The sequence below is a fragment of the Balaenoptera acutorostrata genome, chromosome X (assembly GCF_949987535.1).
Source record: "Balaenoptera acutorostrata chromosome X, mBalAcu1.1, whole genome shotgun sequence".
NCBI classification, from domain to species: Eukaryota; Metazoa; Chordata; class Mammalia; order Artiodactyla; family Balaenopteridae; genus Balaenoptera; species Balaenoptera acutorostrata.
Window position 1 is genome coordinate 91,613,790 of NC_080085.1, and position 103,640 is coordinate 91,717,429.

At 42.2% G+C, this 103,640-nt stretch overlaps 4 protein-coding genes and 1 long non-coding RNA gene across 11 annotated transcripts; 3 read left to right on the top strand and 2 right to left on the bottom strand.

The window, feature by feature from the left end:
• Positions 1 to 17,766: 17,766 nt before the first annotated feature.
• On the bottom strand, positions 17,767 to 20,774 carry LOC130706221 (thymosin beta-15A). Of its 2 annotated transcripts, XM_057537542.1 has the most exons (4): positions 20,683 to 20,774; positions 19,123 to 19,227; positions 18,702 to 18,780; positions 17,767 to 18,199 (listed from the first exon to the last, which is right to left on the bottom strand). In XM_057537542.1, the coding sequence occupies exons 2-4, from the start codon at positions 19,220 to 19,222 to the stop codon at positions 18,016 to 18,018; spliced, it is 363 nt and encodes a 120-aa protein (XP_057393525.1). In that variant the 5' UTR covers positions 19,223 to 19,227; positions 20,683 to 20,774; the 3' UTR covers positions 17,767 to 18,015. The 2 variants fall into 2 exon arrangements, with proteins under 2 accessions (XP_057393525.1, XP_057393526.1); XM_057537543.1 differs by lacking the exon at positions 18,702 to 18,780 and having other exon boundaries at positions 18,024 to 18,199.
• A 17,073-nt stretch (positions 20,775 to 37,847) lies between these two features.
• Positions 37,848 to 95,394, bottom strand: SLC25A53 (solute carrier family 25 member 53). Of its 6 annotated transcripts, none has more exons than XR_451049.3 (4): positions 95,255 to 95,394; positions 81,357 to 81,583; positions 77,376 to 77,422; positions 75,278 to 75,588 (listed from the first exon to the last, which is right to left on the bottom strand). XR_451049.3 is itself a non-coding variant. In XM_007182756.3 (3 exons), the coding sequence occupies exon 3, from the start codon at positions 40,361 to 40,363 to the stop codon at positions 39,443 to 39,445; it is 921 nt and encodes a 306-aa protein (XP_007182818.1). In that variant the 5' UTR covers positions 40,364 to 40,374; positions 81,357 to 81,583; positions 95,255 to 95,394; the 3' UTR covers positions 37,848 to 39,442. The 6 variants fall into 6 exon arrangements, 3 of the variants coding, with proteins under 3 accessions (XP_007182818.1, XP_007182819.1, XP_007182820.1); XR_003623456.2 differs by having other exon boundaries at positions 77,376 to 77,425; XM_007182756.3 differs by lacking the exons at positions 75,278 to 75,588; positions 77,376 to 77,422 and adding an exon at positions 37,848 to 40,374.
• ZCCHC18 (zinc finger CCHC-type containing 18) lies at positions 49,055 to 50,384 on the top strand. The gene is given in 1 exon segment (XM_057538861.1): positions 49,055 to 50,384. A coding segment is annotated over 1 exon segment (1,209 nt). The 3' UTR covers positions 50,264 to 50,384.
• LOC103011746 (zinc finger CCHC domain-containing protein 18) lies at positions 59,316 to 60,645 on the top strand. Its single transcript, XM_057538860.1, is given in 1 exon segment — positions 59,316 to 60,645. A coding segment is annotated over 1 exon segment (1,209 nt). The 3' UTR covers positions 60,525 to 60,645.
• An 11-nt stretch (positions 95,395 to 95,405) lies between the features above and the next one.
• Positions 95,406 to 96,649, top strand: LOC103010589 (uncharacterized). Its single transcript, XR_451046.2, has 3 exons — positions 95,406 to 95,628; positions 96,111 to 96,177; positions 96,293 to 96,649. It is a non-coding gene; the product is annotated as an uncharacterized LOC103010589 (long non-coding RNA).
• The last annotated feature ends 6,991 nt before the right edge of the window (positions 96,650 to 103,640 follow it).

Here is a 103,640-nt window from a genome sequence, read left to right on the forward strand (position 1 = left end):
TATATATATCCATTCTTTTTTCAGATTCTTTTCCCATATAGGTTATTACAGAATATTGAGTAGAGTTCCCTGTGCTATACAGTAGATCCTTGTTGATTACCTATTTTATATATAGTAGTGTGTATGTTTTTTCTTCTTCATTATAACTTTATTTTTTATTTAGTAGTGTGTATGTTAATCCCTAATTCCTAATTTACCAACACCCCCACCTTTCCCCTTTGGTAACTGTTTGTTTTTGAAGTCTGTGAGTAAAGAGTCATTTTAAATCTACAGTAATCAAGACTCAGTGTAGTATTGGGATGAAGGTAGAAATGTATATCAAAGAGTCTAGAAATAGATCCACACATATATAGGCAACTTATTTTTGACAAATCTACAAAGGCAGTTCAGTGGAGAAATGATATCTTTTCAACAAGTGGTATTGGGACAAGTGGGTATCCATATGCACAAAAGTAAACTGTATCCATATAATGTACCAGATACAAAAGTCCACTCAAAATGAATCACAGACCTAAATATTAAACCTAGACTATGAAACTTCCAGAAGAAAACACAGGATAAAATTCTTGTGACTCTAGGTTAGGAGAAGATTTCTTAGTTATAACATCAAAAGCAAAATCAAAAACATAAATGAACAAATTGATACACCAGACGTCCTCAAAATTAAACACTTCTATTCTCCCAAAAACACAGTTGAGGGAATTAAAAGACAAGCCATTGACTGGGAGAAAATATTTGCAAATCAGCTATCTGATAAAGGATTTGTATCCAGAATTTAAAAGACTCACAAGGGTCAGTAAGATAAAACAGACATGGCAATAAATAAGTAGGCAAACAATTTGAACAGATCACCAAAGAAGATCTACAAATGCCAAATAAGCACATGAAAAGTTGCTCAACGTCATTAATCATAAGGTAAATGTAATCCCACTACACCCCTCTGAGAAGGGCCAAAATTAAAAGGGCTGACCATTCCAAGTCTTGGCAAGGTTTTGGAGGGTGGAACGCTCATACACTGCTGGTGGCAGTGAAAAATGGTGAGAACACTTTGGAAAACAGTTTGGCAGTTTCATATATGTTAATCTTACAACTATCATGCAACCCAGCCATTGCAGTCCTAAGTATTCACCCAAGAGAAAGAAAGCGTATATCCAAGCAAAGGCTTAACACGTATTCATAGCGGCTTTTTTTTTTTTACAAGAGCCTCAAATTGGAAACAAATATCCTTTACCAGGTGCATGGATAAAACAAAGTGTGGTATATCCATTTGATAAAATAGTAGTCAACAATAAAACAGAAGGAACTAGTCATACATGCAACAAATGGGTAAATGTAGAAATAATTAGGTTGAAGAAAACAAGACAAAAGAGAATATAGTATGATTCTATGCACATAAAATTATAGGAAAGGAAAACTAATCTACAGTGACAGAAGATCACTGGTTGCCTGGGAAAGGGGTAGGGTGACATGGAGAAGGAGGCACAAGGGGGCATTACAGAGGGGCACAAAGGAGCTTTTTGTTCATTATCTTGACGGTATGTTCATTATCTTGATGGTAGTATTGGATTCACAGGTGCATACATGTATCAAAACTTATTAGAGCACACAGTTCAAGTATGCACTGTATTGTATGTTAACAAACCTCAAGAAAGAGTTTGAAATATATTTATATATTCATAATTCTTCAGTGCAGTTAATCATTTGAAAGATTCCCAAGATTATGCCTTTGTAACACTGACAGATCCACATGGTCTTATCAAATTGGTCCATACTACATATACCCAAAATAGAAATAATCACTTGCAAAGAAATATATCCAAATATTTAGAGAAAGTTGATTTCTATTTCCATCTGAAGTACATGAATAAAAATATTATATCCCAGAGAAATAATCATAATGATATTAAGAGTAAGTGGTTTTTTAAGGGAACATGGCTGAGTACCATTATTATAGGGTAAACTCTAGGGTAAAAAACATTTTTTTAAATATTAAGATATTTAAAATATTAAGATCTAGTAACTGACATTTTTACCTAACACTTGGAAACTTGGAAACTAGCTCTTTAAAATTACCTTATATAATGGAAAAGAAAATGTGGTCACCAGGGAAGAACTACATTACAATGCCAGATTGCTAAAAGAATAACCAACTGCATATTTGCATCCTCATCTGAAAGATACATGGGAATCACTGATTATTATTTATACAGTGAGAACAAATTAGGTATATTTATTGCAAATGCATGTTAAAGCCCAGTTTCCTTCTCCAACTGGACTAGTCATTGCTTTTTGGCAAAAAAGTCTTCTTTAAGATGGGCCTCAAGGGCTACTACAAAGCATGTAGCTGCTGATGGAATGACATTCCACCTGCTAAACCTCTTCTTCCATGATGAGATCAAAGTAGCTTGTCTACTTTTAGGTTAGTTTATGAACCTCAAGGAGCTATTCCACAACATGCTTTTGTTCAGATCAATGAACTCACTTGAGTCAGGTGTCATCTCCAGCTGAAGACGCAAAGTGTTGTGGTCTCCTGGAAGCTGCTGCCCTTGAACCTGGAGTAGAAGCTCCAGCAGCCATCAGGACACAGATCCTTAGAAGCTGCCTCCTTCAGACACCTGATATGAGCAAGGCCATTGGCATGAGGAGCTGCACAGGGAGAGACAGATCCAGCAATTACCATGCTTTACTGGTGTAACTGTGGGCCCCGCACCATGCTAGGCAATGGGTTAGTGACAATGACACTGAAACAACTGGATAGTGCTGCGAACGAGGGAAAGGTACATTGAGCTTCCCACCAGGGCCTTTTTCTTCTCCTTTCCTCATATGTCCCCTGAGAACAAAGTGGGAAATGGAATAAGAATTGGCCTGAATTCATACAAACATTCATGATCCCGGAATAACCACAGGGCCTTCGGCTTATTCATGTGTTATCACTGAATGTTCACAGTGACCCTTTGGGGAAAGCGTTCTTATCCCCATTTTACAGAGGGGAAAGCTGAGGCTCAGAGAGAGTCGTTACCTGTCTCACCTCCCACGCCCCTGCCTTTAGAAGGAAAGTGGCTCGAGGACACCCCTGGAGCAGGACACCGCACCCACTGGGGCCGGGCAGGACCCCAATGGCTTTGCCTACGAGACAGCCCGGGCACCGAGCCCCCAAAGCGGGAAAGAAGTGACCTGGATGTGGATCCCTTTGTCTCCCCACACTGCAGGGTGGTCCAGCCCCCGTCGCGGGTACCCACTCTCCCAACTCAGTTCCAAACACCTAAAGGAGAAACCTGCTCTCCTTGCCAGGCCGCTTCTGTCTCCATTAAAAAGTCGTCAAGGTCGCCTTATTGACGTCACGTTTCTATAGTATAGTAACCGCCTGGCTCAGGCAGGTCCTCCACCACCTTAAATACCTCCCCACCCTCCTCCACCCCCTTGTCTTTAGCTTAAAGCAAAACACCGTAGCTCTTCAGGCTGCCACTTGGAAAACATACTAATTTGAAGCACTAGACTGGGACCCCGGCAACTGGCAAAAAAATCTGTCCAGTTTCGTGGGACAAAACATGTGCTTGTCGTCAGGAATTGTGTTTGCTATAAAGAGACAGTAGGGGTGTATTATCAGAACACAGAGACCCAGGGAAGTATGTAGGGTTCCTGCAGATGAGTTAGCCCTCCCTCTGAGGGTGAACGTGTACTCTCACAGCCCATGCTAAGCAGTTAGCCATCTGTGGCAGAGAACTAAGAACTCTCCATAATCATGTAACCCAATGATCTTGATACATATACAAAAATGTCATTTACAAATCTCAGAGTTATTCCAGGGAGGCAGGCCTAAAACATCATAGTCATTTAATAGGCAGAAACCTGGGTCAATTGAACGATACATTGTTTTTTCCTGGGGAATTCCTAGCCTCCATTCCCAATATTTTCTTCCACGTGGAGGGACAGCCACGGCCAAACCCATGTAACCTCTCTATACACTCACTCCTCTGTCTAGAGAATCACTTACCTGATTAGTGAGGTTGGTTGAACAAACAGGTTGCACAGCCCAGGCCCCCTCCCTTCAAAGTTCTTGAACCAACCTGCCCTTATGGAGCACATGTTTACTCTGCCCTCAGGAGTGGGTCTACAAATAGATCCACAGCTCCTTTCCCTTTTCTGTGTCTCGCCGGGTCCCAAACTATTCCTATGGTCTTGCTCTAAAATGACTGAGTCTTTAAGGGGCCTTGACAATACACCCCTTCTCCATATCTTGACTCTAAACCAACTAAGAAATATGAAAAATAAGGTGAAAATACATCAACTTTATTCCTTATAAAGGTGATATTGTAGAATGTGGCTCAGATTTCCACGAGGGTAGTGGTCTTCGTATTAATGGACCCCAGAACTGCACAGACGTATCCACCCAGCCGTGCTGCACTGGGACAGTCAGAAAGGACCAGGACTGCAATGCATATGTCTCTGAGGTCTGGTGAAGGCATCCTACGTGTACTCAAGAAGAGTGGCTTCCTTGCAAGGCTATCCTTGTAGCAGGAGAAAGTGTTTCAGGACACCTTCTTTGAGAAACCCTTCGCAAAATGAGTAAACACCCCTCGTTCTGACAACGTACTCACCAAGCCACCTTCTGAGGATACAGCTTTCCATGTGTCTCAGGGAGCAGTTTGTAGCAATACCTCTCCATCCCTTCACAAGCACGACTGCAGTGGAGCCTCGTCTTGTGGAAGGGATTGGAGTTAATTTCCATATTGCAAGATTAGGATGAAATCATATGTCATGAAAATTTCTCTTGGAAGTCCCCTCAAGAAGGAATCGAGGAAATGTTCAAAAACTATATCCACACATAAACCAAAACACACATTATAGGCAGGCAACTATAGATAAAACGTGCAACAAAATGAGTGTATTTCACATAAGGATATATGCATATGTAATAAAGCTATAAAGAAATATATAAAGAATGAAAAATCCAAATTCTTATTAGTGGTTACTCCTGGATAAGAAGGAGGCTAATGAGTCAGAAAAGTACTTCAAATGAGTTTCAATTGTATATGTAATGTTTTATTATTTAATATTGGGTATATAGAAGTATGTTATATTATCTTTATAATTTGTGCCTGAAATATTTCTTTTTTTTTTACAGTATTTTTCTTAAATTTATTTATTTATTTATTTATGGCTGTGTTGGGTCTTTGTTTCTGTGTGAGGGCTTTCTCTAGTTGTGGCAAGTGTCCCTCTTAGAACTGCTTTTGCTGTGTCCCATAGGTTTTGGAAAGATGTATTTTTATTTTCATTTGTCTCCAGGTATTTTCTAACTTCCTCTTTGATTTCCTCACTGACGCATTGGTTTATTACTATCATATTGTTTAGTCTCCATGTGTTTGTGGTTTTCCCATTTTTCTTTATGTAATCATTTTCTAGTTTCATACAGTGTGGTTAGAAAAAATGCTTGGTACAATTTCTGTCCTCTTAAATTTGTTGAGACTTGGGTTTTCTTGTGGCATAGCATGTGATCTATCCTGGAGAAAGTTTCATGTGCACTTGAAAAGAATGTGTATTCTGCTGTTTTTGAATGGAATGTCCTGTAGATGTCTATTAAGTGCAACTGGTCTAATGTGTCATTTAAGGCCACTGTTTCCTTATTGATTTTTTATCTGGATTATCTGTCTATTGCTGTAAGTGGGGTGTTAAAGTTCCCTAATATTATTGTATTCTTGTCAATTTCTTCCAAGAAATTTTAAACAGCAGATGAGACACAGCTGGATGGAGAATTGGTGAATTAGAAAATAGATGAAAGAAATTACACAGAATAACTCATAGTAAGATAAGTGAAGTAAAAGATTAAAGAGAGGCCAAGAGACCTAAGAAATGGACTAAGAAGGTATTAAGTGCATTTTGTAGGCATGCCAGAAGTGGTAACCTGGTTAAATTTTAGAAAAATAATATTCACAGGGACACGGTTGATAATTATCCAGAATTTAGGAAAGCCATGATAAAAACTCTCCAGAAAGTGAGCATAGAGTGAACCTACCTCAACATAATAAAGGCCCTATATGACAGACCCACAGCAAACATTATTCTCAATGGTGAAAAACTGAAAGCTTTTCCTCTAAAATCAGGAACAAGACAAGGGTGCCCACTCTCACCACTATTATTCAACATACTTTTCGAAGTCCTAGGCATGGCAATCAGAGAAGAAAAAGAAATAAAAGGAATCCAAATTGGAAAAGAAGAAGTAAAACTGTCACTGTTTGCAGATGACATGATACTATACATAGAAAATCCTAAAGATGCCACCAGAAAACTACTAGAGCTAATCAATGAATTTAGTAAAGTTGCAGGATACAAAATTAATACACAGAAATCTCTTGCGTTCCTATACACTAACAATGAAAGATCAGAAAGAGAAATTAAGGAAACAATCCCATTTACCATTGCAATGATAAGAATAATATACCTAGGAATAAACCTACCTAAGGAGGCAAAAACCTGTACATAGAAAACTATAAGACACTGATGAAAGAAATTAAAGATGACACAAACAGATGGAGAGATATAACATGTTCCTGGATTGGAAAGATCAATATTGTGAAAATGACTGTACTACCCAAAGCAATCTACAGATTCAATGCAATCCCTATCAAATTACCAATGGCATTTTTCACAAAACTAGAACAAAACATTTTACAATTTGTATGGAAACACAAAAGACCTGGAATAGCAAAAGCACTCTTGAGAAACAAAAATGGAGCTGAATGAATCAGGCTCCCTGACTTCAGACTATACTACAAAGCTACAGTAATCAATACAGTATGGTACTGGCACAAAAACAGAAATGTAGATCAATGGAACAGGATAGAAAGCCCATAGATAAACCCACACACCTATGGTCACTTAATCTATAACAAAGGAGGCCAGAATATAAAATGGAGCAAAGATAGCCTCTTCAATAAGTGGTGCTGGGAAAACCAGAAAGCCACATGTAAAAGAATGAAATTAGAACACTCCCTAACAACATACACAAAAATAAATTCAAATGGTTTAAAGACCTAAATGTAAGGCCAGACACTGTAAAACTCTTACAGGAAAACATAGGCAGAACACTCTTTGACCTAAATTGCAGTAAGAACTTTTTTGACCCACCTCCTAGAGTAATGAGAATAAAAACAAAAATAAAAAAATGGGACCTAATGAAACTTAAAAGCTTTTGCACAGCAAAGGAAACCAAAAACAGATGAAAAGACAACCCTCAGAATGGGAGAAAATATTTGCAAACAAAGTGACTGACAAATGATTAATCTCTAAAATATAAAAAGAGCTCATGCAGTTCAATAAAAAAAAAACCCACAACCCAATCAAAAAATGGGTGGAAGACCTAAGTAGACATTTCTCCAAAGAATGCATGCAGGTGGCCAACAAACACATGAAAAGATGCTCAATATCAGTAATTATTAGAGAAATGCAAATCAAAACTACAATGAGATATCATCTCACACCACTCAGAATGGCCATCAACAAAAAATCTACAAACAATAAATGCTGGAGAGGGTGTGGAGAAAAGGGAACCCTCTTGCGTTGTTGGTGGGAATGTAAATTGATACAGCCACTATGGAGAACAGTATGGAGGTTCCTTAAAAAACTAAAAATAGAACTACCATATGACCCAGCAATCCCACTACTGTGCATAAACCCAGAGAAAACCATAATTCAAAAACACACTTGCACCCCAGTATTCATTGAAGCACTATTTACAATAGCCAGGACATGGAAGCAACTTAAGTGTCCATCAACAGAGGAATGGATAAAGAAGATGTGGTACATATATACAATGGAATATTACTCAGCCATAAAAAGGAATGAAATTAGGTCATTTGTAGAGACATGGATGGACCTAGAGACTGTTATACAGAATGAAGTAAGTCAAAGAGAAAAACAAATATCGTATATTAACACATATATGTTGAATCTGAAAAACTGGTATAGATGATCTTATTTACAAAGCAGAAATAGAGACACAGAGGTAGAGAACAGACATATGGAAGGGGGAAAGGGGGGTTGGGATGAACTGGGAGATTGGGATTGACATATATACACTTTTTTTTTTTTAATGGCTGTGTTGGGTCTTCGTTTCTGTGCGAGGGCTTTCTCTAGTTGCGGCAAGTGGGGGCCACTCTTCATCGCGGTGCGCGGGCCTCTCACTATCGCGGCCTCTCTTGTTGCAGAGCACAGGATCCAAACGCGCAGGCTCAGTAAATTGTGGCTCATGGGCCTAGTTGCTCCGCGGCATGTGGGATCTTCCCAGACTAGGGCTCGAACTCGTGTCCCCTGCATTGGCAGGCAGATTCTCAACCACTGTGCCACCAGGAAAGCCCTGACATATATACACTTTTGATACTATGTATAAAATAGATAACTAATGAAAACCTACTGTATAGCACAGCGAACTGTACTCAGTGCTCTGTGGTGACCTAAATGGGAAGGGAATCCAAAAAAGAGGGGATATATGTGTACGTATATATATGTGTATGTATAGCTGATTCACTTTGCTGTACAGTATAAACTAACACAGTATTGTAAAACAACTGTTGTCTAAAAAAAAAAAGGGGGGCACAGACAACATCTCACAAGATTCAGGACCCAGGACAGAAGAAGTAATTTGAAATAATCCTAGTCAGACCCACCTACTGATCTTGGAGAGTCTGCTGGAGAGGTGGGAGGCAACTGGAGCTCACTCTGGGCGCATAGACACTGTTGGCAGCCATTTTGGGGAGCTCTTTCTACCACATGGACACTGGTGCTGGCAAGTGCCATTTTGGCCTCCTCCCACTAGCTTATAAGCCTCAGGACCCAGCCCTGCCTCTGACCACCAGCCTGTAGGCACCAGGATTGGATGTTTCAGGCCAAGCAACTAGACAGGCAGGGTCCACCCAACAGCAGGCAGGCTACCTTAAGATGCCCTGAGCCCACAGGTGCCACTGTACACATCACTGTCCACTAGAGTGCCTAGGATCTGGCCCTGCACATGACAGTACAGGCACTAGACCTGGGACACCCAGGGTCCTGCAGCCAGAGCCCTAGGACATGGCTCTGGTCACCATTGAGCTGGCAGTAACCCTAGGACAGCCTGGGCCCCAGGTCCACCCACCAGCAGGCCAACACCAGCTCTGAGATACCTTGGACTCCTCAGCCAGCTGCCCCAGAATCCAGCCCCACTCACCAGCAGGCCAGTACCAGTTTTTTTGATACACTAGAACCTGCAGCCAGCTCTATCTGGAAAGGGCCCCACGCACCAGCAGGCCAAAACTAGATCTGGGCTGCTCTTGGATCCTGTCCAGCATCTGCCTGAGCACCTTTGTCTCCAAGACAGCCCCAAGTGCTTGCCACTGAGCAGGTGTTGATGTGCCATGGACGAGATGCACAATCAGGACTACTGTCCCATCTGGGTCGCCAAAATTTTTACAGAAGCAGACTTGGGTCCACTCGTCCGCACACAGTAAAGTCAATCTACTGATGCTGTGTTGTGGTGAACGAAAGTGCAGTGTTTATTGCAGGTACCAAACAAGGAGCACAGTTGGCTAATACTCAAAAGGCCTGAACTCCCCAATGGCTTTAAGAGAAAGGTTTTTAAAAACAGAGTGAGGGAGAGGGTTGTGGGGGTTTTGACCAGCTCATGGACATTCTTCTGATTGGTTGGTGGTGAAGTATAATGGGAATCAACATCATCAACCTTCTAGTTTGAACCGGTTTGGGGGTCTACATGCTTGTGGTCAGTATAGAGTTAACTTCTTTCACCTGGTGGGGATTTCAGTATCTGCAAAACAGCTCAAAGTATATGGCTTAGAATATTATCTATAGCCCTTGTGGAGGAAATAAAGTCCTTGACTTTGTGTAATGGCTAAACTATTATTATTTTGTCTTGCTTGACTGTTTTCCTTTGTTTCCGTATTTTCTCACTTCTCTGATTAAGTTTATTCTTTGGAACTCAGGGAAGGCCTAGCATGCTAAACTTTTTCTGCAAACAAGAGGCAGGTGGAAGACAAGGGGGAAGGGGGTCTGTCCTGGGAAGGCCCATGATCCTAATAATGGGCTCATTGGTCCTGAATCCTGGCTCTCCTTGTCCCAAGGAGAGCTCTTGATGTATGATGAGCCACCAGACTGATTCCAAATTGGGCTGGAAATACCAGAACTTAATGCCCCCTCCTGGCTCAGGCATTGCCCCCTTTATGCCTGCACTATTCAGAAAAGCTCCCTCTAGTATACTGCCCCGGCCCATTCTTTCTCTTAAGCTAATAGGGCTCTGCCATAGGTGAAATCCTCTATGTGTTTGGTCTCTACAAAAGGGTTTTGTACTTTTTTGGATGGGCTCAAGAAAAGTTTTATTTTTTGTATATTATCTCATTGTTTGGCTGAGAGTGACATTCTTTACAGGTTTCTACATCTTAATCCAAAGGAGAATTTTCAACCAATTTAACAATACAAATAAAAACTTATCACAGTTAACCAAAAATTGAGTTTTAAAGCAAATCATAATAAATTTCCAAGGTTGAAATGACAGAGCATGTTCTTTCTCCACAGAAATGGGAGACTACAAATCAATTAAAAATAAAAGTAACAGGAAAATCACCAACTGCTTCTGAATTAAATAATAACTCACAGAAACACAAACAAAAAGCCATTGGGCTAAGAGGAAAACACAATGGAAATTAGATTATATTAACAATATAATTAATATTAATATTGGAACACTGCAAGGACAAGGAGAAAGTTATCTTAGTTCTTTTACTGCTCACCATCTTTCTCTTAACTTAATGCAAAGGTCAAGAGAGATGTTCCTCTTCCAGCTCTGGATTCATATTACTAAATAACCATGTTTGAAAAGAAGCTTCAAGGAAGCACACCCAGGTTCATCCCAGGTCACCTCCCCACACACTTTGGGACAATGCTTGTGGCTCATGGTCTGTAGGACCTTATTGGCTGCTGCAGTGGACACTGGTGCTTGAGCTACTCTCATTGAACACTCCTGTCATCCTATGATACATAATTGTGGGTCATAAAGTTTTGTCTTTTAAATGTCATAAGAAATAGAATGTAAAAATTTAGAATTGGATAAGTCTGAACATATAGGAATAGTAACTTCAGAATTCAGGGATGTGGAGAAGTAAATTGGGCCAAGAAAATTTTAATTTAGATATTTGTGTACTATTTTTGGTTCCTCATTTATGTATATTAAATAATTCTGAATATGGGGTATGTTGAAAGAAGTTTGATTGTAGTACCTTTGATTTTTCTTATCAGTTTCTTCACTTTACCTTTAAAAACTTCTGATTATTGTACCCTATCTCTTAGGGAGTTAGGGAATGAAAGAGGTGAATAAAATGTTTACAAAAATAATAATGACCTTAGAGATTACCAGAAAGGCTGGAACAGGAATTGTTTTTTGAACTTTCAAATTCAGTTATTTCCACAATGTGTTTCCGTTTTTGCTTAAGTTTTACAGTGAATTCTGTGATACAGATAATGTTGAAAAAAGTTTGAATGAGGTATGCTTGTCCTATTAATACTATTTTCTTAGGGTTGGAACTTATAGTTTGTTATTTAAGCAGTAAAGTCCTTGCTCTAATTTGTATTTTCAGTAGCCAGCACCATTAGATCATGATTGCCCTTTAGGCATCCATTTTCCTCAATCACCCTCTGAAGTGAATAATTGCATATGCTCATTTCTCCTCCAGGTCTTCAACATCAAACCCTGTTTTCCCTCTCTCCTTCCTAGATGTCATGTGTGTCACTCACCCTTACACTTCTGCCTTCACAGCCTATATGGTGCAGTTGTAACACTGGTTTACTAATGCCTGTATTTGATTATTGGATTTACTAAATGTAACACACACCTAGCACAATAAAAACATCCTAGTTTCTTCACAGGAATTCACACATAATATATGTATATGATCAGTGTGCAAGAAAAGTTCTGAAAAACATTTTTATGTCATATGGGCAGACACTGGGATATTGAAGCAGCAACAATGAACACAATAGAAATTATGTAATTTTATAAAATATTGTTTTTATTATGGGTCCACAGTTCTGTTTTGAAACTGTGATGGTTCTGCAGTGAGCTTTTCGCTTCCAAAACTATGTTCCGGTTGTATAAGACCATCTCGAGGTCCCATCCAGAGAAATTTAACTGCGGTTGATTTGGTGGAAGTTTTTCCTGGTATCCTCGGGAACCATATCCTTTTTTCACATTCTTTCTTAAGATTTTTCTAATATTCCACAAAAATAATAAATAATAATACTGATAAGGGGATTCATTTATCCTAAATCTGTACTCCAATGATCCTGAGGAGATCTGGAATGGGTGGTTGCAGGCCTGGGAGTCCCAGATCTAATGTCCACTTGCTGGTGGGAGGGGCCATGTCCCAGAGGTGTCCTGAAGCTTGTGTCAGCCCATTGGTGGGTGGGACCAAATTCCAGGGCTGCTAGCTGAGCAGCCCAAGATGTCCTGAGCTGGTGTCTAGGGCCAGGACCCTTGGGGTCCTGGGGCGGGTGCCAGCCTGCTTTGGTGTGGGATGGGTCCTGATATGGCAGGATGAAGGGCTGTGATGGTCCTGGGGCTGGTGTCTCCTCACTGGTGGGTGGTGGCTAGTGCCAGCCTGGTAGGCAGAGCTGGGTCCTGGGGTCTCTGGCTGCAGGGCCCAGGGGTCCCAGAGCTTGTGTTTTGGCCTACTTGTGGGCAGGGGTGAGGCCCAGGGATTCCCGGGACTAGTGCAGGCTCACTGGTGTGTGGAGCCGGGTCCTGGGAATGTGGGATGTATGGCCCTGAGGGTCCTGGAGTTGGTGTTTCAGCTTGCTGGTAGGCTGGACTGGGGTCCAGAGTATCATGGGATGGTGCCTACCCATTGATGGATGAGGTTGGTGCTGGGGCTAGTTCCAGCCCAGTGGAGCGGGGCCAGGTCCTGGGGTGGACTGGACTGGGTTCCAGGGTAGGTGTGGGCTTCAGGGGTCTCAAGGCAGCAGGCCTGCTGGTGGATGGGGCTGTGTCTCTGTCTGGGCTTTTGCTTGGCCTGAGATGTCACAGTACTGGTGCTGATAGGCTGCTGGTCAGAGCTGGGTTCCAGCACTAACAAGCTAGAAGGAGGATTCCAAAATAGCACTTGCCAGTACCAGTGTCACGTGGTAGAACCAGCTCCCCAAAATGGCTGCCGCCTCTGTCTATATCCCCATGGTGAGCTCCAGTTGCCTTCTGCCTCTCCAGGAGGCTCTCCAAGATCAGCAGATGGGTCTAACCCAGGCTCCTTTCAAATTACTGCTTATGCCCTAGATCCCCAAGCTTGTTAGATTTTGTGTGTGCCTTTTAAGAGTGGAGTCTCTATTTCCCACAGCCCTCTGGCTCTCCTGAAAGTAAGCTTCACTGGCCTTCAAAGCCAAGTGTTCTGGGGGCTCATCTTCCTGGTGCAGGACCCCCAGTCTGGGGAGCCTTATGTGGGGCTTGGATCACTTATTCCTTGGGGAGAACCTCTGCAATTGTAATTATCCTCCCATTAGTAGGTTGCCCACCTGAAGGTATGGGTCTTGACCATGTCTCCACCTCCTTAACCGTGTACCAAGTTTAAAATTGTTTTCTTCACAATACTTAGATTCTAAAAGTATTCCAAAGGCTAGAATTGGTGAAGATCTATTGGGTGAAAAATATATACTCACCTAATTCTCTAAGAAACCTCCTTAGGGAGGGAAAATATATCAATAAAGTGGGGAATATTTTAAAATTAAAAGCACAATGCTTTCAAGAATCTTTGATAATACATGCAAAGATATTTATACATGTATGAATGTAAAATAGTATAGAAATTGAACCAAATTATAGAAATTGATCCAAACAAGGATTTAAGGATAAACAAGAACTGAAGAGATGGAGATCATCAATGAGCCAAATGGCCAAGTTTCCAGGGGTGTATCTGGTCAGACTTTCAAGGAAGAGTTAATTCTGATGCTAATAAAATAGTTCAAGATTATGAATGAAAAGACTATTTTATTTCAAGAAATACAATATGATGATAAAACTTATTGAAGAAAGCATGCTAAACAACTTTCTGAGCAGTCTCATTTATATATGAGGATACAAAAGTCCTACTTGAAATATTATCAAATAAATCTGGTTTCACATTACAGAAAAGACTAAATAAGGGAAATAGCATTACTGCTGTAAATAAGAAATTACAAACAAACAAACAAAAAAAATGGTTATGAAGAACCTAGGGGCAGGACAGGAATAAAGACACAGATGCAGAGAATGGATTTGAGGACACGGGGAGGGGGAAGGGTAAGCTGGGATGAAGTGAGAGTGGCATGGACATATATATACTACCAAATGTAAAATAGATAGCTAGTGGGAAGCAGCCGCATAGCACAGGGAGATCAGCTCGGTGCTTTGTGACCACCTAGAGGTGTTGGATAGGGAGGGTGGGAGGGAGACGCAAGAGGGAGGAGATATGGGGATATATGTACACATACAGCTGATTCACTTTGTTATAAAGCAGAAACTAACACACCATTGTAAAGCAATTATACTCCAATAAAGATGTTAAGAAAAAAATAAAAAGAAATTACAAGCATCAAATCAGGGGATCATCATTCATAAAACAGAATATGTCATATAGACTTTTTTCAGCATGACCCCTATTGTGGAATTTATTTAACTAAATAATAAATAATATTAGAGTCCAGAATTTTAAAAGTTCATGAAAAGGTACCTTTTTCAAGCTTCCTAGAAACTGAAAGTATCTAGGATAACTCATTCAGATTTATCTGATTCTATTATTTTCTGGTCTATACCTTTGTTTTTTAAAATGCAAAGCTTCATGACCTGCAAATATGCCTCACTAGATGATGAGAGCATCCAGTCAGAGCAACCCAAGCTCCACCCTTCACTGGCTCAGCCAATGAAGGACCTGCAGACCCTCAGCCACAGCCGTTGGCTCAAAGTAGGAGCAGGTGACCTGAGTTGAGCAAATAAGTGCCTTCCTGGGTGTTTTCTTGGAGACTGAGGAGAATATTGGTGTGGTATTTTTTTTGACTGTGGTTTGCTCAGGGCCCTAAATCTCAATCCCTGCTAATAGTGGGCTATTGGAGAAAAAGTATTTCTCTGGTTAGACAGGCTAGAAAAGTAACCCCACATATACTTAAGAAATGCTGAGTAAAACTACTCTAGGTGAGCAATTGTTTTTCCTATCTCATATATGTATGAGTACTCACTTACCAGCTACTGGTCTTTCACCTGCCGCCATGTACGCCTCATATGTTCCCACTAAGTTTAATACTTAACACCGCTCAGGATGGAATCAATATGTCAATGAATAGGATGATTACCAGATGCAACTGAACAATGGGAGTTATTATCCAACCCCAGCTCACCTGACAACATTTCATTCTTTCCTTTAGGCCCTCTAAAATCCAATCTTGTGGTGGATTACTGTGCAAATACAGAGGTGGCTGAATCTATCATGGATGTATAGTATCTTTCTCAAGTTTGCAAATGGCAATGTTGAAAGGAGAGCAAATGTGTGGGATGACAAAATCAGGATGCAAAGATATCTGATCATAAGCAAATTTGAGCGTGTCAGCAACCAGGATGGTTCCTCATCATGTAACTTGGATCCAAAGGACCCGGGAGGTATCATCAGGAGAAGACAGAGGTATAGAGGCAGGCACACAACAGCTGATTTCAACTATTGGAGCAGGGATTAACTACGTGGTGTGGGACTCTAGTACAGTCCTAGGACTATTGGATAGAAATTACATGGAGGCAGGTTTGGGCACAGTGTAAGCAGCCTGTTGCAGCAAGGGGCTGAGTAACTCTATTGGATAATTGTCTCAGGCAAGAGGTAAGGTATTGGTGACCAACATGGTTACTTCCAACTCTCAAATCCTCTGGCTACTCTAAGCCCTGTGATGGTGTCACCTCACTGACATTTGAGCAGAGGTGACCCCCCGCTCCCGGTTTTGCTTAGGGAAGTTTATGCTATTGCAGAGACCATAGCTTTCACCTCCTGTAAACCCAGTGATTATTCAAGAATGTCAGCTCTTAGAAGGGAGTGGTAAGATAATACTTGAGATTGCAAATAGGTATGGACAGCATAATCCCTTTTAGTCAGAAAATATATGAATATTAATAGACCACAGTCAGGATGGTTATACACTCAAAGGTTAACATGCGTAATTGGTGGGATTACAGGTGATTGGTTCTTATAAATTTCAAGTGAAAAAAAGTATTGTTTTAAGGCAGTGATCTGGACTCATCTATTTATATGTATTCCTTATTATATTAGCCAGCTAGGCTTGCCATAACAAAATACTGTAGACCAGGTTGATTAAACAACAGAAATTAATTTTCTCACAGTTCTGGAGGATAGAAGTCCCAAAATCAAGATCCAGCAGGGTCATTTTCTGGTGAAAACTCTCTTCCTGGCTTGCAAGTAGACACCTTCTTGTTGGGTCCTCACATGTTGGGGAGAGAGTGATCTGGTGTCTCTTCCTCTTCTTTTATGGCCACAGTACTATCAGATTATGGCCCCGTCCTTATTATCTCAATTAACCTTAATTACCTAAATACACTATCTCCAGATCCAGTCACATTTGGGGTTAGGGCTTCAGCATATGAAATTTTTTGAAGGGGAGACAATTCAGTCCATAGCACTTATGCTCACCACAAACACCAAAAATACTTGGTTCATAAGACAGTGAATTCTGTTCAGGACAAGAATGAAACCAGAGGTTCAGTACTGTAGGTCATTAGAGGTTATTAGACATCTGAGTTTATGCTCGATAGAAGATGTGATGTGCTTAGCACAGTATGGGTTAGCAAGTGTCTCTTGCCCCCTTCCCCATCCAACCCCAACCTTGGGTGTCCCCTAACTTTAGTTGAAAAGCACTTTCCAAAAAGCAAGAAGAGTCTGGCTAAAATTCCAGCCCTTATACACCTTAGAAGATTAAATCAGACCCTGTGTTTTAATTTCCTCATTTCTGAGATAAGGGAGCTAGTCCACGTGACTTCTTCTCCCAAGGTTCTCTATCTCTATGATTCTAACTCTAAGGAAAAAGCACTTAGCATCCCTGTTGGGAGGCAGACATACTGAATAATATCCTACAAACTGAGAAGGAACTTTGAGACTGAAAAATGAAGCGAGCAGCTCCATAAAGTGCAATTATGAAGTTTTCTGTGGGTAACTTACATACAGGCACGATAGATAGGGCAGACAGATAATCCAGAGGCATTCACAGCTGCACTGCACACTGCACTGCCAAAAAGGGTACAGAGGAATTTAAAGGGGCCAAAGCTAAAAGTAGAATCTGACTACCAAGAAAGAAGCACGTCTGTACCAACTGGAATAGGAGTTTTTTCCTCTCCCCAGGGGTCTCATGACCATTAACCATCTATGTCAGCAAAAGGCACTCTTCCAGGTTTCATATCAGATGAAGGCAAGGGTAAAAGTTGATAGGGAACTCATCTGGCTTGGACTCACTCCTTGTAAATTAGGCTAAAGCTCAGTCACGTGGAAAGGGGAGGAGTTAGGACTGTGTGGACTAAGATGGAGCTGACAAAATGGAGTCAGTATGGTTCAGCCACACAATCCCCAAAGGCCCTCTTCTGTCCAGATCAGAGGAAGGCCTTTCCCATGTGCCAAATCTGCTGAAGCAGCTTTCCTGCACCCATTTTTTTGGGCTGAAAAGTACCCTTGTGTACTTTCATTCCTTAGAAGACCACCAGGAATGAACCACGGGAGCCTATTATAAACATACTGATTATATTTATTATTTTATTGCTCCATTACAAATGAAAATAAACTGTGAGAAGATGCAAAAGCATGCAACTTCATGAAGATTATAAAGCAATAGAGGGAACCATTGTAGAAAGTTAAAAGTGGCTTATCCGGTAGGGGGTGCAAAGACTACAAGCACAAAGGTCATCAACGGTTAGATTATTGACAGCATCTGCCAGCTGGAATTTACGCACCAATGGAAGTTTTAAAATGAATGTCAGGGAATGTAGGCTACCCCTGACCTCTTAGCCAGGGATTGTGGGTGAGAAGACATCAGAAGATGCCTAAAATCTCTACAAAGTTTTACCAAAATCAAGACACTCAAGCAATGTTGAAATTTGCTCTTGCAAGGAGATCCCCATCTTACGATGTTTGACCACACTCTTTCTCCTGCTGGATAGCTGGGGAACAAATAAACACAAAAAAATCATTAAGAGGGTATTTACCTAAGATTAAGTTCAGTTTCTTCCAAAAGAGCTCTTTGCCAAGTCATTGGAGGCTGCCATACCTTCTTTAAATTTAGAATGCCAAGGCACTACACACAAATCCTCAGTCAGGTATGTGTGTGTGCAAATTAATGAGCTGAACATTTGTTAGACTCAACTGTGTGTTTCTTTTTCCCCATTTGAGAGGTAGATTTATGCTGTTGCCATTTTTACCATAGATCACTCTGAGACTGGGGGGCAAGTGAAGCACTTTCTTCAGATTTATCTATCACTATACAATTAGGAAGTTATGTCATTTCAGACAATTTTGACTATGGAACTTTCAGATAATGCTACATGACAAAACGTTTCCCTTGGCTTGGGGTTTCTCCTGCAGGCTGTAAGTGGGGAGGGCAAAATTGATCCCTTGATCCCTGGGAGACTTGAGTATACCCTATATCTAAACTGATTAGCTTACCTCATCTTGTCATCAGGTAGAGAAGGCCAAAACCACAGTTTGCATGGCTCATTAGGGATGAGATCAAAGACCCAAATAGCTAGATGCAAAAAAATGCCAAATAACAAAAATCGGACAAAACTAAGATGTTTCTAATGCTATGTCCAATATTCCAAGATTGGTTTCAATGTGGGTTTTAGTAGTTTTCCACCAAAAACCAGCTTTTTAAAATTCCCCCATTACTACTGGGGCCTATTTTGTGAGAACTACTTATATAAGCAAAGTAAAAAAGGCAACTATTTGATATTTTTTAATGTTATACATTAAATAATTCGTACTCTATAGTTATTGCTTCCTTTGTGGTAAAATTTACTAGAAGAGTTTATTTACTGAATCTATTAATTTTCACCATTGTTTGTCTCAGAAAGTCCCCATGACTTACTTTCCTTTGAGGGAAGAGTGTTTTTTTCTTTAGTGTTAGTTTTCTTCAGTTTTGACTTGTCAAACTTCTCCACTTCAGACAAGTCTGGCTTATCACTCATCTTGACTAAAAGACCGGAAAAAAAAACCATAAAAAAACTTATCTGGTAGAACTATTATCACACTAAGGAGTAACAGCCAAAATTCTCACATTTAATATCAATGTGTATTTTACCTGCTGATTTTCAACAGGAAAACAGCAACAGATCTTAGAAAAGTCATATTTTTATTAGAATACTTTTTATTAACCCACATCATTACCCCATTTCTGATAGACAGTAAATGCCATTGGATCAGGATGCACTAGAAACCAAGATGTTCTAGAAACCAGGAGCCACTATGTCTGACTTTTAAAATCACAGCAAAAGTAAAATGGAGGTGATAGAAACACATGAGCAGATAGGAATAGAAGAAAAAATAAGGACTGGGTTTAACCAGCTAATGAATTTGTAAGGAGATGATAGCACTATTTGAGCACGTTCACTTTGTATTCAATTACTATGAGAGGGGGGCACTTTTCTTGGGGGTTAGGGAGCAGCACACAAAAAGGGGTAGCACAAATTGGACTAGTTTCTTTCCATTTCATCTGCCCAAAGACAGTAGATTAAGGGGCTACAATAAGAGGAGGGATTAAATCCAGTCATAACTAATTACATGTCTCACAATAACTCCTTATGGCACTGGTTTGTAAACGCTATAAGATGGCACAGCTAATTATGATCAAACCAAGAACTTCAGCAGAATGGGATAAACTAGAGTTCATTTTTATTTCACCATATTTTCCCCTCAAGAGGAGAGGGTAGTAGATGAGGCTAGGAGATGAGGTGCCATGTGATCATTCTGGGTTTGTCCAGAAGAGACAATAGGAGACCCCTGAGCCCGGAAAGCAGAGCTCTCCTGCGCGTGCCTGGCCCCACCCTGATGGGGTAAGACACGTCTAGTGCCCAGACTAGCATCGAGAGGCCCCCAAGCAGCCAGACGTCCCCAAAATGCCACCCTTCCGTCGAGGTCACCCTAAGACCATCCTTTGACAAGCAATCAGCCACCAATCTCCAGAGGGGGGAAACAGGGACTTCAAATAATAATAACAGGGCTGGGTGCATAGACCAGTTTGTTAGCAGCAATCTGCTTACATTTCAAAATAAATATCATCATTATCGGGAGCCCAGTCCAACCTAACAGCCACGGGAAGGGAGAGAGCGAAGGGCCAGCCCCAGAGGGCCCACTCCGAGCCCCACACTCCTCATTCCCTCAGCCTCGGACTTGCAGCCACAGCGGACTGGCCGCTCTGGGGGCTCCCCCCTCGGACCTTCCAGGGACAGACCCAGGGAGGATTCCGCAACGCGCGCAGAAGGCGGCGCTGCGAAAACAAAGGCGCGGACTCGCCAGGAGGCGCAGATACGAATCGCCCGTCCCAACCCCCGCCCCTCCAATTCCAGCAGGCCCGATACGCCAGCCCCGCGGCCGCCACGCCCTCCTGTCCCCACAGTCCTCTGGCTCTGGCGGGGCCGCACGTCCTCACCCGAAGGCTTGAAGACCAGTGAAAGGGAGACCGCTGAACTGAGACCGCTTGGTACACAGGACGAGGTTAGCCTTCCGATGCGGAACCCCGCAGTTATAAGCTGCGTGACAGGCTCCGCCCCAGACCCCGCCCCAGTCCTCGCCAATTGGCCAAGGGATCCTAGACCCGCCTCCTCGCCCCTCCCACTTATTTAGACTTGCTGACCTCAGTCTACCGTCTCCTCTCTACTCAGGACCTCACCCTTGCAACTGGGTGTTGATAACGTCATACCAGATCCGCCGATCCAGACCCCATCCAAGCCCACTGATTCCCCAAGGGATCAGTGGCTGGCCTACCTGCCCTGCTTCTCCCACTACTTTCGTCCTGAGGGTCCACTTCCCTTCCTCCCAAGTATACTCACTCCTCCACGATAATAGGGGCCTCTACAATAAGCAGACACATTTTACTCAGTTAGCTTTGAACGTCCAAAACTCCGAGATCCAAGCTGAAGGAGCCGTAATCAGGTACTCTTGGCTTTTTATATCCAAAGGACCCTAAGTATGCGGTGACAACGAGTGATGCTCAATGTCTGTTCTGATCCTTGGCCAGGTGTTGGAGGAGGGGTGCTCATGGAAAGGGTGGGTAGTTCAGGATCATTCACTCCCACAGCTGGGCATTTCTGTGACAGTGGTACGCTCCTATGTAAAAGTCACATTTTCTAATTTTTCAGCCACTGAATATGGTAGCAGTGTAATCAGAGGAGAATCTGCTGAGGCTATTCATCTTTATATCTCTAATCCCGAGCACCTTGCTTGGTCTACAGTAGACACTTAGATAAATACCCGTCTTTAGATTGAAGTAATAAATCCAGGATAGAGCAGAATTTTTGGACAGCAGCACCACCCAGTGTCTATGTTGGGAGACAAAAAGGAGAATCCAGTAGTTACTTGAAAGAACTAAATATTCAAGGTCATTTTCTGGATACTCACCCAGAACCTTAGAGCATTAAGGTAAAATGGAGATAGGACTATGTCTTTAGCTTGCACGCCATATTTTCCATAAGGCTCATGTATGGTGGTAGAGATCTACATAGATCAGCAATTACTCTCTCCTCAAGCATTTCTCAGGCCTTCCCCACTTCTCTCCATTTTCTTTTCTATGCTCTTGTAGCACGATGTGCTAACTTGAGAGTTTTGTATGTTCATTGGAGGAACTGTTAATACAGAAAGGCACGCTCATTCAACAAATAACATTCATTGAGTAGCTACAACGTCCCAGGCATTAAATATAACAAACACCAGTGTTTCCACCACTCAGATTCGGATGCTGTTATATTTAGGTATACTTACTTTGTCTTTTTTTTAAGGAATAAAAACATTACAGAAAAATTGAGGTTTCCTTGACCTTCACCCCATTTCCATTCCCCTCCCACTTCCCCAGGGTTACTCCTATCCTGAATATGATATGTAGTTTCTAGCCCATTTTTCTTTCACTACAGATTTATGTGATCTGTTTCCAGGAGCAACATGGAGCGTTCTGTGGACCAGTGCTCCAGGTGCAAGACTGAATTTCCATATCTCTTGGGGTTGACAGCAAGCCTCAGACACTCACCTCCCCCCCCCCCAGCCGAAACTTCAAAGTCTGTCTTGAATCTATCTGCCTCATATCCATCAGAACTCATCAATGTCCAACCCCACTTGTGTCAGTCACCACAAGAACCCCCATATCCCCGCGATACCCCTCAACTCCCACATTCTAACTTCCATAAGGCTGTGACCACATTCTCTCTTCAGTTCACTTCTCACACCCCTTCCTTACTCCTAAAACGCAATGCAACCTCAATAATTCCTCCATATCGCCACCCTCTTCTCTGAATGTGCCTTTCATTGTCTCGCCTTAACAGAAACCAGGCTCTTCCCTGAGGACTCTGTGTCCCCTGAAGCCCACTCAAGAGAAGTAGATGATTTTTCTCTCCCATCACCATTGTACCATAGAGCCTGAAGCTCTGGTAAATGTCTTCCTTGCTTCTCACTGCTGCCTTTAGAGCATTCCTCTCCCACATCCCTGAAAACCTCCAGCTTTTGACAGCTTGTGTCACCAACTAGACTTCATTGTCATCATCTACCAAACTTCAGTGCTCCTCTCCCTTCTTTCTCAAAGATTTTAGCTCCTGGAACTATGTCATTCCCAATGGTAGTAGTCCTGTCTTAATTCCTGGTGAGCTCAAGAATGATCATTCTGTTACACTGGCTCCTTCATGTCTCCTTCATGACATCGACCTTGACCCCAACTCAGCTATTCATTTGCATGGCCATACCCTAGGCCTTGTCACAGCAATTACAGCAATCCCTTCATAATCTCAACTTCAAACATCCCTCTTTATGACCATCACCTCCTCTTTTTCCAGCTCATTCCCTTTGGTACCCAGACCCCACTATCCTTTAACCTCACAAAAATTTCCAGTCCATTGGTTTTGCCAGATTTCACCATCTCTCGGTCCCTTATTGTTTTCTCTCCCCTCCTTCCCTAGTTCAAATGTCATGCTCAGTCTTTATAATCACTCATTGACATATACCCTCCAGTCTCCTGCCCCTCTTTCACTTTGTTTGCTTCCCTGGCAAAATCATAACTCTAGCTAAGTCCAAATACACCTCAAGGAGCCTGAACTCACACAGCTAAACCTGGCTAGAGGAAAATACACAACCACAAACTTTTGAATTTTGACCTCTCCTCGGGCTATCAATATGTGGTACGATACTCTCTCGTGATGCTGGGCAGCAGCAGAGAGCTGCAGGTCCCAGTCAGCCACACGATTACGGTGTAAACAACTGATACTGATACACTTCCAATCATTCTGTACCCATTCAACCATTCTGTTTTTCACTTTCAGTACAATATTCAGTAAATTACATGAGATATTCAACATTTTATTATAAAAGAGGTTTTGTGTTAGATGATTTTGCCCAAATGTAGGCTAATCAATGTAAGTGTTCTGAGCACGTTTCAGGCAGGTTAGGCTAAGCTATGATGTTGGGTAGGTTAGTTGTATTTAATGCATTTTTGACTTATGATATTTTCAAGTTACAATGGGTTTATCCAGATGTAGCCCCATCATAAGTTGAGGGAGGTCTTTAGATCTCTTTCTCTCACACCAGTTCAACAATATCACTACCATCTCTCGCCCCTTTATCACCACCATCAATGTTGTGCTCTCTACTAGGTGGTTTCTATCAGGATACCATCATGCTGTTATTTCTTATCTTCACGTAAATACATTCTCATCATTATATATGGAATATATATATATATATATTCTCTTACTCCACTTCTGCAACTGCTAGCATCTTATTTCTTTGCTGCCATTTTTCTTTACAGATGTATGTAGTATACACCTCCACGTGCAATATTTGAACATGAATATTTGAAGGCATCGTTTGAACCAGTTCCTGGTCTAAGGCCACACTCGCCTAGGCTTTCTACCTACATCAACCTGGTGTCAAGAGGGAGCCCCAGACAACTTTCCTTCCATAGCCCCCTACCCTCTCTGCCTGCTCTCCACCTCACTCACTCTGCCCCAACCATGGTCTCTCTGCTGTTCCTCAAACAAGTCACAGTCACTCTTGCCTAGGGCTTTTTCAATGTCCATTCCATCTGTCAGGAACTTTCTTCCCTCAGATATCCACTTGGACTACTCCTTCACCCCTTTGTAATAGTTGTCTCTATTCACTGTTTCCAATTTTTCTCCTCCTTCCTATTCTCATTTGAACACATTCCAATCAGGGGTCCACCTCCACCACTCCACTGAAATTGCCATTCTCAAGGTCATGACTAATTTCTACATTGATCAATCCAATGGTCAATTCTTAATCCTTATTGGACCTATCAGCAGCATTTGGCACAGCTGATGAGCCCCTCCTCCTCAGTTCACTGTCTTCAGTTGGCTTCCAGGACCCCACGTTCTCCTGGCTTCCTCTGACCTCACTGGCTGCCTCTTCTCAGTGACCTTTACTGGTTCCCCTTCTCCTCCCCAACCTCTTAAAATGGGAGTGCCCCCGGGCTTGGTCCCTGTTCTTCTCATTTCTATCTACACTCCCTTGGTGATCTCTTCCAGTCCTATGCTGTAAAACACTTTCTATACTGATAACTCTTAAATTCAAGTCTGCAGACCAGATCTGTATTGCTGCCTACTCAGCACCTCCACTCAGATGTCTAATAGACATCTCAAACTCAAAATGTCCCAGATTGAATTCCTAATCTTTTCCCCCCAAACCTGCTCCTCCTACAGCCAGCCCCATCTCAATTGATGGCAATTATATCAGTCCATATGCTCAGGCCAAAAATCTTGACATTATCTTCAATTCCTCCCTTTCTCTCCCACTGTACATCCAACCCATCAGGAAATCATTTTGGTTCTAACTCAGAGTGTACCCGAAATCCAATCATTTCTCAGCATCACCACTGCTACATATAAGGTCTAATCCACCATCATCTCTCATCTGAATAACTAAAATAGCCTTCTAAGAGATCTCTCTGTTTTCATTCTTGATCCTCCATGGTTTATTCCCTACACAAAAAATTTAAGTGATCATTTTTAAATACAAATGAAATCCTTGTACTTCTCTGCTCAAAATCCTGAAAAGATAGCCAGTTCCATTCAGAGTGAGAACCAAAGTCCCTACAAAAGCCCTACATTTTCTGGCTCTCCATTATATCTCTAACCTCCCCATCTGCTCTCTTCCTCACTCACTCTGTCCCATCTGTGGCCTCCTTACAGTTCCTCAGAAAAGCCAAGCTCACTGTTGCCATAGGGCCTTTGGAATGCTCTTTTCCAAGTTATCCATTTATTTAAATTCTCTCACCTCCTTCAAGGCTCAAATCTCACTATTTCAATGAAGCCTATCTGAACTATCCTATTTAATACTGCAACCTGCCCATCCCTATTCTATCTGTCTTACCCTGCTCTGCTTTCATCATTCTCTAACACACTATACAACTTATTTACTTGCTATGCTTATTGCTTTATTTCAGTCTTCCCCCATTGAAATGTAAAGTCCACGAGGGAAAGATCTCTGTTTTGTTCACTGATTCTAAGTACCTAGAATTGTGCACAAAATGAAGATCTGTTAAGTGAATTGTTTTCTCATGATTTTTGCTTCATGGTAAATTATATCACACTGTGTGTAATCATCTACAACTTGATTTTTTCACCCATTATGCTTTTTTAGATTTATCCATGTTCATGCTATAACATATGTATATCCATTTTAACTGGTATATAATATTCCCTTATATGAATAGTTTCCTTATGCATTTCCATTCTTGTGGACATTTGAGTTGCTTCCTTTTTTTCTATTACAAACAGTGCTTCAATTAGTATTCTTGTTATAGCCTCCTATTACTCTATAAATGTGTTTCCTAGAAGTGGAATTGCTAAATGACAGAGTATGTTCATCTTCAACCTCACTGGACATTGCCAAACAGCTTGTCATAGTAATTGCACCAATTTACACACATATCAGCTATAGAAGAGTCCCCATTTCCCCCACATTCTTGCAGATAAGTATTTTTAAATTTCTTTTTATCAATCTAACAGGTGAAAATGAGCATCTCCCTAGTGTTTGAATCTGCCTTTCCCAGATTATTTCATGACATGAGCACTTTTTATAGGTATTCTGGCCAAACTCATTTCTTCTTCTGTGAATTACCTTTTGATATCTTTTACCCATTTTTCTTTTGTTTGTCCTCTTAATATTGCTTCCTATGGGTGCTTTACATATTCTATAATCTAATTATTTGTCTGTAACATATTTTGCAAAATTTTTTCTGCAATCCTATTTTGTTGGTTTGGTTTACAAACCATTCCTATTTGGTTTGCAACAAGTGTAACTGGAATAAACCTGTTTAAGGAAAGAACAACTTTTGGTGAACATGCAACTCTACTGGTGGGAAAGTATCCTATTAGGCAGGTATTGAAAAGGTTTTACTTAAGTATAAAATACATACAGAAAAATGGACATATCTTAAGTGTGCATCTTGATGAATGTTCACAAAATGAAGACACCCATATAACCAGCCCGCAGATCAAGACCATCCTTTATCCATCAATTATCCATCCTTTCTCCACTCTTTTGCAGTGCCACATCCTTCATAAATCAATTTCCTGTATATGCCATTTCCAATTTTGTAATCAATTGTCAAGTTCCACAAAAATGGGCCTGTTAATATTTTGATTGGAACGTTATTGGACTTATGGATTAATTTGAGATGAATTGCTAACTTATTGACATGAAGTCTTCCCATGCATAAATGCAGTATTGTTGGGAGACCCAATCCACCATGGGCCCTGAGCATCCCTGCATTTTCTTGCTGAGTATGCCAAAAATGCAAGTCCCTGAAGACTGTTTATCTGAGCCATTTCTCAGGGTCATGTTTGCAGTAAAGGATGAAGAAGTATCTCCCCACAGACAAAGAGCAGGCTTGCTTCTACTCTCCATAAAATCAGTGGAGCTTCCAAACTCATTGTTCCTCTCCTGTAATGCAATCCACTGTGTGTGCAGCCATCTATCATGAGTCCTTTACATCATCCTTGTGGGACTTGGGGGAGCATTAGGAATAGATGCAAACCAACATGAAGCTCTGGTTACTGCTTTTGTCGTCAATAATAAAGTCCTTAGTCTCTCACCCAACAGTCTCATGTCTTATGCCAGAATCCACGAAACTAGGGCAGGCTAATGTCTTAGCTTGTATATAGGCAAAATCCCAGACCCTGTGCAGGTCTTGACAAGTATATTTCTTCACTTTCAGATGTTTTTAAAATGTCCTTTAGTACAATTTTATACTTTTATGCGTAATGGCTTGTTCATATTTGTTAGCTATCTTTTTAGCTGCCTTATAGATTTGGGGGCTACTGTGAATGGGTTATTTTTTCTGCTGAATTTTATAATTGGTTGTTGAATTCTACATCCTTTTAAAACATCACTAGTGTAGCTATTCATATGGAATAATGTATTCTTCCCTCAACAGACTGTTGGCTTCTCTTGAGAGCAGAAACCATGCCTTATTCATGTCTGTATTCTTCCAATGAAATATTTAGTTCAATTAACATTTATTGAACATCTACTATGTATCAGTTGCTAAATAAGGAGTGAGAGGCATTTAACCATCAATAAAACAGGGTACCTGCTCTCAAGGAGTTTATAAAATGTGAAGAAGACCAAAACATCCACAGACTATTACCATTAAGAAAGTTATATTATGCATGATAGCAGAGATATAAACAAAGTACTATGGAAGTAGGGGCAATTCAATGTGATTTGGAGGATTATAGAAGTTCTCGTACCATATGGTGTATTTGAGTTGGGCCTCACAAGGTAATCAGCATCCAGACTAGTACAGATGGAAAGCAAGGGAAGGGAGATGACTTCTCATACCATGCCTGGCATTCAAAGTCATCCACAATTTAGCCCCAAGCTATTTTTCTGAACCCAGATGTTTAGTCCTCGAGGAGATAGGAACTAGCCTCTTATCCGTTAACCCTTTCCCAAACTCATAATATTTGAGTTCCCACCTGTTGCTTTACATTGTAACACACTGATTAAAAGCAGAAGATTTAGAATCAGATAAATTTGGATTCTGGCCCAGGCTCTATAACTTACTGACTATGAGATCTTGGGCAAATGAAAACTAGTAATGGTGCTTATCTCACAGGATTGTGTGATAGATTAGATAATTCTTGTAAAGCTTTGGTATAGTACCTGGTACAGAGTATGCACTCAGTCTACATTAACTGTTATGAATGGTAACTCTATGTTATCCATCCCTCTGGTATTAATTCTCAAGTCAATCAAAACACACTTATTGTATATCCACAATGTGTAATAGATTGTATTAGATATCATGGAGAACACAAAGATGAATAAGACCCTTCCTCTGCCCTCAGTGACCTGTCAAGTAAAGGATATAAAATATGTACACAAATAATCATGAGGCAAGGCAAATTAAAACACCTGGATTTTCTCTCTGGCCCTCCATAGCATGAGGAAGTTGGAACATGATCACCAAGATTACTTCCAAGTCTAACATGATTGTATGACTTCTATGATTGTAAGTGCTACATCAAGGTTACTAAGTACCAGGGGAAAGTGGAAAAGAGGTTAAACCTGATTCTACCTGGAAGAGTCGGGGATGCCTGCAGAGAGGAAATGACATTTGAATTGTGTTATAATAGACGGGTATCATTTGGTGAAGGAAGAAATGGGAGGAATGGAATTCCGTGAAGAGAGAAAAATAAGAACAAAGGGAAGTGTAGGGCACACTCAGGGAATACCCAGTAGTCTTGTATGGTTGGAACATTGGGATTCATAATGTTTAAGTAGGGAAAAATATGGTGGAAGCAGTAAACTGGTGTCAGATCATGGAGAACCTTGAATGTCATGTTAAACCATTTGGATTTTATCTATAAGCTGTTCACATTGGAAGGTGGTAAAGAGATCTGTTAAAAAGAGTTGTGGCAGTTGTTCAGGTGTAAAATAAAAAGGGGCTGAACAAGGGCTGTGGGTCTAATAACAGAAAAGAAAGGACAGAAATCTTTCAGCATTTTATTTTATTTTATTTTTATTTTTTGGTCGCACTCCACGGCTTGTGGGATTTTAGTTCCCGTACCAGGGATCAAACCACGGCCCTCAGCAGTGAGAGAACAGAGTCCTAACTACTGGACTGCCAGGGAATTCTCTCAGCTTTTTTGATATACTACTTTGTGTGTATTATTGAATAATTTTTAATCAAACATTTCTTCACGGCAGGAACCATTCATTCATTCTATAAATATTTATTGAGTACCTACTATATGCAAGACACTCTTCTGGGCACTGGAAATACAGTGGTGAATGAAAGAGTCAAGGTCCCTATATGTTAAGACTCTTTCTGTTGAAAGTATCAAAAAGTGATGATACCACTGGAAGTGGGAAGACTAGGTTCAGGTGGGTAGGGGAAAATAGAAAGTTCAATCTTTGACATATGAACTTTGGGATGCCTACAAAATATCTCAGTGGAAATGTCAAGTAAGCAGTTGGATATAGACATCTTGAGCTTTTTTTGTGCTCCATCCCACAGTTCTTCTCCATTAACATAGTAATTTGTTTAAGGTGAAATGTTTACTTTTTGAAAACTTGGTGAATGATTGGCATCTTTATAGATAATAGTATATTATATTAATCAATATATATTTTGTTACAATGACTATGTCAATATGAGGGAGCAACACATATAAACTGATTTATTAACACAAGGTGTATATTCTCGCCTAAAACAAAACAGAAGAGCATTACCTATAAGAAACATATTAAAATCCCATTCCTGAGAATCCTCTTTATTGTTAGCAATTTTTTAAAATTCAGCAATTAGTAAAAATCCAACAGAAGATATGTTAGACACTATGAAAAATATTATGAAACTTTGAGAAACATTAAAATTAGAGTCTCAACCATTGTTTTTGCTTACATTAAAACTCAACAGTTACTTTTGCTCAAATTAAAATCTCAACAATAATTTTTGTAGAAAATAAAATCTCAGCAACTATTTTGGTAGATATTGATAAGAACAGTTAAGAAACTCTTGAAGAACAAAAATGAGGTGGGAAGACTTTCCCTATCAGATAGCAAGACTCATTACAACGTTACAGTAATTAAGGCAATGCCATATTGGCACAAGATTAGACAAATAGATAAATGGAACAGAACAGAGAGGCCACAAATATTCCAAAGACTATATGAACACTTGACATTTGACAGAGTTGGCATTATGAATGAGTGGGGAAAGGAGAGATTTTTCAACAAATGATATGGGGCAATTGGGTACTTGTAAGGAAAAATAATGAAATTGGACGTCAATTCTCACACTCCATACAAAAATTAATTTCAAGTATATTAAAGACCTAAATGTAAAAGGCAAAATTATAGAAATTTCAAATGTTAATAAAGGAGAATATCCTCATGGTGTTGGGATAGGGAAGGATTACTTTGAAAAGACACAAAAAGCACTATGGATAAAGAAAAAAAGATTGATAACTTTGACTATAGTATAATTAAGGACTTCTGTTTGTTGAAAGAAACCATCAGGAAAATGACCAAAAAATAAGAGACAAAGTGGGAAAAGATATATGCAACACATATAAAGGACAAAGAAATAAAGTTAGAATATATAAATAACACCTACAAATTAATTTTTAAAAGGCACACTACCCAATAGAAAAAAATTGGCAGATGTATTGAAAAAATGCTTCACAAAATAATAACTCCTAACGTCTGATAGACTTATGAAAAGATGCTCAAGAGAAGAAAAAGAAATAAAAGGAATCCAAATCGGAAAAGAAGAAGTAAAACTGTCACTGTTTGCAGATGACATGATACTATATAGAGAGAATCCTAAAGATGCCACCAGAAAACTACTAGAGCTATTCAATGAATTTTGTAAAGTACCAGGACACAAAATTAATGCACAGAAATCTCTTGCATTCCTATTTCTAACAACAAAAAATCTGAAAGAGAAATTAAGGATACAATCCCATTTACCATTGCAACAAAAAGAAGAAAATACCTAGGATTAAACCTACCTAAGGAGACAAAACACCTGTATACAGAAAACTATAAGACACTGATGAAAGAAATTAAAGATGATACAAACAGATGGAGAGACGTACCATCTCCTTGGATTGGAAGTATCAACAACGTGAAAATGACTCTACTACCTAAAGCAATCTACAGATTCAATGCAATACCTATCAAACTACCAATGGCATTTTTCACAGCACTAGAATAAAAAAATTCACAATTTGTATGGAAACACAAAAGACCCCGAATAGCCAAAGCAATCTTGAGAAAGAAAAACGGAGCTGGAGGAATCAGGCTCCCTGACTTCAGACTATACTACAAAGCTACAGTAATCAAGACAGTATGGTACTGGCACAAAAACAGAAATATAGATCAATGAAACAGGATAGAAAGCCCAGAGGTAAACCCACACACATATGGTCACCTTATCTTTTATAAAGGAGGCAAGAATATACAATGGAGAATAGACAGCCTGTTCAACAAGTGGTGCTGGGAAAACTGGACAGCTACATGTAGAAGAATGAAATTAGGACACTTCCTAACACCATACACACAAATAAACTTAAAATGGATTAAAGACCTGAATGTAAGGCCAGACACTATAAAACTCTTAGAGGAAAACATAGGCAGAACACTCTATGATATACATCACAGCAAGATCCTTTTTGACCCACCTCCTAGAGAAATGGAAGTAAAAACAAAAATAAACAAATGGGACCTAATGAAACTTAAAAGCTTTTGCACAGCAAAATAAACCATAAACAAGATGAAAAGACAACTGTCAGAATGGGAGAAAATATTTGCAAATGAAGCAACTGGCAAAGGATTAATCTCCAAAATATACAAGCAGCTCATGCAGCTCAATAGCAATAAAACAAACAACCCAATCCAAAAATGGGCAGAAGACCTAAATAGACATTTCTCCAAAGAAGATATACAGATTGCCAACAAACACATGAAAGAATGCTCAACATCACTAATCATTAGAGAAATGCAAATCAAAACTACAATGAGGTATCTCCTCACACCAGTCAGAATGGCCATCAACAAAAAATCTACAAACAATAAATGCTGGAGAGGGTGTGGAGAAAAGGGAACCCTCTTGCACTGTTGGTGGGAATGTAAATTGATACAGCCACTATGGAGAACAGTATGCAGGTTCCTTAAAAAACTAAAAATAGAACTACCATACAACCCAGCAATCCCACTACTGGGCATATACCCTGAGAAATCCATAATTCAAAAAGAGTCATGTACCACAATGTTCAGTGCAGCTCTATTTACAATAGCCAGGACATGGAAGCAACTTAAGTGTCCATCGACAGATGCATGGATGAAGAAGATGTGGCACATATATACAATGGAATATTACTCAGCCATAAAAAGAAATGAAATGGAGGTATTTGTAGTGAGGTGGATGGACCTAGAGACTGTCATACAGAGTGAAGTAAGTCAGAAAGAGAAAAACAAATACCGTGTGCTAACACATATATATGGAATCTAAGAAAAAAAATGGTCATGAAGAACCTAGGGGCAGGACAGGAATAAAGATGCAGACATAGAGAATGGACATGAGGACACGGGGAGGGGGAAGGGTAAGCTGGGACGAAGTGAGAGAGTGGCATGGACTTATATAATTACTACCAAATGTAAAATAGATAGCTAGTGGGAAGCAGCCGCATAGCACAGGGAGATCAGCTTGGTGCTTTGTGACCACCAAGAGGGGTGGGATAGGGAGGGTGGGAGGGAGGGAGACGCAAGAGGGAAGAGATATGGGGATATATGTATATGTATAACTGATTCACTTTGTTATAAAGCAGAAACTAACACACAATTGTAAAGCAATTATACTCCAATAAAAATCTTTAGAAAAAAAAAAAAAGAATCATGTACCACAATGTTCATTGCAGCATTATTTACAATAGCCAGGACATGGAAGCAACCTAAGTGTCCATCGACAGATGAATGGATAAAGAAGATGTGGTACAATATATACAATGGAATATTACTCAGCCATAAAAAGGAACGAAATTGAGTTATTTGTAGTGAGGTGGATGGACCTAGTGTCTGTCATACAGAGTGAAGTAAGTCAGAAAGAGAAAAACAAATACCATATGCTAACACATATATATGGAATCTAAAAAAAAATGGTTTTGAAGAACATACAGGCAGGACAGGAATAAAGATGCAGGCGTGGAGAACGGACTTGAGGACACGGGGAGGGGGAAGGGTAGGCTGGGACGAAGTGAGAGAGTGGCATTGACATATATACACTACCAAATGTAAAATAGATAGCTAGTGGGAAGCAGCCACATAGCACAGGGAGATCAGCTCAGTGCTTTGTGACCACCTAGAGGGGTGGGATACGCAAGAGGGAGGGGATAATGGGGATATATGTATATATATAGCTGATTCACTTTGTTATACAGCAGAAACTAACACAGCATTGTAAAGCAGTTATACGCCAACAAAAATGTTTAAGAAAAAGAACAAAAAAAAAATCATTAAAATCAAATGAGAGGCCATTTTACACCCACCAGGTTGGCAAAAATTTTAAAGTCTGATAATAACAAATGTTGCCAGCAGGTGGAGCAATGGGAACTGCTAGTAAGTGTAAATTGGTGCACAGCATTAGGAAAAGTTAGTCATTAGGAAAAGTTAGGCATCATCTAGAAACATTGAAAGTGCCCATACCCTATAAACCAACAATTCCACTCTTAGGTAAATATCCTAGAGACGTCTGTAGTTATATACACTACTAAGAATATTCATGGTAGCATTGTTTTGTAACAGTCAAAAACTGGAAACAAGCAGAATGTCCCTAAAAGTTTTCATGGATAAATTGTGGTATATTCACACAATAGTACATACAAAAATAAAAGTGAAATAACCAAACAACAGTGAGATACCACTATACACATACTTGAATGGCCAAAATTCATAACACTGACAACATCAAATGCTGGCAAGGATGTGGAGCAGCAGGAATGCTCATTCATTGCTGATGGGAATGCAAAATGGTATAGCCACTTTGGAAGGCAGTTTGGCAGTTTCTTACCAAACTAAACCATATGCTTACTATACAATCCAGCAACTGTGCTCCTTAACATTTATCCAGAGGAGTTTAAAACTTACAGCCACATAAAAACCTGCACACAGATGTTTATAACAGCTTTATTCATAACTGCCGAAGCTTGGAAGCAATCCAGATGTCTTTCGGTAGATGAATGGATAAATAAACTGTGATAAATCCTGACGATGGAATTATTATTCAGTGCTAAAATGAAATGAGCCACAAAAAGCCATGGAGCAACCTTAAATGCACATTACTAAGTGAAGGAAGCCAATCTGAAAAGGCTACATACTGTATGATTCCAACTATATGACATTCTGGAAAAGGCAAAACTATGGAGATAGTAAAAGATCAGTGGTTGCCAGAGGTTGGGCGGGGGGGCAGAATAGGCAGAGCACAGAGGATTGGGGGGGCAATGAAACTACTTTGTATGATACTATAATGGTGGCTACCTGTCATTATACATTTGTCCAAACCCATACAATATACAGCCCTAAGAGTGAACCCTAAGGTAAACTGGACTTTGGGTGATAATGTTGTATCAATATAGATTCGTCACTTGTAACAAATGTACCACTCTGGTGTGGGATGTTGATAATTGGTGAGGCTATGTACCTGTGGCAGCAGGGCGTATATGGGAACTCTCCCATACCTTCCTCTCAAATTTGCTGTGAACCTAAAACTTCTCTAAAAAACATCTTTTTAAAGTAAATTTATCACAGTTTAGAAAAATGAAATAACTACAACTACCTGCAACAATATGGATGAATCTCACAAATAATATGAAAGAAATAGTCACAATTCCAAGTACATAAAGTATATACAGTTCAAATATCTGTAAAATAAAACTGTGCTGTTTAGGGATGCTTATACGGAATGTTAGGGAACTGTTGACTGAAACTGCCCTCCCTGGCCAGGCAGGATAATAACTGCTTGCATGAGTTATCTCACAACAGGAGGTCCTGATAAGGAACATAGAACTGACAAGCTACAGCCAGCCAGAAGAATTCAGGAGGGGCCAAAAGGAGGGAGGACATGCCAGCCCATAATATGTTCTGCCAACCTCCCAGAAACCTTCACGCTGGAATCCATCTTGGCTGAGAGATGCACACGCCACCAGGAAGGACCCTGAGTCAGACCAAATATGGGCACAGGCAAGATGACTGGCCAGAGACAACCCAGAAACTAACCCCACCACCATAAACCCTGAGACTGCGAGCCATGTGGCAGAGCAGTTCTCCTGTGTTCCCTTACCCTGCTGCCCAGGTGCTCCTCCCCAGTAAAGTCTTTTGCTTTGTCAGTATGTGTGTCTCCTCGGACAATTCATTTCTGAGTGTTAGACAAGAGCCTACTCTCAGGCCCTTGAAGGTGCCCCCCTTCAGGGAACAAGAAGATAAATCTATAAAGAAAAGTAAAGAAATGTTATCATAATAGTCAGGATAGGAGTTATCTCTAGGATGGGTGGAGGAATGTCATCAGTGAGGGGCCTGGAGTGCAGGAGGACTAGGGGTGGCGGTTATCAAGATGTTGCATCTCTTGTTTTGGGTGGTCATTACATGGGCAAGAGCTTTATAAATGTTCTTTTAACTGGCAGTTCTCTTCTGAATGTTTCTCTTTTCCTAATGAAATAGAAAGTAAGGTCATGAACTGGGACTGAGGATGGGGGAGGAGGTGTTGAAGATTTGAAGAAAAGGAAGATGGTATGAAAGAAACAGAGAAGTTGGAGAGTGAACAGAATAGGGAAATACAGTATTTTTTACCTTATTCTTTTAGGAAAACTTTTCACTTTTTTCCTGAGTTATCATGCTTTTTATCTCCTATTTAACATTATTTTATTAACTTTAATATACTACACTATATGCAGTTATCCCAAACACATTGTTAAATTATAATGCTGTTTAATGTTTAAAACTAAATGTTAAAAGCAAAATTAAGTCTTCATAAACCATATACTTATGATAATAGCTGTAATACATTAGTTACTTATTATTTCACCTTGAGCGTTAGGAAGCTGATGTAGTTTATATTTAGACAAAAATACACAGAGCTCAGACAGGGATTTTTATTCTTTTTCTTTCAACTTTTTGTACAAAGTAGCTTTAGTGTTAACTTCTATATTTTATAAGTTTTAAACAGACGTAGGTTTTTATTACCTCTTCATTTTATTGATCTCAAGTCCAAAGGCCATTTTTTAAATGTCAGAAAATATAATATTAACACCACAAAACTAAATATTGATATTTAAAATTACTAGAAAACCATTACACTCTTAAATTTTACTTAGAAGATTTAAATGGGGAAAGTTGATTGGTCTATATAATTTTGGAATTTTACCTAGGTTTTTATATGAATCAATTTGTAAAAATAAACTATTTCAATTATAACATGCTTTAGTTGTAAATTCATGTTTATAATTGCATAGCTTCAAGTATTAACACACATAATGTAAAGTATTTAAAAAGGCAAATATAGTAAATTTAAACAATTATCACTAATGTAGCTTTAAAATATGCCATGAGTTTTCATTTTCTAATATTCTGTAATAACAGTGCCAGTGTCATAGAGATAAAGCTCTTAGTCTTTTAAAAAGAATTTGAATCTACAAATATTGAATCTAGAAATATTAAAAATTGCAACTCAGATAGTTCAGGAAAAAATACCATGTGTGTGTAGACAGAGAATGAGTGCTCAAATAATAAAGCAAATGGTGTAAAATGTTAATAGTAGGTGACTTTGGGTAAAGGGTTTATGGGTATTCTTTAAACTCTACTTATGCTGGCAACTTTTCTAGAAGTTCAAAATTATTTCTAAATAAGAAGTTAAAATGAAGAACTGACACATGGACTGACACAGTGACATAAGTGGAAATGGACAGTGTACTTGGAAATAAATGCATCTCTTGAATAAAAAAATTGGGGGAGTACAATAGTTTATCCCCTTCTTTTCAGCTTGAAGACCAAAGCCATTAGCTAAGTAATGATTTTTGTAAATACTTTTTTTCATTCTGAAAGCTAGCCTTTAAATAGAAATAGCTGCTCTTCTACTTTTCCTTCCCTTGTACAAACTCTGTGTTCCCCATACTTGAATCTGCAAGCAGAGTACTGTCCCACCCCATCTAAGTCTGCACAGGGATCAGACATGGGAACTCATCTACAATGATTCTGGACCAGCCATTTTCTGTTGACCTTGCTGGCAAATGCTTTCTGATCTCATATTGCTTATAGCTGTGTCTTTAATTTCTTTGATATTCAGTGAGGAATCCCCACAGCTAGGATCTACAGTCAGATCATTATAAATGACAATTTTGGTTTGGTAAGGAGGTGCAAGTGGAGATCATTACATGATATCATCTATAAGGGAAAAACTGCAACATATGTCATCTTGGAAATCCTCAAAATTCCAGAGTTAAGATGAATCGGACCATTAGGCAATGTCTCTGTGAAATTTCAGATCCTACAGTGTTGTCAACAACAAACATGTCACCAATAACACAAACTCATCAAATGTCCCAGTTGAAAGTCATCTTTAATTATTGTTATTATTATCATCATCAGCAGCAGCATTATCATTAGCACAAAACTAAATCCACTAATAAAGCAAAAACCACACCCCAAAGGCAGGTCTTAATGACAGCGAATCAATAACATTATCTTCATGTACAAGGGACAGCACCCTGAGGATAAAGACCATATCACAGCTTGATAATCAATTCAATAATTCACCCAACATTATTGAGCACCTAAGCACAATGGGAGATTTAAAAATGTGTACAAGAATCCCTGCTTTCAAGGAGTTTTACAGTCTAGTAGGAGGTATTGAAGAACATCAAGAACACAGGACCACATGAAATCAGTGACATAATGGAATCAGTGCCACATATGAATATTGGAGAGGGGCATCACACGAGACTAATGTCACATTCAGTTAGGGGCAATCAGAAAAGGCTCCTTAGAGAAGGGGGCATCTGAGCTGGGCTTTGAGAAACTGGAAGGATTTTGGCAGACTGGCATGTGGAGAATGGGTATTGCAGGTGGAGAAAATAGTGTGGGCCAAAGCATGGCCATGGGAAAGCTAGTGGCATGTTTGGGGAGGGAACAATAGTCCAGTTTGGCTAGGATATAGGATCTATGTAAGTGGGAATGGTGTGATAAAATGCTACAAGTTTTATGGGGACCATATTTTGAATGGCTCTGAATGACAGGCTATAATTTCAGATCTTTAACTTATGTCACAGCAACTATATTTATCCACAGCAATAAAATATGCAATTATTTATGAAGAGATATAGTCATTTCAGTTCCAGATTTCTTAGGGAAACTCAAGTGGTTTCTAGGCAATGTTATTGCCTTGCTATCAAAAATGTCCCAGCATTTAACACCAATCAACCTATAGTAGAATTTTCTATTCTGCATGCAACTAAACCTCTTCCCTCAAAGTCTATTCTTCCCATCCATCCAGGACCACACTTCTTCCCACTCCCACCAGTTCTTGTGGCACATGATCAGTTGAGGCAAGTCTAACTCAGGATTTCCAGCCATAACTGCTACCCTGAAACTAGTACCCACAGCCTTGAGAAGTGAGAGTGGTGGTGGCAGGAGTAGTGAACAATGTCATGAAAATGTACCCATCTGAGAAAGTCTACGGAATCCCCATCCTAAGAGTCAAGCTTAGTTCTCTGAAATTGGAATTCCTGGTCCTCCACTCAGTTTGGTCCAGAGGACAACTGGAGGGGTCCCAGAACTCACAGTGCCTAATTAAGGTCATCTTTTAGAGTTTCCTCTTATTCACATCTTTTAGAGTCAGTGAATTCCTTAAAGGAATGACATTTCATGTGGGTTACAAATTACTTAAAGGCTTCCTGGGTCTCAGCCTGTTGAAGCTGTGGATAGACCAGGGTGAATTTCTTTTGCTAACCAAGGAACACTGTTGGCTTTGTCTTTGCCCAACAGGCTGGTAGTTGGGAACTTCTCGAGTGCACTGACAGTTGAAAGATGCTAAAGAATAGTTGTATTAGGTGACCAAGCTAAAGAAGTAAGCTATTTAAACCAACCCAGGAAGGCTTAGAATAACAAGCTGCCATGGCCACACTGCCTGCAGCTAGTCAGTCTTTCAGCTCTTTCCTGGAACGATACCTCCTCTGGAGGAAGTCATGGATAGCAGTAGTGATCCCCCATGTCACGCTGGATCTTAGGATGACCAGGGAACCTCCACGGTAGATCAGGAACACCTTTCGGCCCCGAGTGTCCCACACATCCTGGGCAGAGGCCCACAGGCTTGGCATGCTCTGCCAGCCAATATGGGACTGCATATTGGCAACTAGCACAATCAGAGGATACAGAACTAGGCAGGTGATTGTTCCATTGACACTCCCAGACACCAAGGCAGGAACCCAATGGGGCAGGCCTTGCTCTGCCAAGCTATCCTGAATGGGATCCTTGAAGGAGAAATACAGAGCACTCCCCAGGCTGTTCCTGAGAAGGACAGGCCAGAAACCGCGATAGTAACCCAGCGACAGCCGCCCCCAAAGCCCATAAGAGTGGAATTCCTTGAGAATGCTGAAGGTGCTGGGAAAGCGAGCTTGCTTGCGACCATCCTGGAGCACATTTTGCACCCTTTCAAAGGGGCTGAGTGCCACAGCCTCCACTACACCAGACATGAGCCCTGCAGCCCAGCGGTGTCCCAGGGAGTGTGGCCCAACAGGGGAGAGACAATACAGCAGGCTATCATAAGTCCCAAACAGCAGAGTCCCTTGCAACGTCTTGGAGAGAAGAGGCGGGTAGATTCCCCGGTAGAAGTATTGAGGGCCTTCATGCCAAAGCTGCCGCACAGCCTCTGACACCGCCACAGCATGGATCTGTTGCCGGAACACAACCTTATAGATAGGAAAGGTCAGAAAAGTAGACATAAAGTTGGAAACGGCCCCAAGGGCGTAGGCCTGGGAGTGCCAGCTTCTCTTTCCTGGAGACTCTGTTCGTGTCCAGTGCTGAAGCTCCTTCCCAGGAGAGTGGTTCTGTTCCCCCATGCTGAAGATAACTGGGTGCAGAAGGAAGAGATTGGCAAGAGTGGAAAAAAAAGAGGTTAGACTGACCAATGAAATCTGTTGGTGAGCATTTTCATTGCTTAGTTAGAAACAGAGTTCCAAGAAACTCAGCTCTAAGGAAACAAGCAACTTGGGGGGCCAGTTTCTGAGAAACAAGCGCGCTCTTAAGAAAGAATTCATCCACTTTAAATTAAAACAAAGGCAGTGAGTTTTGCTGAACAGAGACACCTCTACAGTGTTTTTCTGATCCAGCAAATAGTCTCATATTCAAAGAAGGTTGAAGGTTGAAGAAAATAAAATTGGGAAAGGAGGGCTCCAAAACCTTACTGCATTCACCACATGAAATCTTGCATTTGATAAACTGTTAAAATAATAAGTTGCTATTCTCTTTCCAAAAAGTGGCACTATCTTGTAGAGACAGAAAGGCATTCAAAAGTTGTAGTCCAGTACTTTCTCTCAAAGTTGGTAGTAAATTTAGGGAGCGGGGAATCTCCTTGCCTCTCTTTCTGCAGATTCCTGACGATGTGGTAGCTGTTTCATGGCAACACCCCGCCCCCCTCTCCCAATTGAGGAACAGAAAGATTAGCTGTTCCTGGAAGTTTAGCATGAAAAGGCTCCGTACCTGACAGTTTCCAAGCTTAACCTTGTAGACCTGTAGCTATATAACAGTGCAGGGGTTCTCAGCGTACTTGCTACTGACATTTGGGGCCAGATAATTCTTTGTCATAGGTGCCTGCCCTGTGCATCGTGCAATGTTTAGCAGCATCCTGGCCTCTACTCACTGGATGCCAGTAGCACAAGTTGTGACCTACCCAGCTCTGACAGACAAAAATATCTAAAAACATTGCCATATGTCCCCGGGGGGTAGGGAGGAGGTAAAATTGCCCCTGGTTCAGAACCACTATACTAGAGGGAAGAGGCCGTTCAAGGATTCCAAAATATTGCTCCCACCCCAGAATGGTCTGGGAGCAGATGGAGTTGCATGAAAGGTAACTGGGGAGCCAGGGTCCATGAAGGAAATTTGGGATCAAGAAGAAATGAACGCTCAGTGCAGATCTGAGAACCTGAGGGAGATTGTCAGGAAGGAACTTAGGGGTGAGAGGACAGGGTGTGCTGTGCCGGGGATGGTGTGTGGAGGAGAGGAACAGGAAGCTGTGTGGGTAGGAGAGGCGGGAGAGGGGGACAGGGCACGATGGTCGGGCAGGGGACTCACATCCAGATCGACAGGAAGCCTGGTAGGAACTGCAGGCCCAGAGGTTTCACACAGAACCCTGGGCTGTGTGGTCCCAAGAGGAGAGGGGTGTTGAGGCTCTAATTACGCTAGCCTGTTCAATAGAAACAAAGGGGTCCCACAGGCTGAGGCACTGAGGGAGGGCTAGAAGCCAGGCACTGCAAGAAGCCCCCTGCAGCCTTCCCTGCGCTGCCGCACTCAGAACCTTCCTTGAAGTGCTTCTCCTTCCAGAATCACCCCCCTTAAGCTCCTCCCTGGTTCTTGCTCCTGTTGCATCCATGACTCCACAACTGACCTTACAATCCACCTCAGCCACAGTCTCTCTAGGTGGAGGGGGGTGAGGCACAGTCTCCTGTGCTCTGCCACCACCCCTCCCCCACCCCCAGCAGTCCAGGTGTGCCTTAAGCCTCAGTTCCTTAACCCTCATGGCCAGAAGGAGCCTGGGAGAGCTCCTCTGCCTTGGATCCTTTAGCTGAGAAGTGGCCAGGAGCAAATGCTCGAGGCCCACTCCTTGCATCCCTCTGGGGGCACTTCTGGGCCCCTGGCAGCCACCTCCATCTCTCTGGAGCCAAAGGGGACCCCTCCTGCACCCCTGGGCAGGAGGTAGCTCCAGTCAGGCCCCCAAAGCCACAGGGGCGCCTGATATTACCCAGCATTCCTACCAAGGATTTCTTCCCCAAGTTTTACCTGCACCTACGTAAGGTCAGGTGGCGAGGGAAACGTTTGTCCCCTCTTCTATCTCAGAGTGCAGTAATGTTCCACTTCCTCCCGACATTTTCCTGAGTAACCTGTAAACATGTGTTCACTGACTGCATAGGGAGGGCTGATTTAGCAGAAAGAAAACTGGGCTAGAATTTGGCAGACCAGAATTCTCAGTGCCAGTTCTCTTATCAACTTCTCGTGTGACCTTTAGAAATATATTGACATCCTGGAGTGTAATGCATCTCAGTTATAAAGTTAGCAGACAGGGAGGAATGCTCTTTAGGCATCCTCATACTGTGCATGTGGCAGGCGGCTGACGTGGGGGAATTCAGGCCAGTATTTGATAGAGGAATTGTGCTTTTTCCATCCCGGGTTCCTTCTGCCATTTTTGCCAGTCATTTTCAGGGATTAAAGCTGAACAATAATTTAGAAACAATTTACCTTAAATATCTGTCATCATTTTATAAATCGAATTCTTCCTGTTTTATGGGGGAGGGGGAGTCTACTTTACTCCCATGTGTTTTTCCGTTAAAATGCCAGCCTTTGGGGGCAGACAGACCTGAGCCTGAATTCTCCCTCCACCACTTGCTTAGTTGTGTGACCTTAGGCAAGACACTTCCTCAGTCTCAGTTTCTTCAGCTACAAACTAAGGACAATAGACCTCCCTCAAAGGGTTGTTGCAAAGATTAACAAAATAAAATGAGATAAAGTGATTGACCATCCATGGCATGGTGGCCTCAGTAAACAGTATTTTTTTAAAAAAAGATGCTTCCTGACCTCATCATCTGTGAGGATGCTGCAGACACTCCTGCAGAATATTCAGAACCAGATGAAGTGGTATCTTGTGTTCACATGAGAGGCAAGGAAGACCTTTCTTCTGTGAATGCAAAGGTGTTATATAAACAATCCAGGACAGCCTGGCCCCTTAAACAAGAATTTCTAAATAGAGGCGACAGAATGAGTCTGGAGTCAGCCTACAGCAGTTACCCCCTGGACCCCATGATGTGCCTCCTATGTGTACAGCCTAGTAAAGTGAGCCAAGGGGATTCCAGACTCCCCTGGCCAGTCTAGCCCAGATGCACAGCTTGCATGACTGCGCCAAGATCCAACCCTAAATTTCTCTGTTCATTCCGGCATCCTTCAGCCAGTCCTTTGGCCAGCTCACAAACACATATCGATCATCTACGAAATCACTGTAGGTAAGTCACTGTGGAGCCAGAGGTGAACAGGAATTGGTACCTGCCCTCGAGGGCTTGGGAATCTACTGGAGGAGACAGGTCAACCATGAGCTAAACTATACTGGGAGGTAAAATAAAGCATACGCTAATCAAGGTCAGAGCAAAACGTAAGAGCAATTTATTTCACCTAGGATAGGGAACAGCCAACAATTTCTCTGAGGAGGGGCATCTGACTTGATCCTTAACCAATGAGCAGGCTCTCGTTAGGTGGAGGAGTGACGGCAGGAGTTCTGGGCTGAGGAAGAGGCCTAAGGCACAGATGCCTAAAACATGAGTGGTACCTGGCTCTGGATACAGGCTGTGGGAAGAAGAGAGATCTGTGGGTGACAGAGACGAGCGGATGTAAAATGAGGGCCTTGTTTGTTTTCCCCACTGCAGTGCATTATAGCATAAAGATACAGCCTCTGGAGTCAGACAGTCCTGGGTTTGAATTTCGCTGTGCCACTTCCTATCTTTATGACCTTGGCCAAATCTCTTCCTCTCTCTGAGCCTCAGTATCCTTATCTGTAAAATGATTGTCATGAAGGTTTCATGTTATGAAGTATGTAAAATGCTTAGTGCATTACCCGGTATACAAGTTGGTCCATAAATTATATTAGTAGCTTGATTTTAAAAAATGAGATCCCAGTAATATAGGTAAGATTACAACAACATTGTTTTAAAGGCTGAAATCAGTCTAATGCACTGGGTCATCTGCAGAGTACATTTTAAATTATTTGTTTGAAATGAACTTATCTACGAAACAGAAACAGAATCACGGACATAGAGAACAGACTGGTGATTGCCAAGGGGGAGGGGGTTGGGGGAGGGATGCAGTGGGAGGTTGGGGCTAGCACATGTAAGCTTTTATATATAGAATGGATACACAACAAGGTCCTGCTGTATAGCACAGAGAACCATATTCAATATCTTATGATAAACCATAATGCAAAAGAATATATTAAAAAACAATGTATATATATGTATAACTGAATCACTCTGCTGTACAGCAGAAATTAACACAACATGGTAAATCAACTATACTTCAATTAAAAAATACTGGTAAAAAATAAAATGAAGGAAGGTTTTTTTAAAAATTTCTTGTTTGGAAGACAACAGAGAAGAGTCCTTCATGGGCTTTGGAGTCTGACAGCCCCGGACTAGAGTCCCAGTGCCTGCACTTAAAAAGTGTGTTAACCTCCCTGAAACTCAGTTTTCCTATCTGCAAAATGGGATAACAATGCCTGTCTCAACAGCGTTGCTGAGAAACTTAAATAAGATAACAGATGGAAAGTTCCTGGCACAGAGGAGGCAGGCAGCCAAGGGCAGTTATTGTTGCTTCAACTAATAGCTTTACCTCTCTAACCTTCAGGCTTTTTAGGTTTCTTTTTGAAATTGGAAAATGTGGTCTCATTAGAGCCATGAATTGGAACACACTCCCACACACGAGGCCAGAGATCAGGGATGCCCTATATCTAATTGGAGCTAGCTTAGCAAATCCGCCTCCCAATCTTGCAGGAAGAGACCCTCACTTTGTTCTAATGGCCCAATCCAGGCACCTGTACACAATCTGTTTCCTTCCACTATTTTTTGTCAGAGCTATAAGATCTATTCTTTGTCCTATTTGATCCCACACCCACCAGGTCCAACTGCAGATCACCTACTTTGGCGATGAAGCCAATTTAAACACAGAACAAGAATCTGCAAGAGACCCAGGGTCAGATGTCATGATATTGGGGAGCAGAAGCAAGAGTCTGAAGGAAACCCTAGAGCTGCTGCTAGCATCACCCCTGATTGTGTGAAGTGAGCCTTCTCTTTACTTCCTACACCCTCCACCCTCCAACCCCCCACACTCTTCCATCCACGAACAAGCCCACAGTCCTCAGATGGAAGATGCTTCATCTCCAAATGTGCATTGTTTACTCCAAGGGACTCTAGGTATTGAGGTAGTCAATAAGAAAGCAGAAAGGAGAAGGTGAAGTACGCAGGTCGAAGACAACCCAACAGCAGTCAAAGGGCATCAGATTGTTCACTTGCTTCGACGCATCAGGAGTCAAGAACAAGCCCTGAAAGGGGCCTCCTAACCACAATCTACCTAAGGGAAGTAAGACCTGCTCTTCAAGAACCAGAAATCATGGAAAATGGTACAGATTTCTCTGCCACTGGCTTCACAGCCCATTCACTCTGGACAGCCCTGCGTGCCGTTTCCATGGAGTTGCTCCTTCTCTGGGGCCAGTGATGCCAAATCCAGCAAAGGAGAGGTCCCCTCAAGAGCTCACAGAAGGGCAACCTAGCAACGTGTCCTCTAGCTAAGAAATGAAAGAGCTATATCAGCGGCAGAGAGCTGTAGTTCCGGGGTTAGGTCAAATTGTGCTTCATTTCTCACACTTCTTCCTCAAGTACAAGTTGAGAGAGAAAATGTTAGGAAAAAAGATTGTAGGGGAGTGGTCCTTAACCATTTCTGGGCCACAGACTCATTTGAAAATCTACAAAGCTAAGACTCAGAAGAATATACAGAGTCCAACTTCTACTCTTTGCAAACAATTTCAGGAAGGACCCTAGATAGGAAACTCTGCTCCGGAGTTACATTTCACGACAGATATGGTATGGACAGATACATTGGCCACAGCCCCATTTACTTATTACCACCAGCATAACGTGGTGTCTCCAGCAGTTGTTCACAAACCTCTCTACACCTCAGAATTAACTACAGCACTGGTTAAAAATATAAATCATCCTCCCCAGCCCTAGTCCTAGTAAATCCGAATTCCCCAGAGGTAGAGCTTAGGAATCTACATTTCTAACAAGCTTTTAAAAATGATTCTGAGGCAGCCAGCCTTGTTACCCATACTTTGGTTAACAGCATGGATTCTGGTGTCAGGGAGATGGGATACAAGTTTTGGTTTCACCTTGTAATTTCAGGCAAGTCATTTCACCTCTCTGAGTCTTATCTCCTTTGGGGGTCATAAGATGTAAAAATAACTTTTTACTTAAAGAAAAAGCAGGCAACTTGTTGTAGTGTAAAAATGAGAAAGAAAAGTGTCTCAGTTTCCTCTTCTGTACAATAGGTACCATAAAAGTTCCCTACCTTTTCCCCACTGCCCTCTTCCCACTGCCTCCCCAAGCCCTCTCTCAGCACTACCAGCACACCAAGACTCCTGTTGAGCTGGTTTAAGACCACCTGCTTAAAAAATGCCCCCAAGGCAGCTCAGCGGGGCAAATCGTTGGCATCTGGAGAACAGACTTGGGTGTAAAACCGGATGCTGATACTTATTTGCTGTATGATGTCGGGCAAGACGCTTAACCTTTCTATGACTGTTTCCTCATCTGCAAAATGGAGATGATGGTCCTTGCTCACCAGTTCTATATAGTAGTTCCAAGTGGGCCTTCCCATCTCCACTTTGGCTTTGGCTTTTCTCAACTAACCCTCAATCTGAGAGTAGAGAGGAGTGTTTACAAGGGGCAGCCTTTGAAATCAGTCAAGTCGACTTGGGTGTGAGCTCGTAGCTCTGCACTTCCTAACCATAGTGACTGGCTGCTTAAGTCCCCTCTCTGTTAAATGGGCATATGCTACTCCTTCACAAGGCTGCTGAGACGAATAAATGAGATGTCCGTGCAAGCGCGTTTGCACGCAGAAAGCGCTCAGTAAATGATTTTCCTCCCTTCCCCCTATACAAAGGTGAGGAACTCTTATTGTTCACTTGATTTCTGTCCCACCTCGTGTTGAAGGCATCCGGTCTCAAAGCGCGGAGGACCACAGAGGTGTAAGGGGAGAAGGAGAAAGGAAGCGAGGGGGAAGCAGCAAACTCACGGGTAAAATGCAAATCGGCCCAGTCCGAGAGTCCGAGCTGGACTTGACACCGCACCGGCTCCCGCGCCTGTGTGCCGCAGCCCCAGCCGGCCGTCTCCCCCCTTTTGCTAGCAATGGCCTCGGGCAGGAGGCTGCGCGGGGAGGCCGCCCCCTCGCCCCGTTGATTGGCCGCGCCGCCCGACTCATCTTGCTCTTTTGTCTCAATGGGCAGAGGCTAAAAGAAGCGGCGGCTGCCGGGAGGGCCCAGCGGGTGGGCGGGGGCAGCCGCTGCTGCCTTGGGAACCGCGCTGCCTCGACTCGGCTACCCTTAGCTGGGCGAAGCGGCTCCGTCTGGCGGCTCTGGGTCGCTTAGCGGCTGAGGAGGCGTCATCTTTTTCCCCTGCAGGGCCACGGTGACCGGAAGGCGGCATCCACAGCTGTCCACGCCGGAGCATGGGCTGTTCACCAGCCCAACACAGGTAAAGAAAGGGGGCGCGATTGCCAGGCCCGGAGAGAGGAGGGAAAAGCCCCATCAGGACTGGGCGGCTCCCCGTTTGGGGAATCGGGGACTGCGAGGCAGGGGAAGGAGCACTCCCGCGGCCCCGCTGCGCTGAGGAAGGAGGTGGGTTCCACTGGATGCTGCCGAATGGGTAGGATTTGCCAGGATTGGCGGGAGGGCGTTTTCAGGGGGTGGTAATGGGGCGGGAAGGGTGGGGGAATCGCAAGCTGTCTGCCTTGAACACCCTTTGCATCTCCTGATCCCTTCCTGGTGAGGGATATGTGGGTGTCCGTGTCCAATTCCCATTCCCTTTCTCCGTGGCAGGCCATCAAAGCCGAATCCGAACTTGAATTCTGTGCGGCTGATTGCGGAGCTGGTAGGCCAACGATTTCCCGGGGTGGGGTGTGGGGAAATCGCTTTGGCTTGTATTCACAAGGTGGGAGAGGGAATTTTCCGTCTGGCTACAGCGGAGGAGGGGTCGAGGGAGCAGGATGAGGGATGAGACTGCTTCTGACCCTTCCCTTCCCTGCCCTGCCCTCCGCGATGGTCCTGAGGACTGGGATCTGCAACCTCATATGGACAGAGGTAGACCTACCTCGGAATCGAGCTTTCTCACGGAGGCACCTGTTGCAGAGACTGAACGTGAAATAAAGGCGCGCACTTGTTTCTGAGCTCATATAAGAATCTTGAGAAATAACAGGGCAAACTTTGAGAAGGGGGTGTGGTTGAGACGTGAGACCATGAGTTTAATGGAGATCTTACTTGCTACCACAAATCTGTAAGACTTAGACCATTGCACTCTATTTTGAGAGCCCAATATCGGCTCTACACACTGACTATTTCACTTAGAATTCTAAGCAACAGTTGCTCTCCCACCTGGAGAACTGGCAGGAGGGGATGGTTGTAGCTCTGAAAAGCACCCTGCTAGCACGGGGACACCCATTAGCTCCTGAAGGTTGTAATTGCCAGTTTCCTGCAGGATATTTTCAAGCCAGTGGACAAATGGAAAATGTACCTCAGGCTGTTCAGGAAGGTAAAGAAATCGACCGCAGACTGCTTTCCTGCAGTCTACTACATTACTGACCTTCCCCCCCCCCCTTTTCTTTACAGTCCCTACTGAGATACAAGGAAGGCAGAGCCCAGAAACTTTGTTTTGGGGATTTCTCCTGCGGATTAGGCTTTTCTAAAAAGCCTGAGCAATTTGTTATATTCAGCTAGACGATCATCGTCCGTCATGGCTAGCATCATTGCACGTGTGGGTAAGAGCCGGCGGCAGAACACACCCTTGCCACCTTGGGCCCATTCCATGTTGAGGTCCCTAGGGAGGAGTCTTGGTCCTTTAAGGGTCAATATGGCAGAAAGAAACAGGAAGTTGTTCTCGGGGAGGGTGGTGCCAGCCCAAGGGGAATAAACCTTTGAAAACTGGCTGACCCAAGTCAATGGGGTCCTACCAGATTGGAATATGTCTGAGGAGGAAAAGCTCAAGCGCTTGATGAAAACCCTGAGGGGCCCCGCGCGGGAGGTCATGCGTTTGCTGCAGGCGGCCAACCCCAACCTAAGTGTGGCAGATTTCTTGCGTGCCATGAAATTGGTGTTTGGGGAGTCTGAAAGCAGTGTGACCGCTCATGGTAGATTTTTTAACACTCTGCAGGCACAAGGGGAGAAAACCTCCCTTTATGTGATCCGTTTAGAGATGCAGCTCCAGAATGCTATTCAGGCGGGGATCATAGCTGAGAAAGATACAAACCAGACTCGCCTGCACCAGCTCCTTTTAGGGGCTGAGCTGAATGGGGACCTGCGCTTCAGGCTGAAGCATCTTCTCAGGATGTATGCAAATGATCTGGAGCGGCTTCCCAATCTCCTGGAGTTAATCAAGATGATAAGGGAGGAAGAGGATTGGGATGACACTTTTATGAAACGGAAGCGGCCCAAAAGATCTGAGCTAATCATGGAGAGGGCAGCAAGCCCTGTGGCATTTCAGGGCCCCCAGCCAATAGCCATCAGCACTGCTGATTGCGATGTGATAGAGGGAGATGATACCCTCAGTGACTCAGATGAGGATGTGATCCTGGTAGAGTCTCAGAACCCTCCACTTACATCCATAGGTGCCCCTCCCCTCAGAGTCAGGGCCAGACTTCAGGCTCAAATACTGGTCATCAATTCCCTAAAGAGTTCCCAGGCTCAATCTCCTTCTACCAGTGGTGGTTCTGCATATAAGAATGATGGTCCTGGGGATATACGTAGAGGCAGGAAGAGAAAATATACAGCCCGCTGTTCATACTGTGGTGAGGAGGGCCACTCAAAGGAAACCTGTGACAATGAGAGCAACAAGGCCCAGGTGTTTGAGAATGTGATCATCACCCTGAAGGAGCTGACACATACAGAGGAGGAGAAGTCGAAAGAGGTCCCTGGTGAACACAGTGACCTCTCTGAGCCACAGTAAGGAGCTAGACCCAGCCCTAAGTGAACCCTTAACTGTATTCAGAGACTGGTGATGGGGAAAACAGGGGAGGGGGTGGGGGAGGCTTCTATGTGCATGAATTAATCCACAAAGTGACTTCCATTGGGAAAGAAGAGGTTGTGAATACCAGCAAAATGGAGAGGACAGCCTGACCTCTGTCCCTGCTCCCCCCTCTATCTGCCGAAGGATCTATTCTGTGTGTGTGTCTATTTCCTTGATGACTTTATTCTTTTTGTGAAAGGAGTATAAGTCATTGTTAAACCTTCAAAAAATGAAGGAAAATACAAAAACTAAAGTAAAAATTACCTGAAACTCTCCATCCTTGTATAACCATTGTCAGTCTTTGCATAAATGTCCTTCTAGATATTTCCCTATTCCTGCGTACCGAGATAGATAATAGATAAAAGTGATCAAATATAAGTGCTCTTCTATACTGTGTATTTTTTTACCAAACAATGTATGTTGTGGATTTTTATGTCAATTAATGTATATAATCATCAAGTTTACTGTCTCTGTGTGTGATATTACTTTTAGGAATATAGAAGGAAAATAATAAGAAAACTAGATATAGAAACTATAAATGAGGGGAGCTCATACTGTGAAGTGGTGGTTTATCAACCTCATTTAAGATGAGGAAAAGAGAAGCTGAAAGGAGCTATCTCCCAAAGAGTCCCTTATCACAACTGACCTTTCTCCTATATCACAGAGTCAAATTTGCACCCACTAGTTAATAATGCCCCAATGCTTTCTTAGCTAATGCATCTTGAGAAATCTGATGACAGGACAGGGGTGGGAGCAAAAATGAGAAATGGGTATTTCAGGGGCTCCATTCCTGTTCACTTTGGAAAGGGGTGGCTCTCCCTTCCCTGTGCAGATTCCCTAGATTGCTGCTACTACTGCTTCTGGACACCACCTGGTGGCAACAACAAGACTGTCCTTTGGGTTGACACTACCCTCTGGCTCCTCCTCAATTACAGAGAAAGCAGCTACTTATGAGAGTTCAGTACCAGGAGGCTTGGCACGGCCCAAGCCTTACCCTAGCTACATGCTAGGGGACACCAGAAGCCCAAGGACTCCCAGCTAACCTCCCCCTGACCCAAGAAATGGGAATCACCAGGGAAAGATGAAAAGCAATATGGATGCCAGGGCATGTGAAAACACAGGAATTAGAAAGCCAGAAAGCCCACATAGCCTTTCAGAACTGAGGGCATTAATAGGGGAGAGACCTTCCTGGACACCTGATCTTGCCCCATCTCATGGCTTCAGATTGGAGATGATTTTTTAAAATGACTGACATGACCTCAGTCCTTGAGGGTCCCATGTTCTTTGTAGATATATCATTAGTTCCTATCCTTGTGAACAGGACAAGGTTGGTAGGGGGATGATTTCATTTAAGTCAGGGTGTGGAGTGAAATGAATGCAGACCTGAGGGAGATTGTCAGGAAGGAACTTAGGGGTGAGAGGACAGGGTGTGCTGTGCCGGGGATGGTGTGTGGAGGAGAGGAACAGGAAGCTGTGTGGGTAGGAGAGGCGGGAGAGGGGGACAGGGCACGATGGTCGGGCAGGGGACTCACATCCAGATCGACAGGAAGCCTGGTAGGAACTGCAGGCCCAGAGGTTTCACACAGAACCCTGGGCTGTGTGGTCCCAAGAGGAGAGGGGTGTTGAGGCTCTAATTACGCTAGCCTGTTCAATAGAAACAAAGGGGTCCCACAGGCTGAGGCACTGAGGGAGGGCTAGAAGCCAGGCACTGCAAGAAGCCCCCTGCAGCCTTCCCTGCGCTGCCGCACTCAGAACCTTCCTTGAAGTGCTTCTCCTTCCAGAATCACCCCCCTTAAGCTCCTCCCTGGTTCTTGCTCCTGTTGCATCCATGACTCCACAACTGACCTTACAATCCACCTCAGCCACAGTCTCTCTAGGTGGAGGGGGGTGAGGCACAGTCTCCTGTGCTCTGCCACCACCCCTCCCCCACCCCCAGCAGTCCAGGTGTGCCTTAAGCCTCAGTTCCTTAACCCTCATGGCCAGAAGGAGCCTGGGAGAGCTCCTCTGCCTTGGATCCTTTAGCTGAGAAGTGGCCAGGAGCAAATGCTCGAGGCCCACTCCTTGCATCCCTCTGGGGGCACTTCTGGGCCCCTGGCAGCCACCTCCATCTCTCTGGAGCCAAAGGGGACCCCTCCTGCACCCCTGGGCAGGAGGTAGCTCCAGTCAGGCCCCCAAAGCCACAGGGGCGCCTGATATTACCCAGCATTCCTACCAAGGATTTCTTCCCCAAGTTTTACCTGCACCTACGTAAGGTCAGGTGGCGAGGGAAACGTTTGTCCCCTCTTCTATCTCAGAGTGCAGTAATGTTCCACTTCCTCCCGACATTTTCCTGAGTAACCTGTAAACATGTGTTCACTGACTGCATAGGGAGGGCTGATTTAGCAGAAAGAAAACTGGGCTAGAATTTGGCAGACCAGAATTCTCAGTGCCAGTTCTCTTATCAACTTCTCGTGTGACCTTTAGAAATATATTGACATCCTGGAGTGTAATGCATCTCAGTTATAAAGTTAGCAGACAGGGAGGAATGCTCTTTAGGCATCCTCATACTGTGCATGTGGCAGGCGGCTGACGTGGGGGAATTCAGGCCAGTATTTGATAGAGGAATTGTGCTTTTTCCATCCCGGGTTCCTTCTGCCATTTTTGCCAGTCATTTTCAGGGATTAAAGCTGAACAATAATTTAGAAACAATTTACCTTAAATATCTGTCATCATTTTATAAATCGAATTCTTCCTGTTTTATGGGGGAGGGGGAGTCTACTTTACTCCCATGTGTTTTTCCGTTAAAATGCCAGCCTTTGGGGGCAGACAGACCTGAGCCTGAATTCTCCCTCCACCACTTGCTTAGTTGTGTGACCTTAGGCAAGACACTTCCTCAGTCTCAGTTTCTTCAGCTACAAACTAAGGACAATAGACCTCCCTCAAAGGGTTGTTGCAAAGATTAACAAAATAAAATGAGATAAAGTGATTGACCATCCATGGCATGGTGGCCTCAGTAAACAGTATTTTTTTAAAAAAAGATGCTTCCTGACCTCATCATCTGTGAGGATGCTGCAGACACTCCTGCAGAATATTCAGAACCAGATGAAGTGGTATCTTGTGTTCACATGAGAGGCAAGGAAGACCTTTCTTCTGTGAATGCAAAGGTGTTATATAAACAATCCAGGACAGCCTGGCCCCTTAAACAAGAATTTCTAAATAGAGGCGACAGAATGAGTCTGGAGTCAGCCTACAGCAGTTACCCCCTGGACCCCATGATGTGCCTCCTATGTGTACAGCCTAGTAAAGTGAGCCAAGGGGATTCCAGACTCCCCTGGCCAGTCTAGCCCAGATGCACAGCTTGCATGACTGCGCCAAGATCCAACCCTAAATTTCTCTGTTCATTCCGGCATCCTTCAGCCAGTCCTTTGGCCAGCTCACAAACACATATCGATCATCTACGAAATCACTGTAGGTAAGTCACTGTGGAGCCAGAGGTGAACAGGAATTGGTACCTGCCCTCGAGGGCTTGGGAATCTACTGGAGGAGACAGGTCAACCATGAGCTAAACTATACTGGGAGGTAAAATAAAGCATACGCTAATCAAGGTCAGAGCAAAACGTAAGAGCAATTTATTTCACCTAGGATAGGGAACAGCCAACAATTTCTCTGAGGAGGGGCATCTGACTTGATCCTTAACCAATGAGCAGGCTCTCGTTAGGTGGAGGAGTGACGGCAGGAGTTCTGGGCTGAGGAAGAGGCCTAAGGCACAGATGCCTAAAACATGAGTGGTACCTGGCTCTGGATACAGGCTGTGGGAAGAAGAGAGATCTGTGGGTGACAGAGACGAGCGGATGTAAAATGAGGGCCTTGTTTGTTTTCCCCACTGCAGTGCATTATAGCATAAAGATACAGCCTCTGGAGTCAGACAGTCCTGGGTTTGAATTTCGCTGTGCCACTTCCTATCTTTATGACCTTGGCCAAATCTCTTCCTCTCTCTGAGCCTCAGTATCCTTATCTGTAAAATGATTGTCATGAAGGTTTCATGTTATGAAGTATGTAAAATGCTTAGTGCATTACCCGGTATACAAGTTGGTCCATAAATTATATTAGTAGCTTGATTTTAAAAAATGAGATCCCAGTAATATAGGTAAGATTACAACAACATTGTTTTAAAGGCTGAAATCAGTCTAATGCACTGGGTCATCTGCAGAGTACATTTTAAATTATTTGTTTGAAATGAACTTATCTACGAAACAGAAACAGAATCACGGACATAGAGAACAGACTGGTGATTGCCAAGGGGGAGGGGGTTGGGGGAGGGATGCAGTGGGAGGTTGGGGCTAGCACATGTAAGCTTTTATATATAGAATGGATACACAACAAGGTCCTGCTGTATAGCACAGAGAACCATATTCAATATCTTATGATAAACCATAATGCAAAAGAATATATTAAAAAACAATGTATATATATGTATAACTGAATCACTCTGCTGTACAGCAGAAATTAACACAACATGGTAAATCAACTATACTTCAATTAAAAAATACTGGTAAAAAATAAAATGAAGGAAGGTTTTTTTAAAAATTTCTTGTTTGGAAGACAACAGAGAAGAGTCCTTCATGGGCTTTGGAGTCTGACAGCCCCGGACTAGAGTCCCAGTGCCTGCACTTAAAAAGTGTGTTAACCTCCCTGAAACTCAGTTTTCCTATCTGCAAAATGGGATAACAATGCCTGTCTCAACAGCGTTGCTGAGAAACTTAAATAAGATAACAGATGGAAAGTTCCTGGCACAGAGGAGGCAGGCAGCCAAGGGCAGTTATTGTTGCTTCAACTAATAGCTTTACCTCTCTAACCTTCAGGCTTTTTAGGTTTCTTTTTGAAATTGGAAAATGTGGTCTCATTAGAGCCATGAATTGGAACACACTCCCACACACGAGGCCAGAGATCAGGGATGCCCTATATCTAATTGGAGCTAGCTTAGCAAATCCGCCTCCCAATCTTGCAGGAAGAGACCCTCACTTTGTTCTAATGGCCCAATCCAGGCACCTGTACACAATCTGTTTCCTTCCACTATTTTTTGTCAGAGCTATAAGATCTATTCTTTGTCCTATTTGATCCCACACCCACCAGGTCCAACTGCAGATCACCTACTTTGGCGATGAAGCCAATTTAAACACAGAACAAGAATCTGCAAGAGACCCAGGGTCAGATGTCATGATATTGGGGAGCAGAAGCAAGAGTCTGAAGGAAACCCTAGAGCTGCTGCTAGCATCACCCCTGATTGTGTGAAGTGAGCCTTCTCTTTACTTCCTACACCCTCCACCCTCCAACCCCCCACACTCTTCCATCCACGAACAAGCCCACAGTCCTCAGATGGAAGATGCTTCATCTCCAAATGTGCATTGTTTACTCCAAGGGACTCTAGGTATTGAGGTAGTCAATAAGAAAGCAGAAAGGAGAAGGTGAAGTACGCAGGTCGAAGACAACCCAACAGCAGTCAAAGGGCATCAGATTGTTCACTTGCTTCGACGCATCAGGAGTCAAGAACAAGCCCTGAAAGGGGCCTCCTAACCACAATCTACCTAAGGGAAGTAAGACCTGCTCTTCAAGAACCAGAAATCATGGAAAATGGTACAGATTTCTCTGCCACTGGCTTCACAGCCCATTCACTCTGGACAGCCCTGCGTGCCGTTTCCATGGAGTTGCTCCTTCTCTGGGGCCAGTGATGCCAAATCCAGCAAAGGAGAGGTCCCCTCAAGAGCTCACAGAAGGGCAACCTAGCAACGTGTCCTCTAGCTAAGAAATGAAAGAGCTATATCAGCGGCAGAGAGCTGTAGTTCCGGGGTTAGGTCAAATTGTGCTTCATTTCTCACACTTCTTCCTCAAGTACAAGTTGAGAGAGAAAATGTTAGGAAAAAAGATTGTAGGGGAGTGGTCCTTAACCATTTCTGGGCCACAGACTCATTTGAAAATCTACAAAGCTAAGACTCAGAAGAATATACAGAGTCCAACTTCTACTCTTTGCAAACAATTTCAGGAAGGACCCTAGATAGGAAACTCTGCTCCGGAGTTACATTTCACGACAGATATGGTATGGACAGATACATTGGCCACAGCCCCATTTACTTATTACCACCAGCATAACGTGGTGTCTCCAGCAGTTGTTCACAAACCTCTCTACACCTCAGAATTAACTACAGCACTGGTTAAAAATATAAATCATCCTCCCCAGCCCTAGTCCTAGTAAATCCGAATTCCCCAGAGGTAGAGCTTAGGAATCTACATTTCTAACAAGCTTTTAAAAATGATTCTGAGGCAGCCAGCCTTGTTACCCATACTTTGGTTAACAGCATGGATTCTGGTGTCAGGGAGATGGGATACAAGTTTTGGTTTCACCTTGTAATTTCAGGCAAGTCATTTCACCTCTCTGAGTCTTATCTCCTTTGGGGGTCATAAGATGTAAAAATAACTTTTTACTTAAAGAAAAAGCAGGCAACTTGTTGTAGTGTAAAAATGAGAAAGAAAAGTGTCTCAGTTTCCTCTTCTGTACAATAGGTACCATAAAAGTTCCCTACCTTTTCCCCACTGCCCTCTTCCCACTGCCTCCCCAAGCCCTCTCTCAGCACTACCAGCACACCAAGACTCCTGTTGAGCTGGTTTAAGACCACCTGCTTAAAAAATGCCCCCAAGGCAGCTCAGCGGGGCAAATCGTTGGCATCTGGAGAACAGACTTGGGTGTAAAACCGGATGCTGATACTTATTTGCTGTATGATGTCGGGCAAGACGCTTAACCTTTCTATGACTGTTTCCTCATCTGCAAAATGGAGATGATGGTCCTTGCTCACCAGTTCTATATAGTAGTTCCAAGTGGGCCTTCCCATCTCCACTTTGGCTTTGGCTTTTCTCAACTAACCCTCAATCTGAGAGTAGAGAGGAGTGTTTACAAGGGGCAGCCTTTGAAATCAGTCAAGTCGACTTGGGTGTGAGCTCGTAGCTCTGCACTTCCTAACCATAGTGACTGGCTGCTTAAGTCCCCTCTCTGTTAAATGGGCATATGCTACTCCTTCACAAGGCTGCTGAGACGAATAAATGAGATGTCCGTGCAAGCGCGTTTGCACGCAGAAAGCGCTCAGTAAATGATTTTCCTCCCTTCCCCCTATACAAAGGTGAGGAACTCTTATTGTTCACTTGATTTCTGTCCCACCTCGTGTTGAAGGCATCCGGTCTCAAAGCGCGGAGGACCACAGAGGTGTAAGGGGAGAAGGAGAAAGGAAGCGAGGGGGAAGCAGCAAACTCACGGGTAAAATGCAAATCGGCCCAGTCCGAGAGTCCGAGCTGGACTTGACACCGCACCGGCTCCCGCGCCTGTGTGCCGCAGCCCCAGCCGGCCGTCTCCCCCCTTTTGCTAGCAATGGCCTCGGGCAGGAGGCTGCGCGGGGAGGCCGCCCCCTCGCCCCGTTGATTGGCCGCGCCGCCCGACTCATCTTGCTCTTTTGTCTCAATGGGCAGAGGCTAAAAGAAGCGGCGGCTGCCGGGAGGGCCCAGCGGGTGGGCGGGGGCAGCCGCTGCTGCCTTGGGAACCGCGCTGCCTCGACTCGGCTACCCTTAGCTGGGCGAAGCGGCTCCGTCTGGCGGCTCTGGGTCGCTTAGCGGCTGAGGAGGCGTCATCTTTTTCCCCTGCAGGGCCACGGTGACCGGAAGGCGGCATCCACAGCTGTCCACGCCGGAGCATGGGCTGTTCACCAGCCCAACACAGGTAAAGAAAGGGGGCGCGATTGCCAGGCCCGGAGAGAGGAGGGAAAAGCCCCATCAGGACTGGGCGGCTCCCCGTTTGGGGAATCGGGGACTGCGAGGCAGGGGAAGGAGCACTCCCGCGGCCCCGCTGCGCTGAGGAAGGAGGTGGGTTCCACTGGATGCTGCCGAATGGGTAGGATTTGCCAGGATTGGCGGGAGGGCGTTTTCAGGGGGTGGTAATGGGGCGGGAAGGGTGGGGGAATCGCAAGCTGTCTGCCTTGAACACCCTTTGCATCTCCTGATCCCTTCCTGGTGAGGGATATGTGGGTGTCCGTGTCCAATTCCCATTCCCTTTCTCCGTGGCAGGCCATCAAAGCCGAATCCGAACTTGAATTCTGTGCGGCTGATTGCGGAGCTGGTAGGCCAACGATTTCCCGGGGTGGGGTGTGGGGAAATCGCTTTGGCTTGTATTCACAAGGTGGGAGAGGGAATTTTCCGTCTGGCTACAGCGGAGGAGGGGTCGAGGGAGCAGGATGAGGGATGAGACTGCTTCTGACCCTTCCCTTCCCTGCCCTGCCCTCCGCGATGGTCCTGAGGACTGGGATCTGCAACCTCATATGGACAGAGGTAGACCTACCTCGGAATCGAGCTTTCTCACGGAGGCACCTGTTGCAGAGACTGAACGTGAAATAAAGGCGCGCACTTGTTTCTGAGCTCATATAAGAATCTTGAGAAATAACAGGGCAAACTTTGAGAAGGGGGTGTGGTTGAGACGTGAGACCATGAGTTTAATGGAGATCTTACTTGCTACCACAAATCTGTAAGACTTAGACCATTGCACTCTATTTTGAGAGCCCAATATCGGCTCTACACACTGACTATTTCACTTAGAATTCTAAGCAACAGTTGCTCTCCCACCTGGAGAACTGGCAGGAGGGGATGGTTGTAGCTCTGAAAAGCACCCTGCTAGCACGGGGACACCCATTAGCTCCTGAAGGTTGTAATTGCCAGTTTCCTGCAGGATATTTTCAAGCCAGTGGACAAATGGAAAATGTACCTCAGGCTGTTCAGGAAGGTAAAGAAATCGACCGCAGACTGCTTTCCTGCAGTCTACTACATTACTGACCTTCCCCCCCCCCCTTTTCTTTACAGTCCCTACTGAGATACAAGGAAGGCAGAGCCCAGAAACTTTGTTTTGGGGATTTCTCCTGCGGATTAGGCTTTTCTAAAAAGCCTGAGCAATTTGTTATATTCAGCTAGACGATCATCGTCCGTCATGGCTAGCATCATTGCACGTGTGGGTAAGAGCCGGCGGCAGAACACACCCTTGCCACCTTGGGCCCATTCCATGTTGAGGTCCCTAGGGAGGAGTCTTGGTCCTTTAAGGGTCAATATGGCAGAAAGAAACAGGAAGTTGTTCTCGGGGAGGGTGGTGCCAGCCCAAGGGGAATAAACCTTTGAAAACTGGCTGACCCAAGTCAATGGGGTCCTACCAGATTGGAATATGTCTGAGGAGGAAAAGCTCAAGCGCTTGATGAAAACCCTGAGGGGCCCCGCGCGGGAGGTCATGCGTTTGCTGCAGGCGGCCAACCCCAACCTAAGTGTGGCAGATTTCTTGCGTGCCATGAAATTGGTGTTTGGGGAGTCTGAAAGCAGTGTGACCGCTCATGGTAGATTTTTTAACACTCTGCAGGCACAAGGGGAGAAAACCTCCCTTTATGTGATCCGTTTAGAGATGCAGCTCCAGAATGCTATTCAGGCGGGGATCATAGCTGAGAAAGATACAAACCAGACTCGCCTGCACCAGCTCCTTTTAGGGGCTGAGCTGAATGGGGACCTGCGCTTCAGGCTGAAGCATCTTCTCAGGATGTATGCAAATGATCTGGAGCGGCTTCCCAATCTCCTGGAGTTAATCAAGATGATAAGGGAGGAAGAGGATTGGGATGACACTTTTATGAAACGGAAGCGGCCCAAAAGATCTGAGCTAATCATGGAGAGGGCAGCAAGCCCTGTGGCATTTCAGGGCCCCCAGCCAATAGCCATCAGCACTGCTGATTGCGATGTGATAGAGGGAGATGATACCCTCAGTGACTCAGATGAGGATGTGATCCTGGTAGAGTCTCAGAACCCTCCACTTACATCCATAGGTGCCCCTCCCCTCAGAGTCAGGGCCAGACTTCAGGCTCAAATACTGGTCATCAATTCCCTAAAGAGTTCCCAGGCTCAATCTCCTTCTACCAGTGGTGGTTCTGCATATAAGAATGATGGTCCTGGGGATATACGTAGAGGCAGGAAGAGAAAATATACAGCCCGCTGTTCATACTGTGGTGAGGAGGGCCACTCAAAGGAAACCTGTGACAATGAGAGCAACAAGGCCCAGGTGTTTGAGAATGTGATCATCACCCTGAAGGAGCTGACACATACAGAGGAGGAGAAGTCGAAAGAGGTCCCTGGTGAACACAGTGACCTCTCTGAGCCACAGTAAGGAGCTAGACCCAGCCCTAAGTGAACCCTTAACTGTATTCAGAGACTGGTGATGGGGAAAACAGGGGAGGGGGTGGGGGAGGCTTCTATGTGCATGAATTAATCCACAAAGTGACTTCCATTGGGAAAGAAGAGGTTGTGAATACCAGCAAAATGGAGAGGACAGCCTGACCTCTGTCCCTGCTCCCCCCTCTATCTGCCGAAGGATCTATTCTGTGTGTGTGTCTATTTCCTTGATGACTTTATTCTTTTTGTGAAAGGAGTATAAGTCATTGTTAAACCTTCAAAAAATGAAGGAAAATACAAAAACTAAAGTAAAAATTACCTGAAACTCTCCATCCTTGTATAACCATTGTCAGTCTTTGCATAAATGTCCTTCTAGATATTTCCCTATTCCTGCGTACCGAGATAGATAATAGATAAAAGTGATCAAATATAAGTGCTCTTCTATACTGTGTATTTTTTTACCAAACAATGTATGTTGTGGATTTTTATGTCAATTAATGTATATAATCATCAAGTTTACTGTCTCTGTGTGTGATATTACTTTTAGGAATATAGAAGGAAAATAATAAGAAAACTAGATATAGAAACTATAAATGAGGGGAGCTCATACTGTGAAGTGGTGGTTTATCAACCTCATTTAAGATGAGGAAAAGAGAAGCTGAAAGGAGCTATCTCCCAAAGAGTCCCTTATCACAACTGACCTTTCTCCTATATCACAGAGTCAAATTTGCACCCACTAGTTAATAATGCCCCAATGCTTTCTTAGCTAATGCATCTTGAGAAATCTGATGACAGGACAGGGGTGGGAGCAAAAATGAGAAATGGGTATTTCAGGGGCTCCATTCCTGTTCACTTTGGAAAGGGGTGGCTCTCCCTTCCCTGTGCAGATTCCCTAGATTGCTGCTACTACTGCTTCTGGACACCACCTGGTGGCAACAACAAGACTGTCCTTTGGGTTGACACTACCCTCTGGCTCCTCCTCAATTACAGAGAAAGCAGCTACTTATGAGAGTTCAGTACCAGGAGGCTTGGCACGGCCCAAGCCTTACCCTAGCTACATGCTAGGGGACACCAGAAGCCCAAGGACTCCCAGCTAACCTCCCCCTGACCCAAGAAATGGGAATCACCAGGGAAAGATGAAAAGCAATATGGATGCCAGGGCATGTGAAAACACAGGAATTAGAAAGCCAGAAAGCCCACATAGCCTTTCAGAACTGAGGGCATTAATAGGGGAGAGACCTTCCTGGACACCTGATCTTGCCCCATCTCATGGCTTCAGATTGGAGATGATTTTTTAAAATGACTGACATGACCTCAGTCCTTGAGGGTCCCATGTTCTTTGTAGATATATCATTAGTTCCTATCCTTGTGAACAGGACAAGGTTGGTAGGGGGATGATTTCATTTAAGTCAGGGTGTGGAGTGAAATGAATGCAGACCTGAGGGAGATTGTCAGGAAGGAACTTAGGGGTGAGAGGACAGGGTGTGCTGTGCCGGGGATGGTGTGTGGAGGAGAGGAACAGGAAGCTGTGTGGGTAGGAGAGGCGGGAGAGGGGGACAGGGCACGATGGTCGGGCAGGGGACTCACATCCAGATCGACAGGAAGCCTGGTAGGAACTGCAGGCCCAGAGGTTTCACACAGAACCCTGGGCTGTGTGGTCCCAAGAGGAGAGGGGTGTTGAGGCTCTAATTACGCTAGCCTGTTCAATAGAAACAAAGGGGTCCCACAGGCTGAGGCACTGAGGGAGGGCTAGAAGCCAGGCACTGCAAGAAGCCCCCTGCAGCCTTCCCTGCGCTGCCGCACTCAGAACCTTCCTTGAAGTGCTTCTCCTTCCAGAATCACCCCCCTTAAGCTCCTCCCTGGTTCTTGCTCCTGTTGCATCCATGACTCCACAACTGACCTTACAATCCACCTCAGCCACAGTCTCTCTAGGTGGAGGGGGGTGAGGCACAGTCTCCTGTGCTCTGCCACCACCCCTCCCCCACCCCCAGCAGTCCAGGTGTGCCTTAAGCCTCAGTTCCTTAACCCTCATGGCCAGAAGGAGCCTGGGAGAGCTCCTCTGCCTTGGATCCTTTAGCTGAGAAGTGGCCAGGAGCAAATGCTCGAGGCCCACTCCTTGCATCCCTCTGGGGGCACTTCTGGGCCCCTGGCAGCCACCTCCATCTCTCTGGAGCCAAAGGGGACCCCTCCTGCACCCCTGGGCAGGAGGTAGCTCCAGTCAGGCCCCCAAAGCCACAGGGGCACCCAACATTCTCTGACTCTTGTAGGTCTGTAGCTTCCTTTGTATCCTTCTCTAAATCTACCCTTGGAGGGAATCTGCCCACTCATTTATCCTAGATTAAAATATTACTCTTTCTGCTCACCTTTTCTCAATTTTACCCTATAAACACTTGTTGAATGATTTACCCAAATAAAGTTTATGCTGTCATAATTTCTTTCTGGGACCAGGTAGAGTAAAAAGAAAAATAAATAAATGCTACACCTACCAGGGCCTTCCTTTTCACTGGAGTTAGCTCGGGGGTTCAGTATAGACCACTGCTTTGAAATCCTCTAATCCATTCCTTTTTCTTCCCGCCCCCAGTCCTTCTCTATGTCATATAAACTTGAAGTTGTCTAAATTTTTATTTCACCAAAATGATGCATACCCGATATTTTATTTCACTTTGTGTGACATTGGCTTTTCCTTATTTGGGAAGTATGTAATTTCCCTATTTGGAAGAGATGGGAGACCTGGGCATTCAGATCAGTCTGAGGGTTATAGCCAAAAGAAAGCTTTTAAGTAATTTTGTGTCTGATAGCCTTCATTTAAGATTATGGGTTTTCTCCCTTCCTTTTTCCCTTCAGTCTCATTAGACGCTAAGAGATGAAATGAGTCTTTCGTCTGGAGAAACTAGCCTTTGAATGACCTTCTTTTGCATTATCTCCCTCCTTCTAGATACTATCTTCCCTTGGTTTCCATGACACCTGTCTCACAGTTCCCCCCCTAAGATCTTTTCGGTGCCTCTTTCTCAGTCTCCTTTGTTGAATCTTCTTTCTCTTCCTGATGGTTCCATAATAATAGTGATAAAAATTAAAATCACCACAACTGTGATTTATTGAAAGCTTATTACATGTCAGGAACCCTTGTTCTAAGCCCTTTAAAGGCAGTATAGCTCTTTAATCCTCATAGCAACCTCAGAGGATAGCTATTACTATTACTTTCTACTATTACTATTAATATTAATTTAATTACTATTAATGGCCACATATTTAGATTACCACAGTGCACTAGATGCATTCCCTGTGCTATACAGCAGGTACCCATCAGTTGTCCATTTTATACATAGTATCAATAATGTATATGTGTCAATCCCAGTCTCCTAATTCCTCCCACCCCATCCCTTTCCCCCTTGGTATCCACTCATTTGTTCTCTATGTCTGTGTCTCTATTTCTGCTTTGCAACTAAGATCATCTATACCATTTTTCTAGATTCCACATATATGCGTTATTATATGATATTTGCTTTTCTCTTTCTGACTTACTTCACTCTGTACGACACTCTCTACATCCGTCCACGTCTCCACAAATGACCCAATTTCATTCCTTTTTATGGCTGCGTAATATTCCATTGTATATATGTACCACATTTTCTTTATCCATTCCTCTATCGACGGACATTTAGGTTGCTTCCATGTCCTGACTGTTGTAAATAGTGCTGCTATGAATATTGGGGTGCATGTGTTTTATTGAATTATGGTTTTCTCTGGGTATATGCCCAGTAGTGGGATTGCTGGGTCATATGGTAGTTCTATTTTTAGTTTTTTAAGGAACCCCCTACTGTTTTCCATAGTGGCTGTATCAATTTACATTCCCACCAACAGTGCAAGAGGGTTCCCTTTTCTTCACACCCTCTCCAGCATTTATTGTTTGTAGATTTTTTGATGATGGCCATTCTGACTGGTGTGAGGTGATACCTCATTGTGGTTTTGATTTGCATTTCTCTAATGATTAGTGATGCTGAGCATTTTTTCACGTGTTTGTTGGCAATCTGTATATCTTCTTTGGAGAAATGTCTATTTAGGTCTTCTGCCCATTTTTGGATAGGGTTGTTTGGTTTTTTGAAATTGAGCTGTAATAGCTGCTTGTATATTTTGGAGATTAATCCCTTGTCAGTTGCTTCATTTGCAAATATTTTCTCCCATTCTGAGGGTTGTCTTTTCATCTTCTTTATGGTCTCCTTTGCTGTGCAAAAGCTTTTAAGTTTTATTAGGTCCCATTTGTTTATTTTCATTTTAATTTTCATTACTCTAGGAAGTGGGTCAAAAAAGACTTTGCTGTGGTTTATGTCAAAGAGTGTCCTGCCTCTGTTTTCCTCTAAGAGTTTTACAGTGTCTGGTCTTACACTTAGGTCTTTAATCCATTTTGAGTTTATTTTTGTGTATGGTGTTAGGGAGTGTTCTAATTTCATTCTTTTATATGTAGCTGTCCAGTTTTCCCAGCACCACTTACTGAAGAGGCTGTCTTTTCTCCATTGTATATTTTTGCCTCCTTGTCATAGATTAGGTGACCATAGGTGCATGGGTTTATCTCTGGGCTTTCTATCCTGTTCCATTGATCTACATTTCTGTTTTTGTGCCAGTACCATACTGGCTTGATTACCGTAGCTTTGTAGTATAGTCTGAAGTCAGGGAGCCTGAATCCTCCAGCTCCATTTTTCTTTCTCAAGATTCTAAGTGCTTGTTGATGGTATATAGAAATATAATTGATATTTTGATATTGATTTTGTATGCTGATTTTGCTAATCTCTCTTAATAATTGTAATTTTTTATCTGTAGCTTCTTTAGGATTTTCTGCATACACAAGCATATCATCTTCAAATAATAACTGCTTTATTTCTTCTTTTCCAATCCATATTCATTTTATTTCTTTTTCTTGCCTTCCTGCACTGGCTAGGACCTAGAATGCAAGACGTGGTGATGGGGGACATCCTTGTCTTATTCCTGAGCTCAACACACTTTCAACAATTCAACATTAAGTATGACATTGGCTACAGGGTTTTGATATACCATTTATCAGATTAAAGATGTTTCCTTCCATCCCTAATTTACTAAAAGTTTTTAAAATCTTCAATGGGTGTTGAATTTTATTGAATGTTTTTCTGTATCTATTAAGATGATCACATTTTTCCCTTTTACCTATTAATATGTTAAGTTACATTGTTTGGTTTTCTAGTAAGAAAATAACCAGGAATTCCTGGTAAATCCAATTTGGTCCTGATTTATTATAATTGTTAAATATTGCTGGATTCAATTTGCTAATATTTTTTAGGATTTTTATATCTATGTCCATAAGAGATATTAACCTGTAATTTTCCTTTCTTGTAATATCCTTATCAGACTGTGGTATCAAGGATTTGCTGGCCTAATAAAATTAGTGGAGGAGTACAACCTCTTTTTTCCTATCCTCCTTTGGTTTTCTCCATTTACAAACAAGGAAAATGAGGTCCAAGGTGTTTTAAGTAGATTATTTCTCGTATCTGTATTATATTCAATTACTTGCTAATAAGCATGATTTATTGAACCAGACTCCTTATATATCGTTATTTCCAATGTTACCCTATTATAAACCTGCTGAGAAGAGCATCCTCATTCACATGCAGATTTTCACATGTAACCACTACTTCCTGAGGATACATTCCTAGAGGTAGAGTTGTTGAATGAAGGACTATGTTCTACAGGAACCGGAGGGAAAGGTGGCCCATGGCATGACCTACTTTGGTAGCACTGGTTCATATTCAGGGCCCTTCCTCATTTCTTAATGTGCCTGTAATACTCTTTAACCCTGAGCTACTATAGACTTTTAAAAAAAATATTTATATTCTGGCCGCGCCGGGTCTTAGTTGAGGCACGTGGGATCTTTTAGTTGTGGCATGCGGGATCTTTAGCTGCGGCATGGGAACTCTTAGCTGTGGCATGTGGGATCTAGTTCCCTGACCAGGGATTGAACCCAGGCCCCTGCATTGGGAGCATAGAGTCTTAGCCACTGGACCACCAGGGAAGTCCCTATAGACTTTAATATGTAATATTTAAAGGTCAATTAGCTCTAAGAAATCACCAAATTACTTAAATTTTCAAACGGTTTGGGGAGTTGTATTTTAACTTTTTTAATGGAACTTTTGAAACATGCACAAAGTGTAGAGAATGGTATAATGAACGCCCATGTTCCCATCACCGAGCTTGAAGAATTATCAACATTTTGCATCTTGTTTCATCTATAATCCTTTATATTTTTAATGGGGTATTTTAAAGCAATTACTAAACAGCATATCAAATGGTATGATTCTTCTGTACTCTATCCATAGTTATATCTCCCCTTTTCCATTCCAAATATTTTTTTATTGGGGTAAAATTCGTGTAACATAAAATTTACTTTTTTTTTAATTTTTATTAATTAATTAATTAATTTATTTATTATTTATGTCTGTGTTGGGTCTTCATTTCTGTGCGAGGGCTTTCTCCAGTTGCGGCAAGTGGGGGCCACTCTTCATCGCGGTGTGCGGGCCTCTCACTATCGTGGCCTCTCTTGTTACGGAGCACAGACTCCAGACGCGCAGGCTCAGCAATTGTGGCTCACGGGCCTAGTTGCTCCGCGGCATGTGGGATCTTCCCAGACCGGGGCTCGAACCCGTGTCCCCTGCATTGGCAGGCAGATTCTCAACCACTGCGCCACCAGGGAAGCCCCTTTTTTTTTTTAAAAAATTTTTATTTATTTATTTATTTTTGGCTGTGTTGGGTCTTCGTTTCGTGCGGGGGCTTTCTCTAGTTGTGGCAAGCGGGGGCCACTCTTCATCGCGGTGCGCGGGCCCCTCACTATCGCGGCCTCTCTTGTTGCGGAGCACAGGCTCCAGACGCACAGGCTCAGTAATTGTGGCTCACGGGCCCAGCCGCTCCGCGGCATGTGGGATCTTCCCAGACCAGGGCTCGAACCCGTGTCCCCTGCATTAGCAGGCAGATTCTCAACCACTGTGCCACCAGGGAAGCCCAAAATTTACCATTTTAAGTGTACAATATGGTGGCATTTGGAATATATCCATTTTTAAAATTTCTCTTTATTCTCAGTACATTTTCCCAGAGGTTTGTTTACTAGTCTTTTGGACAAATTCACTTTTGGTTTAGCTGACTTTTCTACTGTTTGCTTTCTACTTCATTGATTTCTACTCTTATCTTTATCGGATGTTCCCTTCTATCTTAACTAAATTATTATACTGGACATTTGCTGCACATATTTTCAGTCTTTTTTGCAGTCTTCATTTTAAATATACACACTTTGGCTTTAAATTTGCTTTTGAGTACTGTTTGAGGTGCATTCTACAAGCTTGGCTGAAAATCAGATCTTTCATTATCATTCAGTTCTACATGTTTTATTATCCATTTCCAGCAGATGGAGGCACTTCTCTGGCTGAAGACCAATGGCAGAGTTTAGCCTCAAGATGGTTACAGGCTTCTGTAAACTTCTAGATCCACAGTCCCAACCACTCTACCGTCACCCTTGCTGAATACCACATCTTGAGGTACTCAACCAAAATAAAAGGATGATCTCACTTGCATTTTCTGGAATGAGACTACATCACTCCCTTCTTTGTTTGGCTACCCTAAATCCTCCTTTTGTGATAACACAACTACCCTCAATGACATATGGATGAAAAAGAAGATAATTAGAAATTTCGTTTCAAGCAGGAATATGTTGCTACACTGTACCGACTAAACCATGTTCCTCAATCCAGCTTTTGGGAGTTGGGCACTGGATGAGTTGTTTGGGCACTGGCTAAGCTCTTTGAGAAGTAATATAGTGATTCCAATCTGAATACTGTACTTTGTGTAAAAGTGGCCAGTCAGGTTGCCTATGGAGGGGTTGGGCAGTTGGATCAAGAGAGGAGGGACTTGATTTGGGCATTCTTGAAACCCTGGCTCCTTCCCTTACAAGCTGTGTGAACTTGTGTATGGTAGTTAACTTCTCTGTGCTTCAGCTTCCTCCTTGGTAAACTGGAGTAATAACAGGAAGTCCCTCAAAGGGTTGTGGTGAGAATTAAATGCGTGAGCATTTGCAAAGTTTTAGAGTGCCTGGTACATTTCAAGCACTGTGCCACAGACTACCATCATAACTGCACCAAACGCTTCTCTCCAAACTTTCTGAATAGGCTTGTAGATGGATTACCTAAGCCCTACCTCTCAGCCTCTTCACAGGGAATTTTATTAAACTCAGTAGCCTTAGGCTACTTTACTCATGTGAAGGGGGGAGAGAATAAAAATCCTGTAAGAACCAAATAATTCCTCTCAGAACAGGAACTGTCTTTGCTTAGGAATACACCTGCAGGGATGCTTGTTTAGCTGGCGAGGTGAGTGAGGCTCTCTGGACCCAGCTGAAATGGCCTGGGTCTAGAGGAAGACAGCAGCTATACTTCTCTGCAGAAGGAACTCTGGAGAATGGGAGCTGCTAAGCCAGGGAGGTGAGGGAAACCAAGGGCCAGGAAGGAGGCTGAATGGAAGAGAAGTTTGAGTGAAACTGCCTTAAGATTCTTTTGTGTAATTTGTTGATTGGTTAATTTGTTTATTGGTTGGCCTTTAAAAAAATAATTTGTTTTAACACTGTTTAGTGTAGCATATGCTCAATTAAAATGAAACAGCTTTCAAACACAGAAAGAAACAAAGTAAAAGTGAAAGCTACCCCAACTCCCTGCTGTCTAGTCTGGTGTATGTTCTTCCAGATCTGCTTTTACACAAACACAAACATATATGTTCTTGTTCTTTTATATAAAATTCAGGTCATAGCAGGCACTTGGCTCTGAGATTCTCTTTCGTGTTGTCTGCTGTGTTGGGATGAACTTCCTCCACTCTCCCAAACCTTCAGTGAGATCCTGCTACCTGCCTTGTGCTGGCAGGTATTTGGACTAGGTCCTTGATTTCTATCAACAGTTTCTCTCAGTGAAAGGGAAAAATTATAGTTTTACCTCCCTACATTCATATAATGATATTAATACAGCCACTGCTCATGGTGCCCCTACTCTGTGTCCAGCAGTCTCTTCGGTGCTTTACTTCAATTCTCACATCACTTTCTCACAACGAGCCCTTGGAAGTCAGTCCCACTATTATTGCATGTAGGTTCACAGACAGAGGACTTGAGAGGCCCAAAAGCTAAAGAGAGGAACAATAAGTAGGAAAATAAACATATCAGAATCAGGACTCAGACCTGTAGTGTCTCTTTAAATCTTCACAATGACCTTATGAGGGAGCTGTCACCACAAAGGAGGCAACTAAGACTACAGAGTTTACAGAGCAAGATAAAGCCACTGAGAAACTACCAGTCCTCTCGTTTCATAGGTATATCTCTTCCTGCCAAACTGATGAAAGCAAGCAAGCAAGCAAAGATCTAAATGAATGGAGAGACATGCAGTGCTCATTGACTAGAAGACTCAATATAGTAAAGATGTCAATTCTCCCCAAAGTGATCTCTAGGTTTAAAATAATTAGCATCACAATCCCAGAAAGATTTTTCATAGATATAGACAAGCTTATTCTAAAATTTGTGAGGAAAAGCAAAGTAACTATGATGGCTAAAACAATTTTGAAAAAGAAGAATAAACTGGGGAGAATCACTCTATCCAATGATAAGATTTATTATATAGCTACAGTAAATTGAGGCTGTGTGATATTAGAGGAATGAGAGATACAGATCAGAGGAAACAAATAGAGAACTCAGAAAGAGACCAACACAAATACACCCAACTGATTTTTGACAAAGGTGTAAAACAAATCAATAGAAGAATAGCTTTTTCAAAAAATGGTGCTTGAACAATTGAACATCCACAGGCAAAAAAAAAAAAAAAAAGAACTTCAACCCGAACATCACACCAGATACAAAATTTAACTGAAAATGAATCATGAACTTAAGTATAAAATGTAAAACTATGAAACTTTTAGCAGAAAAACATAAGAGAAAATCTTTGGGACCTCGATCTTGCTGAAAAGATCTTAGACTAGACACCAAAAAACATGACATACATAATGGAAAAAAGCATTATTAACTGGACTTCACCCAAACTAAAAATTATTGTGCTGAAATAGAGCCTGTTACGAGGATGAAAAGACAAGCAATAGACTTGGAGAAAATATTTGCAAATCACATATCCAACAAATAATTGGTATCTAGAATATGTAAGGAATTCTGAAAACTCTACAGTAAAAAACAAACGATCCAATTAGAAAATGAGCAAAAGACATGAATAGAATCTCACCAAAGAAGACATACAGATGGCAAAGTAGCACATGAAAAGATGTTCAACATCATTAACCATTAGGGGAATGCAAATTAAAACCACAATAAGCTACCATTATATACTCATTAGAATGGATAAAATATAAAATAGTAATACCAAATGTTGGCAAACATGTGGAAAATAGGATCTGTCATACAATGTTGCTGGGAATATAAAATAGTAAGGCTCTGGATATCATTCTGACGGTTTCTTATAAAACTAAACATGCATTTACCATATGACCCCGCAAGCACACTCTTGGGCATTTATCCCAGAGAAATGAAAACATGTTCACACAAAAACCTGTACATGAATATTCGTAGCAGCTTTATTCATAATAGCAAAAGCAGGAAACAACCCAAATGTCCTTCAATTAGTGATTGGATAAACAAACCTGGTACATCCATTCAGTGGAATACTACTCAAGAATAAAAAGGAACCAACTATTAATATACACAGCAACTAGGACGGACCTCAAGGGCATTTCACTTGGTGAAAAAAGTCAATCCCCAAAGGTTACGTATTATAGGGTTCCATTTATATAACATTCTCAAAATGCCAAAACTATAGAGATTGAGATTAATCGTTGCCAGGGTATAAGGACGGAGCAGGGGGCTGAGAATATAAAGGGGTAGCACAAGGGAACACTTTTGAGATAACTGAACAGTTTTATATCTTGACTGTGGTGGTTGTTACACAAATCTATACATGGGGTAAAACTGTAGAGAGCTACATGCACTCATGAAAATGAATGCATGTAAAAAGTGATGACGGGGCTTCCCTGGTGGTGCAGTGGTTGAGACTCTGCCTGCCAATGCAGGGGACACGGGTTCGAGCCCTGGTCTGGGAAGATCCCTCATGCCGCGGAGCAACTAGGCCCGTGAGCCACAACTACTGAGCCTGCGCGTCTGGAGCCTGTGTTCCGCAACAAGAGAGGCCGCGATAGTGAGAGGCCTGCGCACCGCGATGAAGAGTGGCCCCTGCTTGCCACAACTAGAGAAAGCCCTCGCACAGAAACGAAGACCCAACACAGCCAAAAATAAATAAATTAATTAATTAAAAAAAAAGTGATGACAACTGAATATGGTCTGTAGTCCAGTTAACAATACTGTACCAATATCAATTTCCTGGACTTGATATTTTATGGTAATTACATAAGATACTGTCATTGAGGGAAGCTTGGTGACAGGCACTTGAGCCTCTCAGCACTGCTTCTGCAACTTCCTGTGAGGCCATAATTATTTGAAAGCAAAAGGGGGGACTTCGCTGGTGGTCCAGTGGTTAAGACTCCAGGCTTCCAATGCAGGGGGCGTGGGTTCAATCCCTGGTCAGGGAACTAAGATCCCACATGCCTCGCGGCCAAGAAGTAATAATAATGAATAAAAGTATATAAAATGTAGCATTAAAATGTTTTTGAAAAATAAATAAAAACAAAAAGTTTTTTTAAAAAGCTACTGTGGGATTTCCAGAGTTTCAAAAAGTAGCCTTGGTGACTTTAATTACTAGAATCATTCTGTGCTACTTCCTTTTCATGCATAGCTGGGGTAGTTTAAAAATTCCTTTTCCTTTTGGCAAGTTTTGCAAACATGTGCTCAAAGGAAGTACACTAGTGCTTCTTTTTAAAATTCTGACAGCTTTTTTACAATACAGTTTAAAATAAAATTACATGCACATGGTAAAAAAAGATCCTACTTAAAAAAAAAAAAAGATCACTACTATGTTTTTAGACCCTAAAGACTTTTGCTTATATAGGTTATAGATCTACCAATATTTACTATATTCAAAATCAAAACTGAAAATATCTAAAAACATTTATTAATTCATTAAATAACAATAAACCCACATGTTAACATAAACAACATATTTTATTAAAATAACTATTTTCCAAAACAAAAACTAATTTAGAAATATTTTATATTTTTGAAAATCCCTGTAATGTCTGCCTTAATACAAGACAGCTAGACTCTCGTATTTGCTTCATCATTGTGATATGATTGTGGTTATTTTGGTTGATGTGTATGAAGAAGATCCAACCTTATGGAGATATGTAGTGGAAAAAAGGAGGATTTCCCAGAACTTTGAATGCGTCTCAGGTGTCAGGTGTCTCCAGGGTCCCTAGACCACACTTGGAGAACCACTGTGCTGGAGATACATACTGAAATATTTACAAAGGAAATGTTAGGATGTCTGAAATTTGCATTAAAATACTCCAACACACACACATACACATATACACGTCAATTCTCATTATACATGGTAGTTATGTTCAATAAAATTACCTTGAGCAGTGAACTAGCAAATGCTGAGTCACTGAGGTTCCTGCAAGCCCCTGGTCACATTCTCATCAACCAATCAACATATAACCTTGTTTCACCTGTGTTTCTGTTTAAAGACACCTTATTTTATATTTCTTAAAATAATGAATTATATGCAGTTTTTTAAAAAATAAATTTATTTATTTATTTATTTATTTTTGGCTGTGTTGGGTCTTCGTTGCTGTGCGCCGGCTTTCTCTAGTTGCGGCGAGCGGGGGCTACTCTTCATTGCAGTGCACGGGCTTCTCATTGCAGTGGCTTCTCTTGTGGTGGAGCACGGGCTCTAGGCATGCGGGCTTCGGTAGTTGTGGCACACGGGCTCAGTATTTGTGGCTCACGGGCTCTAGAGCACAGGCTCAGTAGTTGGGGCACAGGGGCTTAGCAGCTCCGCAGCATGTGGGATCTTCCCAGACCAGGTCTCGAGGCCCTGTCCCCTGCATTGGCAGGTGGGTTCCTAACCACTGTGTCACCAGGGAAGTCCCTGCACTCTTTCTTTATAATACCAAGAAAGGTCTAACGTTTTCCTGACCCGGGAAAATGACTTTAAATTTAAAGTAACATGACTTTAAATTTCTTTGGCTCTCAGCCTCACAAAAATGTTGTTTACTATGCTTTGGAAAGTTTGGCTGTCATCTTATGAACCCACAATTTAGCTGCTTTTCCATCTTTGCCATAGCTTCATCGCACACAAATGGTATTTTAGTGATTTCTGGAGTGGTGTCACATATAGGTCAGCAAATTTCCTCTTCCCTTTTCTGGATGTACCGTATTGTTAAATCAATAAATTGAACTCACAGTCAACATCACTAACTCATGTCTGAGTGAAGCTTATCCAATGCATGCATTTTCTCTGTAAGGTACATCACAGCCTTCTTGCTGTGTCAGCTTATGAACTCTGTTCACTCCCTTATATTCATTGAGGGTTATGGCATCTCAATTAATTTCTTCTTTTCCACCCCTAAGTTTTTCCATTACCTAAAGTAATTTCAAGTTCCACGTTTTTACTCGTCCAACACCCTGGCCTCTCACTCCCTTGATCATCTTGTCTCCAATGACCTTCTTTCATGGCCATACCCTGAACTTTGTGATCACCTAGAATTCTTTATTCTTGAAACAGTGAACTTTAGTCTACTTCTGTCTCTCCAGCTCATGCTCTCTCTTATCCCCACTGCACTAACTCTTCAATCTTATCAAGACCTCCTTGATCCATCCATTTTCCTCCCATCATGGCTTCCCATTTCCTTGTTTTTTACTCTATATCTTATAATCAATCGCTTCAACCTCTCTGACCAATATTCTCATCAAACCTTGCCCCCAAGATATCAGCTCTGAATCCACACAAGAATTGTCTTTTCTATCTTATGCTATGGGTTCTAAGAACTGATAATGAAAATATCATGGGTATAATGATCAGTACTCTCTCATTTTTGTGGTTTTTCAATCTAATACCACCTGGAAATCCTCCCACAAAACTTCAGTCAGTTCCTGCTCTCACTTCTCACAATAGCTCTTCCAAATCTTCATCACTATCCTCAAGCCCAATACCTATTCCTGCTCCCAACATTCTCAGTACACAGAATAAACTCTTTGTTAACAGGAAAAACAGAACTAAGGATGTGAATTCTAGTCACTTCCTGGTCTAGGTTAAGTGAGTAAGCGAAAGAAAGTACCACAGTCAACCAATTCTTGGGAGATCCATTACTGTCCAACCAACCTTCATATACTCTCTTATGTCCAGTACCTGGGAAAGCCTGAGATTTTTAAAGATTCAGAGGAGGGAAGACATCTCCTATTTTAGAGATTAAAGTGCCCCACTACCCTTATGTCTAACATCAGCTCCTCTACTGGAGTTTTGGATCTCATCCCTTGCCTTCTCAGAAATTTCATGCATCAGTCATCACCTCTCTCTTCTGTATCTTCAACCTTCTCTGTCTCCTAGCTCCTTCCCCATTAGCTGCAAACATTCTCAAGTCCCTACTATCTTTAAAAAAATCCTACCACAATCTTATGAGACCTTCCAGCTGCCATCTGATCTTTCCCTTTCCAAGCTTATTGGAAGTATAACATGCATTTACAATCTCTATTACTTCAATGCCCAATGTTCCAGTTATACACTGCTGTGTAATAAACCACCCGCAAACTTGGGACTGAAAACAATAATCATTTTATTATTGTCATGAATGGGTGGGTGAGAAATTTGGGCAAGGCTTACTGGACAGTTTTTCTGCCCCATGTGGCATCTACTGGAGTCACTCAGTGGCATCCAGCTGGCGGCTAGGCTGATCTGGTGGAGCCAAGATGGTTCTGGTTTCCTTTATGCTTGGCGTCTTGGTGGGGATTTCTGGAACCCTGGGTGCAGCCGGGCTTCTCTCTCTCTCTCCATGTCGTCTCACAATTTCTCCATGTGGTCTCTCTAGTAGGGTGATCAGACTTCTTAAATGATGGCTCGGAGCTCCAAAAGATCAAGGCAAAAGTTACAAGGCTTCTTATGACCTACTCTCATAAGTCAAGCACCATCACTTCCCTGCATTCTATCAGTTAAACTTATTTAGAGACTTCACCAGATTCAAGACTAGGGGACTATACAGGAGTATGATTACTGGAAGGAATGGTTAACAGAAAACACATGTTAAAGTCTACCACACCCATGCACTCCTCAAACTGCAATCTGGCAACACTCCTTGCCACTCCACCGAAATTGCAATTTCTGAGGTAAAGACCTCTTAGTTGTTAAATCCAATGCCAGCTTTTCAGTACTTGCTTTGCTTGCTTTTTCTGCTGAACTGGACCCTACTGACCACTAACTCCTTCATGAAATTCTCCTCCCCTGACTTTTGTATACCACCTTTCCTTGTTTGTCTTTAATTTTTCTGACTGTTTCTCAGTTTCCTAGAGTGACTCATTTCTTATGCTCTCCCCTTAACTACTGGGCTTTGTTATCAGTTCTCTTCTCACCCTGTACATGCTATTTGGTTACATCACCTAGACCTATGGCCTCATCTATCACTTATCCACTGGAGATTCTCCATTATACATCTCCATCCCAGATCTCTCTCCAGTCCTCAGACTCAGATGTACTCTGACTGGATGTCCCACAGGTACCTCAAACATGGCCAAAGCTGAATTCATCTTCCCCCTTAAACTTGCTCTCTTTCTTATATCCTCTATTTTGTATTGACCATCCTTCCAGATGCCCAAGGCAGAAATCTGGAAGTCATCCTTAACTCTACCCTCTAATTCCACCTCAAATACTTTGTCACCAATCCCCAACCATTCAACCTGCTAAAATGTTTTGCAATTTATCCACTCTTCTCCATCCCAGATACTAGATCTGGCAGAGGACTGGGTAGGGGCCTTGGCCTCTCATTCTGATCTATGAATTATATAGAAGTTACATTTACCACAATAAACTCAGATAACTTTTTTTAAAGAGGAGGTGACTAAGAGATATCAGGACAGGGGATATTTAAAAAGTGAATCTCCTTATGGAAAAAGGCACTCAGGTTTGTGGCAGCAGGGCCCTGCCTGTCCAGAGTGAACTCATTTTAGCTCATGGGAAAGCCCAGGTGGGGGCTTATCAAGCTTCTCATACCTCCAAACCTGTCATCCTGAAACTTCATCACATTTAGCTTATCCGGTTATAAAACTGCCTTTTTCAAGTCACATCATTGAGAGCTAACATCTAGATATAATCTGGGTATAATTTCTTATTACCTGACTAGAAGAGTCTTGCTACATTGGCCACAGGTTATACAATAGTGACCAGGCAGGTTCTGGCTTCCAGTAAATGACCGAGTAGCTTCTATCAAGCCACCTTTCCTTCAGATATAACAACAATATACTCTGGACAAAATATTAAAAAACAACTACCTGAAAGTACTGACAAACAACCTGAAGCATGCAGAAACTGGAAAAGAAACTACACTTAAAGGATAGGATTAGAACCAGGTGAGATTCCCAATTTTTAAGGCTTTTAGCCACAGAGCAGGCCCCAATCAGTGACCAGATAGGTTGTAAAACTGAGTCTTTACCGGAAGACAGAATTCAGGATTTCAGCAGCTGGAGCCTATGGAGGTAAAATACTGGAATGGAGAGATCTTGACAGGTGGAGCCCTAAATTCTGTGTATAAACTCTGTCCAACTCTCTGGCCAACCTCTGAACCATGCACGCACAGGGCAGTCTCCAAATAGCTCAGATAAAACTAAAAGAACTAAATAGAAATTTCAGCTGGTACTTACTGCAGGGGAAATTGAGTATGGAGTTTGAGTTCAGTCAAGTTGACTACCTGCTAAAACAAAAAAATCAATACTCTTCAGAGGGACACAATGGAATCCAGATTCTCTACAACATGTCCTCTGACAAATCCAAATGACTGGGCATATCGGAAACAGAAAAATGTGACCCATACTGAAGAAAAAAGGTAATGAAGACTAGCCCCCAAGATGACATAGATATTGGAATTAACAGAGTGGAGTTTTTAAGCAGCTATTATACCTATGTCCAAGGATACAGAGGAAAACATGCTCAAAATGAACAGCAACCTGTTGCATTCCATCCAGGTAGAGATGATCAATATGTAGATATGGGCAACTGATTCAAGGTGTAGAAGAGACATGGCAAGACTGGCCAGGAGCGACAGTACCCACTGACATCCCCTTAGTTCAGATTCTCATTGTTTCTCATGTAGACTATTAAAACAGTCTCATAAATTATCTTTCTGCTTCTGGTTACTATTTACTATGACCCCCCCACACACACACACACAGACCCTAAGCACATCTACATTGATTCCAGAATTAACTTTTAGAATACAGCTTTAATCAGGACTTTATTGGTTGCAAGTGACAGAAACACAACTTTGACTTGAACACAAGAGGGAATTTATTGGAAGTCTCACATAATCATACAAAGGGCAAGGATGTGGATGGGCCTCAAGGACAAGACCAGAGACTTGAACACTAATAGGAATTTACAGCTCATCCTGCATGCTGACTGCATTTTCTCAGACAAGCTTCCTCCCTGGAGTTGTAAAAGGGCCACCAAGAGGTCCTGGCCACACATCTCCAAGCTATGCCACAAAAGTGGGACACAATACTTTCCCCCATTTAAATTGGTTTTAAAAAATTGAAGAGAAGGATTCTGATTGTTCTGATCTAGATCACACGCCCATATGTCAACCAATCAAATCAACTGTGACTGGGGAGATGATAGGGTACTTGGACTGGAAGCCCCAACTAGAACTCCATGGCTGGACAGGAAAGGAGCAGCACTCCCCCTGAATAAACAGGGTTTTGTTTCCAAGGGAAGGGAAAGACCCTGGGTAAACAAACAAAAATAATAAAGGTCCAACAGGTTTCCTGTATTCTCTACCTCAACTCCTGGTAACCCCATCCTCCTTGCAATCACCCATGGCAGAGTTCTGGAACTTCTCTTATAGCAGAGACTGCCAGTTGTCCCCATTATCTGTTCTTTCCTTCCCTCCACCCAGCATTTTGCTGCTTAGAACATGAACGTGATGACTAAAACTCTATCTTGTACCATGGGGACAAGTGTCACACTGTGGAGATGACAGGCCATTAAGCCTTCTAGGGTTTAATGAATTTCTTTCTTTAATGAAAGAGAAATGAATTTCTATCCTGTTTAATCCACTGTTATTTTGGATGTCTGATAGCTCACAGCTGAACCTAATCCTAACCCCCTCACTCCTCACATCTAATCAAGGCAAAACAATCTAGAAGTTAAGAGTGGCATGCAGTGAAACAGGTAAGAGTGGGTTAGAACCAACCACCTGGACTTAAATCTAGGCTCTGTCATTTACCCGCTCTGTGATCCTCCGCAAATTGCTTTATCTCTCTGTACCTCAGTTTCCTCAGGCATAAAATGAGGTCAATAATGTTATCTACCCCATAGATCGGTTGTGAGAATTACGTGAGATAATTCACATAAACACTGAGAGTAGCGCCTGGCACATAATAAACGCTGAGTGAGTGTTAGTTACCGTTTTCAATGCCTGCCAATTTTACCTACTGAAAGTCCTGGAAGACAGTCCATACCTCCACTGCCCAAGTGCCACTTTATTCCACTCCAAGGAGCCCTGCCTCCAGTCCTATTCCTCGACAGCATCCTCCACACTGCCTCAGCCTGATTTTTCTAGAGCACCCCGATCTGACCAGGTCACTCCTTTTTGAACCCTCTTGATGACACCCCATTATCTACAGAATGAAGTCTTAACTCCACAGCTGGGTGACCAAGGCCTTTTTGGCATTTGGCACTGGCTCACCACCTGCCACTCCTCCACCACCGACCACACCCTGGCTGCAGCACTGAGCTATCCTCTACCACCACTTCCTTACCTGCCTCAAGAGTGTCAACCACTCCCACTCTCTCTCTCCTGAACTCTTTCCTCTCTTGGCTTCTGTGGCATCACACTGTCCTGATTTTCTTCCAGTCTCCCCGGCTGTTCCTTTTTCATCTTTCTCATGGGCTTCTCATTTTCCACTCCCTTGGTAAGTGTCAGGGTTCCCTTCTTAGTCCACTCCCTGTTTCACTGCATGTCCTCTCCCGAGTGATGGCATCTACCGTCAGGCTTTCAAGCTCCACCTACACGCTGTGATCCCCTGATCTTCACTCCTGACCGCCGACCTGAGCTCTGGTCTCACACATCCTCCTGTAGATCACAAGGACACAACCTTAGCATGTCCAAAGTGGAACTCATCTTCCACCCCTACTCGCTTCTCCTCTTTGCACTGAATCTACTGGTGGCACCACCATTATCCAAGCCAGAAACGTTCATTCTCTACATCTAAGAAATTACCAAATACTGCCAAATTCACATCCTCAGTAACTCTCCAGTCTGTCTTCTCCTCTCCATACTCACCGCCATTGTTTTAGTCTGGCACTCCTCCTCTGTAGCATGAACTCAGCAATAGCCCCTTCTCTGCCTCCAATCCAAATGATGACGTGTGTCACCTACCTACAGTGATAACCTTATCATGCCACCGCCCTGCCTGAAACTCTTCACTGGTTCCCACTGCCCAGTCAGACAAAATTATTCCTTTCCCCATAGTTGTTAAATACCTACTATGTACCAGGGACTATGTTAAGTTTTGGGTTGGCCAAAAAGTTCGTTCGGGTTTTTCCATAAGATGTTACAGATTACAATGTTGACCATGAACTGGCCCCTGCCTTCTAAGCAATTTGCCACCTATCTGGGAAGACAGATACACAACCACATACTAATAACATAATGTATTAAGTCTTGTGATAGATATATTCACAGAGCATTACAGGAGCATAAGACTGAGTTCCTTGAAGCAGAGACTGGGGTCTTCCTAATCTTTGTATCCCCAACATCTGGTACCAGGTCTGATTCAATAGAGAATTGTTTCTGAATACTGAACTGATGATCCTCTCTGATCCTCAGTTTCCCTCTATGTAAAATGGCTCACAGCTCATATATCAAATGAATTAAATCTATGAACTATGTTTGAATCCAGATTTGAATGAACCAAATGCAATTTTAAAAATGAGACAACTAGGTAAATTTGAATACTTGGTATATATTTGATAATGTTAGGATATTATTGCTTGGGTTTTTTTAAAGTGTTATAATGATACTGTGGTGTGTTTAAAAGTCCTTACCTTTTAGGGGCTTCCCTGGTGGCGCAGTGGTTGGGAGTCTGCCTACCAATGCAGGGGACACGGGTTCGAGCCCTGGTCTGGGAGGATCCCACGTGCCGCGGAGCAGCTGGGCCTGTGAGCCACAATTACTGAGCCTGCGCGTCTGGAGCCTGTGCTCCGCAACGAGAGGCCGCGACAGTGAGAGGCCCGCGCACCGCGATGAAGAGTGGCCCCCGCTTCCTGCAACTAGAGAAAGCCCTCGCACAGAAACAAAGACCCAACACAGCCATAAATAAATAAATAAACAAATACTTTAAAGTCCTTACCTTTTAGAGGAATGTAAGAAAGTATTTAAAAATGAAATTATGCAGTGAAAAATTATCTGGGATTTGCCTGAAAATAATCCAGTGGTGTTGGATGGGGGGTATAGCTGAAACAAGCCTGGCCACGACTATGTTAATAATTGCTGAAGCAAGATGATGGACAAAATAAATGACAAAATTAATCTCTCAGGGTTCTGTGGCAATTCAACAACATGATTATATAAAGTTTCTGATACAGTGCCTGCTGTCTCAAAAAATGTTAGTTTTGCTTCTCACCTCACTCTTTTAATTCCATCCAGGGCAAAGCAGGAGAAACAAGTCGGTGGTGTGGGAGCTAGAAGCCCAACATGCAAAGAACTGGAAATATATTCAGCATCGTTTCTCTCCTCTGCCTGGTAAAGACAGAGCGGCTTGAGCGCCAGATGACTCCCAAACAGCCTTGGGTAGGGATAGCAGTGCTCCAAAACAGCACAACAAAGGGGAAGAAATCATGACTTGAATTTCTGTGGAGAGGAGAGAAAAACTGCGTCAGACATAAACATGAACTCTTGGCTGGAAAGGGCTCCTCTTTTCCTCTGCTACTTGAATCCCTGTGCAGTACTGCCACCTGGTGGCTCTCTAGCATCGCTTTACCTAGTTCCTGGATGCAGTTGGCTCTCAGAGATCTGACTGCACTGAAAATTCTAGAAGGGAACAGCCCCTCTCAACCAAATGCTCCCTGAATTGCTCAAAGTTGAGCATAACATATCATATCCCTCATGTCCTGCAAAGTGCCTTGTACTCAAGCTCTGTTATAGCACCTCTCACTACATTAGGATTGTTTACCAGTGAACATTCATTCACCTAACAAAATTACTAGGCATGGGAGACACAAGAGTGAACAGTTGAATTCTGTTTAATTGAGCATATAAACAGAGTTAAACATGTAAACAGAAAATTAAAATAATCACCTTCCCACCCACTATAAAATTAGTTACATTTAACATTTGTTGAACATTTACTATATGCCAGGAACTTGTCTAAGTCCTTTATGTACACATGTATTAACTCATTTACCTCTTACAGTAATTCTGTGAGACAGATATTATCCTGCAGAGACACAGAAAGGTTAGGCAAATTGCCCAAGGTCACAGAGCTAGGAAATGTTAGGGCTCAGATTCAAGCCTGACCTGGGTCCAGAGCCCCTGCTCTAGTTTAAAAAAATACCACTGCGCCTCTACCCTCCCCAGTGCCTGTTTGATGAGCGAATAAATAAAAACTTTGGACCTCTGAAACCCAAGGAGAGAAAAGCTCAGGTAGTAGAATCTACTCCCAGGAGGTTAAGCTGATCAAGGACTTGATTCCATCCCTCTGAATCTCACCTAGGCCCTGGGGGTTCTCTCTGTGGGATCCCTGCCTCTATTGCAGTGCCCTGTTTAATGTTCTGTCTCTCAAACATAAACAGAAAACACTCCATACAATTCTTCCTAACATATGGAAACATGCTGGCATTTTCAATAATATGCTACCAAATTCTAAAGGTGAACTGAACAGAAATAAACAAAGCAATTGCAGGAAGCATTCAAAAACAATTTCAATTCTGACCATACCGACATGGTTTCCAGCTTTGCGCATTTGGTATCTGGATTTGTGGCTGGACTCAGATTAAAAATCTGGCTGCCTTAGGGATATAATGTACAACATGATAAATACAATTAACACTGCTGTATGTTATATATGAAAGTTGTTAATAGAGTAAATCCTAAGCCTTCTCATCACAAAGAAAACTGTTTTTTCTATTTCTTTAATTCTGTACCTATATGAGATGACGGATGTTCACTAAACTTATTGTGATAATCACTTCATGATATACGTAAATCAAATCATTATACTGTATGCCTTAAACTTATACAGCGGTGTATGTCAATTATATCTCAAAACTGGAAGAAAAAAATATATGGATGCCTTTTGGTGAGCACTTACTCTGTGCAAGGCATTGTATTTTGCACTATTGATGCATTATCCCATTTAATCTTCTCACCAAATCTGTGAGGCAGGAAGGTACCCCTATTTCACAGATAAATAGGGTCAGAGAGGTTAAATTGCCCAGGATCATACAGCTAATAAGCATATAAGCAGAAAGTCTGGGATTTGAACTTAAGCAGTCTGACATCAGAACCTGAATTCTTGACCATTATGATATACTGCCTCCCCCATTTTTTTGATCATTGCCTAGTCTCTGGCTTTCTCCCAGGGATAAGCCTGGGATATATTCTTACAGTGGCTCAGTGAGGGGAATTAATTACAGATATCTCAGTCAGTTGCATTAAATTTAACTGCTTTCCTACTCACCACACATTTCCTTCAGCTAACCAACATGCACCCATTCTTGCAGGATCAGATCAAACCCGTGCCTCCTGCAGGAAGCCTTCCCTGATCTCTCCAGCCCACTACTCATTGGTTCATTCAGTAAGTGTTTGTTTCCCCCTTTTTAATATCATTCTCTCCCAAATTCCTTCTCAAGGAAAGGTCCAAGTCCAATAAACTTTCTGGGGAATACGGTGAATAGTAAAGGGGAATTGGCCCATCTCTGGAGAAGTCTGGCTCAAACATATCTCCAGGTTTTCAGATGCCTATGAGCACAGAAAGAAACAACCTAGTTGGGGAAAAAACAACATTATCTCACTGGCTGCCCATAGTTTTCACCCACTGTCCTACTCATGATCATAGCCCAGCCTCAGTCCAGGACAGTCTTTTAGAGTCCTGAAGACACAGGAAGAGGCCATTTTCAGCATTTTCATTGTTAGTCCAAATCCTGCCCACTGCTAAGAAGTTCTGAGCCAAATAGCCACACAAGATTGTTATTTTAGATGGAGATCTGATTGTACCCTAAACAGAATAAAAATCTATGAGTAGGAGCTTTCAGAATGGCACAGTAGGAACCTCTGAAGATCCACTCTTGCAAAACAGCAATGAGAACACTGGCAAAAAGTGTTAAAATCAACTTTTTCAGAACTGGAAATGATTCAAAAGTTTGCAGACAATCTGAGGAGCATTTATTCAAGAAAACTACTGAGTTTTGCTAAGAACACTGATCTTTGGGGCCTTTTAACTTGCCCTATTTCAACCCCCTCTCTCCTGTTCAGTGGTAGCCTTGAAAACCAGCAGCCTCACACCCATGGTAAAAGGCCATGAAAGCCAGCTGCCTAACAGTCACTGGTGGGGGCAGAATAGCCTGGAGCTCCTCAAAAACTCCCATCCTCAGAGCACTATGACTATTTGATCTGTCAGCTCCCTGAAAAAGCCTCTTTCCCATGGCTTGTAGTTATTTGACATGATTCAGCAGGGCGTGAGATAGTGGGAAAAGCCCTATTTACAGGGCATTTGCCAAACATTTTCAGTGGCAATTGTTTAACATCACAGCTGCCTAGGCCATGATACCTGTTGGGAAAAACAAAAGACTGACCAAAAAACTTAAAAGGAAGATCTGGAGAATGAGATGTCCAAAAAGGTCTTTGAAAAGCTACAGTACATTCCTGAGGATCTAAAAGTACACACACATTAAGGGCTGTGCACATGCCCAGGAAAGACATTAGAAGGCTCCCATGTCACACCTCTGGCTAACCTTGAGAGTCTGTGAAAACAGGAAGTGAAGGCTAAGGCATAATTGTGAACCGTTTACCAGAGCACTGACAGTGTACCACAATACACGCAGAGCCTTTCTGCAAAAAGTGGGAGGGTTATTGGTTCAAGACACTTTAGAAAACCTCTGACCAATTATTAGCTGACAACTAACCCACAGTGACATAACTGGGCAAGACTTCAGTGGCTACACACAACAGGAAATACAGACTTTACAGAATTAGTCCAAGAAAGACACTAAACAAATAGCAACAACAAAAAACAGCAACAACAACAAACCCTTGCAGTGTGAATGTGATTTCCAGAGTTGCCACAGTATTCAAAATGTCCACTTTTAAACAAAAAATATGAGACACACGAAAGAAAGAAAGAAAGAAAGAAAGAAAGAGAGAGAGAAAGGGAGGGAGGGAGGAAGGAAGGAAGGAAGGAAGGCCCAAATACAGGAAAAAAATCAGTCAATGGAAACTGTCCCTGAGGAAGCTGAGACATTAGACTTACTAGACAAAGGCTTCATATAACCTATTATAAGTATGTTGAAAGAACTAATTAAATCAAACCATGTACAGAGATTTAAAGTATGATAAGGATGTTTCACCATACAGAGAATATCAATAAAGAGACAGAAATTATTAAAAAGAGCCAAACAGAAATTCTGGAGTTGAAAAGTACAATAAATAAAATATTCACTGGAGGGGCTCAACAGCAGACTTGAGCTGGCAGAAAAAAGAATCATCAATATTGAAGACAAGTCAATTGAGATTGGCCAGACTGAGGAACAGAAAGAAAAAAGAATGAAGAAAAATGCACAGAGCTTCAGAGACCTATGAGCATACCAACATACACATAATGAGCCCCAGAAGGAGAGGAGAAAGAGAAAGGGACAGAAAGTATATTTGAAGAAAATATGCCTGAAATTCTCCAAATTTGATGAAAAACATTAATCTATACATCTGTGAAGCTCAACAAATTCCAAGATAAACTCAAAGGAATTCACACCTAGACAGATCATAAGACCAGAAACAAGACAAGGATTTCCATTCTTGCCACTTCTATTCCACATTGTGCTGGAAGTTCTAGCCAGGGCAATGAAGGGAGAAAAAGATATAAAAAGCATCCATGTTGGAAAGGAAGAAGTATTTGTAGGTGGCATGATCTTTTACATATAAAATCCAAAGGATTCACAAAAGTCCTATTATAATTAATAAAATCAGCAAGGTTGCAGGTCAACATACAAAAATCCAATACATTTATATACCGTAGCGATGAACACTCCAAACAGGAAATTAATAAAACAATTCCGTTTATAATACCATAAAAATTACTTAGGAACTAATTTAACAAAAGAAGTGCAAGACTTGTATACTGAAAACTACAAAACAATTGTTTAAATAAATACAAACAATCCCGTGCCCATGGATCAGAAGACTTAATATTGTTAATATGGCAATACTCCATAAATTGTTCTACAGATTCAATGCAATCCCTATCAAACTCCTTGCTGTCTTGCAGAAATGGATGAGATGATCCTAAAATCACATGAAAATTCAAAGGGTCCAGAACAGCCAAAACAATCTTGAAAAAAAAAGGAAGAAGAAAGTAATAGGACTCAGAGTTCATGCTTCCAAAAATTACCCCAAAGCTATAGTAATTAAGACTGGCACTGGTGGAGGATTAACATACAGATCAGTGGAATAGAATTGAGAGTCCAGCAATAAACTCAGACCTTTATTTTCAACAAGGGTGCCAAAATCATTCAGTAAGAAAGAATAGTCTTTTCAACAGATGGTGCTGGTACAACTAGATATTAACAGGCAAAAGAATGAAGTTGGACTCCTACTTCACGTTATATGCAAAAAGTAACTCAAAATTGATCAAAGACCTAAATGTAAGAGATTAAAATATAAAACTAGAGGAAAAAATAGGTGTCAATCTTCCCAATCTTAGATTAGGCAGTTGTGTCTTAGACATGATTCCAAAAGCACAAGCGATGGCTTGTAATTGAGATTTGTTTTTAGTACAAGATTAAAACAACCAAAATAAATAAATAAAACTCCTGAAAACACTTTCTTAGATATAGTTCCTTAATTCTTTGGGTCTGTTCAGCATGTTTGGCTTCTCTAACACCTATTTATTACGTATGTGGGGTGCCACTCACGTCTCCCCTTAGGCACAAGGGTCTGTTTTAATAATTTTACTACTAATAATAATGACAGATATGACACCTAACATTTAAACAGCACTTACTGTTTAAACATGGATGAATCTAGACATTATCATACTAAGTGAAGTCAGACAGAGAAAGACAAATATCATATGATATCACTTATATGTGGAATCTAAAAAAAAAATGATACAAATGAACTTATTTACAAAACAGAAACAGGGAATTCCCTGGCGGTCCAGTGGTTAGGACTCCATGCTTCCACTGCAGGGGGCACAGGTTCAATCCCTGGTTGGGGAATTAAGATCCTGCATGCCGCGCTGCGCAGCCAAAACCAACCAACCAAACAAACAATCCAAAACAAAACAGAAACAGACTCACAGACTTCGAAAACAAACTTATGGTTACCAAAGGGGAAAGGTGGGCGAGGGATATATTAGGAGTTTGGGATTAACATATACACACTACTATATATAAAATACATAATCAACAAGGACCTACTGTATAGCACAGGGAGCTCTACTCAATATTCTGTAATAACCTATATGGGAAAAGAACCTGAAAAAGAATGGATATATGTGTATGTATAACTGAATCACTTTTCTGTACACCTGAAACTAACACAACATTGTAAGTCGACTACACTCTAATACAAAAAAAGAATAAAATAAACAGCACTTACTGTTTGCCAGGCACCATCCTAAGTGCTTCACCTATATTAACTCTGCAAATCCCCCTAACAACTCTCTATTTTACAGATAAGAAAACTACAGCACAGAGAGGTTTACTACCTTGCCCAGAGTCATCAAAGCCTATGGGGTGTGGAGCCCAAACTGCAACACAGGCAGTCTTCCTCCGGAGGCTGTGCTTTTCATCTGGGCAAGCTCCCTTAACTCCTCAGATGGAGGGGTTTTTATAAACCATGTGGCTTAGGACTAGACTGAGGCCAAAGTGCATTTCCTATTCCCACTGCCCCAGATTTTAAATCTTACAAACTGTACCTTCAGGTACCACAGACAAGGAGATACTTTTCCTATATAAATTTAGTCAAAATCACTTTGGCCCTGGGTGTGGGAATCAGGAAGAAGAAAGATTGGAGTAGAGCTAAGGAAAAGATACCTTTTTCAGAACCGAATAAGCAAAGGCAAGGAAACAAAAGATCACTATGCCAAAGGAGGAAGAATTCAGATTGGGAAGGGAGGGCATATGGGATTTTCCTTAGTGAGATTTGAGGTAGGAGTTATCAGGATGATGACCACAGGCCAGTAAGTACAGGGGCTAAAAGGTATATGGTTTTATCCATCCTATTACCTGTTTTTCAGCCACACCTATGGCCTCCATTACCTGGGGTCAGCTCTACTGAGAGAGCAGGACCTCTTGGGCAACCCTAGACCCCAGCCATATTGTCCCACTGTGATGCCCCCAGCAAGGCCAATAAAAGGCAGCCATTAGTAATGAGCTCTGCTTTTTTTTTTCTTTTAAAGAAATACTAACTTTCCCAAGGTTTTTACATAAAATGACATTTTGTGCCCAGCACATCATATTTTTCTTTTATCAGAACATTAATGCAAGAGTTCAGTGGGAGCTGTCTCACAGTCCTCAGAATTGCTACCAGGGAAAGATAAGTGGTGCAAGAGAGCAGTGGAAAAATACAAGCGCAGGAAAAGCTGGGGTTTTCTGGCTTTGTGTTTCTCCTTTCATGCATCAAAGCAATGCATGAGATAAGAACTTGTGATAAGTAAACAATACCCATGCCCCCTAAGGTCGTTGTTATCATCCCTGTACATGAATGCCTATTTACCCCAATTGCTTATTATTTCAGTAAATATTTACTGAGTGCCTACTATGTGCCAGGCACTGCTCTAGGCACTGGGGAATGCAATAGTGAATGAAACAGATACCAAAGGTTTGCGCTCATGAAGCATACTACTTCCTCCTGCTTTTCCTCTCCCCTGCTTCCTCTTCTTCTCCTTCATCTAGTGGAAAACAAGCGGTGAATTAGGAGACCCGGGTTCTAGCCCTAGCTCTGCCACTGATTGGATATATGATCTTCATTAGCATCTCCAGGCTCAGGTGTCCTCTCTGCAGATCCTAAAGATGAACAAAACATCCCTCTTGGAGCTGTGGGGAACCCCCAAATCAATCTAATATAGATTCTGTTTTCCAGGGGCTCACAGACTGGTAGGAGGGCCAGACACATGCCCAGATAACTATAATGCAAACTGAAGGTGGCAGAAAAGAGAAACAAGGAAAGGTTATGAAGAGGAGAACATGAGATCTAGGTTTCCAAACAAGTGGCGCTCACTGACTTTGGGCCTTGAGTGTTGGAAAAGATTATGATATGTGTGAACAGACAGGAATACTTTTCAAGGAAGAATGTAGAGGGAATAAGCAGAACCAGCAGTAGGAGAGGGGTGATCAAGGTTCAAATGGGGGAGTTCAGTGTGGCTGGAACACATTGAAAGAGCCAAACACCAAATTCACATGAATTTTTACAAGGAAACAAGAGACTGAGACATTCTGTACTTGGCCCATAACCATGAGGTCAGTTGGTGGTTGTACTCAACATTTATAACCAATATCTTCTGAGTGCCCACCGATTACACAATTCCAATAATAGTACTAGGACTTCTATTCTAACTTACAGATTGAATGACTTACCCAGCAAGAGCTATTCGTGTGTGTAAAATATAGACACATATGGAGGCTTTAAAAGTGAACCATATTCTGCCAGATTAAAAGAATAAAACTTCTATACATGTCATTGGAAATAACACTGTGATTTCCTCCAACCTCATACAATGATATAGAGGAGAGCATCATCCCTCACCCTCTGGTTAATAAATACTGTTAATTAGGGTCACTACTTGTTTCCTTAAGGAAAAAAAAACCCCACATACTTCTGTTAATCAAGATGTTCAATTAAAGAAATAACTAAATAGTTCCAGATCTTATTTTAAAAGGAGGTGCAATTATCTACAGAAGTTTCATTTAGTGTACTGAATAACCTCCCTTTCCATTCTTCCCTCTTCCGTCCACTCTGGAATCAAAGAGCTCAGCAGCAGCAGGAGCAACAGCAAAGCGAAATGCTTTGTCCCTAGCCCGTTTTCCCTCTTACAATTACTTGCCTTCCTTGCTCCTTTCACTCCATTTCTTTTGTGTTAACCAACATTTCTACCTCTGTTTGGGTTACTATTGCTTTGTGCTAAACCAATCCAAAACTCAGTGGTGCAAAACAATCATTTTATTTTGTTCTCGGATTCTGTTCAGGAACTCAGGATACAGCAGGGATGTCTTGCTTCTACTCCATGATGTCTGGAGCCTCAGCTGGGAAGACTCGACAGCTGGGGGCTTTAATCATCTAGAGGTGTCTTCATTAACAGGTCTCCTGGTTGATGTTTGCTATCAGCTGGGACTGCTGACCAGAGGACCTGTAGGTGGCCTCACCATGAACTTGGGCTTCCTCAAAGCATGGCAGTCTCAGGGTAGTCAGACTACTTACATGGCAGCTCAGGACTCTAAAGGTCAATGTCCCTGCAGATAAAGCACAAGCCACACTGCCTCTTATGGCCTAGCCTCAGAAGTCACAGAGTCTCATCTCTCCCTATTCTATTTAGACAATCAAAGTCTGCCTAGATTCAGAGCAGAGGGGACGTCAACCCGACTTCTCAATGGAAGGGTGGCAAGGTCACATTATAGAAGAGAGCATGGGATGAGAGGTACTGTTCTGGCCATCTTTGAAAAATACAATCTGCTATATTCTCCCATCCACTTACCTTGCTTAAGTATACTCTTATGATTTTTTTAAAGGGAAACAATCTCAGGAGACTGCTATTTCTCACTGAGGCTCCTAAGTTCTGTTAGAGGGTAACCAGATGCTTTCATCCACACCCAGCCCTCAATCTTTCCTGTTCAACACATCTAACCATTTCTCTGCTATATATGGCTCCTGGCAGAAAGGGAATTTGGTCTCCTACAGGCTGCTGGACCTGGCACTGATCACTCTGAGGAGAAAAGCAGCCACTGACATATGGGAGCTGTCCTGGCCCTCACAGCTAGGCCTTGTTGTTCTCCTGATGAGCGTAACCAATTTCACAGACCATCAACATCAGACAAGGCCACCCTGTGACAAAAGCAAGACTACTGCATAGTCATGTCTGAAAAGAGACAAAACATGCACTTTGACCAAACCACAAAATAAGCAGACGTCCTCCTATCCTGGCTAATAGCTGCTACTTTACCAATGAGCCTCCTTCTAGTCTATCCTCCTAGATAAGATTCATTAAGATACCCAATCATGGAATTACCCCTATGTATTACATAGGGGTAATAATAAGCAATTACCCTTATGTACAGTCTGTTACTTCCTAACAGAATCCAACCCAGAGCAAAGCCTCGCTTCTTTAAATCCTCCCCCAAATCACCTAACACAAGTCCAAATCCTGTAATAAGTCCTTTCTAACACCCTCTGAGACGTTTCACCAGTTCCCCGTGGTGTGCATTCTCCCTCAACTCACTAACTAATCAACCCGACTTGTTAAACCATAGATATGTTCCTGGTGGACTTTGGCTGCAGGGCACTGGAACTCCTCTAAGGACCTTGAAATTAGAAAACACATTTCTGGCAAGGCCATTTCTGACCTCCTGAACTCCAGCTTTCAGTAAGACTTTGGATTTGGCTCTTTTACATGCAGTTTTGGAAGACAATTATATGAATTCCTTGGATCTCCAGAGGCTATTAAATTGCTTCCATCATTTTAAAAAAATACATATTTATATGAGATTAGGTTATCAGGGTTTCTTCATCACCTTATCAAGTGCAGAAAAGTTATCATGATAAATAGTGGCAATAGCTACCCTGTCCGCAACAGATCACAGGACCTAAGGGGAACCTGGCTGCAGGCAGATGGGTGTTTAGGCCTCTATTGTGGGAAAAGCAGTAAGTTATACACGCAGCAACTGGCTCATCAGTTGCAGATTCCAGATTCCAGAATATACTTCTGCCTCCTCTTCCTCCTAGTGAGTTCTTCATTTTTCTCTAATCTTATTTTGCAAAGAAATGTGATATTAATTATGATAATCACCCTTCTCCCCTCTACTTTATAGTTCTCACTCACTTGATGTAAGAAGTCTCATCCTCAGAAAAACCATTCCAAACAAAACAATGATATCCATAGCCTTGTGGTTAAGTGCCAGACCTAAAACCCCACTCCACTTCAGGTGACAGATACATACTGATTTAAAGTTGTTTAGGGAATCAGCTGTAACAAGCAAGAAGTCTGGACTGCAAACAATCCTGTCTGAATCTGAATTCTGGAGTAATCATGTGTTTGCTGCTCTGACACAGATGGCCCCCAATTCTCTTCAGCATCCATCTGTCTGCTCACAGGGTCCATAAGCTATTGAGTGTTCAAGCAACAAAATTACATCATTCCTGCTTAGGAATCACTCAGGACACAGTGATACATAGTTCAAAATAATAGGTTTATTTTATTCCTTTTTATCTCCTCATATTTCATAGAAAATTATACTGTCTGTAAGACTAAGTGCGAATTAGGCAGAGATGAGGACTGGTGAGGAGGGGAGGAGCCAGTGCACAAGTATAACTGAAAGGCTCACCAACCATAAGTGAAATTTAATTGATATTCAAGAGTCGTGTGTGTGACTGCCGACAAGGTTCAGAACACGCTCCCCCAAAATATGGCACTGTGGCACAATGAATATTTTAAAGCTGAAGGAATTTGAGTAAATGGCAGAAACAAGAAGGACACTTGACCTCTTGCCCCTCTTCTCCCCTGAGACAGGTCATAAAACCCTCATGTGAGAGGTTCCCTCCCTATATCCAGAGGAAAGGAGAATCTTTATCTCCAAATACAAAGGGATACAGAGAAAAATCCTAACAAACAGGACTTGTTAAGTCTCCCCCAGTTTACTACACTTCCCTCATACTCCTTAATTTGTCATATTTCTCCATGACTTCCCATTCTTCGTCAAACCTAGCATAAAATACTCAGCTCTGTTTCTCTGGGTCTTCATTTCCCTATGCCGGCTCCTGTGTCATGGAAAACTTACATTAAATACATTTGTATACTTCTCTCTTGTTAATCTGTCTTTGTCAGTTTAATTTTCAGACCCAGCCAGGGACCCTAAGAGAGTCAAGGAAAACTTTTTCTTCCCCTACAGTGTCCTGCTGACTCCCTTGCAATGTGGATATGACAGCCCTTTAGATTTCTGAAACATCCAGGGCACTGGTCATCCTAGCATCTTGCTGGCCCCTGAAAAGGCTCACAATAGACCCAGGCCAGTTTATTTGGACTTTTTTGTGTGTTTTATGTGTGTCTGCATGTTTGTTTTTGGGGTTTGGTTTGGTTTTGTAACTGGCCTGTGGGGAAATTTGGGATATCCAACATTGACAGGTCTAGAATGAGTGACATTTCTAAAAATCTGTCCTGGCCTTTTTCAGGCTCGTGGGAGGGTATGGAGGGTAGGTAGAACTGGGGACTGCCACCATCCAGTAGGCTGTTTAGGTCAATCCCTCAAGGAAGGTTTCAAGTTAATCTCTGGCACAGTGAGAATTCTGGTCCCTTCTGTGCTTTACAGCGAATAAACTGATTATTTCTTCTGAAGAGGAAGGGGTTTCACTGAGGGTGAAAAAATAAATAAAACTACTTATCACACCATCTCAATTCTGGCTGATTATACAAATCTTTGTGTTCATTAGATTGTCCCAACTGTCTTTTCATTTTTTAACTTCAAACATAATTTATTACCAGAAGTTAGAACACCTCATTTTTGGGGGGGTGATGACACAAGCAGGGGTGTGAGTTCTGTAAATAACTAGCTACTTGAATATAACTCAGAAAGGGATCTGAAAAGGAAATAAATACTTTGTTTTTTAAACAATTTAAGCAACTCTGAACCCCATGAGTGAAGAAAAAGCTGATGCAAACCTTACTTTGTTTAGTTCAGGAAGATTCATCTTTGCTCTTCCATTCAAAACATACAAATGCACAACAAAAACACATCCATTTTATTTCATATCTACCATGACTTATTTCAGACTTGTCTAACCTTTAGGAGTGTGCCCAGTCTTCCCTAGAGATGTCCTTTCTGGTTTACTCATCTCAGTTCTGTTTAGACCAGTACTTCTCCAAGTGTGGTCCCGGAACCAGCAGTATCAGCATCTCCTGGGAACTTGTTAAAAATGTAAATTTGGGGGCCTACCCCAGACCAACTGAATCAGCAACTCTGTGGTGGAATCCAGTAATCTATGTTTTAACAAGCCCCCCAGCTGATTCCGATGCACAGGAAAGTTTGAGAACCATTGACTTGGACTGTCTGCTATACTGTTTTTTCTCTGGTAAACAAAGCAGCAGGTTTGATGATTCAAACTTTTAAAAAGATTGCTTAGGATTCCAGGTAAATTCACAATTCCCTGCTATGAACTGAGTATGCTAGAAAACCAAAGAGCTGGCACAGAAGTGTTTCATATGGTTAAGGCAGAGAGCCCTTGAGTTCTGCACTCTGGTCCTACCCAGAGCTTGCAGGCTATGCGTGCAAGGGGAGGCCTTGATCTCAAGTTAAGAGTTACTCTCCAGCAGGGGTCCTGGAAGTGCCACTGTGATGGACAAATGTTCTCACCAGGAATAAACGAGTTTGGGCCTTAAGTGCTACTCAGTCCTCCAGGTAGCTGCACCCGAGCTAAACAGGGAGGGAACACTCTTGGAGAAAATTGCACATAGTTTTGCCCTGCTTATTTTATCTTTAAAATATATGTCAAATCACCACATCAAAGATCATCCCAGATGGCAACCTCAGGAGAGTCTGTGGCACCCAGCAGGTTATTGAAACACTTGGGGTATCTCTATCTCCTTGTACTGTAATTGCCTGTCTCCAAATGCATATAGTAACTGACAGGCTGTAAGTGTCGAGGATAAAGGCTAATTCCTTTCCTCATACAGAGCTTCTAGTACAGTACCCAGCACAGAGCAAGTACTTGGTAATTTGTTAAAGGGAGTCAACCCATCAAAAGTAAATCTGAAACCAGGAGCCCAATAAAATCACTCCAATAAAATCATCCCATATAGGTACGATTCATATGTGCTGGTGTCCCGCCAACAACACGTTTTCACCCTGCTGATTTTACCCTCCATTCGTCTATTCGCCATCTCTCCCATCCCCAAATACTTCCCAAAAGATTCACACAACTCATCACCTACGTAACACAGTTACACGCCCCCTTCCGACACCCACGCCCTCAATTTTCGCCGCCGGGTCCGTCACTCTGTCAGTTCCCCCTTCTCCTCACCCCCTCTCACTTCCGTTCCCCTGTCCCAGCGCGGCTGGAGGCAGGACATGCCTACGCCTTCAGCCCAAAACAAGTGCTACAAACCTCCGCCTCGTCCGCCCTCCCGGTGGCGGCCGACGGCCCCTGCCTTCCGGCCTCTGAGAGCAGCTGCGCCGGCAGTGGCCAGATCCAGCCTGCCGATGGCCCTTACTTAGGGTTGGTCATAATAGAGACGCGCACTGGATATTTCCCAGGCTCCCTGGGGCGACGTACAACGGAGCTCCCACAGTTCTCTTCGCCTCCGCTCGGTCCACCCCCAAACTCCGGTATTAACCCCTTCACGTCCATGTTCATTGGCCCATCGACGCCCCCTGGCACGCAGATTTCTTCGTGAGATCCCGGACACCTAATTGGTAAAATACATAAAAGACCGGGCCTGTCCCTTAGTTATAGTTATCGAAGATTTTCTCAACTTGCTTGTAAGTTGACTTGTAAGCTTACTAACTCATTTTTAAATAGGAGCTTAACTTGTTAAGTTGACAACATGAACGGTTTATAATGATGCGTTTAAGCTTCCGGACCTACCGAAACTCTAAATTTCCTGTTTCTAACTGTTCACCTTGAACCCGTGCCTTTTCTACCCTCCGTTCCCCATCTCCTTTTGATTCTTGTCTGATTATTTAACTGCATACCTCAATGGTTAAGGGCACAGGCTTTGTAAACCTGACTTTCTGGGTTTGAATCTCCATTCTACCACTATGCAACCGTGGAATCTTGGGCAAGGGATTTAAGCACGCTATTCCTTGGCTTCCTCATTTGTAGAATGGGTATGATAGTAGGTTGTAGTGAGAATTTTAAAAGTCACATGTAAGCAGCACCTAAAACATTGCCTAGCACAGAGTTAAGCGGTATATTGAAATAGAAATTATAATTATTGACATTAATGGATATGTCTTCTCAGCTAAGACCTTCTCGCTGATAAATAATAAACGGCAATCATGGTTAACGTTTGAGCGTCTGTGGACCAGGTACTATGTTAAGTGTTTTACACCCATTTTTGTTGTTGTTGTTTAATCCTCATGATAATTGGCGGTAGTTGTAAGTACTATCCTTCTCTCTCCTCCTCTTTGTTTCTCTAAGCAGCTAAGAAAATTCAGGCCAGGAGCTTCCCTGGTGACGCAGTGGTTAAGAATCCACCTGCCAATGCAGGGGACACGGTTTCGAGCCCTGGTCCGGGAAGATCCCACATGCTGTGGAGTAACTAAGCCCGTGTGCCACAACTACTGAGCCTGCGTGCCGCACCTACTGAGCCTGTGTGCCACAATTACTGAAGCCCGTGCACCTAGAGCCCATGCTCCACAACAAGAGAAGCCACTGCAATGAGAAGCCTGTGCACTGCAATGAAGAGTAGCCCCCACTCGCTGCAGCTAAAGAAAGCCCACGTGCAGCAACAAGGACTCAACACAGCCAAAAATAAATAAATTAATAAATTAATTTTTAAAAAAAGACATAAGGGTTCATATATCTTTTTTAAAAAAAGAGAAAATTCAGGCCAGTGAGATAGCAGATAACTCAATAACTTGCCTACGGTCACAGAGCTAATAACAAATAGAGCCGAGACTTAAACTCAGAGATGTCTTGGCCCTTCTCAAATATCACTGAGAAAACGGCCGTAAATTCTTTCTGAGTGCTCTTCTTTTCCCTAAGAGTTGCCTCAATATCCATGCAGGTCAGGAAGGCTAGGTTCTCTTCAGAGACAGAAGGGAGAGCAGGCAATAAAGCAAGTGTCTCTCCTTTGAAGGCTGACAGCAAAGATGACTAAAATAGCAAGTCAGAGTGAGCTCAATTATTGTGCCCTATTGTGCCACACAGGCCCCATTACTGCCCATACTGCCTAAGGCCACGGGAGATAAAAGGTGCAGGACCCCCAACTCACCCCATCAGTCTCTAAAACTTGGATATTATAAAAGATTTTGCTTGTTTTTAAGACAGCACCAAGAGACTCTTTAATATACTCTTCTGACTCCAGACAAAGTGGTAGTAATTTCCACATTAGCAGCAGGTAGAATAAGGTATTTCTACCTCAGCCCAAGAGCACAGGGCAATCTCCTCTTTCCCAGATAAAAACAAAAAAGGAATACCCTCCTTTCCCTCAGAACCTACAGTACCCAGGGTCTTGTTACGCTTGCTCCACACCTACCCACTCCCACTTCCCAACTTATTCTCAGGCCGTCCACAATGGTTGTTTTCAGGAGAAAGACTGGTGATGATAAAGGGACTGGGGAAGGAGAAGAAGGTAAGTCCCCAAATTTGCTGAAGGTAAACCAAGGACTGCTTTGTCTCCTCTCCTGACCTTCTTTACTCCCTTATGGCACTTCAGAACTCATTACCCTGCACACCCAGGAAAGCCTCTGGGCTTGAATTGCAGAAGAATCAACTTGCCTTTTTTTCTTCACCACACCCAACAATAGCACACGTGTCTGGGCTTGGTTTTCTACGTAAAGTGGCTAAGTTTAGATTCTTCTCCCATATAGGCCGTCATGCTGGCACAACATTGTGGGTCAACTATACTCCGATAATTTTTTTTTTAAAAAGTGGCTAAGTTTAAAAAGAAGAAGGAGAGATAGCATGAGAAAGCTTTTAACTTAATTTCCTCCATTATTTCTAGTGTCAAACTATTAGAAAAATGTCAGCATAAGGGTAAAGCTGAGAGAAGTCCAGTTCCAGAGGCCTGGTGCAAAGCAAAAGTGTTGACAGAGGGAAAACAAGCAGACAAGGGTGTCCCTAGGGCCAGTAGAAATAAACAAAGCAGAGAGGTTGGGTGCAGATCTCAGACACAAACAAGAGACCCTGCCCTTACAGCTCCTTTCACCCTAAACCACATATCCCCATTCCAGAGACTTCATCTGCTTTAAATTCTCCCAACCAACCCTGTTCTTTCACTGCTGGGCATCTTACCCTGATCACAGAAGCTACCACCAGCTGCTACTGCTTAGCAAAGAGAGTAGGTAAGGGGAGAGGATATTCCTAAACCCAATGTTAGAAAGGGAGATGTGTTCCCATCATCTCATCCAAGTTTTTCTCATAACATAATTTTAGAAAGTGTCATACATAGTTTGTGTTCAAGTTCTGCAGTGCTTTCGGTGGTATTTTTCAGTTATGTTTCTTAAGGGCTGATCTGGGGTCCTAATACACATATGACAGTGTTTCTATACTGTAGTGTACACACACTGCTGGTGCCCAGTTCAGGCCCCCTTTGCAAGGCAGATGGACGCACCCCCAGCAGCTGTGGGTGTTAGCAGCTAACTATACCCGCTTCCTTTTCTGGATAATTGCACTCTGCAGAATAAGAGCTTCAGTACTCTACAAGACTTCTACTCCCCACACACCCCTGCAACCTGCAGTCAATGACTGATGATGAGAGTATATAATGCCAGACTACCTCAAGGTAGACCAATTTTGTGGTGCAAAACCTAGCCCAGCACTCCTTGTGGGGTCAGGTTGAAGCTGGTTTCCAGTAGGCTTAAGTTATTTCCCCCTGCCGTATCCTGCTTCCTTCACTCCCCTGCACTTGAGAGCACTCCCCCGATAAATCACATGAAGAACCCACACTCCCCGCACCTCAGTCTCAGGCTCTGCTTCAGGCAACCCTCCCTAAGACTTTTTTTTTTAACTGAAGTATAGTTGATTCACAATGTTGTGTTAGTTTGGTATACAGCAAAGTGATTCAGATATATATAGATATATATTCTTTTTCATATTATTTTCCATTATGGCTTATTACAGGATATTGAATATAGTTCCCTGTGCTATACAGTAGGACCTGTTTGTTTATCCATTTTATATATAATAGTTTGTATCTGCTAATCCCAAATTCCTAACTTATCCCTCCCCCACCCCCTTTCCCTCTGGTAGCCATAAGTTTGTTTTCTATGTCTTTGAGTCTCTCTCTGTTTTGTAAGTAAGTTCATTTGTATCATTTTTTTAGATTCCACATACAGCTCATATCATATATTTGTCTTTCTCTGACTTCACTTAGTATGATAATCTCTAGTTCCATCCATGTTGCTGCAAACGGCATTATTTCATTCTTTTTTATGGCTGAGTAGTATTCCATTGTGTATATATACACCACATCTTTATCCATTCATCTGTCAGTGGATATTTAGGTTGCTTCCATGTCTTGGCTATTGTAAGTAGTGCTGGTATGAACATTGGGGTGCATGTATCTTTTCAAATTAGAGTTTTCTCTGCATATATGCCCAGGAGTGGGATTGCTGGATCATATGGCAACTCTATTTTTAGTTTTTTGAGGAAACTCTATACTGTTTTCCATAGTGGCTGTACCAATTTACATTCCCACCAACAGTGTAGGAGGGTTTCCTTTCCTAAGACTTATTTTTATCTCATGTTTATCAGAGGACTAAGCAAGCAAGGCCCTCTGTAGGCCCCCCATTGTAGGCAGAACAGTCATAACCATCTCTGGGGAAGCCAGGGGTGAGTTAAGATGCAACTAGATAGGGACCCTCAAATTAAACTTGGACATATGACCTAACAAATGAAAATGAGGCTCAGCCTATTCATAACATCTCTTGTCTTGCTGACATTAACAGACTACATTCTCTGAAATTAGAAATGAAAGTAAATTCGTTCATGCTTCATTGTAGTTCTTTTTCAATACAGAATCTGAAAAAAATCTTATAATTGTTAGAAAAAGCTATGTGACACTCCTTAAAAATTTGGTTAGATTGTAATTATTTTGTGATAGATATTCTTGCTCTAATAACACGCATCTTAAATTTATCAGTTGTTGGTTGTTTCATTTCTGTTAACTGTAAACTGTTACTGAAGATGGCCAAAGAACAAGCCCAAGGTTGGATACCCGATAAAGATGCTCTGATTAATCTAGAAGTGTTAAAAAAAACAGACCAGATTGCCAGTTTGCAAATAATAAAAATATATCCTAATTTAATAATTCTGCTATGACTCAGAAGACATATTGGGGTCATTATTATAAACCTTGATCATAATATTGTAGAAGTATATAGGTATTGGTTGAGTAGGGTTCAGGTTGAAAAAGGGTTCAGGTTGAAAATGACCAGATTTTTAAAATTACATTTGCAGACATACAAAATCCTTAACTTCTGGTATCACATTCGGTTTTTTTCCTCCAACACATAAATCCTATTATATATCCTTTGTAAAGCCACCCATACCAAAACAGTTAACTAAATCCACTCTTCTGGCTTAAAATAAAAGAGCCAAGGCAATTCTTTTCACTGGGATTATCCTCTCAATTAACTTCCATCTAAATTAAGACCCAAACATATCTGAAAACTTATTTCTGTGTATATTTGAATATATTCCTTTTAGTGTTACCCCTCATCATTAATTCCCTTTTTTATTTATTATTTTTATTTATTTACATGTATTTATTTGTATGTTATGTTATTATTTATTTCAATTCCTTTTTATTTGTTATTTAGCAAAATATATTGATTGTATCCTCCCTTGAAAAAAGTCAGATTATGGAGGGTCTTTTAAGTGGTTGTTTTTGATTTGGTAACTGAAATAAGCGTTTCCTATTTCGTAAGAATAAAATATCATTATTTAAAAATTTATACTAATCTGAGAAATATTGGTTGTTTCTGAAAAGTCCTTTCTACATTAGTCAAATAAATCTCAATGTTTATAGGTCTTACGTAGTATTTTAGTTCTGTACAAGATTTTCAGTATAGCATAGGAAAGAATACTATTTTAACTTGCATAACACAGGTATACTGAAGAGGAGAGATGACTTTCCTAACTTACTTGTAATAATGGTTAAATGAAGTCTTGGTAAGAGCAATTGAAGAATGGAGAATTATTCATTAAAAATTTTAAAGTGCTAAAACATTGGAATGGATAGAATTATACAGGGGAATGATATATCTTATTTCTTTTTCAGAAATAATAAGAAAATTATATGAGGGCAGATATGTACATTTTATTACAATAGTACCCTCTGTTGGTATTTCTCAAACATTTTCTGGCCACCAACCCTTAAGGGTTTCCATGATTGTATATGATTAATATCACATCATCCATTTCTAATAAAAAAAAACATTTTCTAAGTCCTTCATCTATCTTTCAACATTCACCAGTTTCACCACAGAAATTATATGAAATTTCAGTGTCACTGTTTGATCCAAAATGCCCATCTTTCCTGGCCTAGTTGACAGATACTCATATTCTGAAAGCCCAGGCCAAATGTCACTCCCTCTGTGAAGACCTTCCCAGTCTCCTTTTTCCTATGCAGAATTCATCCTTTCCTTAAATGTGCATTCATAGGTCTTTATACATACCTCTTTTAGACCTTACATCTTACTACATTATAATTATATGTTGCATCAATTAGCAATTGTGTCTGCCGGTCATTAAGAAACCCATTATTTTTCTATCACATAAAAGAAATCCGAAGGTAGGCAGTTCAATATTGTTACAGCAGCTCCTTTCATCTTTTTGCTATGTTTTCCAAGCTCAAGCTCTGCCTTCCTAATGCAAAGTTTCCTCAGTGTAACAATATGGTTGCTGTAGTTCCAGCCATCACACCCGTGTCCTAGGCAAGAATGAGTAAAAAGGTAATGCCTCCCAGCTTAGCAACTTCATAAGCACCATCACTCCTCCTCCCCCACCCCAGTGCATGTATGTGCACACACATACACATGGACAAAATTATGAAGCTTTCTAGGAAGCCCCACCCAACAACTTCCACCTATGTACCATTGACCTATATTTAGTCACATGGGCACCCCTATCTGAAAGGAAGGCTGAGAAATTACATTCTTTCCCATTTGGGTACATAGCCACCCCCCAACAAAACCACATCTTATCACTTAGAAAGAATGGGGAGAAAGGTATGTGATAGACAACTAGCGATCTCTGTCACATTTTTTTCACTTTTTAAAAATTCATATATGTTTCCTTACCTAGATTGTAAAATCTTGGATGGTTTAGAGTATGTCACATTTATTTTGTATTTCCAGGGCCTAGCATAGTACAAGACATTGTTTGCTGTTCATTTCCTTCACCTACAATATGAAGGGTTATTCCATGTAATCTGCCTAGATAAAAAAGATCTCATGTTTTACCAGAATAATTTTCTGTGCTTTGTATTGGCTTTATCATGTCCTTGATTATTTAAGAAAACAAAGCTTCCTCACTTATGAAAGAGCTAATGTTCTTGATAGTCATATTACTTCTTTGTTTATTTTTAAATGCTTTATTGCTCCTTTCATATGAATAGCCAAATATCGTTTCTTTTCACCAACTCTCCTATTTTAAGTATCCAAATCTCCTGACTTTTGATTTTGTTTCCTTCCTAAGATTGACTCCTAAATGTAAAATGAAATAAAATAACTTTCAGGATATATTTTCCACCAGGCCCCTGGACAATCAAAAACTTGTTCTTTCACCTTGGAAAAAGATGCTAGAAACTATTATCTTTATTCAATGTTACTATTGATGAGACGCATGGGAAGAGTTATCTAATCAGAAGAGACGCTCAGCCTTCTCCAGGTTAAATCTGTATGGGCAAAATGTTATTAACATAAAAATTTCAAAATTGTATGCTAAATGGGAAGTACCTAGAGATTTCTCAAGGCCCTTGGTCTCCATGATGTTTCTATTTGTCAGAGTCCTGGTGATTCTTTGCCTGAGAATATTAGGCAATAGCAGTATAGCATTATCAATTATAATTTCAATTACTATTTTAAACCCTTTCTTGGCCACAACCTTACTTCTTATTAATTTGAATCTAGCATCTTCAAGGCCAGTGGGTTTTTTTTTTTTAATTTTTTTTAGAAATTCACGTTCTTTTTATTTATTTATTTATTTATATTTATGACTGTGTTGAGTCTTCGTTTCTGTGCAAGGGCTTTCTCCAGTTGCGGCAAGTGGGGACCACTCTTCATCGCGGTGCGCGGGCCTCTCACCATCGCGGCCTCTCTTGTTGCGGAGCACAGGCTCCAAACGCGCAGGCTCAGTAATTGTGGCTCACGGGCCCAGTTGCTCCGTGGCATGTGGGATCTTCCCAGACCAGGGCTCGAACCCGTGTCCCCTGCATTGGCAGGCAGATTCTCAACCACTGCGCCACCAGGGAAGCCCAGGCCAGTGGGTTTTAAATGAGGATGTGCATCAGACTTAACCTATGGAGTTCCATTAAAATAAAGGTTTTTTGGTACCTGCTCCAGATTTACTGAATCTCTTTAGTTGGTGTTCTTGATATTCTGTCAATATATATTCTTCCTGTATGTTTGGTATATTCATGGTATAGAATGTACATTATATCTCTGTATTATTACATATCTTACAGTTTTTTCCTCTATAAAAACTATGTTCATCTTTTTTTGTAAATCAGATGTAACATTTACTGTCTGATGAAAATAAGCTCAATCATTATCCTTATAGATATTTTGTCTAAAACTTTGGGAATTGGCTTTATTATCGGGAT

Coding starts and splice junctions, on each gene's coding strand:
- LOC130706221 (XM_057537542.1), bottom strand. CDS start 19,222: ATGAGTGATAAGCCAGACTTGTCTGAAGTGGAGAAGTTTGACAAGTCA. Junction 18,781..19,122: donor CACTCTTCCCTCAAAGGAAA/GTAAGTCATGGG, acceptor TTTTGCATCTAG/CTATTTGGGTCTTTGATCTC. Junction 18,200..18,701: donor CTACCTGATGACAAGATGAG/GTAAGCTAATCA, acceptor TTTGTTCCCCAG/CTATCCAGCAGGAGAAAGAG.
- SLC25A53 (XM_007182756.3), bottom strand. CDS start 40,363: ATGGGGGAACAGAACCACTCTCCTGGGAAGGAGCTTCAGCACTGGACA.